This window comes from Schistocerca piceifrons, chromosome 3 (assembly GCF_021461385.2).
Source record: "Schistocerca piceifrons isolate TAMUIC-IGC-003096 chromosome 3, iqSchPice1.1, whole genome shotgun sequence".
NCBI classification, from domain to species: domain Eukaryota; kingdom Metazoa; phylum Arthropoda; class Insecta; order Orthoptera; family Acrididae; genus Schistocerca; species Schistocerca piceifrons.
In genome coordinates, this window is record NC_060140.1 from 421,092,793 (window position 1) to 421,236,971 (window position 144,179).

At 41.9% G+C, this 144,179-nt stretch overlaps 1 protein-coding gene and 5 non-coding genes across 6 annotated transcripts; 4 read left to right on the forward strand and 2 right to left on the reverse strand.

Annotated features, from left to right (window-relative positions):
- Positions 1–20,536: 20,536 nt before the first annotated feature.
- LOC124788709 (cytochrome P450 4C1-like) lies at positions 20,537–105,316 on the reverse strand. The gene is made up of 6 exons (XM_047255989.1): positions 105,105–105,316; positions 92,794–92,995; positions 72,125–72,352; positions 54,417–54,647; positions 48,140–48,340; positions 20,537–23,531 (listed from the first exon to the last, which is right to left on the reverse strand). The coding sequence occupies exons 1-6, from the start codon at positions 105,314–105,316 to the stop codon at positions 23,085–23,087; spliced, it is 1,521 nt and encodes a 506-aa protein (XP_047111945.1). The 3' UTR covers positions 20,537–23,084.
- Positions 105,317–138,746: 33,430 nt separating this feature from the next.
- Positions 138,747–138,821, reverse strand: Trnal-caa. Its single transcript has one exon. It is a non-coding gene; the product is annotated as a tRNA-Leu (tRNA).
- Positions 138,822–139,239: 418 nt separating this feature from the next.
- On the forward strand, positions 139,240–139,314 carry Trnal-caa. The gene has a single exon. It is a non-coding gene; the product is annotated as a tRNA-Leu (tRNA).
- A 226-nt stretch (positions 139,315–139,540) lies between these two features.
- Positions 139,541–139,615, forward strand: Trnas-cga. Its single transcript has one exon. It is a non-coding gene; the product is annotated as a tRNA-Ser (tRNA).
- A 226-nt stretch (positions 139,616–139,841) lies between these two features.
- Positions 139,842–139,916, forward strand: Trnas-cga. Its single transcript has one exon. It is a non-coding gene; the product is annotated as a tRNA-Ser (tRNA).
- A 682-nt stretch (positions 139,917–140,598) lies between these two features.
- Positions 140,599–140,673, forward strand: Trnas-cga. Its single transcript has one exon. It is a non-coding gene; the product is annotated as a tRNA-Ser (tRNA).
- Positions 140,674–144,179: the final 3,506 nt, after the last annotated feature.

Here is a 144,179-nt window from a genome sequence, read left to right on the forward strand (position 1 = left end):
TTACAGACACGCATCGGTCCAATGGAGCAGAAGGCCAGTGCTCGAAGTTGTTTGTACGTTATCTGTTTAAACTATTTCGACTGTACTGGAGGAAGACCATATTCAACCGACTATCAATCAAAGAGAGGGTTCCTGCACTGCTCCTTCTAAGGCGGATTCATACTTAATTTTTCGGCTGTAACAGAACCAAGCAGTGTAAAACTACAGCTTTGTACTCCATCTTACACATTGCCTTTCTACCATGACTTTAGGTCTGTATCAGGTGCTAAACTGACATAGATATGTTTCAGTCCAATGGCTCTCACGGAAAGCTGAACATTTCATGGTGTAACCAGTACAGCTGCCATACTACACAGGTTGGTAGAAGTAAAATACAGAGGTGATGTTTCTCGTTGACAAAAATGTGGAAGACATCGCAACATATGGAAACTGGAAGAGTTTGTTGCATTGTAGAGCGTTTCCAGCAGCTATCAGAAGGTGATGACCTACACAGTTAATCTAATCCTACACAGTAGCTAAGTAGTGGTTCCCTCAGTGTTCTGTTTCGAAGAGCATTGTTTCCTCATTTTGCAGGCATGTAAATGATTATTGTTCTGGTGTTGACCATCACGGGAAAGTGCTGTTCACAACATGCATGAGGTAGTAGAAATAAAAACAGATACTGTTATCTTATTGATGAAAAGAAACACATGTGGAGGGCATCGCAACATATGGAAATAGGACGTGTCTGTAGCATTGAGGAGTTCTTCCAAACAATTGTCTGAAGGTGATAACTTCTACATTTAATCCAACACTCCACAGTGACAAGTAGCAGATATCAGTGTTCTGACAAGACTCTCTTCATCTCAACCAAGGGGTTTCAGTCAATCATTATGTGGTAATCAACATTGTACCAATGGACAGATGAGATGGGAACAACACCTTTGATATGGGACGATGTACTGCAGTATTGATAGTGCGACCAATTCTAACAGTTTTACCATTAGTTCCGTAATTTCAGGGCCAGCCAGTGACACAGAAGAATGCTTCCCAATTTCTGTATCTTTGCTAAATCACCCCTCCACTACCGTATACTAGTTGTGAATGCAGACATATGACTTTGTAGTATATCAATTCGGTCATATACATCAAAGTAGCTATACCAAACAGCGTCCTATATCGATGCAGATAGGTTATCTACATATTTCCAGCGCATCAATCGTACTTCAGAATTACCGATTACAACGAGCCATCTTTCCCTGTCTGGATGGGCGTCACAGGGTATTCTCGCATTCGTAGGATAAAGTCAGAGATTGACAGATTCCTCCCATATAGTCATTGACCAATCCTCCCGGTAACACCACTCTTACCCATGGAACCCATCCAAATGCACAAGATCTATTTAGATGCGTGGGTGTCATGAAGGGTAGCACCTCTTATCAGTGTATAGAAGACACAAGGGTATTGAGTGGTATGACGCAAGGGTATTGAGTGGTATGATGCAAGGGTATTGAGTGATATAAAATACAGTTGAAAAGAAATGTGTGGTTTATACATGATAAAGCTCCAGACATATGGAACATTTCAGGTATATGAACCATAGTATCAATTCTGAAGCATTATTTCGCTGTCTGGAGCCAGTACCACGAAGTTACCAGCATAGAAGAAATGATCATGGAGCATAAACACACACTCCTATTGTTACACACTTCTGCACTTAAAAGTTCTATGTTGCCAAAACAGTATGGTTCCTGAAGTATTTGTCATGCTGAATTAAACGTTCATAATTCTCTGATACAGGATATATTTGTCCAATTTCACCCCGCAAGTTTCCTACCCCAATCACTATAGTAACAAACTTTAAGATGATAAAATTACTTCCTTCTACACTACTCTGATGTCCTAGGAGGGCATCTTAAGTGAGTACCTCCTACTTGAGCTGCTTACAAACCAACTAGGACGAAGTCAGGAGCTGCTGTTTGTCTCTAAATAAATTAATGAATTTCATATGTCTTCTTAAGTCAGAAACGTACGTATCCTTAATCACACTTCCCGTATCACTCATGTTTATCATTAGTAGTAGTAGTATCGGGTTTAACAGATGTGGCTATGTCTCACTAAAAAATAGAGCGAGGAAAAACCTACATGAGTATTTTCGATAGCTGATTCACCAAGTTACCACTCAAGCCCTGGTGCACAAAAGTGAACACAAAGAAGCAGCAACTTCTTACGAGGAAGTAAGCACCACAATTAGTAGCCAAAGGAGATAGTCTAATAGCTGTTTACGATAGCATCACCATAGCTCTGGTAGTACTCCTGTTGTACAAAGAACTCCTGGTCTCAAGTTAAGTAGTTTTGCTCATGTGTGGGTTAATGTAGCAAATTTTTCCTAACACCTTGTCAAAAGAGTGGGGAGAATGGTATACATGTGAAATACTTAAGAGTAGTTTGGAATAATTATTTCTCAATTTCAGGAATTTTTGGGGGGAGAATTAAATGACAGGCAGGTAATATTGAGGGGATCATAGTAATCTTCGGAAGTGACCACAGTCACAATGAAACCACGTGTAGCAGTAAGTTGAATACTTGCGACTGCTAGTACTAAGTTGAAATACTTCCGAGTGCTTAAGTTAAGCTGAATTACTGGCGTGTGTTCTACAAGTTGGAAATATTTAAGAAATGGTGTGTGCAGAACTTGAAATCAGAGACGAGCACTTCCACGTGGTGAGTACTGTGTGAGTCTCAATCTTTGTATGAGACAAAGGATAAAGAGAAGTACTCGTCCAAGGTATCAGCTGTGAACTCGCGTGTGTGACGAATATGATCTTAATATTATTTTGCGTGTTATGTTTCCGTGTGACGCTAGATCCAAACTCTAATACTCTGAGAGAGAAGCAAGGTGAGTCAGCCGTCTATCCAGCAACGCCACTTGGCTTGCATAGCACAGGAAGACGTGCATATATCCTCTAGAGTTCGTAGTAGGAAAGTAAAGTTACGAAGTGGGGCAGTGTCGTGTGAAACTCGAATGAATACTAATTGAAGTGGGAAAGGTGGCAGTGAAGTGATTCTAACGCTGTGACTATTCTTTGTGATGTATTCTATGTTGACAGTGTGATGTATTTCATGTAATTAAAGTATGTGTGGTTTGCATGGGAGAGTAGCACGATAGGTTCAGAGGCAGTGGGTTATGCATGTTCCCTTTTGTACCGCTCGGTCTGGAGTAAATTTTCGTGATGATGGGTGCGAGAGTCGAAGTGTGAGATATAGCAAAAGATCCACCATCCTATCCAGAAAATGCACTGTAGCGTTAAATAATTACGAGACCATAAGATAGAGAATCAACACTGTAAAGCCATGCCCACTGGGCGGAGTTTCTCATGTATAATTGTTGTATAAAATGTAATGGTGTGTTTAGGTTGTCTTTGAAACATAATAGAATTTATCGGAATAAAAAAACATAGTGAAAAGAAAAAGATTGGTGGCCTTGTTCTTAGAATAGTGTGTAGTCATGATATCCAGAATTTATAGTGTGTGTGCCATTCATATTCAGTGTTGGCCACGTGTTGATCAAAGTAAGAAAGAAAATGTGGTATTGCCAGAGCATAGTGAACAGAGTTGTGTAAATTCCTAACAGATGTTCGTTATCCGTTTCCGTTGCGTAATATTCAAGCACGAGAATAATTTGTAGCTTAATTGTGGGTACTAGGGCTCATAATCAGTCACTAATGTTGCTCGAGAAATAAGAATAAATCCACTCGCTTGGCAGACCACTCATCTTGCAGGCCTGACTGCTTGATGCCACAGTATGAGCAAGGCATGTGGGTGCCTCTCTTAATTTCGACCCTGCCAGGATTGTGCTGTTACGGTTTGCTCTTAAGATTTTTTTTGATGGGATTTGTCAAGATTTTTATGTATTTGTGATTGCGCTAAGAAGTGAAATTTTTTGTTTGCAATTTCTTTCTGGATTGGTGAGGATCCTTTATTTTTTTTGTGTGTAATTGATCGCTACGTCGTTTTTGCGTAATGTCCGTAGTAAGTAGGTGACAGTCGAAAGGAGTAGTCACCATGGAGAAGAGTGAGTCTAGAGTGAACGTAGCAGGCGGCATAGTGGTGCAGGAAGTAGGTGTCGACCCTGGGTAAATGAGCGAAGACGGCAAACATTCAGAAGGGTCTGAAATGGTCAGCGGACCGCGGCTAGGTGATGCTTTAGGCGGCAGAGTTTGCCCACAATCGGGGGCTTTTCCCGACGACGCGGGCGAGCCGGAACTAGGTCAGGTATGCGGTGAAAGTGTAGCTACCCTTAGCGAAGCTACAGTTCCTCAGGCGAACGAGGTGAGCGCAACGAAAGTAGCAAATGACAATGTTCTATTGCAGTTTTTAAAGAGGATGGATGGAGATAATAAGGAGGGAGATAGGGAGAATAAGGAAAGATTGGAAGGGATGGATAAAGATAATAAGGAAAGACTGGAAATGATGGATAAGGGAAATAAAGAGGCAATGAAGAAGCTACACTCAGTTATCGATGAGCATCTGTCCGTAGTTAATAATCGGCTAGATGAGGGGGAGAAGAATCTGAGTGCGTTGAAGCAAGTATGTGACGCTGTGAAAGAAAAAGCCAATAATTTGGAGGTACGGATAATTGCAATAGAGAGTGATGTTACAGAACGTAGTGACGGGTTGCCAGATGAGCGAATCAAAGAGGTAGTGGATAGTGATGGGGAGCTCGTGAATGAGTCGTTCAAATGAACGCTTCACTCCAGTGAAGTGTGAACTAACCACTCAATTTCAATGAACTGGTACTTCAAACTCTTCACAGATGGCACACTCCACACTTCTTTCTAGTTCACTCACTCTCTTCCCCTCTCTCACTACATCGGCGCTACGTCACTCATTCTCCCTTCACTTCAGTTCCCCCTCTACTGCCTGTCGACGTATCGCGCAGCGTTTGTGGGGGGTTGCGGTGGTGAGGGGCGAGGGGAAGGCAGCGTCAGCTGCTTCCTGCAGTGCTGACATCTTGCGGACCAATGAATATTACAGATGCAAACGAAGAGGCTGGCTGTGTGAGCACGCACAGCCAACATGAAAATAAAAGGTTTGTTAATAACACTGAAAGAGGGATTTTACCTGAAATCGTACCAATGACTGCAGGTGACAGTTTAAACTGTTTTGAATCTGGAGGGTTATTATTCTCAACAAAAATAAAATCTACAGGAAAACTTCTGAATAATTACCTAACGTAGATATATAGACTTTGTGACAGTGGTAAACATACACATTCTATTTTGGATTAAATTTTAAAAGGAGCATAAAACTGGAATGCATTTCGTTTGTAGCCCTAGTTTTCAGTCCATGAATACAACAAATGATGTTTCACTTGGCAGATAAAGACTTTTTTGGGCGCTTCATGAGAAAATGTCGAGCAAGATTAAATGTAATACCTTCTTTATATGTGACAGGCTTCTCTGTTTATCTTTCCTTTGTCCCCTTCGACCATGCTCTATTTAAGTTAGCTCAGACGCTGTAAGAGCGTAAAACGTTGCGTGCACGTTACTGCATAGTTCGGCCATCTGTTGGTAAAATTATGAAGTATTACGAAGCTTTTTGTACGAGCGAGGCGATGCGAGCGTAGCCGCGGCTGAGCGGCGAACTGAGCAACTTCGCCAGGCTTCCGTACTTCGTGAATGAACTACTTCATTTGAACGCTTCACGGCAAAGAGTGAAAAGAATGAAGTAGTTCACGGGAATGAACGAGTACGACCCACCTCTAGTAGTGGAGGACTTACTTGCAGATAAACAAGGGGCATTAGACAGCGTGGAAGCTCAAGTCACCTGGCAGGAAGTGGCGCTAAATAAACACAGGGATGAAGTTGCGGAGGTAATGGTCAGAATGAATACGATTAGTGCAGTTGCAGAAAAGATCACTACAAGAGGCGAGACAGGCTTTGACAGTATGCAGCGAGAGGTTTATGCCTACCAGGAGGAGATACAATCACTATTACAATTTAAATAGGCGCAATTAGAAATAAATAGGAAACATAGGGAAGAACTAGCACAGTTGCAATTAGCGGGCAGTAGCGAAGGTGACACACCACCAGGTAGATTGCAGAGGGAGAAGGAGATAAATTCAAAAAAAGAAAATAGGCAGAAAGAGGAAGATGAACTCAGAGAGTTAGAAGAAAGGTTGCGTCGGATAAAACAGATGGCAAACCCAACTGGGTATAGTCCAAGGTCGGAAAACATAAATGCGGAAGAAGAATGTAGGAGACACTTCGTGCCGGTACAAAAGTACACTTGTTTTCCGGATCCTGATAACTACCAACATCCATGCCTGTGGCTGTCTCAATTTCAAGATTCATTACCTTCAGTGTGGGGACCACTCCTCAAAATGAAGTTTGTGTGTAACCATTTGAGGGACGAGGATAGAGCGAAAATGCAGGAAGTTATTAAAGACTGTAGTAGCTACAAGAAATTTTGTGACAAGATTTTAAATGAATTCTGGTCGAAAAGTAAGCAGGACCAGGTTAAGCAAAGCATATTGATGATACCAAATTGTAACGAAGGTGGTATAAGAGATCCAGTGGCGTGCCAACAGGAAATGCTGAGACGAAACAGGTAGTTGGATGTGCCATACGAACCTGGGGAGCTCTTTAGGATCTGTATAACGAAGTTGCCAGTGAAATTGCGCAGAGATATAAGTCAACAAGCTGATCTGGTATACGCACCTAAGTTATGGGCATTACGGGGCAAGGAAATGGTGTAAGAAATTAAGGGAATCAGTTTATTTCATTAGTATGGAGAGGAGGATCAAGAACGTGCTTGGTAGTTGCAAATTGTGCCAGAAGGCAAAATCGTTAACTATCTCATGCAAAGCACCGCTTTTTCCGATAGTGCCAGACAGATTGAGGGAACTCAGAGCAACAGATTTGTTTGGCCTGCTACCTAAGTCAGTGCACGGATATAGATATGTTTTGGAAGCAGTGGAATTGGTGTCAAAGTATGTGACTTTTACCGCATTAAAAACTTTTTGCGAGAAGTAGGAACTGTAGAAAAGTTAATAGCTGACAATGGACCACAATATAGATCCAGAAGATGGCTAACCACACTGAAGAGAAGAAGAATAAAACCGATGCTCATATCCCGATACCATGCTGCAAGTAACCCCAGTGAAAGAGTGGTAAAAGAACTGGGAAAGTTGTTAAGATCTATTGCCATAGGCAGCATAGAAGTTGGAGTATTTTTCTCAAAGATTTTCAGGATATCCTCAATGAGCTACCACATGGAGCAACTGGTTTATCACCAATTACGGTATTAATTGCTCCCTGCTCCCTGCCGCCGTTGGATAAGAAGCTGCAGCAGCAAGTCGTATACTCCTAGCTCACTCATTTGTTACATAGTTTAATTCTTAATTTCTTTGCGTGTTTTTGGTACTTGCATTGTTTAATTCATAAATTTCGGGCGTATTATAGTATTTGAGAGTTGTAGCATCGCGTTTTAGTACCTGAATAGTGTAAAATCGCGTAGTCTCCTTCCGCCGCCGAGCAGTGTGTCAGCAGTGCACAAGTAGCAGCATTACTGCATTTACTAGGCACTCTTGTATTTCAATAATCGTTTAAATTTTGTGTGGATTTGTTTGCGCTCTCTGTAGATTAGTTCAGACGTTCTTTGCACAACAGTTTTTAGCATGGATAGGGACTGCAACTCCTGTGTTCGGATGCAGGCTGGGTTGGCATCCCTTCGCTCCCAGCATCAGGCAGTGTTGGCTTCGGTCACACAGCTTGAGGCTGTTGCCAATGAGCATTACTGTGGGGGTCCAGATGGGGGTTTGTCGGGGACGGCTAGTTTGTCCCACGCATCCCCCGATTGGACTACGACTGTGGTTGCCCGAGATACTGCCCGCATTGAGGCTGATCCCTCACCTGTGGTAGAGTGGGAGGTCGTCTCAAGGTGTGGCAGGGGGCGAAAGACACTCCGGAGGGCTGAACGGAAGGCCTCTCCAGTTTGTCTGACGAACCGGGGTCAGGCTCTGTCTCAGGCTGCTACTGATCTTCGGCCTGACATGGCTGCTTGTCCTGTTCCAGAGGTTGCCCCTCAGTCTGCAAGATCCGGGCGGTCGCCGAGGGTGGGCTTACTGGTAGTTGGGAGCTCGAACGTCAGGCGCGTAATGGGTCCCCTTAGGGATATGGCAGCAAGAGAGGGGAAGAAAACCAATGTGCACTCCGTGTGCATACCGGGGGGAGTCATTCCAGATGTGGAAAGGGTCCTTCCGGATGCCATGAAGGGTACAGGGTGCACCCATCTGCAGGTGGTCGCTCATGTGGGCACCAATGATGTGTGTCGCTATGGATTGGAGGAAATCCTCTCTGGCTTCCGGCGGCTATCTGATTTGGTGAAGACTGCCAGTCTCGCTAGCGGGATGAAAGCAGAGCTCACCATCTGCAGCATCGTCGACAGGACTGACCGCGGACCTTTGTTACAGAGCCGAGTGGAGGGTCTGAATCAGAGGCTGAGACGGTTCTGTGACCGTGTGGGCTGCAGATTCTTCGACTTGCGCAGTAGGGTGGTGGGGTTTCGGGTTCCTCTGGATAGGTCAGGAGTCCACTACATGCAGCAAGCGACTACACGGTTAGCAGGGGTTGTGTGGCGTGGACTGGGCTGTTTTTTAGGTTAGATGGCCTTGGGCAAGTACAGAAAGGGCAACAGCCTCAACGGGTGTGGGGCAAAGTCGGGACATGCGGGGACCAAGCAGCAATCGGTATTGTAATTGTAAACTGTCGAAGCTGCGTTGGTAAAGTACCGGAACTTCAAGCGCTGATAGAAAGCAGCGAAACTGAAATCGTTATAGGTACAGAAAGCTAGCTGAAGCCAGAGATAAATTCTGCCGAAATTTTTACAATGGTACAGACGGTGTTTAGAAAGGATAGATTGCATGCAACCAGTGGTGGAGTGTTCGTCGCTGTTAGTAGTAGTTTATCCTGTAGTGAAGTAGAAGTGGATAGTTCCTGTGAATTATTATGGGTGCAGGTTACACTCAACAACCGAGCTAGGTTAATAATTGGCTCCTTTTACCGACCTCCCGACTCAGCAGCATTAGTGGCAGAACAACTGAGAGAAAATTTGGAATACATTTCACATACATTTTCTCAGCATGTTATAGTCTTAGGTGGAGATTTCAATTTACCAGATATAGACTGGGACACTCAGATGTTTAGGACGGGTCGTAGGGACAGAGTATCGAGTGACATTATACTGAGTGCACTATCCGAAAATTACCTCGAGCAATTAAACAGAGAACCGACTCGTGGAGATAACATCTTGGACCTACTAATAACAAACAGACCCGAACTTTTCGACTCTGTATGTGCAGAACAGGGAATCAGTGATCATAAGGCCGTTGCAGCATCCCTGAATATGGAAGTTAATAGGAATATAAAAAATGGGAGGAAGGTTTATCTGTTTAGCAAGAGTAATAGAAGGTAGATTTCAGACTACCTAACAGATCAAAACGAAAATTTCTGTTCCGACACTGACAATGTTGAGTGTTTATGGAAAAAGTTCAAGGCAATCGTAAAATGCGTTTTAGACAGGTACGTGCCGAGTAAAACTGTGAGGGAAGGAAAAACCCATCGTGGTACAACAACAAAGTTGGGAAACTACTGCGAAAGCAAAGAGAGCTTCACTCCAAGTTTAAACGCAGCCAAAACCTCTCAGACAAACAGAAGCTAAACGATGTCAAAGTTAGCGTAAGGAGGGCTATGCGTGAAGCGTTCAGTGAATTCGAAAGTAAAATTCTATGTACCGACTTGACAGAAAATCCTAGGAAGTTCTGGTCTTACGTTAAATCAGTAAGTGGCTCGAAACAGCATATCCAGACACTCCGGGATGATGATGGCATTGAAACAGAGGATGACACGCGTAAAGCTGAAATACTAAACACCTTTTTCGAAAGCTGTTTCACAGAGGAAGACCACACTGCAGTTCCTTCTCTAAATCCTCACACAAACGAAAAAACGGCTGACATCGAAATAAGTGTCCAAGGAATAGAAAAGCAACTGGAATCACTCAACAGAGGAAAGTCCACTGGACCTGACGGGATACCAATTCGATTCTACACAGAGTACGCGAAAGAACTTGCCCCCCTTCTAACAGCCGTGTACCGCAAGTCTCTAGAGGAACGGAAGGTTCCAAATGATTGGAAAAGAGCACAGGTAGTCCCAGTCTTCAAGAAGGGTCGTCGAGCAGATGCGCAAAACTATAGACCTATATCTCTGACGTCGATCTGTTGTAGAATTTTAGAACATGTTTTTTGCTCGAGTATCATGTCGTTTTTGGAAACCCAGAATCTACTCTGTGGGAATCAGCGTGGATTCCGGAAACAGCGGTCGTGTGAGACCCAACTCGCTTTATTTGTTCATGAGACCCAGAAAATATTAGATACAGGCTCCCAGGTAGATGCTATTTTTCTTGACTTCCGGAAGGCGTTCGATACAGTTCCGCACTGTCGCCTGATAAACAAAGTAAGAGCCTACGGAATATCAGACCAGCTGTGCGGCTGGATTGAAGAGTTTTTAGCAAACATAACACAGCATGTTGTTCTCAATGGAGAGACGTCTACAGACGTTAAAGTAACTTCTGGTGTGACACAGGGGAGTGTTATGGGACCCCTGCTTTTCACAATATATATAAATGACCTAGTAGATAGTGTCGGAAGTTCCATGTGGCTTTTCGCGGATCATGCTGTAGTATACCGAGAAGTTGCAGCATTAGAAAATTGTAGCGGATAGGCACTTGCTAAAGGGAGTGGCAACTGACCCTTAACATAGACAAATGTAATGTATTGCGAATACATAGAAAGAAGGATGCTTTACTGTATGATTATATGATAGCGGAACAAACACTGGTAGCAGTTACTTCCGTAAAATATCTGGGAGTATGTGTGCGGAACGATTTGAAGTGGAATGATCATATAAAATTAATTGTTGGTAAGGCGGGTACCAGGTTGAGATTCATTGGGAGAGTCCTTAGAAAATGTAGTCCATCAACAAAGGGGGTGGCTTACAAAACACTAGTTCGACCTATACTTGAGTATCGCTCATCAGTGTGGGATCCGTACCAGATCGGGTTGGCGGAGGAGATAGAGAAGATCCAAAGAAGAGCGGTGCGTTTCGTCACAGGGTTATTTGGTAACCGTGATAGCGTTACGGAGATGTATAACAAACTCAAGTGGCAGACTCTGCAAGAGAGGCGCTCTGCATCGCGGTGTAGCTTGCTCGCCAGGTTTCGAGAGGGAGCGTTTCTGGATGAGGTATCGAATATATTGCTTCCCCATACTTATACCTCCCGAGGAGATCACGAATGTAAAATTAGGGAGATTAGAGCGCGCACGGAGGCTTTCAGATAGTCGTTCTTCCCGCGAACCATACGCGACTGGAACAGGAAAGGGAGGTAATGACAGTGGCACGTAAAGTGCCCTCCGCCACACACCGTTGGGTGGCTTGCGGAGTATAAATGTAGATGTAGATGTAAAGAATGAACCACCATCAGATCGAGTCAGGGAGCTAGTAGATTTTCCGCGATCAGGAAAGCAATGGCACACGGAAATTGTCAAGATTGCGATAGAGCGTGTTAAGAAGGCAGCTAAGGATAGGCAGGAGAAGCAGAAAGAAAAGATCCGTAAGATCGAATTAGCAGTAGGAGACAAGGTTCTAATTAAACTCATCGATTATCAAAGAAGCACAGATTGCTAACTAGCAAATTCTTTACTGTGTATAATGGAGCATTCAGAATGAAGCTGACTGTCCATGAAAATGCTGTACTGATTGAGACGATCAAAGGAAAACAATCGTATGGGCTTCATCACATTTCTAACATCAAATTATGGAAAAGTTAAGGATAGATCGAAAGTAGGCAAGTTATGGGAGATAGTCAGTGTATTTATTTGTGGTGTGTAACGTTGTGCAGGGTCAAACCGAATATAAGAATTTTCAGGCGGGATGTCAGGAAGTATGACGGAATAGACTGGTCGAATGAGTCATGAACAGGAGTTGACGGAATGGTGTACGTACGAATTTTTGGTCATATGAATAGTGATTAAGCAGAAACGACGTGATGATTAATGAGTGGATAAAGATGGTAGATAGAGAGAGAAGCGGAGTAATAAATAGTGGTGGATAAAGGTGATATTTAAGGAGAGAAGCGACGTTAAGCAGTGTGATTAATAAAGAGAGATTCAACGTGATGAAACAGTGGTAAATAAAGGTGAGTAGAATTGAATAATGTGGAGATGTCTTAGATGTATGTTACAGAGAGTCCTGTGTATGCTGCAATCGAGATTGATGCGAATAGCGAAGGAAGACCAGGAAATGATGGAGTAAGGGACAGACGGAGAGCCGAAATACGAATGAAGAGATGAGGACAGCACAACGTGAAAGGTCATAAAGGGAGTATGAGATCCAGATGGTGAACGTTGTGGAATACTGACGTAAGATGTAATATAAGTGTAAATCTAATTCTTACCATAACATTTGCAATATGGCGGAATAATATTTTGTTGTTGATGTTGAAGCCTGGTACCAATATAACTAATGAAAACGGTACCAAGAATGTGTACAGTTATTTTGCAGGATGAATAATTTGTGTATTTTTTGTTCTCAGATGAAATGTCGCAATTTTAAGTTGATATTTAGCAGGATGAATAATCGGTAAAGTGAATGCAGAGGTAAGCCGATGGAGAGAGGTGCTGGAGTGAAAGGACGAAATCGGAGACTGGAACGCTATCTCTGAAACAACTCCATGTGTTATGTGGTTGAGTATAAGGGAGCAAAGGTATGGTATGTTGACGTGAGTGTGGTGGTGTTAAGGTTAGCTCACTTCTAGACCTATTCTGTTGGTGTATTAATGGATTGAATGAGAAGGAAAATGTGGTGTCAGTTGAGTGAGAGACGTAGAGTAGGGTGATCAATGCACACACTCCTGCAAAGAGGATGCTACCGATCCGTAAGTAAAACATTATTGTGCTTTATTGTTTGATTTGGATGAACCTCGATGGTAGGTCAGGATATGACGTCATGTGGAGAGTACATACATGTCCGAGAAATGATGTTATACATAATAAAAGGTAAAATATGTAAAGAGACACTAATTTCAGTCTGTCACAAGCACAAAGGTGCGTTGTATATTGTCGTTTTAGAATCAACAGTTTCTAATATGTCCACTGTGATAGAATGTTAAAGTAGTCTACTATTTGATATTGTGTGATGGGTAGTTATGAGCTGTATGGATTGTTTCTTATTCTTTTTTTTAAAAAAAAAACCTTTCATGTTTTGTATGAGATACGACAGGTACAATCAATAGCACAAGTGCGAGCTGTATATAGAAAAGGGATAAATGTTGATGTTGTATGTGTAGAAAACTAGGGTCTATGATTTTATGTTTTTTAGAACAAAGATTCTTTTATTACCAAGGTATCTAATAGATCATACATGTAATCAAAGAATATTTAAATACTATAAGAATATCCTTTTGTCTGTAATGTTGCGAGATGCACGGAAGGCACCTGCTACAACAGGTCAACGGCCTGGGGCGACATGCACCTACCACTGGCCATTCATAAGTTGCGCCACCCTTACGACTGGAGACAGTATCCCGTGGAGGCAACAGCGGGTGGTTTTTCTGTTCAACGGCTCGCGCGGCGGCGGCGCCCCGGTGACGCGCGACAGAGTCCGGTGGGGATTTTTTAACAGCAACTATTAACTAGTACTGGACTGTGGAGCCGTGAAACAAGATGACTACTCGTATGTCTCAATAAGTTGGAAAGTGAAGGACTGGCGTTTCCACATTGTGAGTCTTTAGCAGACAGTATGATTGTTTTGTTTTGTCTTGACCACTGAACGGTGAGATCCATAAACTTTTGGGAGTGACTTGTTAAGTGTGATTTGTAAAATGCATGTGGGGCGCTTGGTATACTTAAAGAGGACAGTTGTTTGGTGACTAATTACTGTCTGAATGCAAGAAACTAAAGTGGGACATTGACATTTGCTTTTGTAGTAGGCGACATTTCTTTAATTGGTGTGGGAATAAGTACTGTTTGTTGGCACTTAGGACTTTTAATTACACCATGAACTGAAAGGACAGGACTGTGGGTAATAGTAGTTGTACGGCCATTTCTGGACGACCAGATTCGCGTGGATGGTAATTTGAGAGTGACTGTGACATTTGTGTTTAATGTGAGATACAGTTTACTGTTCAGTGCGTGTTCAAAATGCCGATTTGAGTGACCTAAAGACTTTCGTCCGGGTAACCATGGCAGAGCTTTGACACCAAGACAGTGTTTCTAGAAAACTGTCAGCAACTTTTTGACCCCAAGAAAACCACAGAATGAAATGATTCCGTGTGACTCACAAGATGGGGAATAATGTATTTGTAATTGTGTAAATTTTTTTAAATGTTTTGTTCCTGAAGGGACAGCAAGTGTAATTTTATTTCATTAACATACGTGTTTAGAATAGTTAGTGTGTTTCTTTTTTGTTTGTTCTGGGTTATCAAGTTCACGCAGCATGTTTATTAGAATATTTGGTACAAGGATGCTTTAATTATTAGACAGTGCCGTAATACTAACGTAGCGGCTCTTGTTGCGTTGGTCAGTAAGGTCGTCACAGGGGACAAGAGTTTGCATTGCACACCAAATATCAGGATTAACTGATGTATTTTGATGTCACGGACAGTAATAATCTTGTTGGTGTGTTGACTGAAGCCACTTATTTGCATTATCACAGTGGTGATATTTCACATTGAAGTGTAATGGACGCTAGTCGAAATGCAAGTTCGTGTCGTCTAAATATGTAACAACAGAGAAATGAGCAATATATTAAAAGACGAGAGTTACTGGTGGATTCAAGCACTTGTTGCTAACTATTTACTGTGTGTATTGATTATAGTTGATCGACTGACTAGCTCAGCAGCAGGTATTTGTACTGGTGGACAAGGATAAGGTTTAACTCACAGTCGAGTAGTGGTGGCAATTGCTCAAGTGATGACAGTTAATGACGTATGGCATGATGTCTTAGATGGACTATATTACGTAACCAGTATGAAACTTGTGGTGTATTTCATTGTTTTGTTTTTTTCTCAGTTTAATTTCTCTGTGGGTTTGACGTACATTAGATAATGGTATGGAGCCTGACGTTCTACATGTAACTAGTGTACACAATTTTTTTTGTTGATTTTGTTTTGTGTTTAGACATTGCTGTGTAAAGACTATTACCCTGCAATTTATGAATGTCAGATTACTTGCTCAGTGTTTGGACAGTGAGCTATTTAAAATTTCATGAGTACAATAAGTATTTTTTTTATTTGTTGTAGAATTAGTGAAGTTTGAATTACTCCTAAAAATAACGGAGATCCCGGTAACTAAGCAAATTTTTATCTCACTATTATTTTTATTTGTATGATGTTATGTTTTATATGTCATTTGGGTTGATGTAAGTTTGTATGTACGTTACTCCAGATTGTGGAGAGTACAATAATGCAATAACTGTGTCAATAATTTGGTAAAGTAACAGCATTTGGTCGTCTGTTTGAGGTCACTAGGGTCTTAGGTCTCCTCCTGGTTATTATGATGACTTGCTACCTTTGTTCGAATACAGTTTTCTTAAAAAAATGTTCGGAACTACCCTCGCATTGCAAGGATAGTACTGTGCTATTTTTTTCTGCATGTGTAGCCGGTGGTGAAAGCTTACAGTACCGACCGACATTGAAAATAGGTACAACATTCTTCGTTATTCTTGTCAGAACAACATATTTTTTGTAATAATAACTAAATTTCAGTTAATACACCTAAGCCGGATACCAGTGTAGGAAAGAAGGACAATTTATTTATTTAACTGATCACATGTGCACTCCCACAAAATAAATCCCTACATCCAATTCGGTGAGATCTGTGAAATGAATGAATGTATGGTCGTCTGCTAACCGCAGATAGTGTATGTGCAATATATGATCATCTTTGAGACGGTCCTTTGGTCACCTTTGGTGGAACCAAAGAGATGAAATTTACCTGAGCTTTGAGCGCCTGAAATATGGCAGACCAATACGGTAGCATGGTGCTACCCCACCTCGGCGGAGGTGCGAGATGACCTTAAGGCACACTGCACGCAGCAGAGGCAGAGCCGAGGCAGAGCCAATGGGGCACCGCATACTGCACGCAGCCAAGGCGCAGGTGAGGATTATCTGGGTCAGCCCTCTGTCCCTCTGTCCGAGCCGCACAGTTTTCCTCTGCCTGCGGCCCGAGGGGCCCGTTATCTCCAATCCCATCTCTGTCAGCGGTTCGCACCACCACAGAGGTGGTCTGTGGCACCGCGCTGCGCTCGGCCAGTAGTGACTTTCCAACAGCAGTGTGTGCATCTGCGACAGTACCTCACTTTCGTTCTTGTACGAAGTCTTTTAGTTATGGAACACCTCATTCAGTTAGTTCAGGACAACCCAGTGCTGCACGACACCAGTCATCCGGACTACATGCGGAGTAAATTGAAGGACGAAATATAGAAGAAGGTTGCAGAGGAATTACATTACAGCAATTGCAAGTATTATTTATTAATTGATTTATTTATTTTATATGCATTTTCACAATATACATGTAATATTAATTACATAAGTCGTTCTCTTTAGTATTGGCCTCTTTTTATAGCTGCATACTGCCATTGAACAAAACATTCTGGTGAATTAAAACACCCATTAAATTTTTCTCTTGTAAGAAAAGCTTCACTCGTGTTTCTGCACCTACTTGGAGCAGGCAACGAAAGCTGGTTGGTACTCAGTGGCCCCATGTCGTCCTCCTCGGCGATATCATTTGACGTAATGTTATCAGTCCTCAAGTAATTATGAAGTACACATGCAGCTGTCACAATTCTATCTACAGTCTCTAGTTTACACTCAAAAAGCCGTTTAAACACACGAAATCTGGAACTCAAGATCCAAATGCACACTCTACAGTTTGACGAGCACGAGACAGTCTGTAATTATAAACTCTGCATTTAGGGTACGGTCGCATTAAGTTTTTTAATAACGGAAATGCCTCATCACCTACGAAATCGTAAGGGGCTCTATTTTGTTGTCCAGGAAGCGATTTATCTTCTGGGATTTTTAAAGTTCCGTCAGTCAGCTTTCTACCTAATACTGAATTAGAAAAAATATTTCCATCACTAAATCTGCCCATTGAACCGACGTCTATAGAGCATCGACAGTAGCTCGACAGTAGCCATTAATACTACAGAGCAATGCCGTTTATAATTGAAAAATGAGGAACCAGATAATTGAGGTTTTCTCAAAATGATATGTTTCCCATCAACAGCTCAAAGACAGTTGTAAAACTGCCATTTCCTCTCAAAGTCAGAAGCAATATTTTCCCACATAACTGTTGTTGGCTCAGGTAGATAAATGGGTTGTAGATGCTTCCATATCGCTCCACACACGTCATAAACTATCTTCGACACTGTCCTTTGACCCATGCGGTAGCTTACAGCGATGGTTTTAAACATGTCCCCCGTCGTTAAATCCCTAAAATGAAAAAAGACAACAATCCGTTTATGCTGCATTAGCAGAGTGGACAGAAAGTTAGTAATTGTTTCAGCATTTATGGTACGTGTACACTAAATCACAGATTGTTTCTAACACTACTAGGGGAATGGGGCAAAACTATTCGAAAATGTAACTGTTCACCTTTCTTATGTCACTTTATACGGAAATATATGAAAAACTAAATTCAGGAATTCCTTGTTGCAGGGGAAACAGCGAAATAAAATTGGGGAAAGCTTAGGAATTGTCATCGAGATGCCCTCCGTAGACAGAAAAAGAAGATTGGGCAAGCAGCGACCTCAGTCCGCCCATGGCTGTACCAAAATCAGATGGAATTTTTAGTTCCATATATGGCCAACAGAGGTACAGTAACAAATATGATGGAAGAGGTAAATGCTACAACGAGCGTTGCAAATGATGGTGGAGGAGATGACGTAACGGACACACAGAGGAACGAAACACAAGACGACTTGGGAACGCCATTGCCAAAGAAGAAGAGGAAAGCAGATGTCAGTAAAATCATTCTTGAAAGTATTAACAGCTACGAAGTGAGAGCTAAGAAAAGAGACATTTTACGCGAAAGATCACTGCATCAAGAAAATGACGCCTTACACCAATTTTTCATATCGGTGTACCTATCGACAAAAGAGAGGCCAAATGCGTACCAAGTGTTGGTAAAGAAAAAAGTGTTTCAGATAGTATCTGAAACGGAGGAGGAAATTTTGACTAAACCAGTGGCTCAACATCATTCATCAATATCATCACGCAGCACAGAAAATAGTTCGTCTACCACGTCAATATCTGACTCTCCTGGTACGCAGTTTGAACCTTCAGTAGCACATTTACTATAAACAGTGTTATCAAGTTCATTATTTTAACAAATTTACAGATGGAAATTGTTTCTCTGAACTTTAATAAATATTGAGGGAAAAAATACTTTATTTCAATTGCATACCTTTAACATACACCTAATTTTTCTTCTGTAGGTATGGGCTCCCGCATGTGACTTGATTTTCCTCTTATGTCTTGCTCTACCAGTGTATGAACCTCTTCAAACTGCCGTCTGTTCAATCAGAAGCTTTCCCTGAATACGTGATCAGTAACTTCCGTAGACAACACGTATTCGCCATTTGTTCTTCGCTTTTGTATGTACTTGCTTTTCCATAGAGATCTTTTTCTGTTCTTTCATGCACTGTACAATAAAATAACACTCCTGAGATCCGAATCAGAATCGTAATCTAAGTCTAACTGCATAGACAGACCTGCGGTGGACATTGCTGGGCGTTCTGTGTTCGGCGAGCGCTGGGCCACCACTGAGCTCTGCCGTGCCTCTGCTGCGTGCAGAGTGCGCTGACCGGCAAAACCTCTGTTGCTCTGCTACGCCTCTGCTCTGCCACTGCTGCGTGCAGTGTGCGGCGGGCCTACGAACGGCCACGTTTCAGCACTCTGGCGCTGGATCTAGGGTTGGTAAGATCTGTCTTCGGTGTGCTCCTTAAAGACAAAAGAGTGGAGAGAATGGTATGCATGTGAAATACTTAAGAGTAGTTTGGAATAATTATTTCTCAATTTCAGGAACTATTGGGGGGAGAATTAAATGACAGGCAGGTAATATTAAGGGGATCGTAGTAATCTTCGGAAGAGACCAACAGTCACAATGAAACCACGTGTAGCAATAAGTTGAAATACTTGTGAGTGGTTTGCGAGTGCTAGTACTAAGTTGAAATACTTCCGAGTGCTAAAGTTAAGCTGAATTATTGGCGTGTATACTGTAAGTTGGAAATATTTAAGAAATTGCGTGTGCAGGACTTGAAATTAGAGACGAGTACTTCCACGTGGTGACTGCTGTGTGTCTCAATCTGTGTATGAAACAAAGGATAAAGAGAAGCACTCGTCCAAGGTATCAGCTGTGAACTCTCGTGTGTGACGAATATGATCTTAATATTCCTTTGCGTGTTATGTTTCCGTGTGACGCTAGATCCAAACTCTAATGCTCTGAGAGAGAAGCAAGGTGAGTCAGCCGTCTATCCAGCAACGCCACTTGGCTTGCATAGCACAGGAAGACGTGCGTATGTCCTCTAGAGTTCGTAGTAGGAAAGAAAAGTTACGAAGTGGGGCAGTGTCGTGTGAAACTCGAATGAATACTAATTGAAGTGGGAAAGGTGGCAGTGAAGTGATTCTAACGCTGTGACTATCCTTTGTGATGTATTCTATGTTGCCAGTGTGATGTATTTCATGTAATTAAAGTATGTGTGGTTTGCATGGGAGAGTAGCAAGATGGGTTCAGAGGCAGTGGGTTATGCATGTTCCCTTTTGTACCGCTCGGTCTGGAGTAAATTTTCGTGATGATGGGTGTGAGAGTCGAAGTGTGAGATATAGCAAAAGATCCACCATCCTATCCAGAAAATCCACTGTAGCGTTAGATAATTACGAGACCATAAGATAGAGAATCAACAATGTAAAGCCATGCCCACTGGACGGAGATTCCCATGTGTAATTGTTGAATTAAATGTAATGGTGTGTTTAGGTTATCTTTGAATCAAAATAGAATTTATCGGAATAAAAAAACATAGTGAAAAGAAAAAGATTGGTGGCCTTGTTCTTAGAATAGTGTGTAGTAATGATATCCAGAATTTATAAAGTGTGCGCCATTCATATTCAGTGCGATGGCCACGTGTTGATCAAAGTCGTTGGGTAAGAAAGAAAATGTGGTATTGCCAGAGCGTAGTGAACAGGGTTGTGTAAATTCCTAATAGATGTACGTTATCCGTTTCCGTTGCGTAATATTCAAACAGGAGAATAATTTGTAGCTTAATCGTGGATACTAGAGCTCATAATCAGTCACTGATGTTGCTCGAGAAATAAGAATAAATCCACTCGCTTGGCAGACCACTCGTCTCGCAGACCTGACTGCTTGATGCCACAGTATGAGCAAGGCATGTGCGTGCCTCTCAACAGAATTTCACAAGATAGCTTATTTCGTCTAGTTTTATTGTTTTGCAATTATTTTTAGTAACATTTTTCAAGTTCACATTACAACACAGACATACACGAAATTTAAGAATAAGAAACAGTTTACATACACAACAGCGACAGACAACAATATTAAATCAACTGTAGACCGAGCAACTTAATTGTGGATGTAGTGTCTTCCCCGGAAAAGCGTTACAACCGCGTTTCTTGCATAGCCAATTTCTGTATTCCGTATAGTATGAACGTTTTTTGTGTCTCCCTGAGTGTCTGCGGGCTGTGTCACCACTGACCGAAAAAGTATGATGCAGAAGGGTCTGTGTTGCTTCGTCATTAGAATGAAGACTTGCCTACTCGTTTCTGAGTTTGTAGAGAGATTATAACAGCAGAAGTCAGTGCAGTAGCTCCATCAACGTGTACGAAAATATGGAACGAGTTTGACGATAAATAGCATGTCGTGTGTACCGTGAAATTCGCATTGTACATTTGAGAAAGTTAAATGAAAACATTTTTCGTGAACTTAATTGTAAATAGTACCCTCAGGTTGCATGAAGGCTATCTTTTGTATTCTCTTGGTGATCGCGAAAGTCGCGAAAATCGACATTCAGCTTCACCTTCCAGATACTTCTCTACATAGTAGCCATTCCGACTTAGTAGTTTGGTAGCAGTTTCCCAATACCCTCATAATAGAAGGCAGACACCAGTGATTTCCACCGATTCCCCACACTGTTCTGCAGTTAATTGTGCCAAAATGCTATCCTCACAGCCAGCGGTTGGTGGGAGCAAAAAAATTAAGATCAGAGGGAGCCAAGTCCGTGCTGCTTAGTGGGTGGCCAAACACTCTTCTTCGAAAACTCTGCAGGAGCGTCTTCGTCGAATCTTTTTGCAACATGCGATAGAGAGTTGTCATGAAGAAGGATACACATGACAGTTAAGTTGTATGATCTGCACGAAAGGGAAGGAAAGAAGATGGAGTTAAGCGTCCCGTCGACATTGAGGTCATTAGACACGTAGCACAAGCTCGGATTGTGTCAAGGATGGGGAAAATTGGGTGTGCCCTTTCAAAGGAACCATCTCGGCATTTGCATGGAGCGATTTAGGAAAATCACAGAAAATCTAAATCTAGATGACTCGACGCAGGTTTCAACCGTTGTCCTCCCGAATGCGAGTCCAGTGTGCTAAACACTGCGCTACCTCGTTCGGTGATCTGCTGGAAATAAGGAGAAACCCCACAGCAGGAGACACTGACTTTCTAGGCATCTTCATGTGCTCACAGTGCACTCAGACCTGAGAAGTACGACGGTGTGCGATATATGCTCATACTAGAGAAACTGCGCAACACATCTGCGCAAAGCTTCACCGGATTTTTCACTGTGGTTTTAATTTCGCTACCGATCGGATGCTGGAAAAAAGAAATCTCGTCGCACACGTAAGCGCGTAAACGTAAACAATACACTGCATGAAGGATGTACAGAGTGGCAGTAATCAAACTTTCACTACTTGAGCCAGTCTAGAGGGAATCCTAAACTATTTATCGTATAGATATAAAACTTCATAGGAATAATGTTCAGACTATGAGCTGCAGGATTTGCGTTGCTGGTAGTGTTAATGTCGTGATGATTGTGATGATAACCAGTACTGCTACGTAGGGTTGAAACATAAGCATCAGTGTGCATTACAGTTGCAGATAGTTGACATGGTTGTGGACAAGATGAGCAGGACCTTACTCGTAAAGCTGTTTTTAATCAGAACAACAGCAAAAGTGGTGCTGCTCTTCGCGAATATTGACGCATTAAAAGAAGACGGAGAGATCCCCTTTCCCCACTGGTATTGAAGAACGTGATTCAGAAGTTGGAGCCGCGCGGGATTAGCCGAGCGGTCTCAGGCGCTACAGTCATGGACTGTGCGGCTGGTCCCGGCGGAGGTTCGAGTCCTCCCTCTGGCATGGGTGTGTGTGTTTATCCTTAGAATAAGTTAGGTTAAGTAGTATGCAAGCTTAAGGACTGATGGCCTTAGCAGTTAAGTCCCATAAGATTTCACACACATTTGAACATTTTGAACAGAATTTGGAAGTAATATGCGATTCGAGAGTTGCCCCTGAGAGAAGCTATTTAATTAGTTAATTAGTGAATGTAATTATTGTAATATTTCTCTATGTAAACATTTTGTCATTATTTTTATCTTCTGTACAAATAATATCTGTGGAAGTCGCACATAATGTATATCTGTGTTTGCCAAAGTCAGTTGTCAACTAAAGATGGCCCAGGAAGCCAAAAGCCGGTTCGCAACAAAGTAAATATAATTTTGAAAAACATTAGGAAGTTTTTTTCTTTTTAATTTCTTTTGAAAATAAGTTAAAATTACCCCCATTTCTTTCTTCAGTAGCGTAAAGGATACAGACATTTGAAATAGGATGAATGTACATGAAACACTGCGTACTTGTACGTACGCGCATTGCTGAAAACATGTGAAGCGACGGTCTTCGTCACAGAAAGAAGCACATCGTCTGAATAGTTTCCCAGACAGAATGCGCCACGACGCTGACGTAATTTATTGCTGTCCGCGGTGCTTCACGTACGTGCCGCGGCAGGCGACGGGGTGTGCCGGGGCACAAACGCGACCCTGAGCCCCGAGATGGGCTGCCCCGTGATGGAGAGCGCCACCTCTTCCAGCTGCTGCCTGCTGGAGCCGGGCAGCACGTGGAAGCGCCGCAACACGGCCGCCAGCAGCGTCTTCATCTGCAGCAGCGCGAACCTCCCGCCCACGCACTTGCGGGAGCCGGTGCCGAACGGCAGGTAGCTATACGGGTGCCTGTCAGCGCTGCTGCCGCCCTTGAGGAAGCGCCCGGGGTCGAAGCGGTCCGGCTCGGGAAACGAGTCCGGCTGGCGGTGCAGCAGGCTGAGCGCGACGAGCACGCACGCGCCCCGCGGGGCCACGCAGCGGCCGCCGTCCAGCGGCGTGTCCTCAGACACCAGGTGCGGCAGGTTCGGCACTATGGGGAACAGCCGCAGCGTCTCCTACAAAACACAACGCCAGGCTCATGTTCATGTTCGTAAAACTCAGCACAACCAATCTCAACGTCCGTAAGAGGAGGACGTACTGGAAAGCCACCAAAATTGTGAAAACACGTTTTAGTGGCTCTTCATTTATTACTAATATTGAAATTTCAAATCTTCAATATTACGTTCCAATTTCACTGCTAAGTGTCGTAAAAAAAAAACAATTAATAAAAGCTTGCACAGGGCCACGGCCCTTTGTTCTTTATTTTTTATCATTATTCATTCCTTGCGGTGTTTTCTTCCTGTTTTATGCAGTCCCACTGTGGAGAATACTTCGGCGTTCAGCAGATACAGAACTCCTACTATAGTATCTGCATGTAAAAACTCAAAATCCTAATGAAAGTTACAACTCTCTGTGAGGAAAACCATGCCCGAAGACAACATTTGTTTCCAAAACTGCTGATGAAGTTGCAGCTTATGATGCTTGTTTAGTTTTTAACTGTGCTAATCTTGGAAGACTACCGACTCTACAGAGGCCATGATTTGATCCAGCAGCTTTCACATTGACGGTAAGGAAATAGACAACAGAGTAATCGATACAGCTGACGTTGTTACCTAGTCTGAAAATCAATTTAACCGAAGAGGACAAGCAAAGAAAAGACCCATTGAGGATGAAGACGAGAATGTATATGGTAGTTGTGGGATAATGCTGTTCCTGGCACACTTAATATACCAAACTGATATCGAATTAATTATGCACATCAATTTAAATTGATTAATTAATTACCCTCCCTGATGATGTCATAGGTTTTCCCAACTGGCACACGGGTCCTACATGGATAACTAAACCCCTCTGAGCGGTAAATTCAAATGCTAATTACACTGTATTGCAGACGACGTAATACATTCTTTATTTTTAGAAAGTCAGACTTCAAGAAGGATATAATTATTCCAATCCCAAAGAAAGCAGGTGTTGACAGATGAGAAATTTACCGAACTATCAGTTTAGTAAGTCACAGCTGCAAAATACTAAGGCGAATGGAAAAACTGGTAGAAGCCGATCTCGGGGATGATCAGTTTGGATTTCGTAGAAATGTTGGAACACGTGAGGCAATACTGACCCTACGACTTATCTTAGAAGAAAGATTAAGGAAAGGCAAACCTACGTTTCTAGCATTTGCAGACTTCGAGAAAACTTTTGACAATGTTGACTGGAATACTCTCTTTCAAATTCTGAAGGGGGCAGGGGTAAAATACAGGGAGCGAAAGGCTATTTACAATTTGTACAGAACCAGATGGCAATTATAAGAGTCGAGGGACATGAAAGGGAAGCAGTGGTTGGGAAGGGAGTGAGACAGGGTTGTAGCCTCTCCCCGATGCTATTCAATCTGTGTATTGAGCAAGCAATAAAGGAAACAAAAGAAAAGTTCGGAGTAGGTATTAAAATCCATCGATAAGAAATAAAAACTTTGAGGTTCGCCGATGACATTGTAATTCTGTCAGAGGCAGCAAAGGACTTGAAAGAGCAGTTGAACGGAATGAACAGTTTCTTGAAAGGAGGGTATAAGATGAACATCAACAAAAGCAAAACGAGGATCATGGAATGCAGTCGAATTAAATTGGGCGATGCTGAGGGAATTGGATTAGGAAATGAGACACTTAAAGTAGTAAAGGAGTTTTGCTATTTCGGGAGCAAACGAACTGATGATTGTCAAAGTAGAGACGATATAAAACGTAGACTGGCAAAGGCAAGGAAAGCGTTTCTGAAGAAGAAAAATTTGTTAACATTGAGTATACACTTAAATGTCAGGAAGTCTTTTCTGAAAGTATTTGTATGGAGTGTAGCCGTGTATGGAAGTGAAACACGGACGATAAATATTTTGGACAAGAAAAGAATAGAAGCTTTCGAAATGTGGTGGTACAGAAGAATGCTGATGATTAGGTGGGTAGATCACATAACTAATGAGGAGGCATTGAATAGGACTGGGGAGGAGAGAAGTTTGTGGCACAACTTGACTAGAAGAAGGGATCGGTTGGTAGGACATGTTCTGTAGCATCAAGGGATCATCAATTTAGTGTTGGAGGGCAGCGTGGAGGGTAAAAATCGTAGAGAGAGACCAAGGGATGAATACACTAAGCAGATTCAGAAGGATGTATGTTGCAGTAGGTACTGGGAGATGAAGAAGCTTGCACAGGATAGAGTAGCATGGAGAGCTGCATCAAACCAGTCTCAGGACTGAAGACCACAACAACAACAACATGTGAATATCGCTGGTGTATTACGATGTAGGCTACTCTCATTATTTTATTGTAGTTGGAATACTGACACACTCTAAAACATCACAGTCAAAGACGACCAAACCAGAAAACCGTTACAGTCTAACTTCGCTCCTCCCATTGGAGGGAAATTTAAAAATTGGTGGTACAATCCATTTTTTTCTCTCTGGCTATGAAGCATGAGCTTTGCCATTGATCAAGCACTGGACAGTAACTCTACCCAGTTTCATCAATAACTGCTGGATGTAGACACAATAATTGCGCTGTTAGTCTGGCACTAGAGGGTTGTTCCAGCCAGTCTGACCAATGACCCAGTATGAGAAGAATAGTTAATAATAATGGGACAGCAAACTATCTCTGAAATTCTGGGGAATAGCTGTTGGGAGGAACATAAGGATTAGCAATAATATTAGAAAAGTAAGGCACAGTAGCTGTGCAACTATAAATGCCTGCCCCTATATAGAGGACTCCGGTAGCAACAGCATTGGGAATAAAACACACTTACGCCTATTCACAAGAGGGAAGCCATATGCTAGTCAACAGAAACATGGCAGATACATTGTACGATATTTTGTGGTCATTATCTTGCTTGAATTCGGCATCTAAAGACGAAGGAACTGACCCGTCACCATCCGTCTAGTCCAGTATCATCTAGCGAGTGTATTGTGTACCTGAAAAGCCTTCCAGCCAGAATTTTTCTTTGTAAGTGCCACTCACTACTGGCTTAAACCACAGCTTCCGGTCACTGAACCCTCGAGACCACTCCTACCGTTGGCTGTGGCGCAATTTGAGGCAAGCAGGAGCGAAATGAACTAACTGCACCCCTGACATTCAGTTTGAAAAATACACTCTATCAAATAGGAATGTTTAGTCATAACACCTCGAATTTCTCACTCGAAATGTAGATTCCTCCCTGTTATACAAGCTATTTTCGAAGACAGAAGAAATCGGACCATACACTCATTTTCAGATCACTAAAGTGTCCTTAATTGTTGTAAAAATCCTGTAGAACACTAGAACATAGGCTTATTTCCTCTAAGTACTCTCTCATCAGGCAGAAAAAATCTGTTCTAATCAGCTTAATATGTGTCACGTCCTGCAACTCAGGACTAGAATGTTAAACTCGTTTTCACCTCATTACGGAACATGCTCTGCCTCTGTCACAAGATGCCTCATTTTCGAAATCTCTTGAAGTAACCAAATGCCTCATCACCTGCGAAGTCTCTCAAGGTAGCGACACAGAGGAGTTGTAAATATTAGCTTTATACTACATACCACTTTATAAATTTGGTAATATAGCTGATTTTATTACGATGATCAAATTTCCCTATGTAGGTTGGAGACTGAGATTTTGTCAAAAGCTCTCTCCCCACTGGAAAAATGCCTTACTACCACTCCAACTGTCAAACGATATCTGTGGTACTCTTGCCCTCATTTCCACCTACCTGGAGACACGTCATTGACATCAAATTGATAGGTTAATTAATTATATTAATCGTGAAGGTCCCTTTAGATGTGAATAATTTCTTTTTCCTGTAGTTGGATTGCACTCACCAGGTGATAGCTATAGACGCCTCCGTGACATCTGTGGAGGCTTCCCGCAGGCTAGGTAGTCTCTCCCTCCGACACCAAAATGGGTGGTCACGATCGTCATACAGTTTAAGCCATCCAGCGCTAATTGTGTATTGTCTCAAGGCACCTTTCCATGCTGGTGGAAGTAAGTTACTTGTAATTCTGGCATGCTGGTCCCAAAATAAACCTGCTGAAACCTGTCAGGTGTGGAGGCAGTAAGACATTCCCTCCAACCCCGCAATCCCTCTGCACCATCTCCAACCCGCCATCATGTCGCATGTGAAAAGTGGCCTCTGCCTCCATCACGTCGCAAACCTCCATCCATGCGTCAGATTTGTACTGCAACTGGCCGACAACCCACTACTCGCTGTGCCAGAAAGCTTTTAATGATTCCATACCCACAAAAATTGTCCTATCCTCCTCAGAATGATAAATACCTTGACTTTCAACAGTATGCTTCCCCTCATCCCGCCTGCAAACTAAACGCTCTGAGATGTTTTTTTAGAAATACCCCAGAAAGGGTCACCCAGTGACCAATAGCAAAATAGCTGTCAACTGACAGCTAAATCCCAGACGTGTACCACTCTGCAGACCTAGGTTTCCCTCAGAATAGAGCCCTATGGAATCGTTACTATTGTCTCCCACCAAATTAGTGGATGGATGCTTCGAGAAACGAACTGAGAAACCTCGAGGGAATACTATGTTCTTTTCAAGCTACGCCATTGAGAAACATTTGGAGCTGATTGCAGAAGGATTCTACTGCCGCCAACATACATTTCGCTTATGGACGCAAAGATAAGATACGAGAAATCAGCGCTCATAAGGAGACATAGAGGCAGTATGGAAATGGAAATGAACGTTTGGCGTCATTGGCCGGGAGGCCCCCTTGCGGGACAGGTTCGGCCGCCTTGGTGCAGGACTTATTACATTCGACGCCACATTGGGCGACCTGCGCGCCGGATGGGGATGAAATTATGATTGAGCGGAGAAAGTCCCCGACCCAGCCGGGAATCGAACCCGGGCCCGTAGGACGGCAACCCGTCACGCTGACCACTCAGCTATCTGGGTGGACACACAGAGACAGTCATTTTTCCCTCAATCTGTTTGCGAGTGGAATAGGAAAGGGAATGCCTAGTAGTGGTACACGGTACCGTTCGCCAAGCACCATACAATGGCATACGAGATTCGAATACAGATGTAAATGTATATTTTGTCTACCTATTAAGATTTCAATCCATCCATTTATAGCAACAAAAACTCACGGAAGAATGTTGCCTCTTATTTATCGAGAAAACAAAAGACACAACTTTCGCTGCCGATTGTCTCTCTGTACTTCGTATTAGCCTCTAAATTTTTCACTTCAGTCACTTTGCGAAATGTATGTGTAAGTTTGTAATTTATTTGTCTACAACACTTAGAATAAACTGTATAGAGCTCATCTTTCCACTCCCCTTTCGTTAGAGTATCACCTGCAGTATTCTCACGTATCCTCCAGTCTTCGATGTATAGCATTTGAGTCCGCCTGATTTCGACGAGTAAGAAATGTCCCTCGCCACGTTACAGACCGCTGATAATTATCTTGAAATCCCATCACATTCCAGCAGCCCTGTTTCTTTACTTAGAAGGCTCTCTGGTCCTCCACCCATCACTGACTAGGTATAAAGCTATCACAAAGTGCAAATTAACACGTTAATATATGGGAGGAAATTCACAACCATGCAGGATATAGGTGGGTTGAACTAAGAAATTCATAGCACCTACAATTCATCAACATCAGATGACTGCCTGTAAACATCTCCCATCAAATGACCTACTTTCCTTTGTCATATTCCTATGATTACCACACTATAAATACGACAGTCTAATGGCGTCCAAGTCTCCATTTGCAGCACAGGGTCTCTCTCTCTGTCTCTCTCTCTCTCTCTCTCTCTCTCTCTCTCTCTCTCTCTCTTTCTCTCTCTCTTGTTATTTTTGTAACATCCAATGGAATAATACTACAAACTATAAAAATTTCTCTAACGCCACGTAGCAGAGAACTTTATAAGATTTTAATGCGTATCTCTCTTCCGTTGTATCCGAAATAAAAACTGTTTGCCTATTGACATCAAGCATATGTGCTGATCCCGTTAAATATACACGTATTTCTCCACTGGAACAGGGGACAGTGATCGAAGTCGCTTCCACGGACATGTGTAAGATTTTGACACCTGTACTGGACGATGAACTTCTCCCACAGACTATTAATCACAAGGGGAAGGTTCTTGTGCTGTTATTTCATAAGCAGTTTTATACATGGTTTTCTGTTCTAACATGTAGAAACAGTATATGGCTACAGCTGTGTACACAGAGAGACTGAGAGCTTTGATTCCTCATATTGGTGGTGCACATTTGCACCCAGGTGTATAATCGCTGTTTCGGTGAGTTAGGCGGTAGTCATGCTGACCTCGAAATCTTTGGACAGTGCATCTTGAATTTTTATGACATACAATGCATAACGATCTGTAGAACAATGGGGTACTGTGCACGACTTAAACCTGTAAAGCACAGATACTATACAGCAACAGTTGTCAATCCGAGTGGTTGAAGAATGAAATGATTCTTATACAGTCAGTTTTATATATTCTCGGTCAATTTCGGAATTTTACCGGGTTTCTGTAGCTTCTGCGTCGATCCCGTGATGCTATGAGCCAATGACATTGGAACACGATTCTCAATTTCTGTATCATTGTCAAACCACCCCCTCCATTACTTTGCGATGGTCATATACGTGTGGACATATCGCAAATCTTGATACATTGCCTAGATCATACGACATAAATACTGATTTTTACTGTATGTAGCATCCATCTGCAGAGGAGGTTCAAGAACTATGTTCCTTAACCGAAACAATTTTTAAATTAGGCAAGAATTTATTACAATTTGCCATTGCCCTCTATGTTGATGGAAGTTACAAAATATTCTCGTATTCGTAGGATAGTCGGAGAATGAAAGATGTCACCAACACCTTTGATGATTATCACCCCAGGAAACGAATCATATCCACTCAGCACTCCGCCCTCTGTTTCCGAACGAGCTGCCCCTTCGACCTTTCCGATTTCACCACTAGTGCAGTCATACAAGGCCTCTCTAGATGCATGCGTGCTGAGGAGGGCAGCACTCCTTCTTGGTGTATATTAGATACGAGCCTGATACATATGAAAGTGTCGTGGTGATATGACAGACGATTAAGAAGAAAAAGAAATATTTGGTTTGTGCATGATGCAGAACCAGAGGAAAGGAATTTGAAACAGTTTACGTAAATTACTTGTGCTATCAATTTTGTAGTTTTGCTGTAGTGTTTGGATTCCATACAAAGAAGGCACTGGGAAGAGAGAAATGATCATAGAAATGGCTAAATGATTCGGCATTTAAACGTGCTATAATGTTAAAGCAGTGTGATTTCCGTCGCATTAGTCGCGTGGAATTAAATGCTGTTACAGCGCAGGCAGATACACACAGAGAAAAACAGCGTAGTTGCGCTGAGTATTGACAACTGTATTACATTTACAAGCAATTTCACTATATGTGGCGAAAAGAAACGTCATGATCACATGAGCAGAAGTGCCATAAAATCGGTACAAACTACGAAACTTGACGGAAAATACGAATAATTTGAGGGAAAGTAATCCGAAATGCGGGGAAATTGAGGGAATATAATGGAGTACTTATGTCTGCTTGGGGCAGGAAAGTTCTTGTGCATAGGAACGAGTATGTAACTGCAAGAGGAATATGACAAAATGTTGATAAGGAAGCATCAGGAACCAAAGAAACAGTCATTTTTCGTCGACACTGATAAGATGGCCGAAATGGATTGTTTAACACGGATGACCACCAAATGAAGAGTAATAAGTTTATATAAGTCGGATCACAAGCCCAGTTGTGAACCCAAAGTTATCGGCAACCAAATTAAAAGTTTTATAAAATGCTCTTAGCTAAAGAGCGTTGTATTATCAACTTGGTGACCGCAGTACACAACTACAGAATGGCTCACTTGTTTGATCCTGTGCAAGACTGTTTCAGTGTTTTAAGCTCTAACAGACAGTATTTGCGATGTGCTCCTCTGTACTCTCTATCAATCACAACCATTGTCAGCTAACAAGTACTTTGCGGAACAGTTGCTGCATGGTTTTAACAACATTCTGCTGTATGTATATTTAGGCAATAGGCATACATACAAGTTGACTGCTGTCTTTGATGCTTTCCTGGAAAAGAGAACCCTCTGCCTTTAAACTGATGCGTATCTGCGTTAAAGGACGATAGAAAGTAGATGGAGCAATCAGTTTGAGAAGTTGTGATGAGGCATGATTTAATGGTAGACGACTGATGCATTCTAGAGAGAGATGACGTGTGTGGAAAAAACTGTGTTCTGTTCTCTTAGTGCACCGTGGTCTGTAATTTCATATGTTGGACACCATTGCTATGCGTTTATCTATTTCGTTATAAGATGTCTTTGTTTCATATATTATCCACTGCTGACGACCGTTTTATAGGACTGATGCGACCACAGCATAATTTCCATACTGTAAGTGGATGTGAGCAGTGAGCGCTGTACACATCTAGAAAACTGTACAGAGCGTATATAAAAACAAGGTTTTTTTTCTTTTAGTGTAGAAGGTAGAAATTTTATCGTCTTAAAGTTCCTTACCATAATAGGTGGAATAGAAAGCTTTCAGGGGGAACGTATGTCAGATGTTGAAAATGAATTTGCTGCACTGGAGTATTGACAGTGTTTCATTCCATGTGACTAATATATCGGAAATCACACTACTTTAGATTGCTTAAGTGCCGAACCGTGTTGCCTTATGTTCTATGTTTATGTTCTACGTTTACATTCTATGATCATATCTCTTTTCGTAGTGCCTTCTTGGTGTGGAATACAAACACTATAAAGATACTGCTGAATTGATTGCACAAGTGATTTACGTAAAATGTTACGAACTCCTTCAGTCTGGAGCTCCATTATACATAAACGATACGTTTCTTTTCCGTCTTATATCGTCTGTTATATCACCACAACAATGTCAAATGTATGAGGCTCATATCTACTACACACCAATAAGGAGCGCTAACCGCCTCAGCATGCATGCATCTAGAGAGATCGTGTATGACACAGTACTAATGGTTAAATCTGGACACCTGTTGCATGACAACATTATATAGGGCAGGCACTGAAACTGGATCAGGGCAAAACACAAACTCGACGTTTCTGGCAGAGCCAGGCAGCAGACTACAGTAGAATTTTGTGGGTCAGAAAGATCAGAGAGGATCGTGTCACCTACGTTACGTGACGAAAGAAAGGCTACGGCGAATGCAGCGGTAACAAGAGCTCTTACCAACCAGTTCTGTGCTATAACAAACTCCTTAAGCAAGCACATATGAGTGGGAGCCATTGATTACTTCCTTCGTAATAGCAACTCATACGTGGTCATGACGAAAGATATAGGGTAACCATTAGCCACTACTTCGCTCCATAAATACCTCAACCGTTTAGCTTGTAAGGTAGTCGGTAAGACTGATCGATGGCATACATGACGTTCGCATTAGATTCTCTGATTGCAGGGAAGTGACGTCTGGCTAAAGTCTGTTGTGGATTTCCTGCACGCTACGGACAACAACAGCTGCTACTGAAAGAGATACCTACCTCGTCATAATCACCATTTGCAGTTCAAAAATGACTCCAAGCACTATGGGACTTAACATCTGAGGTTATCAGTCCCCTAGACTTAGAAACTCCTTAAAGTTAACTGACCTTAGGACATCACACACAACCATGTCCGAGGCAGGATTCGAACCTGCGACCGTAGCAGGTGTGCGGTTTCAGACTGAAGCGACTAGAACCGCTCTGCCACCGAGGCCGGCACCATTTGCAGTGTTCAACATCAAAGTCTACCTCTGTCGCTGATGATAGGACATATAGGTGTTTCTATCCCACCAGGATCAGGACACTAGTGTTCCTGATATTCCAGAGGACTGAATAGGGCCTACATGGACGGCAGATCAGTATCTTCGAATGTCACGACTACACTGCAACCGTCTCTTGGTACGATGGATGATGAAGAATGGTGGTGAGCGTGAGACAACAGGGCACTTCCCAAGTTGGTGTGTGTAATTTCAATAGGCGCGTCGCCGTCATTGCCTGCCGGGGCATTGCCGTACAGCCGAAGTCGGGGCCACCACTGAATAGCCAGTGCAGCAGCAGGCTGGAACGAAGTGTGCAGTGTCATTTGATGGGAGTGGGCTGAAGGCCGCTTACGTCGCGATTTCTCTGCGGGCATTGACAGATGACGCCAACCACGAGCCAAGTCAAGACGCTACGTGTACCACTACCATCCTTCTGAGGAAAACTAGGAAGAATCAGACAGGAGGACGTCTCCTGACACAGAACTACCTCTACTCATCCTCTCGCAATAGTCTCCCCTTGCAGACCGAAGTCGAAGCTCATTCCGCAATAGAGGGCGGAGTGCTCCAGTGGATATGATTCGTTTGTTGCGGCGGTAATCATCAAAGGTGTTCCCAAGATCTTTCAATCTCCAACTTTATGCTACGAGTGCGAGAATATTTTGTAACTCTCATCCACATAGGGGGAGATGGCAAATCGTAATAAATACTTACCTAATTTATAAATTGTTTCAGTTAAGGGACGTAGGTCTTGCACCTCCTCTCTGCAGATGAAAGCTTCATACACTAAGCAACCGTATTTTTGTCATGTTATCTAGGCAATGTATCAAGATTTGCGATATGTCCACACGTCTATGACCATAGCAAAGTAATGGAGGGGGTAGTTTGGCAATGATGAAGAAATTGAGAACACTACAGGATCGACGCGATGTGACGTTTTGTTAACGTGTCAGTTCGCCAAGAGTGGTGGTTTGGACCTTGAGTAATTGTGTAAAATGCGTTGAAATTCCATAAACCCTGTAAAATTCCGAAACTGGCGTAGAATATGTAAAACTGATTAAAATACGATTAAAATGTGGAGGGGCGAAAGCACAGTGGCACATAAAAAATCACTCAAAGCCATGGACAGAACATAACAAGACTTACGAGGAAATTCTGAAGTGATGAGAGCAGCTCTACTCATACTTTTAGGAAATTTTTGACAAACACTCCCAACATCAGCCAACATCAGCAAACGAAATCAATGCATGCTTTAAAAAAATCAAGTCTGGCCACACATACAAATACTGCGACTAACAAACGCTATGAGAGTTGAACTATTGAAAGGCGAAACAACAGCGAATTTTGCTCCACAACTTCTATAAACAGAGAAACCATATCCTACTGACCATACGACCGACCTCATTAAAGTCACCAGTGATTTCTGTAACATCGCCACTGATGAAAAAGAAATCATCGACCAAATTTATCCAGACATTGTTCACAACGTTACCAGTCTTGACTGGCTATTTGAAAGGGCAGTTTTGGAAACTAAAAACAGTGTTGTCGACGATATCAACTTTAATATTCAAAAGAAAATATAAATCCGATGGGAAACGTTGAAGAAAGTGTGACCTTCCCTACAGAATTTCTGAACTCTTTCCAAGTACCACGAGTGCTATTACACTCCCTTCGACTTAAAATAGGATCTCCGATCATACTGCTCAGAAAACCTAACTCATCAGAACTATGTAATGGACCAAGGATGATCGTCAAACAGCTGTCGAGAACATCATCGAAGCCGAACTTATGGCTGAAAGTACAAAGGACACACACTATTTATTGCCAGAGTACCACTGATCTCTACTTAACTGCCATTCCAATTTAAAAGACTGCCATTTCCAATCAAATCTCTCACGGTCAACTATTCGCAGCTTGCTCTCGAGTAGGAAATTCAAAAAATTAGAACATATATACCCCGCATAACAAAATGAAAAATGTTGTTTACAAACAAGTATTGTAAATAATTAGAATATGTTTTCAATATTTTTTTACCTCTTACACTTTACAGTTTATCCTTTTATTCCAACTACGACACAATCTCTTATCAACTCTCTGAGCGAAGCCGAACACCCCAGCTAGAAACTTAAAACAAGAAATTGGTGAAAGTACTGTCAAATGGTCTAAAAATACTCGTGTCTGACTCTGAAGCAGCTAACGTCATCAGTTAAGACTAAACTTAAAGCCTTTAATGCGGTATTAGTACCAGTGTTGTGATGTGGGACCACCAAAAAGGTCCAAGAGAATATGTCGATCTTCGAAAGGAAAATCATTAGGAAGCTCTCTGAAGCAGATGGCGTAAAAAAAAGACACCTTTTCAAACAACCGAGTATCTTGCAGAAAATGAAAGCAAGGAGAATAAACCTATCAGCACATGTTTCCAGAAGTCCAATCACTTTCTGTTCCAAGGCTTTGCTTACGTGAAAACCTGTAGGTATCCGTTCAATTGGGAAACCATGGAAGCAATGGAAAGATGAACTGCAGAAGCGCCTTCAGCAGCTGGGTATCCTTGTGCACTGAATCCAGAGTGCACTAGATCCTATAGAGGAACATTGTAAGATCGGCGCAGGGTCTTCAGGCTCTGTGATCGCCGATATATATATGTGTGTGTGTGTAAAAGGGTTGACAATAAGAAAAAAAACCAGCAAACGGACTATCATATGACCCTTAAAATTCACACAGCTTTGAATCCTACGATTTGTTGTTTGATAGTTACGAAAGAACAAATAAATCCTTAACGTGCCGTCAACGAAAAGATTACAGACACATAATTCCCAAATGGGCATGGATGGTGCAAGAATAGCTCCTCTTGGCATGTTCAAAGAAAAATTCACCTACGCCGATTTAGGAAAAGTATGACAATTTAACACCGGGTGATTGGATGGAGATCTGAACTTCACTTCCACAGCTGCTTTGACTAGATCAACAGCAGGTGTCAAGGCATGTATAGTCAAAGCCTATCCCGAAGAGTCATCCACCCGTGAACGCAGTGCGATAGTACTCATGTCTCCAATACTAGCACTCTCACTATAGAACATCAGGAATTCGCGAAGAGTTGGGCTTGAAAGTAACGATTCCTTAAAATACCGTGGGTCTGGACCAGTTTCTTTTACTAGCCTTCTAATATTTCTCTGGAAATCTGATGACATTAATGTTACCATACCAATCGTTAAAATTTTATTATGGTTTGGCTGCACACGAATTTGTCCTCAGGATATGTAATGCGAGTCCGTGGTGTATGACCATCGTTATTTCTATTTTTTAATTTTTCACCGTGTTCGCTTCAGAAACAATACGAAAAGCTATGGTATGCAACTCGAATTAGCCTCACGTAGATCCTCTTTAGGAATCCTCTAAAGTGTAAGAAAATGTCAACTTGAACTCCTGGATAAGTCCCAAATAATCTGACTTCACACATTCACACTTCACTACTTACGCAGTTATCGTCTATCGTGGCTTGTATTACAGCCAATGATCTCAGAATATATATTTACAAACTACTAAACTAATTCCTGTGCTGTTTTTCTAATTCGACCGAGGGGACGCGTATGTTGATCGGAAAATTGGAAATTTGTGGCAAGGTCTTATGGGACTAAACTGCTGAGGTCATCGGTCCCTAAGCTTACACGCTACTTAATATAACTTAAACTAACATACGTTAAGGACGACACACACACCCATGCCCGAGGGAGGACTCGAACCTCCGACGGGTCAAATGTTGATTGGATATGCAACTTGCCATCAAAAATCTAAGACTGTTGTGGTACATTTTTGGAATATGTTGATAAGAGAATCTCTCGGCCTCATCTCACTACCGATTAATTTTTCTCCGTGTACATTTGTCACGTGGAAGTGGTTTGAAGTCCTTGTAAGGCCCTGGCAGCCGTTTTCTAACACCACATTTTTCTAAACACAATAAGACGCATTAGCTCACTGAAACATCCCATACCCTTCAACCAAGGAAGTCGCCATCAATAAATGGCCCGGCTGCCCAAGGAATGAATGCATAAATGATCGTAAATTCTATAAGGATATTTTCCAGACGATAACGGTAAGACCGTCGTCTGAGACTCATATATCTGGCCTTCGGGTTCCTATCCTGATACAATGACTTTCATCCCTAAAAGCCTGACGACCCTTCGAAGAAAGGTCCTCGTCGCATTAACAGAACTCAAATTTGGATAGTCGTCAGCGGTCTCTTAACTAGGAGACATGCAGGAAAAGTCTGGTTGCCTGCTGGTTTCTTTAGACAGTGTGCTGCTACATTACCGCATATTGATTCGTCTTCATGCACCACTGTTATTTGCCGTCACATTGAATATCAATGATACGTTGAAAGGTGGCTACACTGAGCCACTGCGCCAGAGATTGCGCCAAAGAGTATTATTAAGCCGCCTCCACAGTGCTTGGCAGGAGCTCGTAGAAGTCAGTGCGTGGGTAGAGCTCGTAGAAGTCAGTGCTTGGAGAGAACTCGTAGCAGGGAGTGCTTGTTGAGAGCTCGTAGTAGTCAGTTCGTGCCGAGATGTGCTAGTGGGCACTGCTTGTCGTGAAGTCGGAGTGAGATGTGATAGTGGAGAGTGTTGTTCCATGTTTTATGCAGTTATTTGATGGGAGAGATAGCAGATGTTATTCTAATGGAAATACTGTAACGACCAGAGTGCTTTTCGTCAATATATATGAAGGTAAAATATTGTGTGTTTTTTCATTAATTCCATGTTTTAAATAATGCGTCATTACAGGTTCAGTCAACAAAGCATCTGGCGTGTGTTCTTGTATTAGAGTTTAATTCTGGTTTCCTTACGCAATTGTAGTATTTGTAATTTTCTTTTATCACGTCAGTATAATTGGTATTTAAAAATTCTCGTCTTGTTGGAAAAGAACCGTGCCAGATGTGTACGTTGAGTCACACTCCCACACACAGAACAGTTACATTTGTGCTTGGGTTTTGTAGGTTTTATAGTTGCTGGGGACTTAATTAATTAACTGTGTTTACGAAAATTTTCTTCCATTGTTGTTGCAGTCAGATTGCGGAATGTCCTGGCCAAAAGCAAATTATGTCAAAAGGCTAAGCCGCCAACAGTTTCTCACAGAGCACCGTTGTTTCCTATCATTCCAGCGAAATTAAAGGAGATGGCTGCAGTCGATTTGTTCGGTCCAGTGGTTCGTTCTACTAATGGTTTTGCGTACATTTTCGTAGCTGTGGAGTTGACATCAAAATATGTGTGTTTTACACCGTTACGCAAAGCAACAGCTCGTTCAGTATCTAATGCTTTCATCAAACATTTTCTTAAAGAAGTTGGTCATGTTGATAAGGTTATATCAGATAATGGATCACAGTTTCGTTCTAAAATTTGGCTTCGTACTCTACAGCGTCGTAAAATTAAAGCAATTTTCATTTCACTTTTTTACCCCCAATCTAACGCTTCAGAGAGATGGATGAAGGAAATCAATAAATTGTGTCGACTTTATTGTCATCAGAATCACAGAACGTGGGATCAGTATCTTCATATTTTTCAAAACATTCTGAATGAACTCTCTAATGATTCAACTTCTTTACGGCATATACTGGTATTAAAAAATAAAGCACCGACAAATCGCATATCTGAAATCGTTCCTTTTCCGCCTTCACGGAAACTGCGGCATTCTGAAGTTGTCAACCTGGCTCTGCAAAATATTGCATCTGCGGCTGCTAGAAGAAAGAAATCAGCTAAGCGTCCTGGTCGTTCAAAAATCTTGTCAGTTGGTCAAAAAGTGTTAATTAAGTCTCATCGTTTATCTCACAAAGGAAAAGGCTTGTGTCGCAAATTTTTTCTGCTTTATAACGGTCCACATAGAATTCGTAAAATTATTCATGATAACACTGTCGAAGTAGAAACTCTTAAATCTCGACGCTCTAAAGGAATACATCATATATCTAACGTAAAAATTTTTGTGTAATGACATACTTTTGAGAAACCAACAGCTAGATGTAAACATGCGGAGGGTACAAGGATACCGCGCTGTGTTTTGGCGGCGGCACATACTCAAAGCAACAGTCAAGTCTGTGCGCCGCACAAGGCAGTCGTTGACTGCGAACAATTGCTTCGTACGTCACGCGCCTACAGCTGATCGAGCGCTCAGTGCGAATGCACTGACAGCCGTAAACAAATACACAGTTTAATTTCTCCGATTAAATTCAGTATAAAGCTATAGTGACTTGATGAATTATATTATTAACATTCAGTATTTTTCAGGATACGGTTGTATAAAATATTTAAGAACTTCAGGTAAATTCTGTGTGTCTCCGACGTTAAGACGACTTGCTATCGAGAAAGTTTTAGGAAGAATGTAATTTCCAAGAAGAAACTAATAAACTAAAAAGGGTAACTATTAATTGAGTTCATTTTTCAGGTAACATATTTCCACTTAGGTACGTATTTTAGACGTAATTTGCTGCTCGCGATTACGTGATTCATACTTTGTGCTAATTTCATGTTCTATGAAAATTACTTGTGAAGCGACGTGCTTGCGTACGTTAACTGATTTTGACAATGATTATTAATGAACTGGGTTGTAACTTGTGTATTTTATGCATCGCTTGGCTGCACTGCTTTTTCACTGATGTCATACGTTTTAATTATGTGCCTGCTGTGCTTATTTATTTAAATTATAATTGTCACCTGATTAGTTGTGCTGGTATGTATGTAAGTTATACTTTGTGATTTATCTGCTTGCGCCTTCATGTTTACTTATTAGGATGACATATGAACATTTATTTGCTTATGCTGATATGATGCTAATGACCTGTTTATTGCGTAAGATATATGTTTGCTGCTATGCGTATGGATTGCATATTTATACATTTCTGTTTGTCGTCACAACTACTCTTTAATTTGGTGTATAGAAATGCTGATATAGTGTGTACAAACATAGAGTTTAGGTCACACTATTGTATTAATTATAGATTGTTCGGTTGGCAGAGCCTCGTTGTAGGATTTGTGCTGCATCCACTTTTTGACATTCTGTTCACTACTGGTATATTTACTTGCTATTGCTTGTTTTGCTTACGCTAAGTGCCTTATATTTTTAAGATAAGAAAATGAACTGCTATAATTCGACGAACGACATTGGTACAAAGAACTTCGTTGAAGTCACATGAGCTGAGGTTTTATGGAAGCTGTATAAATTTATGCTAATAGGAAGGAAGCTAACGACATGACATACCAACACTAGGTTTAGACCATTGACAGTTATTACACTGCATTTTTCGGGAGCAATTGAAATAGCAAGTGACACTTGACACAAGAAATACTCCACATGTTTGCTTCTGCCATAATTCTTGAAATGGTGTACACACTGTGAAATATTGTGATCATTCACATTCCGTAATCGTACTTAATTACTGAGAGTTATTCGAACTAAGTCTGTTAGAGGTCATGTATGCATTTCTTTTGTTTATAATTCATAATGAGTAGAAGATTTGGCTCAGATGGATTACACAGAGGTTGTGTGTTGACAATGTGTCTTCGGATTGTATGGGATGATGAGGTTTGCATTAGGATTTTATCTGTACTTGTTCGAGGAGACTGACTAGAGGAAAGAGTTGTTATGGAAGTGAGATGATATTGATAATAAGGTTTATATGTATTGACGCATTGAAGAGGTATTATTGAGATTGTGTGAAGTTGATGATTATTGGAGTTTTGGTGGATAAGAGGTAAAGTAAGTGAGATGATATTGGCAATAAGGTTCATATTTATCGACGTATTGAAGAGGTATTATTGAGGTATTATTGAGGTATAGAGATTATATGAAGTTGATGATTATTGGAGTTTTTGTGGACAAGAGGTAAGGTAAATGCTATTAATGATGAGGTTTATATGTATCGACGTATTGAAGAGGTATTATTGAAGTATTGAGATTATGTGATGCTGATGATTATTGGAGTTTTGGTGGATAAGAGGTAAAGTAAGTGAGAAGCATATTTTTCTTTTTTTGTTGGTCTTATGGAACAAGGAGGATGAAGATAGCATACTAGAACACTAAAGTAGAAGGAAGATAGTCTATACACACACTTTGTTAAATCACTAAGCAGTATATACTTTTTTTTTGAAGAGAGGAAGTATTTGCATATCTTGGCTCACTGACAGTTGTTCAACAACAGTACATTTGATCTGGCTTGGCAAACATTGGTCTTGACATGATGACTATGACGTTGACTTAACTATTATTGACTGTTATACATTGCTGCCACTACTACTTGATACACGTGATGAACATCAGATTTTGACAGAATTACATTTACACAGTTAACACCATTCAATTACACAGCAGTACTTAATGTGGATGAAAGATGAGTGAGTGTGTTTTGTGTGTTTTCCTTTCCTAATCGTACCCACCTATCTCCTGAATATTATTTTATTTGTTTGTAGTGGCTTGCACTGACACCCATAAATATTATAGGTTTACTGATATTTGAGTATTTGTAATAGTTAATATGACAATTATCTGAAATCATTTGTGTGTTTATTAGAATTTATATGTTTAGTGTAAAAGCATTTGTATGTGTATTCAAACTATTGTTCATGCCTGAACTGTCTGATTAGTGATGGTAAATATTATGAACTGTTACCTGCACTTTTCAACGTAATGTGTGACACTTAGGAATGATTAATTTCTGCTGATGAACTGAGTGATCAGTGATAATGAATATTATGGACTGTTACTTGTACTTTATCTACATGATTGGTGCCACTAGGACATGTTTAATTTCTGCTGATGAACAGTGTGATTAGTATGTGTATTCAAACTATTGTTCATGCTTGAACTGTGTGATCAGTGATAGTGAATATCATGGACTGCTCTCTGGACCTGCTCATCATTGCTAAGTGTAACTGATGGACTGTTTCTACTGAAATGAAGTCACTTGCCGGTGTCTGCACCTACTCAACATTGCTGGGTGCCACTGTTAGAACTGTTTATACTGAAATGAAGTCACTTCTTGCTGTCTGCACCTACTCAACATTGCTGGGTGCAACTGACGGACTGCTTCTACTGAAATGATGTCACTTGTTGGTGTCTGCACCTGCTCAACATTACTGGGTGCAACTGATGGACTGCTTCTACTGAAATGATGTCACTTGTCGGTGTCTGCACCTGCTCTCAACATTGCTGGGTGCAACTGATGGGCTGTTTCTACTGAAATGCTGTCACTTGTTGGTGTCTGCACCTGCTCAACATTGCTGGGTGCCACTAATGGAACTGCTTCTGCTGAAATGAAGTCACTTGTTGGTGTCTGCACCTGCTCAACATTACTGGGTGCACAGATGAAGCTACTTCTATGGAAATGATGTCACTTGCCGGTGTCTGCACCTACTCAACATTGCTGGGTGCCACTGATGGACTGCTTCTACTGAACTAATGTGACTTGTTGCTGTGTGTACCTCTTCAACTTTACTGGGTGCCACAGATGGAACTGCTTCTACTGAAATGATGTCACTTGTTGGTGTCTGCACCTGCTCAACATTGCTGGGTGCAACTGATGAACTGTTTCTACTGAAATTAAGTCACTTGTTGCTGTCTGTACCTACTCAACATTGCTGGGTGCAACTGATGGACTGCTTCTACTGAAATGATGTCACTTGTCGGTGTCTGCACCTACTCAACATTGCTGGGTGCAACTGATGGACTGCTTCTACTGAAATGAAGTCACTTGTTGGTGTCTGCACCTGCTCAACTTTGCTGGGTGCAACTGATGGACTGTTTCTGCTGAAATGATGTCACTTGTTGGTGTCTGCACCTGCTCAACATTGCTGGGTGCAACTGATGGACTGCTTCTACTGAAATGATGTCACTTGTTGGTGTCTGCACCTGTTCAACATTACTGGGTGCCACTAATGGAACTGCTTATACTGAAATAATGTCACTTGTTGGTGTCTGCACCTGCTCAACATTGCTGGGTGCCACTGATGGACTGCTTTTTACTGAAATAATGTGACTTGTTGCTGTGTGTACCTGCTCAACACTACTGGGTGCCACTGATGGAACTGCTTCTATTGAAATGATGTCACTTGTTGGTGTCTGCACCTGTTCAACATTGCTGGGTGCCACTGATGGACTGCTTTTTACTGAAATAATGTGACTTGTTGCTGTGTGTACCTGCTCAACTTCACTGGGTGCCACTGATGAAACTGCTTTTACTAAAATGATGTCACTTGCTGGTATTTGCACCTGTTGACCATCGCTGGGTGCTACTACTGGAACTAATCATGGAAAGCATGTTATGTGAACATTTGTATAAACTGATTTTTTGTGTATTGTGTAAACTATTATATAAAGTCACATGTATGAAAGAATTTGTATCGCTTACTGTATTTCATATATTACGTTATTGAAAGGTCAGTGCAAAGCCAAAATTTTAACTAATTATGTGATATTTAGGTATTAATATTATCTTTTATTTTTGTCTGTATTTTTCTGGACGAATTTGGTGGTATTTTCACCACCAATGCTGGCAAAAATACCATCAAATTCTGGCCTGTGGAGGAGGGGCATATGAAAGGTGGCTACACTGAGCCACTGCGCCAGAGATTGCGCCAAAGAGTATTATTAAGCCGCCTCCACAGTGCTTGGCAGGAGCTCGTAGAAGTCAGTGCGTGGGTAGAGCTCGTAGAAGTCAGTGCTTGGAGAGAACTCGTAGCAGGGAGTGCTTGTTGAGAGCTCGTAGTAGTCAGTTCGTGCCGAGATGTGCTAGTGGGCACTGCTTGTCGTGAAGTCGGAGTGAGATGTGATAGTGGAGAGTGTTGTTCCATGTTTTATGCAGTTATTTGATGGGAGAGATAGCAGATGTTATTCTAATGGAAATACTGTAACGACCAGAGTGCTTTTCGTCAATATATATGAAGGTAAAATATTGTGTGTTTTTTCATTAATTCCATGTTTTAAATAATGCGTCATTACAGGTTCAGTCAACAAAGCATCTGGCGTGTGTTCTTGTATTAGAGTTTAATTCTGGTTTCCTTACGCAATTGTAGTATTTGTAATTTTCTTTTATCACGTCAGTATAATTGGTATTTAAAAATTCTCGTCTTGTTGGAAAAGAACCGTGCCAGATGTGTACGTTGAGTCACACTCCCACACACAGAACAGTTACATTTGTGCTTGGGTTTTGTAGGTTTTATAGTTGCTGGGGACTTAATTAATTAACTGTGTTTACGAAAATTTTCTTTCATTGTTGTTGCAGCCAGATTGCGGAATACTTCTAGTCAGGGCCAACCGTTTACGAGACTTGCGTAATCGGACTTAAAGCTACGAAAAATTTAAAAAGTATTTTCATCATATTTAATTAAGCCCCCATGCACGACACGACCAGGACGCTTAGCTGATTTCTCTCTTTTAGCAGCCGCAGATGCAATATTTTGCAGAGCCATGTTGACAACTTCAGAATGCCGCAGTTTCCGTGTAGGTGGAAAAGGAACGATTTCAGATATGCGATTTGTCGGTGCTTTGTTTTTTTAATATCAATATAGGCGGTAAAGAAGTTGAGTCATTAGGAAGTTCATTCAGAATGTTTTGAAAAATATGAAGATACTGATCCCACGTGGTTGCCTGCTGGTTTCTTTAGACAGTGAGCTGCTACATTACCGCATATTGATTCGTCTTCATGCACCACTGTTATTTGCCGTCACATTGAATATCAATGATACGTGGAGCGCCGAAGTTGCCACTGGTATGGTGTCATTGGTCTACGTATGACATGCTACCACCTTACTGGAACGAGAACAGTTGGCAGATTCTGCCGTTGCAGAATAGCTACGTGGTTCGTCAAGAAAGTCTATGACCTTTACTTTTTATAGTTCGAATAAGTATATTTCGTCTCTCATGAGCACAACGAGCGAAATGCGAACAGAAGTCCCGCAAATCTCATACGTAACCAACTTGGCCAAAACGCATCGTGTGACATACGAGGGTTGGAACTTAAATAGTGACAACTATTTATTCGCAACCGATACGAAAGAGTTACATGTTTGCATCTGTTACTGCCCTTCAAAGTAGTCATTAGAGTTGTGTTGAAACCTTTGCCAGCGATGTGGAAGCCTTAGTACACCGTTAGCAGAGCCCGTTCTGTTGATGGTGCGAATGGAGCGGTCTACTGCCTGTCGAATCTCTGGAACAGTTCTGAAGCGAATGCCACGAAGTGGTTCTTCATCTTAGGAATCTAATGCATAGTATTACTGTTCGTTTTTGGAGCATCGCCTGCGACCAGCTTTATGAAAGAAGCGGCGACACTTTCTGCGCAACCCACCCATCATTTTGCATGACAATGCGCGGGCGCATACAGCGCAAGCTGTGGCTGCTCTGTTCGGTCGATGGGACTGGGAAGTACTGTACCATCCACCATACTCCCCGAACTTAAGTCCTTGTGACTACTTCGAAGGACAGTAAGAGGTGCAAACATGTAAGTCTTTTCTGTCGGTTGTGAATAAATTGTTGCCACTATTTAAGTTCCAATCCTCGTAGATTAGAAGCTGTGCACTGTGGTCGTAGCATTGTACTCGTGATCGTGGTCAAGTGTGCTGATCAGTAATTTCAGTACTATCTGATGACTGTAATCAAAAGTTACAGACAAATTGTGTATGTGGCGTAGCAACATACAAGTAGGTTTAAATATTCTGTTACAATATTGTTCACTAGGCTTTCCGTCTTTTCATGGAACCCCTTACCCGAATCAGCTACTCATTATGTCGTTCAGTGCCCCATCACGTACTCTCTAGTACACCAAGAGAGTATGGTACAGCTTCAGAGGTTTCTATGATTCTAGCAAAGTCCATAAGAGTCTAGGCTGAACTATCACCAACTACTTTGTTTACATGGCCTCAGAAGAAACATCATACAAAGTTTTATGCTGTTAAGGATGGTGTGCTTTCTTTTATGTCCTGAATCCATAATCAAGTATTATTGTTCACTGTTTGACAGTGCCCCTCGTCCAGATCTCTACCCCTCCCTCCTCATCCCGGCCAGGCTCTCCTTGTATTTCGGTCCCATCGTCCAGACCTCCACCCTCCCCTCCCCCCCCTTCCAACCCGACCAGACCAGGCCCTCCTTGCATTTCCAGACATAGTCAACCAATTTCACAACGTCATTCATCCACGACGTCTTATTTTTACATACCACTCTTAGTCATACGTCTTTTTTACGTGAATAATTTGAGTTATAACTCCAAAATAAATCATTCAGCCAAAATTAAATTATGTCGCTAGCAGGGTACGTACGTAAAATCTGCTCTTTCGGTCTCTGAGCAAAACGGAGCGTGCGGTGCGAGAGCTGTAGCAACCAGCACACAGGTGAGTACTGCATTGTCAACGGAAGCATCATCGCTTCTGCTGTACAAAGTGGATCGTCACAGGACAGTGAAAGACTTATGAATAAATACTTCAGTTTTTTTTTAAAAAAAAAAAAGCGTATAAATCGCCAGTGCGTATTTAGTGTGTCCATAAAAAATATACGACGAAACTGGTTAAACAAATCGTCATTTTAGTCGCTTCAGCTAAAAAATAAGATTTTACAGGTTTTCCTGTATTATCTTAAATATTAATTAGTAAAACTTTGAACATAGCTGCTAAGGTTCAGTGACCGTGTCAGAATTATTTTGTAACAAATAACCCCTCGGTCACAAATATTAAGTCAAAAATTTTGACTTAATATTTGTGACCGAGGGCTTATTTGTTACAATATATTAATTAGTATTGATTATAGCTTCAACACCGAGAAAAAAGAGGAAATGAGAGGAAACTCAAAAGAGGTTAAACACAAAGCAGAAAAAAATTAATTTAATATTCCGTGACAAGGAGAAGGGAAATGTAAATCGTATTAATGGCAAATTCAAAGGAGTGGGAGTAGTGTGGGGATGGTGATGGACAGTGCATTGTTTACTTATTCTTTCTTCGTAATAAAGTGTTTTTCTCAGCGATACCGCTATCGTATTCAAGGAATTGTTAAGCCATCATATGCTGACATTTATCTTTATTTCGTTATTATGAAGGTTTTCGTTTCTGAGGGAGCTTTGAAACTGACGTACGCACGTTTTAAAGTGGAAACAGAGTTGTCGACACTGGCAGGTGCGATGTTTACAATTTTGAAAGACGTATTCAAGGTGACCAACTCCAACGCTTCCTTCTGTTTCACAATGCCATAGACAGTTTACAGTAAGACTCTAGATTTTATGAATGATTTGTATTTACAACTTATCCTCACACTTATTCATCTACAAAAAACTTTCACTGTCTTGTTTAATTCGTTCTTTTGGAACCATATTTTTTGGGCGTTATATACGGTCTTCTGGACGTCATGGACAAACCGAATTTCACAATTTCTCTGTTTGAGAAATCCGTTTAGGCTCCTACAGGGAACATCTGCGGTATCAAAAAAAAATCGTAATACATGAACATAGGAAAAATAAATTCCGAAGCAGAGTAAGATATAGCCCAACTGTCCTGCTCGTCTTTCAGTCAAACCATCTTGGCAACGGGAATGACTCGTGCCTTTTTCCTCGCCACTAGATATGCTTCGTTGCTTCACCATAGGCCGCGCGTGGTAGCCGTGCGGTCTTGGGTGTCTTGTCACGGTTCGTGCGGCTGCCCACGTCGGAGGCTTGTTATCCTTAGCGTAAGTTAGTCTAAGTTAGTTTAAGTGTGTAAGACTAGGGACCGATGACCTTAGCAGTTTGGTCCCTTAGCAATTAACACACATTTTAACATTTTGAACGCTTCACTATATAGATGGTGTCTTATTTTCTGTGGACATGGTTGTGTGGTGCTGCCTACCTTTACGACGCAGTCCAGCACTGCGAGACGGGCGATGTCTGCTGCAGTGGACGACCTGAAGCGGCCTTCTCCTGTGCCGAAGACCTCGTCCAGTTCCCGGTGCACCGCGTCCTGCCAAACCGGGTGCAAGGCCAGCAGAGACAGCGTGAAACCGGTTGCCGCTGCCGTCGTTTCTGTGCTCGCCAGTGCAAACGTGCACACCTGTAGCAAAGGTATGGGCAAATTCACCGGTGCTGGGGAGATCTGTCGCTCCATAGTGGGTATATTTGTCTCTTACGTACAGCGTTACGGAATTCAGTAATGCAAAATAACAGAAACGTGCAGGGAAGACATTTCAGTAATGCAATGTCCTAGATAGTTGATTACTTTAGTCTGCTTGCCTAACGGTGACTTAGGAACAACTTCAGCAGGTGAGAAGTTCTGATTTATTGCAACGTGAAATTGAAATCTGTCTATGAAAAACATTCTTAAAGAAACCATTTGATCCTAGTGGAGTTTTATGTGTAAGTTCATGGCAAGGTAAACTAAATTGGAATGTGTTGCGCATTATATAATCAACGGAAATATTCCTCATATCCACTAAGACTCGCAGAAGAGTTGATTATTTAATACTTAAAAAGAACAAATTGGCAGTGTCGTTCCAGAAATAAATTAAAAATTGTTCCAATCGCAAGATTTTCGGGACGTTTGCCCTGGCTGTAAGGCAAATGTCTAAACTGATTGTCCCCGCACAAGTATTTATGCATTCGAAATTAAGAGCCCCCCTGCCCTTTCGCCAGGTAATTGACTATTAGGAACCTAGTTCAGATTCATGGTTAGGCCTATATGTTCTTGAGGTAGGGGGATTAGGGCCTATATAATAATGAGAATTTTTATATGGAAAAATCACATAATACAGAGTACTAAATTATCATGTTGCTTAGGGGAAGTATCTCTAAAATCTGTTACTGGTAGTGCGCTTTTATTGTTATTATTGTTATTATTATTATCATTACTTATCAGCTACATAATGCCGTACAGAGAACATAGACGTGAATTGTAGTGAAATTGCTTGAGGTATCTAAGGACCTCGATGCAGGAGAAGCACCATTATTTGTATGTTTCTGTATTAGGATTGTAAATATTTAAAAAATAGTACAATGAGCTTACAAACTGTAAAGATAAGGAACGACGGCAGCTTCACTGTGTATTCAGTTAGTATGATTTCAAGTTGGTAGGTAGAGCTACAATAGGGATATGGGTGTCGAACAGATGATGGGCGCTTGCAAGCGATATTTTGATTCTCATTTTCTCCAATCAGATGTTTCAAGATACCGATGTTTTTACTGGCTCATACTGGCATTGTATCACAAGGAGGTTGGTGAAAACAAGTACTTGCACTTTTTGGACCTAATACTACGATCTCTACATCTACATCTCTTTCGTATTCTAAAAGTCACCGAACGCTGCATGGCAGAAGGTATCAAGTGCCACCATTAGACATTTCGTTTACTGTTCCATTTGCAAATAGCGCGAGGGAAAAACAACTGTAAAAGCCCCCGCACGAGCCCTAATTTCTACATCTACATCTACATCTACATCCATACTCCGCAAGCCACCTGACGGTGTGTGGCGAAGGGTACCCTGAGTACCTCTATCGGTTCTCCCTTCTATTCCAGTCTCGTATTGTTCGTGGAAAGAAGGATTGTCGGTATGCTGCTGTGTGGGCTCTAATCTCCCTGATTTTATCCTCATGGTCTCTTCGCGAGATATACGTAAGAGGGAGCAATATACTGCTTGACTCTTCGGTGAAGGTATGTTCTCGAAACTTTAACAAAAGTCCGTACCGAGCTACTGAACGTCTCTCCTGCGGAGTCTTCCACTGGAGTTTATCTATCATCTCCGTAAGGCTTTCGCGATTACTAAATGATCCTGTAACGAAGCGCGCTGCTCTCCGTTGGATCCTCTCTATCTCTTCTATCAACCCTATCTGGTACGGTTCCCACACTGCTGAGCAGTATTCAAGCAGTGGGCGAACAAGCGTACTGTAACCTACTTCCTTTGTTTTCGGATTGCATTAACTTAGGATTCTTCCAATGAATCTCAGTCTGGCATCTGTTTTACCGACGATCAACTTTATATGATCATTCCATTTTAAATCACTCCTAATGCGTATTCCCAGATAATTTATGGAATTAACTGCTACCAGTTGCCGACCTGCTATTTTGTACCTAAATGATAAGGGATCTATCTTTCTATGAATTCGCAGCACATTACACTTTTCTACATTGAGATTGAATTGCCATTCCCTGCACCATGCGTCAATTCGCTGCAGATCCTCCTGCATTTCAGTACAATTTTCCATTGTTACAACCTCTCGATACACCACAGCCTCATCCGCAAAAAGCCTCAGTGAACTTCCGATGTCATCCACAAGGTCATTTATCTATATTGTGAATAGCAACGGTCCTACGACACTCCCCTGCGGCACTCCTGAAACCACTCTTACTTCGGAAGACATCTCTCCACTGAGAATGGCGTGCTGCGTTCTGCTATCTAGGAAGTCTTCAATCCAGTCACACAATTGGTCTGATAGTCCATATGCTCTTACTTTGTTCATTAAACGACTGTGGGGAACTATATCGAACGCCTTGCGGAAGTCAAGAAACACGGCATCTACCTGTCAACCCGTGTCTATGGCCCTCTGAGTCTCGTGGACGAATAGCGCGAGCTGGGTTTCAGACGACCGTCTTTTTCGAAACCCATGCTGATTCCTACACGCATCTTACCTTCGTAGTCGTTACTCGAAGTGTACGTTGGCGGCAGTAGATTCGTTCTCCAGTGGGCCTCAAATGCAAGTTCTCTAAATGTGCCTCACGAAAAGAGGTTGTCTTCCCTCAAGGTATTCCCATTTGAGTTCACGAAGCATCTTCATAATACTGGCGTCCTGATCGAACCTACCGGTAACAAATCTAGCAGCACGCCTCTGAATTGCTTCGATGTCTCCCTTTAATCCGACCTGGGGGGAACCCCAAACACTCAAGAATGGGTCGCGCTAGCGTTCTATACGCTGTCTTCTTCGTGGATGAACTACACTTTCCCGAAACGCTCTCGATAAAACGAAGTGGAGAATTCGCCTTCCCTATTACCAACCCGACGTACTTGTCCCATTTCATATTGCTTTTCAGTGTTACGCCTAGATATTTAAAAGATGTGATCGTGTCAAGTAGCACCCCAATAATGCTATATTCGAACGTTACGGGATTGTTTCTGCAGCTCACCCGCATTAACTTATACTCTTTTCTATATTTAGAGGTAGCTAATCCGCCTGCTTAGCTGGGTGGTAACGTGCTCGACTCCCATGCAGCGGGCCCCGGTTCGATTCCCGGGCGGATTGCAGATTTTCTCCGCTCGTGGACTGAATGTTGTGTTGTTCTCATCATCATTTCATCCTCACCACCGGCGCGAAAGTCGCCCAATGTGGCGTCAACTGAAATAAACCTGCACTTGGTAGCCGTACTTCCCGGGACGGGAAGGTAGCTGCCATTCATCACACCAATTGCGAATTTTATCAAGTCATGTTGTATTCTCATACAGTCGTCATTTAGGAAGTCTTCGAGCCACTCACGTATCAGGGAACCTAATCTGTATGCTCGAACATTCGTCAGTAGTCTGCAGAGGGGAAATGTGGAAAATGCCTGTTCCCTCCCGTCCATGGTCTGCAGGGTATCATGTGAGGACAAGTTGTGTTTCGCAAAAGCGATGCTTTCTGAATCCGTGCAGGTTTGTGGACAGAAACTTTTCTGTCTCCAGGAAATTTATTATATTCGAATTCAGAATGTATTCAGGAATAACTCAGAATGCAATCAAGAAAAAAATGGTTCAAATGGCTCTGAACACTATGTGACTCAACATCTGAGGTCATCAGTCCCCTAGAACTTAGAAGTACTTAAAACTAACTAGCCTAATGACACCACATACATCCATGCCCGAGGCAGGATTCGAACCTGCGTCCGTAGCGGTCGCGCTGTTCCAGACTGAAGCGGCTAGAACCGCTCGGCCACACCGGCCGGCTGCATTCAATAATTCTGCAGCAAACTGATCAAACTGATGTTACTATACAGGAAGTCATCTACGCTTTTTCTCCAGGCTCTTTTGACTTTGCGCTGGGTGAGAGATTCGCGATAAACGCAAGTTAAGTAATGGGTCAATGTCGCAGAATACGCTCTGTACACCAAACCAGGATTCCATCTGGACATGACGAATTATTTGTTTACAATTCTTTCAGTCGCTTCTCTACGTCACGGATGCCTGTATCTCTGTTATCCGTGCCGGAGTCTGTATGGTAACCAAACAACGGTACATTTGTAGGATCCTCCTGCGTCAGTTTCCGCAAGCATGAAATTTAAAACTTCAGCTGTTCTTTTCTGCCTTCCATTACCACCCTAGATTTGCCGAATAGTGACTGGATAGAAGGCCTCGACGCGGTCAGTGACTTTACGTATGACCAGAATTTTCCCCGGTTCTCTGCAGTGTTGGGACCACTCCTGTTCCTTATTTATAGAAATGATATGCCCTCTAGTAGTACGGGTACCTCTAAAATATTTTTATTTGCTGATGACTCTAGTTTGGTAGTAAAGGATGTTGTATACAACAGTGGCTCGGTTTCAAATAGTGTAGTTCATGACACAAGTTCATGGCTTGTAGAAAATAAACTAACACTAAATCAAAGTAAAACTCTGGTTTTACAGTTTCTGGCACACAATTAAACAAAACCTGACGTTTTAATTTCACGGAATGGCGGTGTGATTAGTGAAACTGTAAAGTTCAAATTTCTAGGTGTTCAGTCAGATAGGCAGTAAACTGTCGTGGGAAGCCCACATTCAGGATCTTGTTCAAAGACCTAATACTGACATTTTTACCGTTCTGACGGTATCTGATGTAATGATCGCTCGACAAGAAAATTAGTTTACTTTGCTTATTTTCATTCGCTTAGACCGTATGGCTTTATATTTTGAGGTAACTCTTTCCGTTCTAAAAGGATATTTTTGGCTCAGAAACGGGCGGTTCGGGCAATAAGTGGTTTAAGTTCACGAACCTCTTGTCGACCCCTGCTCACTAATCTGGATATTTTCACAATGGCCTTTCAATATATATATTCTGTACTGTCGTCTCTTGTTAACAATACCAGCTTATTACCAAGAACAAGAAGCTTTCACACAGTTAATACTCGGCAGAAATTGGACCTGCATTTGAATCAGACTTCCTTAACTCTTGTGTTGAAAGGTGTGCAGTATACTGCTGCATCCATTTTCAATAAGCTACCATAAGAACTCAAAAATCTTAGCAGTAATCCACGCTCTTTCAAACAGAAACTGAAGAGTTTCCTTATGGGTCACTCCTTCTATTTTGTTGAGAAGTTCCTTGAAAAATTGGGCTGATTCTTATATTATATTGTTCATTGCGTTTACTTGAAGTTATGGTTTGACTTTTTTGGGCACATAAGCATATTACTTTCATCTGTTATTACTTTTATCTTGTAATTTCATGAACCGACACGTTCCATGACCTTGGAGATTTGCTCCTCAATTTGATCTTACGGAACTTGACGTGTAAATAAACAAATAAAAAAAATAACTAATCTTTCGTTAAGGCATGGCACCGGTAGTTGTTGTATGCTTCCTTTTGTTTTTGCGTTCAATAGGAAATATAGGTACAAAAATCTCCACCTTATTCAGAAAGCAATTCCTTACATTTTCAAGGAAAAAGCAATAATTCCTATTGAAAAGAAGACATGTATGGGGAGGTGTAAATATTGACCAGCCATCAGTGTAATAAGTTACAGTAGCAAAGTCTGACACGATTAATTGTTATTAGATAAATGGAAAGTCTAGTAAAAGCTCACCTTGGGGAAGTTCAGTTTCTGTTCCGGAAAGATGTAGCAAGACACTAAAGAACGCTGACCCTATAACTTATCTTAGAACACTGAAAAGGCTGATCTGCAGTTATAGTGTGTGTTTAGAGAAAGCTTGGGTGTAGTGCTTTATATTATCTTCATTTTAACTTTCTATTTCGATCCTTTATCAGAGTTCTATTCTGGTGAACTTGCTATATAACATACAAATACAAAAAACATAAATATATACATACAAATATGCTATGCTGACCTCTTACTGGATGAGTTCAAAATGATCGCTGTTGATGTCTAGAAACTTCTCTTATGTCTTAGATGTTAACGAAACATTATGGTTATGTGGCGCGAGTTACAACTAATTTATCTTCGACAGCTTCCACTCACCTCTTCATGAACTTCTCCTTCTGATATCTCCATGTCTCTTCGACGATCCAACAGGACGTCCATCAGAGAGCTCCTCTTGTACAGCATCGTCCCATTTCTTTTCTTCTTCGCCATATTTATTATCTGTCCCACTAATCCATTTATCAGACCAATTTGTCTTCTGAAAGCACGACCTTCCGGCGTCATTGAAACGACCCATTCCATTTGCATCCAGGGACGGAAAATTCTCTTCTGTTACAACAGACAAAGAATGACACATTTTTATCACTTAATTGCCATATTTAAAATAATATTAATTCCAATCAAGTTTTGTAAGTATACGACCTTTCTAAAGGATACTGGGGCTCCATATTAAAGTACTGAACCTACTACAGAGACATGATCACTTCATTTATTTATTTTCTTATCATAAGATTGCTTAACGAGATGTAACGACATCTGCAGATACCATAGTCGTTAGGGGTAAAAATGCTGTCCCCCTCACAGAGTCAATAAATAAAAAAACATTAATAAAAATACAAAATGGAAATCAGATAGTATCTAATTACCTTTCTAAAGGAAAACTGAAAAAATACAGAATAAATGCGAAAGGTGTTTCTATAAAGTCGGCTAACCCTGTCATTGAACAAATAAAAAGAGAAGATACAAATAAAATATCTTTATTGGGCTTCAGCTTATTCACGATACCCATTTGTTACGCTACTAATGTTAAAGGTCACTATAGTCCTACGTTTCTTTTGTGACTAATCGAGACTTACCATGCATCTTTTTGGTGTCGGAATATTTGACACAAGATTATCTTCCAGAATGACACTGAGGTGCCACACTCACAGAGCAGCGGGGAATAGGAAAGGATCTGCAACTTGAGTTAACTAATATCAGGTAACTTTAGTTCTCTGCTTTAGCTGCATGCTGAATGTAAATTGTCTATCACCGTTATTAAATGTTATTTTCTGTACAACGAAAGAGGGAGGGAGAGAGAGAGAGAGAGAGAGAGAGAGAGAGAGAGAGAGAGAGGTGGAGAGAGACAGAAATCTCAATCCTCATCAGAAAGAAATTATTGTGAAACTTCCTGGCAGATTTTAATCTGTTCATCTTTCAAAACTAACGGGAAGTACGTTCACCCCAAACATCATGATAAACTTTTCTTGTGTGTGTGTGTGTGTGTGTGTGTGTGTGTGTGTGTGTGTGTTGTTTGTGCGTATGTGCAATAGTCCGTAACGTACGAAGACGGAAAAGAAGAATGTTATGGAAGATGGTACATGAACTGAAGTCGTATTTCTCTCTCTCTCTCTCTCTGAAGATCTCAATTAGGCATGAGAAGGACGCGCTTACACCTGCAGACTGCACTGCATCGGCAACAGCTCCAAATTTCTTTTCTTGCAGAACGTCTATATCACCAACAGAGCCATTCTTTTGCCGTGCCTGCAACGTCGGTTAGATGCACCTGTTGAACACTATCGCTATTCTTTGAGCACACTCTGAAGCCGTCGGCACACTGAGCGTGCTGTTGAACGTCAGCATCGAACGTCCGTATTTCAACGTGCTGCTGTACATTCAGAAAAGATGCGGCTAGCGCATACGGTACGTGTGCCCCACCGAGGTATAGCGATCGCAGCGCTCTCCAGCTGCAGTTGTCGGCTGTATCTGGTTCCCACATCACACTGTTTGCGACATGGACGAGCGTAAAATCACTTCGTTAGCTCTATTAAAACCCACATTTGCTCTCTTGTTCATATGTTAGTCACGTTGTTATGTCAGTAGTACACATAAATAGCAGCTTCAACATCCATGGACATGTTATAAGGCAAAAAGTACCAAAGCCATCGGCTTATAAATGTTCCATCATGAAAAGTACGATACAAATCCTAACTTGATCACTGTTCCTATTCACTAGCAGAATCTCTACAACATGTGAAATAAGAAACTTAAAACAAGAAATTGCAAAATATCTTGCTACAAGTAGTGCAAGCTGTCTTGTGGATTAAACCAATGAACAAACTCACTCCTCAGAAAGAGTGCTCTTATATATACATAACATCGAATATCATAGAATACAATAAAATACTTTTATTAAATTAATAAGAAAGCATCAGGACCTATTAGAAAACGCAATGGCAAGTAATAAAAATACTTGAATATATTTTGACGCGAACCAGCAACACTGCTGTCTTACCAATCTGCAACGCTACTCATTTAATCTCTACCGACAATGACTGCCCTGTAACCATTCTCTGACTGTTACTGTATACGGAAATTTTCAAATTTAGATATGTTATTACATATTAAATTTACCAAATTGTATTAAGAACATTGCTTTTCTTATGGATCCTTTGTATGCCGCTGCCTTGAAACAACGTACTCTCATATAAACAGGTTACAACAGTTCTTTAACTAACAATATGCCGTTTTTTCTTGTCATTTTATTACAACAAATTATACAAGTAACAACGGGTTTTCGAAAGATCCTCAGTTTTCTGATGCTTAGAAAAGGCATTTTTGCGTATGGGATTCAATTTAAAGCCAGTATGGCGTCTCACGATTTTGTACTGAAGAGAGATGGCGTGCACATGGCATTGTTCCACCTCACTTGCCAGCATTCAAACGCACGTTCAGAATATCTGTCACATTATATACTGCTCTGCACGTTCGGAAAGACTCCCAACGTGCTTTTTCCATGCTGTGGTGTCAGGAACACGGCACACTCAACACTCAATGTTCGAAATCACGATCCGTGTGCCTACGGCTGAAGGTGTTAGTAATCTCGCAGCTAACACGTTCAGCAAGCCTTTCTCCCACTGGATGAGTGTGCATCACGATGGGACGGCATTTTGCCCTTCGTGCATTGACAGCAACTCCGAACCTCTAGTGACTATGGAAGTAGCCTGTTTAGGGCTTGGCCGGCCCGTGTGACCGAGCGGTTCTAGGCGCTTCAGTCAGGAACAACGAGACCGCTACGGTCGCAGGTTCGAATCCTGCCTCGGACATGGATGTGTGTGATGTCCTTAGGTTAGTTAGGTTTAAGTAGTTCTAAGTTCTATGGGACTGATGACCTCAGATGTTAAGTCCCATAGTGCTCAGAGCCATTTGCACCATTTGTTTAGGGCTTGATGACGTGCAGTGTAGCACCGAAACCGGTCGCATTAAATAAACGAACTTCAAAACAAAACACAGCTCAAGGTCGTACCGTCAGTCATCAGGATGAAGGTAGAGCCCAGCACATTTCTCCCCAAGATGTGTACCGCACTACTATGAGCATCTCTACACTAAGCTGTCAAAACGTATTGCAGCTACAGGAGGCTACGCGATACAGTTTTTCAATAGGTGTATGAATCTGTGATGATGAACGCACACAGTAAAACACTTATATCATTGGTGACTAAGGATACAAAGAATTGAGACCTTGCTGCAAACTTTTCATTTTTGCGTATGTATCACTTTTGTTACACTGAAACGGCAGTTTACGCATCGATATTAAGTATTTATTAAATCGGAGAAACTCTGCACTCAGCTGTCTGGCGGAGTTGTGGAGATTGTTTCTTCACACTAAAGAGGTTAAGTTGAAACGTGTTAGTCAAGTGATCGACTGACACGTCTTATATATCACTGCTTTTTATTCATTTTATCGAAAACCGTATCGTGTTTCTACCCGTTGATGAATATCTGGTGCTGATAATATGCGTGATTTCCGTGATTGTAAAGATCAAACCACTAACGCAAGCCTTAATTTCCCTCTATCACCGTAGTTAACTGCATGTCCTGTACTTGTTGTGCTATATAAATCTGACACAGTCTTGGATAGGTCCTCAAGGAAGGAGGCGGCAGCTGGCCCTTGGAGCGAACAGGCAGCTGGTAATAACTGGGCCCCTGCCAGTAGTGGTAGTGCCCCGAACACTGGGTGTCAAGTAGACGATTGCAGGATCCTGCATTGTCTGGCCCGGTGCCTGTTTGGGGCCGGTGGTCAAATTTTCGCCAGCATCGACCACGCGCTTTGGGTTCCGGAGTCTGTCTAAAGAGGGCCAGTATAACGAACCATGTCGCGCGTCCGGCCAGTGCAAAATAAGCTACTTTTGCAAGTCAATTTATCTGCTCAAAAAACACCTGGGTGCAATTTTTCGCTGCTAACGCATACTACAGGAGCTAACACATACTAGAGGAGCTAAGAGACTTTAATGTACTCTTATACTGTGTGACATTTCACTGTTATGATGATGGGACATACTTTGACACATTCTGGAAGGTTGCTCAAGATCTTGGACATCAACGTGACCAATGCTAAATGAAATGAAATGATTGTATGGCATTATTGGTTCATTTTACCGATCATCCTGCTATCAGATAACTCACCTTCTGAACAGTTCAACGAAAACTAGAGTCTCATTTCAAGTAGGTACTCCATTCATATAACTATAGTTGGTGGTGACTTCAATCTACCCTCGTTATGTTGGTGAAACTACATGTTTAAGGTCGGAGGTAGGCATAAAACGTCATCCCAAGTCGTTCTGAATGATTCTCAGAAAATTATTTTGAACAATTAGTTTCGGAGTACTCTGGAGAGTGTTCTACCAGTAGTGGACACCGGTAGATCCTAAGGAAGATCTCAGCAGAGGGGTCGAATAGTCGATTATTTTAGAGGAAGTATGACGCGGCCTAATAATCCAGAAGATTTGAACTTCAGTGACAACGGCCACGAAAGCCTGGAGACTTACATAATATCTGGCGTTCTCAAAATAAGTGTTATGGGCCTTCTGCCGTTTCTGATATACATAAACGATTTAGGAGATTTTTTGCCGATGACGCTGTCATTTACCTTCTTATAAAGTCATCAGATGATCAAAACAAAATGCAAAACTGTTTAGACAATGTGTCTGTATGTCGCGAAAAGCAGCAGTTTACCGTAAATAGTGGAAAATGTGATGTCATTCACATGGGTACCTAAAGGAATCCGCTGAATTTCGATTGCACGATAAATCACACGAATCTAAATGCTGTGAATTCAACTAAATGCGTGGGAGTTACAGTTACGAGTAACTTAAGCTGGAATTGTCGCATATATAATGTTGTGCGTAAAGCAAACCAAAAATTACGATTTATCAGCAGTACACTTACAAAATGCAACAGATCTACTAAAGAGACTGTCTACACTATGCTTGTACGTCCTCTTCTGGAGTACTGCTGCGGGGTGTGGGATTCGCAACAGATAGGATCGACAGAGGGCATCGAAGAAGCTCAAAGAAAGGCAGCTCGTCCTGTACTACAGCGAATTACGGAGAGAGCGCCACTGATATGATACGTGAATTGAGATAGTAATCATGGAAACAAAGGCGTTTCTTGTTGCTTCAGGATCTCCTCACGAAATTTCAGTCACCAACTTTCTCCTCGGAGTATGAAAATAATTTGTTGGCGCCCGCTTAGATAGGGAGGAATGATCATCATAATAAAATAAGCGAAATCAGAGTTCACACAGAAGTATGTTATTCTTCATGCTGTTCGAGAGTGAGATGATAGAGGACTACCTTGAAGATAGACACTTAACTGTAAAGTGGAGAGTAATCATGTATATGTAAATGTAGATGAGACCCTTCTGATGTTTGGATGCGCAGTGCAGGTCTTTTTATTTGACCCACTTGCACTACTTGCTCATCGATAATGGTGAAATGATGATACAACATCCAGTCCCCAAGCGAATGGAATCTCCGACCCAGGCGTGCATTGAGGGCAGGCCATCCACGTGGCAGTCGGCCACGCTGACCACTCAGCTACGGAGGCGGACAACCAAAGATAATTACTCATAGTCAGATTTGTCAAACAATTTGACTGGTATTATCCTATCACGTCCACATCGATATTAAGTCCATATTCCATATAGGTTGCTGTCTAACGTATGTAACAAGAAAGCCACGAGTTATATTAAAGGAATGAGTTAATACAGTACAAGTCCACCTGATAATTTTCCGTCTATCTCAGACTGACGCCCAGGAAAGTGACAATGAGATTTTCATTGTTGGAACTGGAATATTATCTCATAAAAAGTATCCGGACATCTACTAGTTGACATTGGTATAGAGTGTGTCCACCCTTCGCCTTTGCTACGAACACTTTCAGTGAGGTGTTGGAATGTCAGTGGATGAATGGTAGCCCATTCTCCTCAAGAGCTGGTACCGATGTTGGGAGTGAAGTAGACGTTCTGACTCATCCTAAATGTTTTCCATTGGATTCATATCCAGTCCATTTCAGGAATTTTATTGTTCACAGACCATTTCCTCACAGACGCTTCTTTGTGACAGTGCGCATTGTCAGGCTGACACAATCACAGTCCCTAGACTGTTCCACTAATGTACGCAGTACACAGTGCTATAAAATGTGTTCATATCGTTTTTCATTAAGCGTTATCATAAGCGCAAGAAGGGGATCACACCCTAACCATTAAAAGCACAGCCATACTTTAATACCACGTCGTCCTCTGCACTTCATTGTTCTCACTACACCCGGTGGCAGGTAACGTTCTCCAGCATTCGCGAAACCCAAACATTACTGTCGTATTGCGACACTGCGTGATAAATCACTCCAAAACACTCGTTTCCAGTCATTCACTGTTCAGTGGGATTGTTGTGTGCGATATCTCAAGCGTCGTCGCTTCACGTTGACTACAAAAACGTGTTGCTTATGAGGAACTGCTCGACCATTGTACCCTAGTCCTTTTATCAGCCTACTCAAACAGCCACTGCGATAGCTAGACTGATGGAAGTACGTTGGAACTGAGGAGTGGCTCCTTCCACTGATTTCATGCCATTTCTACCACCTTCTTCGGCAGTGCTCGGCGGTTCCTGATCGTCAGCACGTGAGCTCTGACTGATCTTGATTTAGCTGTGATTGTTTCTTTTCGTTTCCACTTCACATTCATATCACCAACAGTTGACTTAGGCAGCTTTAGGAGGTTAATATGACCCTGATGGGTTTGTTACTTAGGTAACATCCAATGACTAGTCTATGTTCGATGACTGTGACCTCTCCTGATCGTTTCATTCCGCTGTTACTGCTTCCCTGCTCAAACTATAACACTCGTTGCCTGATTTTGTACCGGTAGGTCCGCCTATCGTGACATCTAGTAGTCAGTTACGCATTAATAAGGGTGTACGGATGTTTCCTTATCAGGTAGGTATTCCAAATGTTTGTCATAGAAAGCTATTAGCCATTTTGGTTTAAATATTTGAGAATAAGGTAGTAGGAAATTTCGTAAATTATAAATACCATCAATTTAAATGGGTTACATGTATGCAAATGAAACCAATGTTTATATATTTTAATTGATTTAGTTAGAACAATGACTTCTTTTATTTTAATTCATACCAAATGCTGCATTACTTTAATTACTACATCTAACTACAACATGCCACATACTGTTTACAGTTATTAAACACAGATACTGTAAATGAGATGAGAAATCCGGATAACGTAATCAATCCACTATCACCCATCAAAAAAAAAAAGGTTCATCACCGCGATTCCGAGAGTTCCGGAACCTGTACAGAAAATTGGAATAGAGATCAACATAAACATCATTTCCACCCTTTTTATTGCTCATGAAAACCACACGTTGTATGTTGTACCACCATAGAGCGAGACCTTCAGAGGTGGTAACCCAGATTGCTGTACATGCCGGTACCTCTAATACCCAGGAGCACGTCCTCTTGCATTGATGCATGTCTGTATTCGTCGTGGCATTTTACCCACAAGCTCATCAAGGCACTGTTGGTCCAAGTTGTCCCACTCCTCAACGGCGATTCGGCGTAGATCCCTCAGAGTGGTTGGTGGGTCACGTCGTCCACAAACAGCCCTTTTCAATCTATCCCAGGCATGTTCGATAGGGTTCATGTCTGGAGAACATGCTCGCCACTCTACTCGAGCGATGTCGTCATCCTGAAGGAAGTCATTCTCAAGAAGTACATGATGGAGGCGCGAATTGTCGTCCATGGATACGAATTCCTCGCCAATATGCTGCCGATATGGTTGCACTATCGGTCGAAGGATGGCATTCCGCTACGGTCGCAGGTTCGAATCCTGCCTCGGGCATGGATGTGTGTGATATGTCCTTAGGTTAATTAGGTTTAATTAGTTCTAAGTTCTAGGCGACTGATGACCTCAGAAGTTAAGTCGCATAGTGCTGAGAGCCATTTGAACCATTTTTTTGATGGCATTCACGTATCGTACAGCCATTACGGCTCCTTCCATGATATCACCAGCGGCGTACGTCGGCCCCACATAATACCACCCGAAGACAGCAGGGAACCTTCACCTTGCTGCACTCGCTGGACAGTGTGTCTAATGCGATGAGCCTGACGGGTTGCCTTCAAACGCGTCTCCGACAATTGTCTTGTTGAAGGCATATGCGACATGTATCGATGAAGAGAATGTGATGTCAATCCTGAGCGGTCCATTCGGCATGTTAGACCCATCTGTACCGCGCTGCATGGTGTCATGGTTGCAAAGACGGACCTCGCCATGGACGTCGGGAGCGAACTTGCGCATCATGCAGCCTATTTCGCACAGTTTGACTCGTAACATGACGTCCTGTGGCTGCACGAAAAGCGTTATTCAACATGGTGGCGTTGCTGTCAGGGTTCCTCCGAGCCATAATCCGTCGGTAGCGGTCATCAACTGCAGTAGTAGCCCTTGGGTGGCCTGACCGAGGCATGTCATCGACAGTTCCTGTCTCTCTGTTATCTCCTCCACGTCCGAACAAGATCGCTGTGGTTCACTCCGAGACGCCTGGATACTTCACTTGTTGAGAGCCCTTCCTGGCACAAAGTAACAATGTGGACGCGATCGAACGGCGGTATTGACCGTCTAGGAATGGTTGAACTACAGACAACACGACTTCTTTCTGGTGAAATGACTGGAACTGATCGGCTGTCGGACCCCCCTCCGTCTAATAGGCACTGCTCATGCATGGTTGTTTACAACTTTGGGCGGGTTTAGTGACATCTCTGAAAAGTCAAAGGGACTGTGTCTGTGATACAGTATCCACAGTCAACATGCATCTTCAGGAGTTCTGGGGACTGGGGTGATGCAAAACTTTTTTTGATGTATGTATAATACTCGCTGCCTGCTTTTATACCGATAGTTCCGCTACTTGTGACATCTGGTAGTCAGTTATGCATTAATAAGGGTGTCCGGATGTTTTATAATCAGGTAGATATTTCAAATGTTTGTCATAGAACGCTGTTAGCCATTTTCATTTAAATATGTGAGAGTAAAGTAGTAGGAAATTTCGTAAATGATAAATACCATCAATTGAAATGGATTACATATATGCAAATGAAACCAATGATTATATACTTTAATTGATTTTCCTTAGCTATCACAATGACTTCTTCTATTTTAATTCATAACAAATATTGCATTATTTAATTACTACATCTAACTGTAACATGCCACTCATTGGTTACAGTTCTTAAATAAATCAAATAAATGTCGTGTGACTAGGGCCTCCCGTCGAGTACACCGTTCGCGGGGTGCAAGTCTTTCGATTTGACGCCACTTCGGCGACTTGCGCGTAGATGGGGATGAAATGATGATGATTAGGACAACACAACACCCAGCCCCTGAGCGGAGGAAATCTCCGACTCAGCCGGGAATCGGATACGGGCCCTTAGGATTGACATTCTGTCGCGCTGACCACTCAGCTACCAGTGGCGGATCAATTCTTAAATAGAGATACCGTAAATGAAATCAGTAATCCGGATAACGTAATAAAACCATTACATTGTCTCCCCAGCACGGTGTAACAAAATGCTTATTGCAACATGGTTTTTGACGATACGTTTCCAAAAATGGAAGGTAGAATGGCATCTCAGAATTTGTAACAGTGAATTTAGGATCACGACGACAAACTTTGATCTGGATGGCTATACGGAAATTTGAACGTTGCTTCTCCCGGAAGCGACTAAAATGTGCGTACCACCACACCAGCTCGTACGGGGCACATTAGAAACATAACCGTAATCTATAACTGCGCATCAAAGATAATGTTGGTACTGCAACTGGGGATTTTTGTGAAAATACAGAACAGAGCAATTTACTCCTAGAGGTGAATTTTGTATCGACGGAACCCTATCTACGAAAGTTATTGTTTTCAGAAGTTACGAGGTGTGGGGAAACCTGCACTGATTACGTGGAAATCAAAGTGAAGTACTACTAATTACGCGAGCATATATGCCAATAATTCGCCCAGTGCGGAGGCTCTGTTACGCTACACGTGAAAGACAGTCTAGTGAACAATATCAAGTGTTTCTATTGGCAATCGACAGCGTACGACATGCTGCACGACTCAAAAATATCGGTACCAGAATAATCTGGTGTATGGTACTGAAGATAAAATTTACTTTCCCATCCTCTTAGTTTCTATACACCCCAGAGACTATCGGTTATAGTCTGCTTCTTCTTAGTGTTCGTAAAATATTCCTGAAGAGCACTGCATAATGATTCGTTTGTAATAAGGTTACCGTAATTTGTATTCTACTCTCATTGTTCATTGTGAAGATTCGTAAGTTTTAGCGGCGCGCAATTATGAGGTTAACCCTTTCAGTGGTGCGTGTTTCTCCCGCTAACAGCAGATGAGTGAAGGTCTTCATTAACAGTTCACCCTAAGGCTCCGCTTGAATGGTCTTTCACCTTTCACCAAAGTTCATAGTCCCACAGCATTACAAAAGACCGGATGTAGAAAGTAGAGAGTGTGGAACGGGGAACTAACGGCTCGAGATCTGGCTGCGTAAGTGGCCTACAGACATACTCGCAACTGCTCACTTGACACCTCCAGTACCGCCTTCACATGTCTACTTAGACCTCGGACGACGATTACTTGACCTGTTGCAACACTATAATGAAGAAAAAGATTCGAGGAACAAGAGCATTAACTGAAACCTAAATCGAAAGATAAGATACGGATATTCTCACACCAACTTTTAAACAAGTTTAAATTACAGTCCTAACATTGTCATTATTATCGGACAATGGATGAGAAGGAGCATTTAACCTTTTTTTGTAACAGTCTCTCTCATTTAATTGATGCAACAAGTATGATTATCGAGTAATCTGCAATGCCACTGGAAGGACGGGCAGCAACTTTCCATGTTTTAGCTGTTTCATTATCATTACAACACGACTATCCCGATCCTTTAAAAATGAAACTTTTTTCTTTTCGTTTTCGGACATTGTTACTCAGGTTCATGTTCCTGTTGCATCATGGACGTCGCATTTACTGGTTTTAATTTAGAAATTCATCGCTTACAATGCATATAGTGTCTTTTCTTGTAATATTTGAGTTCTATGAACTGAAGACGCTATTCACTCTTGTATATGCGACCAAACTGTTCGAGCACATTACGATCAGTTGTCCGAATTCCTCAGCAAACCCATGTCCTAGGATCTCTCTACTTGTTAGATTAGAAGTCGATTCATGGGGTCCATACATTAGCAAAAACTAAACCACATTACTTTTAGTGTTTTTAACCAATACCTAATTGTTTCGTGGGGTACGCAGAAACACTGAAAGATATGCACTACATGTACAGAAGACCGTCTACTGCATTTCGGTTCTCCTTTCCTAAACGTATATTAAATAAAACAAAGACGCTGTATTTTTTCATAATATATATATATATATATATATATATATATATATATATATATATATATATATATATATATATTATCTTTAGCCTTCATTATTATAGACGTTGTACTGTACAATACCATATGTAGGCATTCGGGAGAACGACGGTTCAATCCCGCGTCCGGCCATCCTGATTTAGGTTTTCCGTGATTTCCCTAAATCGCTCCAGGCAAATGCCGGGATGGTTCCTTTCAAAGGGCACGGCCGCCTTCCTTCCCCATCCGCCCCTAATCCGATGAGACCGATGACCTCGCTGTCTGGTCTCCTCCCCCAAAAACCAACCAACCAAACATATGTAGATTAACTTACTACACTGTTGTTATTGTGATTCAAATTAGTATCTTAACTAACAATGGAACTATGCTACTTCTAGAGTGTCTAATGCGTATAGGAATTTGAAGTTTGAGTAGCTTTAGCTGTTACGTTTAGCAAATTATCTTGGCCTAATGACGAGTAAGTGCGCTCGTTAGCGTCACATATAGCTAATAGCTGGGGTATATTAGATTAAATATAAAAATTTTTTCTTGGTATTGATTGATGAGGTGAAAACTTTGTATCAAACAGCTGAAAACGTACGCATATTGGCAAAATAAGTATGTTACATGTAACATCAACAATGGACCGCGCGTTGCTTTGTGCTGAAAGGGTACGATTTACTAAATGCTGATAAAAGACAAATTCTAAAATTAAACTTTTAGCAACGCTGTATCGTCATAGACAAATTGGAACTCTTTTTGTGTGTGTATATCATACTGTGGATCACACTTCACGCTAATAAACAAACACCACTGAACACGGTGGGTTGAACACGATAAACTGCAACCGAAAAACGCAAAGACAATCTCATCTCCTAGTAAGTAAACGGCCAGCGTGTTATGGAGTGGATAAGGGGAGTCCTATCGATAACCTTCCAAGGATAGATGTAATGTGCACCCTGGAAAATCACTAGCAAAACTACAGTGACATGAAAGTGGACGTCGAAAAGTAAGTGTATATTTGGGGTCTAAGAAACACGAAGTTTCATTCCTACACTATCCTCATGATGCAGCCCATTTCGAAACCCTGCAAGACTAGAGAGTGAGTCATAAACCTTACAAACGATGTACGAGTACGTAGCTTTGCTTCTTTACCTTGAAATAGAATCTTTGGACAGGTTGCCAGATTGACTAAGAGAATGGAGCTGTGTTCTGTACGAGCAGGGCTTGAATCCGCGTCTATTCATTATAATTCAGGATTTTCTTGGTTATAACGCCTGGATGGCATTTTATAATGACTACGGACAATTTCCCCTGCGTCTCTGTAATTATTCTGATGTAGACGGACCGCTAAACTGTAAAATTCATTCCTTTCTCAATTAATAATTCTTCTTTTGATATAACAGAATGGTATGATTTATTCAGAAAAGTCCTTAGTTAATTCCCTCTGTGCTCATGCAGTTCTTTTTGGATACCATCTTTAGTGATTTCGACCACAATGGAACGTTGAATCGTGACCAAATAGATACTGCATTCTAAAGAAATTCTGCTTAGTTGTGCAGTTGCACACAAGCATAGAACTGTAAAAACCACACATATCATGATCCAGAGTCACACAGCACAATCAGTTTTCAATGATAGAAAGCTCTTTTGACCGATGTAAAGTGCCTAATAAAAAGAGTGAAGCACCCAAGATACACTGAAGTGCTAAAGAAACTGTTGTAGGCATGCGTATTCAGTTACAGGAACATGTAAACAGGCAGAATATGTCGCTGCGTTTGGCAACGCAAGTGTGTGGTGCAGTTGTTAGATCGGTTACTGCTGCTACAATGGCAGGTTATAAAGATTTAAGTGAGTTTGAACGTGTTGTTATTGTCGGCACACAAGCAATGGGACACAGCATCTCCGAGATAGCGATGGAGATTTTCCCGTACGACCATTTCACAAGCGTACTGTGAATACCAGGAATCCAGTAAAACATCAGATCTCCGACATCACCGCGGTCGGTAAAAGATCCTGCAAGAACGTGACCAAAGACGACTGAAGAGAATCGTTCAACGTGACAAAAGTGCCGACGCTTCCACAAATTGCTGCAGATTTTAGTGCCTGGCCATCAACAAGTGTCAGTGTGCGAACCATTCAACGAAACATCATCGATATGGGCTTTTGGAGCCGAAGGCCCACTCGAGTACCCCTGATGACTACACGACACGAACCTTTACGCCTCGTCTGGGCCCGTCAACAACGACAGCGGAATGTTGATGAGTAGAAACATGTTGCTTCGTCGGACGAGTATCGTTTCAAATTGTACCGAGCAGATGGACGTATACGGGTATGGGGACAACCTCATGAATCCATGGACCCTGCATGTCAGCAGGGAACTGTTCAAGCTGGTGGAGGCTCTGTAATGGTGTGGGGCGTGTGCAGTTGTAGTTATATGGGACCTCTGATACGTCTAGATACGGCTCTGACACGTGACACGTACGTAAGCATCCTGTCTGATAACCTGCATCCATTCATGTCCATCGTGCATTGTGTCAGACTTGAGCAATTGCAGCAGGACAAGGCGATACCCCACACGTCTATAATTGCTACACAACGGCTACAGGAACAATCTTCTGAGTTTAAACACTTCCACTGGCCACCAGACTCCTCAGCAATAAGCATTATTGAGCGTCTCCGGGATGCCTTGCAACGTGCTGTTCAGAAGAGATTTCCATCCCCTCGTACTATTAAGCATTTATGGACAGCCCTGCAGGGATCATGGTGTCAGTTCTCTCCAGCACTACTTCGGATATTAGTCAAGTCCATGCCACGTCATGTTGCGGCACTTCTGCGTACTCGCGGAGGCCCTACACGATATTACACAGGTACATCAGTTTCCTTGGCTCTTCAGTGTACATAGTCGAATGTCAATATTATTTTGAGCACTTACACACCATTGGTGGATATGTAAATGATCAGAGCTGCAGTTATCTGTAACAGGTGGAACGGTCATTTGAGAGTGTTAGTGTTGTACTTTTCTGGTGTTGTTACCAGGTTCGGTGAGCGATATAATGAGCTTCAACAGCATCACATACTGAGTGACACTGTGAACTCAAAGAGATGTTGCGTACCAGTGTGAAACAGGGTTATCAGCACTTGATAATTTTAAAGGGACCTCATTGTGGGTCGGGGTCGTGCAATATCCGGATCTGTGGCCCGACGCTGGGTTGCATGGGAAAGTGAGGGAAGGCATAATCGTCATCAAGGTTCCAGTCGACCACGTCTGACCACCACAAGAGAGGGTGTGTACCAAGCACTTCACATCTGCGCTTGCCATACGAGATCAACTAATGGAGTCCATGAAACATTCTGTTCCATCCCGTACCACTGGTCGAGGACTATTAGCATCAGCCCGCATCTCGTGGTCGTGCGGTAGCGTTCTCGCTTCCCACGCCCGGGTTCCCGGGTTCGATTCCCGGCGGGGTCAGGGATTTTCTCTGCCTCGTGATGGCTGGGTGTTGTGTGCTGTCCTTAGGTTAGTTAGGTTTAAGTAGTTCTAAGTTCTAGGGGACTGATGACCATAGATGTTAAGTCCCATAGTGCTCAGAGCCATTTTAACCAGCCATATCAGCATCAGTATTGAGGAAATACTGTCCCATTACAGGTTTCCGTTAACATCACAACACAAACGGCTATGTTTCTGGTGATGCCTTGACTAGGAAGCATGGACTGCTGATTAATGGCATCCCACTTTGTCCACGGATGACTAGCAGTTCTGTACTATCCCGTATGACCATTGTCTACGAATACGGCGGTGAATTGGGACGAGTCTCGAACGTTTCGTTGTTTTGGAGAGGCACAGTGATGTTACTCCTGTTGTCACGGTGTGGCGAACCGTCAGGCACGATTTCAGTTTACGGCTGGTTGTGATTGACTGAACTCAGACTGCACAATGGTACGTCAGGAATGTCCTGTGTCCATATGTGTTACTTCGCGCGTGACAGTATCGTGAGACAATTGTTTAACATGATAACGCTCGTCCACACATAGTGCGCCTCTCTATGAGCTCTCTGCGTGGTGTTGGGGTACTCCCACGGTCATCCAGATCAGCATCTGTCCCCTTTATAATATTGCGTATCAGCTCTCGGACGCCACCTCCGTGTTAGTACCAGTATCCAGCACATCAAGTTACAATAGCTGTGCGCCAGCTTTCTTCTTGATGGAATCCAACGGCTTTATGACACCCTTCACAACCGAATCAGCGCATGTATCCAGGACAGAGGGGGAGCGACGTCACACTAATAAGGACGCTCATATTACCATATTCTTTGTTTATTTGATTCGATTTTGGAATCACTGAAATAACCTCGTATATCTTATCGACCCGTGAAGTTTCATTTCGTCCCCTCTTCCCGTTCTGAGTGTCTCACTTTCTTTCACTCAGCTTATTTGACTACACGCTTGACTAAAGAGCAGCACCAAACCATTGAATATGAAACAGTAGAGCAACATGTACAGTGGCTTATGGAAGCTAGACACAGTGCTTTTTAGCGTTTTAAGAAAAGCATTGATATCCTATACCAACATTTAATCATTTCAACTGCGAAGTAAGTAAATTTATGACGATAAGATGCGATAATTTCGGTGCTAGATGATGCACGCTCAGAATACAGGATTATAAACTGGGTGGAAATATAGGGCTTTCATGAAGAAAATATGGATCTATTAGGTTGGTGCATAAGTTCGCAGCGTTTTTCCACAAGTTTCGTAAATACAATAGATCCACATAAAAGAGATTTTTGTCGTCAATAATATATTCTCCTTCACTATTTACAACAAACAGTCTGCCAACGTTGAGGTAACTTTTCAGAAATCACGGGTTTTTGTGGCGAAGAACTCGTCGAGCCATGTTCGAGGCAAATTTTCATCCGGTAAGAAAGTTCCTCGAAGGCTGTGCAATAGAGGCCGGGAAAGATGAACGTCTGAGGGTACAAGATCAGGTGAATAAGGTGGGTGCGGTATGACTTGTAAACGAATCTCCTATATAGCGCTTTTTGTCAGTCAAGCAGAATGCGGGCGGGCGCTGTCGTGAAGTAGCATCACTTCACGCAGTCATCCTGCTCGTTGTTCTTGAGCTGTGTCTGCAAGACGCCTCATTTGTTGACAATAAATGTCAGCAGTGATGGTTACACCTAGGGGACGTAATTTGTAGTATACCACACCGTTGCTGCTCCACCAGATGCATGATATTATGTTCCATGGGTGCTCGAAGGTCTTTGTACGGGGAGTTTCTGCTTTGTTTGGATTCAACAATTCCTTTCTTTTCCTCTTGTTATCATAAAGACACCATTTATTATCACTACTACTGATGCACGGTAGGGCGGCCGGTGTTGTTCACGAGCAAATTGACGAGTAGCAAGCAGAGATGCACATATGGCCACTCACTGATTTTTTTAGATTTTTGCTTAGAGCATGCGGTACCCATACACCCAATTATTAGACCTTCCCCACTGAATGCCAATGTCACACAGTGGTGGAATGATCACAGTTCTTAAATTCACTGACGTCAATTATTGTCGATTAGTGCGCATGAACAATCTTCATCAAATCTCGTAAGTATTCTTAAATGTGGAAAGTCACTAATATCAAGAAGCTCCTCCTTAAATAGATTAAACCATTCTCTTATCGTGCTCTGTTCAATGGCATTACCCCACGGCGCAAATGTTTCTGGCTCCCTTTGTTGCTGTCACACCACTATTGAATTAAAACAGAAGAATGTATCGGAAATGTTGCAATTTCTCCACTTGGCATTCCATTTTTTAACGCCCACAGCTACATTTACTATCTCAAAATGACAATATGTAAACTCAAATAGCAACAATGAACTACAAATAAAAAATATCAATCGATAAATAAATACGTAGCAACCACAATACCAAAAAGCAAAACAAAAACACTATAAGCTTATGCACCAACTTAATAATATCCGTTACTGCTTTTCACCTTCGATTTTATGAATGAATGCCGTCCAGATATGCTCTGATCGTGCAAAGTGCGCCTTATGCGTCCTTTACCTGTATGGTCTGCAGGCCGTCTTTCACCTCGTCGGCGATCTCGGCCTGTTTGAGCCGGTCTGGCTCTAACTCGTCCAGCTGGATGCCGACGATGGTCGAGGTGAAGGTCCGCAAGGCCGCATGGAACAGTGGGCCGTATACGTCAACCTCGGCCCCGGCAGCCGCCGCCAGCTTTTCGCACGTGAACCTGGCGCCTTCATTGAATGAGTCGACGAACCGGCTCAGCACCTGCCGGGCCATCGTAGTGAGTCACAAAACAGTTTCCCATACAAGGTCTCTTCTCTTTCTCCTGTACGGTACGAAGTATTCCTGAAATCACCAAAAAAACTACAATTTCAACGCCAGAATGAATCTTCCATTATGCAGCACAGTGTGACCTTAGTGTGACACTTTCTGGGAGCTTAAAACTGTGTGCCGGACCGGTACTGCCGGTATTCCAAAACTCGACATTGCCTTTCTCGGGAATGCTCGTAAGTCGTGTCCTGGCAGCTCAATCAATGAAGGCACTGCGCACGGAAGACAAGGTCCCAGGTTAGAATACCACTCCGGAGTACAGTATTAACTGCCAAGATGTTTATCAATTTAATCTAATCATTAACGCTATACGTTATGTCATACAATGTTGTACAACAGTCCTGATCGATGTACAGGTCGTGACACCAAAATTTTAACCTCAAACATTTGCGTAACCGTTGAAGATATCGATTTTTCATTCGTGGGGAATCACAGTCATGTAGAATATTTTGAAAGAAATTTGCGCCATTTCACTGTAAATTACTGTTCTGTTATTTCACATAATCATGATTTCGGTTTTCTAGCCATTCTCAAGTGCATCTTGAACTGCAAATCATTAAGGTGTACATATCGTACAGTGTAGGGCAAAGGAAAAAGTAGTCATTGCGTACCTGATAACATTACTTACGTGGTACAATATATCTGACGTATATACATCTACGTGACACGTCATCGTCGAAAAAAACATATCTATGTTCATATAGAACTATTGTCGAATTACAGAATATGAATACGTATCGAAGATACATAATATGGCTGATATTTTGTATCGATGTCTTCGATGTATATTCATGTCTTGTAAATATGACAACAGGTCTGTAAGACAATAAATACCCTCCAATACATTAAAATACGACACACAGTGAAGGAATTATTAAAACGGGACGGAGATCTGTAGATATCGGATGTAGTATATGTACAGACAAACAAATGATTACAATTTCAGAAAAAGAGTGTCTACTTTTGCAGACCACCTGCTTAAAGGAGGCCGTAGTTACAAGGTCCAACATAGTCTTACATAACACCCACAAATGGAGGAAGATGAACCGCCTTGAAATGAAGGACATTAATAAACAAATGTTCACTTTTTCCTTCTTAGTACCGAACGATGAGAAACAGTTACCGTACTCGCCATTCTGATTACAGATACTGCTAATAGTCCCGTCCAGACTACTTAGTAAACTATCCCTCCCACTCATAGGATCATTTTTTCCTTTATATCAATTACTATAATTTCCCTTATCATGCTAAAAAAATTAGTTTGTATAATTACAGTATTCTACTTCCTGTTTAGTCTCACTTGTAATGCGGAAAATCTTACAGAAAAATGGGGCTGCGAGCGGGAGGGATGGTTTACTGAGTGGTCTGGATGGGATTATTAGCAGTATCTGCAATCAGAAGTGGTGGTGAGTAAGGGAACAGTGTCTGATCATTCAATACTAAGCTTGAGAAAGTGATCATCTGCTTTTTAATTTCCTTTATTTCATGGTAATTCATCTTCCTCCATTTGTGGATATTATGTAAGGCATCATGCGGAACCTTGTGACGGTGGCCTTCTTTAAGTAGGGGTCTGCAAAAGTAGAGTCTCCTTTTCTAATCCTCCAACATGTATGGTGGACGGATTTTGCCCTGTCAGACTGACTTATATACAATGATCAGCCAGAGCATTGTGACCACCGACATACTATCGATGTAAACCCGCACAGGTGATAGTGGCGTCACCTGCTAGACACACGCACCGTGCATGTAACATCAGTGAGCGTACCGTCCGTGTGTTGAATGGGGAAGGTGCGCGATCTGTCTCAATTTCATCGAGGGCATACTGTGATGGCAGGAAACTCGGCACGAGTATTTCGGAAACTGCACGACTTGTCGGATGTTTGAAAAGTGGTGTGGTGAGTGTCTTCAACATGTGGCAGAACCAACGTGAAACCACGCCCAGACTTTGTGGCGTTGGATGGCCAGTGCTCTCGGACATCTTAGGCTGGGCAGACTCGTAAAACACGACAGTGAACTGTGGCAGAAATAACATCAGACTTCAATGCTGGGCAGAGTACAAGTGCTTCTGAATACACAGTGCACCAAACACTCCTAACTATGGGCCTCAACAGCCGACGACCAAAGCACATTCCAATTTTACATCACGACATCGACAACTGCGACTGAAACGGGCACGTGAGCATTGGCACCAGACGGTGACGCAGTAGTAGAGCTTTGCGTGGGTGATGAGTCCTGATACCTTCTTCATCATGCCGATAGGAGGGTGCGAATCCATGCTCTTCCAGCGGAACAGCTCTTTGACCCCAGTACTGCGGGTCGGAGACAAGCTGGCGGCAGTTACGTCATGCACCGGGGAACATTCACGACGGCATCCATGCGCCCAGCGGATCTCGTGGAGGGCACCATTCGTTTCAGACCACTCACATCCCTTCATGTGACAACGCCTGAAGTGTGATGGAGTTATTCGAGGGATGCCGCGGCGACTTCCAATTGATGTACTGGCCTCCCAACTAGCCAGGTCTGAACCCAATCGAACACATCTGAGACGTGATTGAACGTCGCGTCAGAGATCATCGCCCCACTCCCTAGAATTTACGGAAATTATGTGACCTTTTTGTGCAGATACGATACCAACTCCCTCCAGCGACCTACCAAGGCCTCATTGCTTCCATGCCATGACACGTCACCGCCGCTATCTGTGCCAAAAGTGGGCATAGCGGCTGTCAGGTAGGTGGTCATAATGTTTCGGCTGATCTGTGTACAATTTCCCACAGTTTCATGTGAGTCTGTAACGAGAGGGAAAATATTCCTATCGGAGCACAGAAAAGGCGAATATATATACCTGTTTAAAATACTGTGATTGACGAGAGGGGTATCAGCTGCCTGATCCAACCTCTCTCAGACCTTTAAAAATTTTCGCCAAAATATTGGCATGCGATCATATCCGCGCTCTTTTTAACATACACCTCTCACTCCCACAAGTTCCCCTTACTGTTAATCAAAAAAATGGCTCTGAACACTATGGGACTCAACATCTTAGGTCATAAGTCCCCTAGAACTTAGAACTACTTAAACCTAACTAACCTAAGGACATCACACACACCCATGCCCGAGGTAGGATTCGAACCTGCGACCGAAGCAGTCCCGCGGTTCCGGACTGTAGCGCCAGAACCGCTAGACCACCGCGGCCGCCTACTGTTAATCGTTCAGACCAACTCATTGTCATTACATCTTTGTGCATTTCTGTTACTGTCTCCTGTCTTACAGTCTTGGTCTCCCTCGTTCTGTTTAAATATTGCTTTTTGAATAATTAATAGAATATGCCCCAATCGTTTAATTAAGGCTAAAGTACATTAAGAATTAATTTTCTCTGTGTAAATAAATCTGTAAAGAAAGGAGAAAAAGGTTACCATTTAATGCAAGGATTTTTTTTAATTAATTAATTTTATTTTATTCTATTTTTTTTTTTTGTGTTGCAACAAATAATGTTCCAGAAATATGTTAATGTATCGAAACTGTAAAGCAAGTTGAAGGCAGTTGCCGTAATTTCTTTTTGGATTATATAAAAGCAGGAGGTGTGAGCTCTCTCTCTCTCTCTCTCTCTCTCTCTCTCTCTCTCTCTCTCTCGTTTGTTTTCGATGGCTTTTGGGCAAATAATTACTCTAATTTAATTCAAAAATGGTTCAAATGGCTCTGAGCACTATGGGACTCAACTGCTGAGGTCATTAGTCCCCTAGAACTTAGAACTAGTTAAACCGAACTAACCTAAGGACATCACACACATCCATGCCCGAGGCAGGATTCGAACCTGCGACCTTAGCGGTCTCGCGGTTCCAGACTGCAGCGCCAGAACCGCGCGGCCACTTCAGCCGGCTCTAATTTAATTACAACAGCCGTGTTTGAATTAAGACTCTACTTTCCTTTTTCATTAATTGCACATCTTAAATTATTATGTTGCATTTTAAAACTTTTTCAGGCTGCAGCGAAGGAGAGTTGCCGACGAATTGTTTGGTGTCCACAGCCGAACGCTACTAGTGTTCAATCGGCTATTACTTTATCAAAATTTTATTTCAGCGTCCTTGAGATCTCTTTTACCGGTATTTTCTGTTTGCATCCTGGCAATGTAATTGCGTAAAGTGCGTAATTTTGAGAACGGTCACTGGCCTCTAAACAATACCATCGGACAACGTTCCCGTCGGTCTGATGGGAATCTGATGCTGGTTGGAGGAATATACACTCCTGGAAATTGAAATAAGAACACCGTGAATTCATTGTCCCAGGAAGGGGAAACCTTATTGACACATTCCTGGGGTCAGATACATCACATGATCACACTGACAGAACCACAGGCACATAGTCACAGGCAACAGAGCATGCACAATGTCGGCACTAGTACAGTGTATATCCACCTTTCGCAGCAATGCAGGCTGCTATTCTCCCATGGAGACGATCGTAGAGATGCTGGATGTAGTCCTGTGGAACGGCTTGCCATGCCATTTCCACCTGGCGCCTCAGTTGGACCAGCGTTCGTGCTGGACGTGCAGACCGCGTGAGACGACGCTTCATCCAGTCCCAAACATGCTCAATGGGGGACAGATCCGGAGATCTTGCTGGCCAGGGTAGTTGACTTACACCTTCTAGAGCACGTTGGGTGGCACGGGATACATGCGGACGTGCATTGTCCTGTTGGAACAGCAAGTTCCCTTGCCGGTCTAGGAATGGTAGAACGATGGGTTCGATGACGGTTTGGATGTACCGTGCACTATTCAGTGTCCCCTCGACGATCACCAGTGGTGTACGGCCAGTGTAGGAGATCGTTCCCCACACCATGATGCCGGGTGTTGGCCCTGTGTGCCTCGGTCGTATGCAGTCCTGATTGTGGCGCTCACCTGCACGGCGCCAAACACGCATACGACCATCATTGGCACCAAGGCAGAAGCGACTCTCATCGCTGAAGACGACACGTCTCCATTCGTCCCTCCATTCACGCCTGTCGCGACACCACTGGAGGCGGGCTGCACGATGTTGGGGCATGAGCGGAAGACGGCCTAACGGTGTGCGTGACCGTAGCCCAGCTTCATGGAGACGGTTGCGAATGGTCCTCGCCGATACCCCAGGAGCAACAGTGTCCCTAATTTGCTGGGAAGTGGCGGTGCGGTCCCCTACGGCACTGCGTAGGATCCTACGGTCTTGGCGTGCATCCGTGCGTCGCTGCGGTCCGGTCCCAGGTCGACGGACACGTGCACCTTCCCCCGACCTCTGGCGACAACATCGATGTACTGTTGAGACCTCACGCCCCACGTGTTGAGCAATTCGGCGGTACGTCCACCCGGCCTCCCGCATGCCCACTATACGCCCTCGCTCAAAGTCCGTCTACTGCACATACGGTTCACGTCCACGCTGTCGCGGCATGCTACCAGTGTTAAAGACTGCGATGGAGCTCCGTATGCCACGGCAAACTGGCTGACACTGACGGCGGCGGTGCACAAATGCTGCGCAGCTAGCGCCATTCGACGGCCAACACCGCGGTTCCTGGTGTGTCCGCTGTGCCGTGCGTGTGATCATTGCTTGTACAGCCCTCTCGTAGTGTCCGGAGCAAGTATGGTGGGTCTGACACACCGGTGTCAATGTGTTCTTTTTTCCATTTCCAGGAGTGTATAATTTCATTAGCCACAAGTAAAAATTTTCTGTACAGCATTTTACCATTTCAGAAGCTTTGCCACCAGCAAAAGCTATAAAATATAATATTACATTATGTTTTAAATACAGGTAATAGTATACTGTCTTACTACTACTACTCCTACTGTCTCATCTCATTGTCACCGTCTCCAACATGCTCTCTCTAACCGCTACTCCCTCATTCATTTATTCCAAATGCTACCGCCTCTTCTGATTATCTCTCTCTTCCTTGTTGTCACTGTCATAGACTCTGTCTCTCACAATCACTGACTGTCATCCATCTCACCCACTTCCACTTTCTTCTTCTCTTTATTTCCCACTGGTACTGAATGTTTCACTCTTTTTCTAGCAATGTTCTGCCACTGTCGACTATGTCCCACTGCCACTGTGTCCTTATTTTTCTATCACACTGCCATTGTATCATTCGCTCTTTCTATACCACAACAATTTTCTAATATTTTCCAGTATTATTACTTTTTCAGTTTTTTTCCAACTGCCACGCCTTCTCTCTCAGCATAAAAAAGAGCGAATACGCTGGCATACTAAAAGTTTGGCAAAATTTCTAAAGGTGCAGAGGAAAATGTAATGAGACAGCTGGTACCCCACTTTCAGTTAGAATATTTTAAAAAAAAGATGTTCGCCTTTTTTGTGCTTCGATAGGAGCATTTTCCACTGGTTCCCTTCTTTCGCTGGCACGGCTGGGCATGTCAGTCATATTGAAATAATTTTACTAATTAGTACAATTTTGATAGTTATCTAACGTGAAATTGAATTAACGCAAAACTAATTTTATGTTCCAGATCGGATTTTACGGGCACAAAAATTTTTCATGTGCTTCAGTATTACAGCATGGGTTTCCCAGAACCCTACTGATGATAACGGAGATAATTTACAGCGTTTTTGTCTCATACTACATTTTGCCTGCTTATTTTACCTGTACAAGTAGAGTTCAAATGGCTCTGAGCACTATGGGACTTAACTTCTATGGTCATCAGTCCCTAGAACTTAGAACTCCTTAAACCTAACTAACCTAAGGACATCACACAACACCCAGTCATCACGAGGCAGAGAAAATCCCTGACCCCGCCGGGAATCGAACCCGGGAACCCGGGCGTGGGAAGCGAGAACGCTACCGCACGTACAAGTAGAGTAACTCAGAATCGCTGTGTCTCGGAAATAGGTAAAGACATCAAGAAAATTTTCAAGGTTGTTCGAGACATTCAGCCATTTGCTGAGCATAGCCGTCGTGGAATGTGCGGCTCGGGTAGAGATTTTTGAAAACGGGAAGGGCTAAAGAATATACTGTTAAAACTTGAGCAGTCTGTTGCTGTTAGTTATTTAGATATTCGCTGCTGACGGCGAAAAAATGATGAAAAAAGCTTTTTTCGTCTTTTCTCTGGAACCGCCCATGAACTAATGGCGCCTCCATGGGCTCCTTTAGACGCATCGTAGACCACATCTAATTCAAATAGAACCAACTGATTTTCTCCGTTTGCCTAAGCTGGAGGAAGTGACTAATATTGAAACTTTGACCCTGTACAGAAGAAGAGTTACAGTAAGACGATCCTTCTGTTGGATATAAAAATGGTCCAGAGCTCAGGCGCTGTCCAAAACACTTGACTGTTCTCTCCTATCACCAACAGAAGTAGAGGTTTTTTTTTTTTTTTTGGTCATCAGTCTACTGACTAGTTTGATGCGGCCCGCCACGAATTCCTTTCCTGTTGTAAGAGGTCCGAGCAGATGTAATTTCGATGTATTGCTCATGCGCTGCCTGCGATATGCAAGTTATAAGAGAATCTCTGACCAGAGAGCAGTGTTGACTGCAGTACGAACTGTGTGGCTGTAGCAGTAAGTTGTTGCTAGTCTGAAGTCTGCTCTGGTCTGGTCTGGTGTATCGTGTTGGCTGGGCCGGTCGCGGTGCAGCGATGCCGGAGCCTGAGTATTATTGTATAACGTAAAAAGCAGCCTCGCACATATGTAGTAATGTCATCTCAAGTCCCATGTAAATGTTTTTAAAAATCTCGTAATAATAATCCTTCTCATATAAAGTAATTTTTAACAACCATTCATTTCAATTTAAAGAATTTACTAATTTCTCACATCCATGATCATCCCGATTGTTGCAAAAGAAAAATCAGTTGCTTCCTTTCATAAATGACAAATCTATCGGCCAGCATTGCACAGGGCTGTGCCAGAAAACATTATTTTAAGAGCAGATATATATGCGTTATCCAGCGACTTCATTGAGGTAACAATTTTTCTCTTTTTTTATTCATAATGATCTTTCAGGGCCATGACGCAGCACTGCTGACGTCCAAAATTTACCAGGTTAAATTCACAGTCAATTATTGAAAAATTATAAGTGAGTGACAATTTAATTGAGAGGTTAGTTACATTGTGTTATCACCAGGTTACTGAATTTATTATTTTCTGTTTTGAGGTTACACTAAACGTGAATAATATTAACGTTAATATTTTCTGTTGAGAGGTTGCGGTAAATTACTTTTGTGGGAAGGTTATACTTGGCGACAACCGGCCAGGATCGTACGTATTTTCTTTGTGAATTTCTGAGAAGTAGTCGTATATCTGCTGTTATTTACTTAAATGTAGTTTGCATCTGGCGCAACGCATTTACTAATTTGTCACTCTTTCTTTCACAGATCATCGGCAATTTATTGCTCTTTGTTGTAATTGTGTTTGTTCCATTTTTGCTTCGTCTTTGTTTCATTTTGTGCTTAATTTTGATTTGTGAAAAATGACGCGAAAAACTGTTAACAGTACATCGCGATGTGCAATGAGTGAAATAGCCGACTCGAATAATTTGACCGATAATGCTTGCGACACTCAGTGTAATAGTGATAATCCCCTAATTACAGATAATCAGTGTGTACCGACCACTAGTAATGATTTTGATCCTAATGATGAACAAACAAATTCAATTATGTCCACAGTAAATGTAACAATTGATGACGCGGCACGTTCCGATACAATGAACGCTGCCCAGTTTGACACGCCTGATTTGCAAAATTTGCATAGTTAACAGATAAATTTTTCTCACGAAGATGAGCAATGTAGTCAAAATACGTCAGATTTATTTGATTCCGAGGTAGTGACCCACAGTGCACATCCGATTGGCAAACCTTTTCGAGAATCACAGAATGACCAAATGGTTACACAAAACGGACAATTGCAGGTACGCCATCAAACAGCACACAGAATAGAGTAGGTAATATTGGCATGGATCAAGTTATGGCATTATTGCTACAACTTAATGAAAATTTCAAACAACAAATTAATGAATCGAACAAACAAATTAATGAAAAACAAGACAACAATTTCAAACAACTTAGTGAACAGATTACAGCCATTGCCGCGCAATGTCATGATACTAAAGAACAATTACGTGAGGAAATTAAGGCTTGTGCTAGGAACAGTAGTGAGGAAATTAGATCTGTGGCACAAGAATTAAGTAATACACATGTAGCCACAACTAAATTACTTAGAGACGAAATTAGTGCAGTCGCTAAACAATGTTTCGAAAACGCAACACAGTTACGCGACGAGTTTAAATTAATGTTAGCAGAACTTTCACGCACGCTGGATGCGACAGTAGACGCGAAATTTGACCAATAGAACAGCCAAATTGACGAACGTTTTAATCACCACCTACACAACAGTGAAACGCGTTACAGTAAATTTATACAGGAACAGAATAAAGTAAAGCAACATGTCATGGAAACAATTACTGCACAAAGACAGGAAGGTAACGTAAATTGTTTACGATAGCAAAAACATACGTGGACAACAATATTGCTACAGTATCAGACGAAATCGAACAGTTGAACACCGAATTGCATGATGAAATCCCCGATCTTAAAACAAAATCAGACATACACACATTAGACTTTCAGACAATGACCAACAGACTTGAAAAGTTGGAACTAATACAGGATCCCGATGCCATCAAAGTAAACGTTAAAAAATTGAACAAAACCACACGTAAAATACAAAAACAAATTAATGCTTATGACACTAAAAACGATGATCGGGTAAAAGCACTGACTGACAAATATGATGAATTGGCCAGTCGTATTGATGTTATCGAAAATAACAATGACACCAAATCAGACGATATGTCACCAGTTTCGCTTAATCAAACATCCGAATTCCAAAATTTACAGCAGACGATCAGTGATATAGGTTCGTCCAGTAATACATTACGTAGAAAATTGTCAACTTTACAGCAAGAAGTGACAGAGATGAAAAATGTTTCAGCCTCTAACACGGCACAGCATACGCCACATTCCGAACATTTCTCACACTCACATAGCCTGTATAATTTAGGTAAATTACAGAGAGTACGTGATTTAGATTCCGAACAGTCACAGACAAACAGATTAGCATACAATCCTGAACCTGTTCAGACATTCAGAGACGAAAATTTTGATTACAAGCATTTTCTATCCATGAGAAAATTTAAAGTATTTAAAAATGACAGAACACAAATACATCCTTTGGACTGGACACGACAATCTGTTTCTGTATTTTCATCAGCTTGGCCTGTAATGCAGAAACTAGAAATGGACTGGATACAACAATTTTCTTTCGAATTTTTACCGGCATTGGCTGTAACGCGGAAACAAAAATTTATTTGCAGCGCGTAAGTGACCTCAGGGGATTAATTACTCTTCGATGAATATGTGCTGTAGCGTGCACAGGGCCCCGAGCCGTATAGTGCTATTTCATCTTTAGTTTTCTGCACTGCTGCCTTCTCTTCTGCTATCCTTTATATCTATCAAAACAGCTCTTCAACTATCGGTCTATCTAGGATTAAGAATGAGTAAAGAAATCTGATATGACGAGTTTTACCGAAAGTGACAGTTTTCATTAGACGCTCCAGGAATGACAACCACCAGAACTTTAATGAAAGACAATATTTTATTTATCAGTATCGTCAAAATTATCAGCAACAGGAACCACATTTTGGTAACAACAGAGGTTTTTCCCAACAACAGCAACAAAACCAGCCGGTTAGCATACCTAACCAACAATGTAATGTGCAAGGTCAACCAAGCTTTAATGTTTCGCTGCCTACACGTATGGCGTCGGCTCCACCAAATAGTAACGCACAGCAACAAGGAAATCAGTACGTACAGAAAACACACCATTTCAACTCATATCGCAATATACCGTATAGAAATGATTATCATGACAGACGTAAAAGTAATGAGCACAATTTGCAGTGTACATTTAATAACAGTCGGTCTTACCAGCAACAGAATCATCCGCAACAACAGATTATCATGAATGAACCAGACAGTCGGCATCATCCCGAACGTAATACGTCAGGACGAAATAACAGAACAGTACAAATAGTCGAGATGCCACAGCATCCTCCCGCAAATAATAGCACGTCAGAAAGAATTTGACTAGATACAGTAGAGGTTGCATCTTCCAGCAACGCAAGCAATACTTTTGACAAAGTGAATCTTGTTCACGAAAATGTTATTAGTTTTGACGACATCCGATACACACTTTTGCATTAAAGACTGAATCACAACGTATGTAGACGACATTCTTATTGCAGAAGCTCACTGGTCTGAACACAATCTGATTCTTGAACAACTGTTACAAACTTTTCGTGCACAAGGACTCACAGTTAATCTTAGCAAACCACACTTTGGCAAAACTTCCATAAAATTTCTTGGACATGTAATTTCAGCAGAAGGCATTGCGCCTGACACGGAAAAACTTCAAGCTTTACGTGACATTGCTGTACCTACGACGAAGAAGCAATTACGCAGCTTTCTGGGATTAATTAACTTTTTCCGTAAATTTATTCATTACTCTGCTTTAGATACCCCAAGTTTGTGCCAGTAAAAACACTATTTGGTCATGGAATAGCCAAACACAGTCTGAATTTGTCAATCTGAAACAAGCTTTGTTGAATTCGCCACTTTTATCACATCCAGATCTTACTAGAAATTTTTCCATTGCCATCGACAGTTCTAACACAGCTTTAGGGGTACACATTTTTCAGGAAATTGAAGAAGACGGTAACACAGTAATTAAAAATATCGCCTTTCCGAGTCGCATTCTGTCACCTGCTGGGCGCAATTGTTCTGTCGCAGAACTTGAAACATTGTGTGTTGTATGGGCGTTTGCGAGATTTGGGCATTTTCTTTATGGAAGACATACCACCGTTTGCACGGATCATAGAGCTATACAGTTTTTGCTTTCCGCAAAATTTACACACGGCAGGTTAAGCAGATGGAAGCTTTGTTTGCGGGAGTTTGGGTTTACAATTGTTCACATTCCCGGTGCGCAGGGTGTTGTGGCGGGCGCAGTGTCCCGTTCTCTCAGCAACGGTCGGCGGGACGTCGCAGCCAACTTCTGCCAAGCAAATTTCAGCGTCATGTATATTCAAAAAGTTGCATTCGAAAATTTTATTTCGGCATCATTACGAGACATAGCACAAGAGCAGAGCAAAGACAACGTGTGGAAAGAAATTAAACACCTTTGGCAAGATAGGAATAATATTACCATCAGAAACCATTACACTGTACGCAATAATATTCTGTTTCGCCGCTCTCACCCTGACAGCAATAACTGGTTATTATGTATTCCTGACGAGCTTGTTAACAAATTAATTTGGTATACTCATTTAAGTTACGCAGATTACGGAGCCAGAAAATGTTTTCTTATACTGAGACAGAACTGTTATTTTGCCAACATGGAGAAATCTGCCAGAAAGTTAAGTCAGACACGACTTCACATATTCCTCCGTTACATCCCATTGTACCTGTTAAATTGAGACACATGGCCGCTGTAGACATTTTTGGTCCGACTTCCAGAACTAATAGAGGTTTCTGCTACATCTTTGTCGCTGTTGAACTCACTTCAAAATTTGTAACCTTCACTCCGTTACGCAAAGCTACTGCTAAATCGATCTCGAAAGCATTTGTAAAACATTTTCTATTTCATGTAGGGCATGTATTGAAAGTAATTTCCGACAATGGACCACAGTTTCGATCTGCTATATGGACACGTATGTTACGAGCAAGAAACATTTCTCCGATCTATATATCCAGGTACCACGCTTCTTCGAACCCTTGTGAACGTCTAATGAAAGAAATTGGTAAACTATGTAGAATATACTGCCATAAAAAACATATTGATTGGGACACACACATACTCTCATTCCAGGATGTAATTAACTCCATACCAAATGAATCTACTATGCTATCTCCGACTGTTATACTGAAAAATGTTAAACCACCTAACAAAATTAAAGAATTAGTATCCTTTCCTACCTCTCGTCGACTACGACACCATGAAATAATTGACATTGCACTCAACAACATCAAACGTGCCACATAGCGCCGAAGAAGGCAGCAAAAACAGGTTTGTACACGCCGTGACTTTCGCATTGGACAGAAGATATTAGTACGCACACATTATTTATCCAACAGAGGAAAGAGTAGATGTAGTAAATTTGAGCTTCTATACGCAGGTCCATATCGAATTCGCAGCATTCCTCACCCCAATGTAGTACACGTCGAAACTTTGAGAACCAGAAAAAGCAAGGGCAATCACCATGTCTCCAATATTAAACCCTTTATTGAATGAACATACTTTATGATTTATCACACTGTAATGCCATTTCCTGATTTTTATATGACCACTTAAGAAATTATATTTCTGTGACTACTTACTGATAATGATCGTATTTTTTCCTGGCAAGTGCCTGGCAAGGTAAGGTTAGCAGGTCGCTCTTCTTGTCGTTATATATCAGACCGTGCACATTTTCCGTTTTTTGTGTATGTATGATTGTTTTCCTATCGAAAGTAGAATTTTTGTCTGTACGCACTATGTAATCTTTAAGATGTAACAAACACCAGTTGACTTTGACATTATTCCTTATGATATCTCAATTTCTTGACTACTCTACAGTTTTTGCCACTACATTATGATACTGTGTGTACATTTTTTGCACTTGAAAACTGTCTATGTTTTTGACATAATACGTTTTCTGTCATGCTATGCTGTATGCTTAATTATGTCACTAGAAACAAGTTTTTATTTAATGAGTATATGATTTAAATGCAAGATATTAATCCTTATTCATCATTTTCAGAAAGCAATAACGTGTAAAAGAAATAACTTAAACATAAACAAAGCACAGTGGATTACTATGAAATGGGAATTTCAACTTCGAAATGAACGAAAGAAAATGCAATACCATGTCATGAAGAGTAAATGGATCAGAATTAACAAGCATTAACAAGAATATACTATACACATCGTATGATAGCAGTCTTAACTAATTATTTTTCTTTCGGAATACGAGGCGATTGATGCAGGCTGTCAGGCAGAACTAAACATCTTAGTTTTAGTGATGAAATATGCTAGAAATAAGAAACTCCATACTATGAATAGTTGTATGAAGTAAATGGTAATATGAATAATGAATAATGAAGTGTCTTTTTTGCAGATGATAGTAAATGATGATGAATAATTATATGAAGAATATGCTAATATGAATAATGAAGTTTTTCTTTGCAGGTGATGATAGTAATGAAGTTATAGTAATATGAGTAATGAAGTTTTTCTTTGCAGATGAGCATAATGATGAAGTTTATATATTTACTGTTAGTTAAGAAATGCTATGTAGTTATTTAAGTATTTGTTGCAGTTCGTTTTGACAGTATGTCTTATGTCGCATGGTATAATGACTGAATGTTTTGGAAAGGACAGCTAGAGTACATACATATTGAGTACACGTTTCATTACCTGTTAATTCGAAGTTCACTACTTTTCAGCATAATATGCGTTTCTTCTTTCAGCTCAATAATCCATTTTGTATTTTTTCTAGGAGAAGCTATTCATGAAATTAATGCGCTATAAGCAGTTAGTCATTAAACCTGTTCTAGTACTTGCATTTTTTTATCCATTTGTGTGTGTCATTCATGAATGTGATCACATATACTCTACTTGTTTCATAACCTTGCTACAGCTGACTCATGGCAAATGACGTTACTAATCCTTATATCCAGTAATAAGTCAAAAGCAAATATTTTTATGCCCCAGCAATTAATTATCGATCCCAATGCAATGCATTGCTAACACAAAGAAAATTACCAGTCCCAGCTATTACCAGTATACAACCAAATAATGCTACTAGTTTAAGGTGTATTTCTAGTTCTAAATGTAATGCAAATTTCTCAGATGTATCTATGTATTATTGGACCACAGACCTTGAGTAATAGTTACAATGTGTTCCGTTTTAAATATGTCCTATGTCACTTGAATGATGAATTCTGAGTAATACTGAATGATGTTTTGTAATAATGCATAAATGCTATGCCAATAATTTCTGTAAATAATATTTTTGTTATACTCTATAAATGCTCTGCCAATAATTAACTCCCATTTTGAATGATGACTTCTGAATAATACTGAATAATGTTTTATAAAACTATATGAATACTTTGTAACTGGCCAATGAATGCCACTGTTTCTTATATTTTAAATTTGTCTTATGTCACTTACATGATATTATGTATGAATACCAGTAGCTTGATGCTACACTCATTAACTCTTGTTTTGAATGATGACTTCTGAACAATGGATAAAGTGGTTTGTAACTGGCCAATGAGTGCCAATGATTACTATAATTAGATGAATTATGTAAATGCTATGCCATTAATTAACTCTTGTTTTGAATGATCACTTCTGAATAATGCATAAAAAATGGTTTGTAACTGGCCAATTAGTGCCAATATTTACTGTCATCAGATGACTTATGAATAATGTTCTGTAATACTCCATACATAGTACAGAAATATTTAATAACTAGGCAATGAGTGCCAACAATTACTCAAATCAGTTGATAGACTAGCTTAAGACTAGCTTAAGACTTAATGTCCTTCACCTTCTGACCTAATTACCAGAAATTACTGCAATGTCTGTTTGTCCTGTCCATCCTCATGATCATGGAGCACTGTATTTGGTTTTTCCACTAATTCTACGTTGGTGAAAGAGTATGGATTCTACAAGAATGTGGTGTTGACACATCATGCTGTCCACCACCTTGAACGATGCAGATGTTATTATGGTCCCACTGTTTGGTGTACCTAATGTACTACGAAAATGATAACATTGAATATTAATACCACATTTCAGTGTCTTGGCTACACTGATTAATACTTCAGGGAAGACAACTTCAGACAGTCTCACTTGGTGTTGTGCTTCTGTAGAAAGATATGGACTTTAAGTGCAGCTACGTGCAACCTACTGTGCTACAACCATGATGCAATCCTTCCCTTTCCTTTCCTAGTTCTTGTAAAATGGTAAAAAATATATACAGTTAATATGTTTTGTACTCATTGCGTACAAATTTTGTCATTTCTTGATATGTTCTGTACTCAGTGCATGTGCACTCTATTTCATTTCATGTTCTGCGCCTATATATATATATATATATATATATATATATATATATATATATATATATATATATATATATACTCTGTGACTGTAGACTTAGTTAATAAAGTAGACTATAGAAAAATTTGTTGCTCATGGCAAGTCCAATTGACTCACCATCGCTGCCAAATTTTTGACCCCCCAGTGGAGGGTAATGTAAGAGGTCCGGCAGATGTAATTTCGATGTATTGCTCATGCGCTGCCTGCGATATGCAAGGTATAAGAGAATCTCTGACCAGAGAGCAGTGTTGACTGCAGTACGAACTGTGTGGCTGTAGCAGTAAGTTGTTGCTAGTCTGAAGTCTGCTCTGGTCTGGTCTGGTGTATCGTGTTGGCTGGGCCGGTCGCGGTGCAGCGATGCCGGAGCCTGAGTATTATTGTATAACGTAAAAAGCAGCCTCGCGCATATGTGGTAATGTCATCTCAAGTCCCATGTAAATGTTTTTAAAAATCTTGTAATAATAATCCTTCTCATATAAAGTAATTTTTAACAACCATTCATTTCAATTTAAAGAATTTACTAATTTCTCCCAACCATGATCATCCCGATTGTTGCAAAAGAAAAATCAGTTGCTTCCTTTCATAAATGACAAATCTATCGGCCAGCATTGCACAGGGCCAGAAAACATTATTTTAAGAGCAGATATATATGCGTTATCCGGCGACTTCATTGAGGTAACAATTTTTCTCTTTTTTATTCATCTTTAATTATTGATCATTATTGATCTTTCAGGGCCATGACGCAGCACTGCTGACGTCCAAAATTTACCAGGTTAAATTCAGTCAATTATTGAAAAATTATAAGTGAGTGACAATTTAATTGAGAGGTTAGTTACATTGTGTTATCACCAGGTCACTGAATTTATTTATTTATTTTATTTATTTTTTTTTTGTTGGGACGTTACACTGAATGTGAGCGACATAATTTTAATTTTTACTGTAGACAGGTTTAGGAATTTTTCTGTTTTTGAGCTTAGATTAAATGTGAAACATTTTGTGGGGAGGTTACACTAAATTAGAATATTATTCATATTATTTATTATTATATTTTGTGAGAAGGTTACACTGTGCTAACCTCTTCATCTCAGAGTAGCACTTGCAACCTACGTCCTCAATTATTTGCTTGACGTATTCCAGTCTCTGTCTTCCTCTACAGTTTTTGCCCTCTACAGCTCCCTCGCCAGTCTCATATATTCTACACACCAACGTGAATAGTCGTTTTGTTGCCACTTCCCCCAGTGATTTTAGAAATTCTGATGGAATGTTATCTATCCCTTCTGCCTTTTTGACTGTAACTCCTCCTACGCTCTTTTAAATTCCGATTCTAATACTGGATACCCTATCTCTTCTAAATCCACTCCTGTTTCTTCTTCTATCACATCAGACAAATCTTCACACTCATAGAGGCTTTCAATGTATTTTTTCCACCTATCTGCTCTCTCCTCTGCATTTAACAGTGGAATTCCCGTTGCACTCCTAATGTTACCACCGTTGCTTTTAATGTCACCAAAGGTTGTTTTGACTTTCCTGTATGCTGAGTCTGTCCTTCCGACAATCATATCTTTTTCGATGTCTTCACATTTTTCCTGCAGCCATTTCGTCTTAGCTTCCCTGCACTTCCTATTTATTTCATTCCTCAGCGACTTGTATTTCTGTATTCCTGATATTCCCGGGACATGTTTGTACTTCCTCCTTCCATCTATCAACTGAAGTATTTCTTCTGTTACCCATGGTTTCTTCGCAGCTACCTTCTTTGTACCTATGTTTTCCTTCCCAACTCCTGTGATGGCCCTTTTTAGAGATGTCCATTCCACTTCAACTGTACTGCCTACTGCGCTAATCCTTATTGCTGTATCTATAGCGTTAGAGAACTTCAAACGTATCTAGTCATTTCTTAGTACTTCCGTGTCCCACTTCTTTGCGTATTGATTCTTCCTGACTAATGTCTTGAACTTCAGCCTACTCTTCATCACTACTATATTGTGATCTGAGTCTATATCTGCTCCTAGGTACGCCTTACAATCCAGTATCTGATTTCGGAATCTCTGTCTGACCATGATGTAATCTAATTGAAATCTTTCCGTATCTCCCGGCCTTTTCCAAGTATACCTCCTCCTCTTGTGATTCTTGAACAGGGTATTCGCTATTACTAGCTGAAACTTGTTACAGAACTCAATTAGTCTTTCTCCTCTTTCATTCCTTGTCCCAAGCCCATACTCTCCTGTAACCTTTTCTTCTACTCCTTCCCCTACAACTGCATTCCAGTCGCCCATGACTATTAGATTTTTGTCCCCCTTTACATACTGCAATGTCCTTTCAATATCCTCATACACTTTCTCTATCTGTTCCTCTTCAGCTTGCGACGTCGGCATGTATACCTGAACTATAGTTGTCGGTGTTGGTCTGCTGTCGATTCTGATTAGAACAACCCAGTCACTGAACTGTTCACAGTAGCACACCCTCTGCCCTACCTTCCTATTCATAACGAATCCTACACCTGCTGCTGTTGATATTACCCGATACTCATCTGATCAGAAATCCTTGTCTTCCTTCCGCAACACTTCACCGACCCCTACTATATCTAGATTGAGCCTTTGCATTTCCCTTTTCAGATTTTCTAGTTTCCCTACCACGTTCAAGCTCCTGACATTCCACGCCCCGACTCTTAGAACGTTATCCTTTCGTTGATTATTCATTTTTTTTTTCTCATGGTAACCTCCCCCTTGGCAGTCCCCTCCCGGAGATCCGAATGGGGGACTATTCCGGAATCTTTTGGCAATGGAGAGATCATCATGACATTTCTTCAAATACAGGCCACAAGTCCTGTGGATACACGTCACGTGTCTTTAATGCAGTGGTTTCCATTGCCTTCTGCATCCTCATGTCGTTGATCATTGCTGATTTTTCCGCCTTTAGGGGCAATTTCCCACCCCTAGGACAAGAGAGTGCCCTGAACCTCTATCCGCTCTTCCGCCCTCTTTGACAAGGCCGTTGGCAGAATGAGGCTGACTTCTTATGCCGGAAGTCTTCGGCCGCCAATGCTGATTATTTATCAAAATTTAGGCAGTGGCGGGGATCGAACCCGGGACCGAAGACGTTTTGATTATGAATCAAAGACGCAACCCCTAGACCACGGGTCATGAAGCGAAGTTGAGGTATGAGCCCCGAAACTCCTATTTTTTTTTTTTATTTTTTTTTTTTTTTTTTTTTTTTTTTGCGCGGTGTTTTGGAATATATTGTTAGTGCATGCTGTCGCACTCATACCGATATCCTGCTCTTTTTCAAAGTTGAAGTGCTGTTTTTACCATTGGTCAAAAAGTGCCCAGTAGTGATTTACACATAACACCATATTTCGAAGTTCCTGGATTTTTTTAATGCATTATGAGTCCACCAAGGAAGAAGTGAATCTATTGCTTGATGCTATTTGTTCGACTGTATTATTTAACTCAGTTTGGAAGTTGTAATCGCTCATGGAGACAGATATTAGGCAATGTATCACTCAATAAGAGCAAGGACAGAATTTGAGAATTGGCTCGAGAATTTGATAATGTAGGCACAGAGACAACACCACATAGGTCGTCCTGGAACATAATCTGAGATAGTCTCTCACTCGCTAAAAAAAAAAAAAAAATACAGATAAAAATGTGGAGCACTAAACAGTATTCAGATACCTGGTATGACTACAATACAGATATAAATAATAAATTAGATACCAGGTAATGTATGGTACAGTTCGAAGAGCACTGTAAATAGCACGGACGGAAACACAGCTGAAGCTGTACAAGATGATGGCAGTGCCGGTTACTCTATACGACAGTGAAACGTGGACATTAAAACGGAAGGACAGCATAAATGAAAGCTCTACACGTTTTGTTAAAATAAGGAACTAGGACATACGGAATCAATTACAAAAGTTTGCAATATGGAAAAAAAGGACGAATGTAGATATTACTGGGAAGAGCATTTAGAAAGAATGGACAATACAAGTATTCCAAACAAGGCATAGTCATAGAGAGCAATTGGCCGAAGAGACACAGGAAGACTGAGATTAAGATGGACTGAGGGCAGAACATGCCGAAGGACCTCAATCGTGAAGTGATGGTGATGGTGATGCAAATTCTTGACAGTTTTCGTCCGTGGTTGTATTAACGGATTACTAGTGCCAGCGCACTCCAGTACACTCATCGCAATGTCTTATGCCAACTTGCCTCGGTGTGGAATGTGGGCTCAATGATCTTGCGGTGGTTTCTCCAGACGTCTCCCTTGCTGGTAAGTAGGCCCTCGCCAACGAAGACCCTCAGTGGGCGTATGAAGTACGGATCGCGTTCGCGCTGCCAGCTGGTCGTTAGTATCTTTTGAACATCGTCGGGTTGTGTCACCACCATGAATAGCTTGGGCCCCATGTAAAACCTGCAACAGAAATGTGCTAATGAATTGGTACGTCACTCGCTAGGAAATACTGCCAGGGCTTAGCATTAAACATGTCAGTTTTTCCAGTGGGGAGTGACTCGCTCGTAAGGCCGGTCAGAGACAGAAACATTATCCACACCTACAGTTGCTGTATTCACCTGGCCAAAGTTCCGGACGTCTTTGGCATAGACCAGAGTGTCGGTTGAGTCGTATCAAGCCTCGAAGCGACTATTCACTATAAGGGAAATGGGCAGCACATCCGCGTACAATGTGTCCTACTTCAGGGACAATCGTTACACGTAATTGTGACAAAACAAATCTTCCACACGCCATAAAGTCTATGACGTAAATATGCAGGGAAGTGGATCCCTAGAATAAATGAAAATAGTACGAGTCATTGTATTAAGTTTTCGTTAGGTTTGTCTTTGGATATCAGGCGAATGAGGAGACTTAGTGCATTTGTAAACCCTGCTCATTAAGATGTGTGCTTGCGTACAATGTTCAGATATACTCGTTACAAAGTGTAACACGTCGGTGATAAAAGTACATTGGCAGAAAAGAAAATACAGCACCCATAAGGATTGCGTTCAATGACATCAGAGCATAATAGATACGTGCATACTGAGGGGTTGCAGTGTCGGTAATTTATTTGTGACGGTGCTCGGATGTCAGGTGCTGCCCAGGAGGACAGTCTGTGCACCCTCTGTTTTGACTCTGCAGGCAGTAACTGTGCTGAGTTTTAACTCGGTTTGCAACGTTCATTCTTGGGTACAACCATGTCCACCGACGAGTACGTACCACTGTTGAACAGCTTCAGCCATCTGAGCGACGTCTCATTGTGGGCCTGCGAGAAGCTGGGTAGAAGTACCGACTGGCCGCTGCACATGCTGGGCACAATGTGTGTCGCTGCTTTTAACGGTGGTCTGTGGAACATTGGCACACCTTTGGACATTCGCATAGTACAGACGCACATCAAGATTGACCCATTGTTTAGACAGCGGTGGCCAACCAAACGTTATGCAGGGACGAAATGTGCCCAGCATGTGCAGCAGTCGGTCGGTACTTCCACCCAGCTTCCCGCAGGCCCACAACACGACGTCGCTCAGATGCCTGAAGCTGTTCAACAGGATTATGTACTCGTCGATGGGCATGGTTGTAACCAAGAATGAATGTTGCAAACACCAGCACACTTATTGCCTGAAGAGTCCAAAGAAAGGGTGTAGAGACAGGTCTCCTGAGCACCTGCACCTGCACCTGCTAAGTCATCAGGAGCTACGGGAAACCGTCTGTTTTTGTAACAAGACTAAGAACTTGCGTAAATCTGGCCAGCTACCAACTACACCGCGACGCCACCTATCGTGGCTACTCTGGTGTAGTGAAATTGTTGACTGGGGAGTAGAATGGCGCTTTGTCGTCTTCAGTGATGAGAGTAGGTTCAATGGACGTACACTTGTATGCCGTAGACCTAGTGAGCTTCCTATTCAAGAGAGCATTCGCCCACGACACACAGGTCCCTGGACACCGTTATGGAAGTAGTGGGGCGGGTGCATCGCTTATCGCTTACAACTCAAGATCAAATTTGGTGTTTCTGCAGGGTAGAGTAACCAGTACCTGCTACATTGCACAGGCCGTTATGCTTGTGCTACGGGAAGGAGGTGTGCTTTTCCACAGGACGGAGTGCATCCACATATGGCTGCTGCAATGCAACGCGCTCTTCGTGGTGTACAACAACCCTGGTCAGCAAGATCACCAGATCTCTCTCCAATTGACCGCGCATGACATATGATTCAGCGAGAACTTACTCGTTCTCCAGGGTGTGCAAGAACCATTGCCGAAATGCAAGAAAAGGAGCAACAGGCTTGGAACAATCCATCGCAGGATACCGTTCGGCACCTGTATCATCGTTTGCATTCGAGAATACACGCCTGTGTTGCCGCCAGATGGAGGTACACTGAATTGATGCGACTGTTTGAGCATCTTTTACTGTGGCTGAATTTATAAAATACTACTACAAAGATGGTCTATCTGTCACCTCACTTCTCAATAAAATGTTCTATCCCTTGAGGATGCTGCATTTCTTTACGACACTGCATAAAATTTATAACGTTGCTCAAAGCATGTTTATCGCCTTTAAAACTATTGCAACACTAACCGCTTTGTCACACTTGCACTTCGTAACTTTACAGATGCCGTACAACAAAGAGTGTATTGAATGCTTCACTCATTAGGGAGCATGTTACATGAAAAATTTGCAGATTATGGCGATGCAGCTTACAGTGTGCGTACACGCAAACTGTCTAGCAATAGTGAACTGAAGATGGTTGCCTAGCAAGTGAAACTAATTATCAAATCCTAACTGACGACATGTCTTATGAACCGTGGCCCTTTTGCTACAATAAATAAACAAACACAGTCTGGATCACAACTTGTTATTTACCTGGTGCTGTGTAACCAAGAGTCTATTGAATGTTTTGCTTATTAGGGAGCGTGTTTCATGATACACTTCCAGACTATGGCGATGTAGCTTACAGTGTAGGTACACGCAGAATCTCTAGCAAGAATGAACTGAAGAAGGTTGTCTAGCAAGTGAAACTAATAATCAATCCATAACTGACGCCATGTCTTAGAGGCCGTGGCCCTTTTGCTACGATAAATAAACACCGTCTGGATCACAACTTATTATTTACCAACAGCCGGTTTCAGCCTGCACTGCAGATCATCTTCAGGGATAGGTTGGAAGAAAAAGGAAATGTAGTACATCCAGTATGAAGTATGAGCCATACAGTAGACAAAAATAACAATTGTTGTAAACATACTGACAGGAGACTATGTATCGTACATTTTCGTTCTTTTTCACATATTGTGACGCAGTTGTCGTTATTTCGTACCTAGACTCTGTTTTTTCCCCCCATCGCTACCCCTTCTTTTTAGTTCACAGAAAGAGTCCTCACTGTATTTCTGTCCTTATTCATTGAAAGGAAGGTAACTTTCTTTAAGTCTCAGATAGGTTCGGTAATTTCTCACTGACTTTTTTTTATTTATGAAAATATGTAAGCAAATGTGCGATGCATAGTGTATTGCCAGTATAACATTCACTTTTATCTACTATTGTGGACTGCATTATTCATACTGAAATGTACTTTGTTAACGTGCCCTTCAAATCTGAGTTTTTATTAACTCCTTTATTTAATTACGCATGAAAAAATTGTTTTACCTTGTTTTAATGTACTCATCTATTAATTAGGTACATGTCACGTTACAATACAAAACCTTTTTATCCCCACCACACCCTTGTCCTTTTTTCCACACAACGTTGACGACGCGCGCTTTGCGCCACCAGGTTTATGAGAATTCATAATACATTCACGGGAATAAAAAATCGCAACAGAATAATTATTAATGATTTTTTTGGAATGCGTTTGTCTAGGTAACATATTGAAGTGATTAACACTGCAAGATCACAGGTTTTGGTAAGAGCGAGATAAGCCATTGCAAATGTGAAATACTAGTGTATTCATAACCGTTGTTAACGCCAGAATGTCGAGTGCAAGTGTGCAAACATGCATTCGTTGTGTAGTGCAAGTGCCGGATGTTAGAGTTTGTGGGGTGGAGTTCCACGCCTGTGGCACTTGGTCGGTCACTACAGGGAGTTGTCATCCCACAATGTCCTATATGTGCTCTATTGGAGACAGGTCTGAAAATCGAGCAGGCCAAGGCAACATGTCGACACTATGTAGAGCATGTTGAGTTACAACAGCGGTAGGTGGGCCAGCGTTAGCCTGTTGGAAAACCTACTCTGGAATGCTATTCATGAACGTAAGCACAACAGGTCGAATCATTATAGTGACATACAAGTTAGCAGCCACGGTTCGTAGGATAACCAAGGGAGCACTTCTGTTGTCACAAAAACCACACCTCAAAACCAGCCCTTGGCAATGCTGATTTAGGCTTTCCGTGATTTCTCTAAATCGCTTCAGGCAAATTCCGGGATGGTTCTTTTGAAAGGGCATGGCCCACTTCCTTCCCCATCCATCCCTAATCTGATGGGACCAATGACCTCGCTGTTTGGTACCTTCTCCCAAATCTACCATCCAACACCCAGACCATTGCTCGAGTGGTAGATCCAGTATGTCTAACACAAGACAGGTTGGCTGTAGGCCATCAACTGTCCTCCTTTTAGCCAGCACGTGACCATCATTAGCACGGATGCAGAACCAGTTTTCACCAGAAAACACAACAGACCTCCATTCCGTCATCCAATGAGCTCTCGCTTGACACCACTGAAGTCACAAAGGGCGATGGTTTGGGGTCAGTGGAATGGCCATTACAGGGCGTCTGGCTCGGAGCTGTTCTTGAAGTAACCGATTTGTAGGCGTTGTGTCACTGTCTTGCCAACTGCTACTCAGATTGCTGTTGCAGATGAGGTACGATGCACCAAAGCCACTCACCGAAAACGATGGCCTTCCCTCTCGGTAGTGTCACGCGGACGTCCGAAGCCTGGTCTTCTTGCGACAGTACATTCACGTGAACACTGCTGCCAGCAATCACGCACGGTGATTACATTACTGCCAAGTATTTCTGCAGTGTCGTAGTAGAAACATACAGCTTCTCGTAGTTCTATACGTGACCTTGTTCAAACACAGTGAGTTGTTCATAATGGCGTGTAGGTCACCTTAAAGCCATTTTTGATCAAAATCAACTCACCACGTCCAGTCACAAGGGTAATTAAGCTCACAACCGTTACAGCGTATATTTTAAAGCAATCTGATTTGCATCCTCATAGTGGGGCTACTGGTGCCACTATCTGCGACTGGCGCGAAATTTGAGTAGACCTCATCTTTCAGACGTTCAAACACGCCTACTGACTTTCGTTTATGTCACACAGCTCCTTCCTCGTGTTGAAATTTTTTTTTTCGTCAGCGTATTTTGTTGTTATTTCTACTATCCATATGACAAGTGTCGTAATATTACTCTTCCGTAAAATCGTTACTGCTATTGAGTTTTGGTTCCAACCATGATCTAAGATAATTTGAAGCGCAGACTGAAATTAGTTTAGTTCAGTTTAGTTGTGCCATGTTCCGTAGGTCATTTTCACGATTATTTTATCGATATGATGTGGAACACGTCAGATTACAAGATACATATACACAAATGAAAAGTGCTAATATTAATATTACTGAATTTTGTTGTTCTACACATGCAACTACATTTAGAGTTACAATTTTTTTTTAACAGTTCTGAAACAGAAAATTTTCCATGAAATAGGAGTTGTCTAAAAGAAATGATTTTAAGCTAGATTTAAAACTTGATCTGTTACCCGCCAGACTCTTTATGTTGTTGGGCAAATGATCAAAGATTTTTTGTTCTGAATAATGGACTCCTTTTTGAGCAGCTGACACCTTCAGTAACGGATAGGAAAGGTCATTTTTCCCTCTAGTGTTGCACGTATGAACATCACTGTCCTTCGCGGATTGAGATGGATTATTTATAACGAATTCCATTAACGAATTTATGTACTCTGATGGTGCAGTTAAAACACCTAACTCCTTGAATAGGTGCCTACATGACGTCCTTGGATGAACGCTACTAATTATTCTCACTGCTCTCTTTTGTGCAATCAGTACTTTATGTCTAAGTGGTGAGTTACCACAGAAAACTGTTGAGTGGAAATATGAAAAGTACGTTAGGGGGCTGATCTGTTCATTACCAAGACTAGCGATTGTACGAAGATCGAAAGAAGCTGAACTTAACTGTTTGAGAAGCTCAGTAGTATGCTTCTTCCAGTTGAAGTTGTCATCAATGTGAACACTCAAAAATTTGGAAAAATCTACCCTATTAACTGAGCCTTGTTCATATGCTACATCAGTTGTCGGTATGACTCCATTCGGTCTATAGAACTGGATATATTGAGTTTTTTCAAAATTAAGGGACAGTCCATTTTCTGAGAACCACTTAACAATTCTTTGAAAGACATCCTTAACAATATCTTCAGCTGCTTTTTCTGGAATGGGATTTATTATAATACTCGTGTCATCTGCAAAAAGTAGTAGTTCTGCTTGCTTAACATTAAGTGAGAGGTCATTCACATGTATAAGGAACATCAGGCAATCCGAAATTGAACACTGGGGACTCCTTTTGTGATAACTCCCCATTCACTAGAATTTACCACCATCCCAACATTATTTGTATTATTCAGCACAACTTTTTGCTTTGTGTTTGTTAAGTATGATTCAAACCAGCTGTGTGTATAGCCTTCAATTCCATAAAACCTGAGGTTTTTAAGAGTGTGGCATGATCCACACAGTCAAATGCCTTGGAAAGGTCACAAAAAATACCAACTGGCGATAATTTGTTATTTAGGGCTTGTACTATTTGATGGGCAAATGTGTAGATAGCATTCTCAGTCGAGTAACCCTTCCGGAATCCGAACTGTGACATGCTGAGTAAATTATGTTCACTTAAATGTGAGACTAATCTTGAATACATAACTTTTTCGAATATTTTAGAAAATTAAGTAAGCAATTAGATTGGTCTATAATTATATAAGTCACTCTTGTCACCTTTCTTATGAAGAGCTTTGACAATTGCGTATTGCAATCTGTCTGGAAAAATTCCCTGTGCCGACGAAGCATTACATATATCACTAAGGACTCCACTTATTAAATTAGAACAACACTTCAAAATTTTGTTGGAGACTCCATGAACACCACATGAGTTCTTGTGTTTCAGTATATTTATAATTCCCTTAATTTCAGTGGGGGATGTTGGTACTGTTTCTAAAGTCCTGGGGAATGACATTTTTAGCGTTTTTCTTTTCTTCTTCAACTGAACCCTTTAACCCTATTTTTGCTGATACATTCAAAAAGTGATTGTTAAAAATACTTGCAACTTGTGAATTATCACTCACAAGATCATGATTTAGCTTAATTGCTATGGTATGCTGTGCACGGTCAGGCTGCTCCGTCTCCCGTTTGACAATATTCCATATAGTTTTAATCTTAGTATCCGCATTATTAATTTCTGCCAGAACATATAAGCTTCTCGACTTCTTAATGACTTTCCTTAAAATATTACAGTGTCTTTTGTAGTATGCAAGTAACGTCGGATCCTGACTTATTCTGGCCTGTCCATATATTTCCCTCTTCCTTTTACACGATATCTTAATTCCTTTAGTAATCTATAGCTTACTTGACTTTGTAATAGCTATTTTGGTTACCATTTCAGGAAAGCAACTCTCAAATATTGAGAAAACTTTACAGTGGAATAAATGAATTTGGCATCAGCATCATTTTCTGCGAGTATTTCATCCCATTCTACCTCTAGGCTACTCTTAAAACTCTGTACTGTGTTCGAATCAATAAGCCTTCCTGCCTTGTATGAACCTGCCTGAAGCCGGTAAGGTGCTATACGTGTTATTTCCATTAACCGTGCATCACGATCAGATAGCCCATTTACAACTGGGTACACATCAATTGTTTCTGCCTGAGCGCTGTCTATGAAAATGTTATCGATAAGTGACCTACTATCCTGCTGCACACGAGTTCGAAAATTTACAACAGATACTAGAGTGAAACAACTAAACAAAGATTCTGGCTCATTTTTCCTATCCGTATATTTTAATAAATCTACATTAAAAGCACCACAAATCACTGACTGCTTCTTTTTGTCTGACAGGTAGCTTAATAATGCCTCTAGATTTTTCATGAACAGCTAGAAGTTACCTTGAGGGGATCTGTAGATCGTTCCATTTACTATAGAAGTATATTGCAGTAGCAACATACAAGCACATGCTTCAAGGCTCTAATCTACACAAAAACTATTTGTTTCAATATTTTGTGTCAAGTTTTTACAGAAGTAGCAACTCCTCCTTTTTCCATGTTGACTCTACGTAAATAAGATGCTAATCTGTAATCCCTTAAATTTAACTTCTCTATCCCTGCGTTTATGTGGTGTTCAGAGAGACACAAAACATCTATACCTTCAGAATTTACCCAGTTTTCTAGGCATAGAAGAAGCTCATCTATTTTATTTTTCAATCCTCTAATGTTCTGATTATACACACAAATTTTATTTCTTTGGATACTGCTACAGTCATTATGTGACTGTTGTGTTCTAATTTCTTTCAATCTCTCTGTCTGTAGCCTGACTCTAACCTAAAAAATGTGTCCCTCTGACCGCAGTAATCACAGCTACTTTGTCTTGTGTGCATGTGGCTCGCCTTACATTTTCTGCAAGAAGATCAACTAATCTATCCTTCCCCCTCCTACTCAAGTGTAGGCCATGGCTAGTGTATCCCCACCTCCCAATTGCATCAACAGGCACAACACAGATATGAGATTTAGTTTCTGCTAACATTAACCCCGCCCACCCAGCTCTCTGTTAACACGTTTGACAGCCGTATTAACCCAGGACTGGTCATGGCGCTGCAAAACATCCACAAATCCCACACGAGTGTGAGCTGTTGCTGCTCCTATTACATCGAGGTACACTTAATACTATAGTCCTAGTTGCTAGCCAGGCTGTTTCCTGCTCCTCCTACTATAAGAACATGGTTCTCACGATCAAAATCTTTGCACAAGGCCCCTAGGTTTTCTGTAACCTGGCTAAGCGAAGCACTAGGTTTGTGACCTAGTACTCGACTCCTAGCCTATCCTGTAGCAACTGCCCTACACCTCTCCCATGACTGCTACCTAAAAGCAGGACTATTTTCTTTTTGCTTGACTTTACCCCCGACCTAGCACTGGAATTGTTACTACTTGTCGCCTGCACCCTACTTTGCTCAAAAACTGTTTAAGGTTCGTCTACTCAGATAACAAATCAAACTGATTGCTCACTAGAATCTGAAAAGTGATTTCTGGTGTTTTCTCCTTCTGACTACGACTTGTTACCTGTTCCCAGCTCCCACTGTCTCTTTCCCCCTCCAACCTGCCTGGTTCGAAGTACACCATTTCTAGTTCAGCCTGAAGGGCAAAGTCTTTTTTCCCTGTTCCACGATTTTCTTATCACGGCTACATAATCTACAACTCCATTGGCGAGCCTCACCTGGCACTATAACAGCTTCCCCGCTACAATCATCATAGTAAAACACCAACCTACAGTCCTGACATTTCACTCCCGTGCTCACTAATCTACGACAACATCCACATTTGTTACACATGATGGCTGATTAAACAATACAAGTTACACTACAAACAAACAACAGAGATACAGACAATAAAAATTACACTACAAACAACACAAATACATACAATACAAATTATACTACAAATAATTCAGCTGCACCAATTGCACTACTGGCCTTTAAAATTGCTACCCCACGAAGATGACGTGCTGCAGACGCGAAATTTTACCGTCAGGAAGAAGATGCTTTGATACGTGCTGACATGAGGTAGGTTTCCAACCGATTTCTCATACACAAACAGCAGTTGACCGGCGTTGCCTGGTGAAACGTTGTTGTGATGCCTCGTGTAAGAGGGAGAAATGCGTACCATCACGTTTCCGACTTTGATAAAGGTCGGATTGTAGCCTATCGCGATTGCGGTTTATCGTATCGCGACATTGCTACTCGCGTTGGTCGAGATCCAATGACTGTTAGCAGAATTTGGAATTGGTGGGTTCAGGAGGGTAATATGGAAAGCCGTGCCGGATCCCAACGGCCTCGTATCACTAGCAGTCGAGATGATAGGCATCTTATCCGCATGGCTGTAACGGATCGTGCAGCCACGTCTCGATCTCTGAGTCAACAGATGGGGACGTTTGCAAGACAACAACCATCTGCACGAACAGTTCGATGACGTTTGCAGCAGCATGGACTATCAGCTCGGAGACCATGGCTGCGGTTACCCTTGACGCTGCATCACAGACAGGAGCGCCTGAAATGGTGTACTCAACGACGAACTTGGGTGCACGAATGGCAAACCGTCATTTTTTCAGACGAATCCAGGTTCTGTTTACAGCATCATGACGGTCGCATCCGTGTTTGGCGACATCGCAGTGAACGCACATTGGAAGCGTGTATTCGTCATCGCCATACTGGCGTATCACCCGGCGTAATGGTATGAGGGTGCCATTGATTACACGTCTCGGTCACCTCTTGTTCGCATTGACGGCACTTTGAACAGTGGACGTTACATTTCAGATGTGTTACGACACGTGGCTCTACCCTTCATTCGACCCCTGCGAAACCCTATATTTCAGCAGGATAATGCACGACCTCATGTTTGCAGGTCCTGTACGGGCTTTTCTGGATACATAAAATGTTCGACTGCTGGTCAGGGCGGCACATTCTCCAGATCTCTCACCAACTGAAAACGTCTGGTCAATGGTGGCCGAGCAACTAGCTCGTCACAATACGAGAGTCACTACTCTTGATGAACTGTGGTATCGTGTTGAAGCTGCATGGGTAGCTGTACCTGTTCACGCCATCCAAGCTCTGTTTGACTCAATGCCTAGACGTATCAGAGCCGTTATTATGGCCAGAGGTGCTTGTTCTGGGTACTGGTTTCTCAGGATCTATGCACCCAAATTGCGTAAAAATGTAATCACATGTCAGTTCTAGTATAATATATTACTCCAATGATTATCTGTTTATAATCTGCATTTCTTCTTGGTGTAGCAATTTTAATGGCCAGTAGTGTAATAATGAGTAGAAAGTAACTTAGCTTCTGGTGAGACGAGCAAAGAACTTCGGGACGCCAGGTGAATGTAGCAGCAGGAGAATGTAAACAGCGCGTAGTTAATTGCTGGCGTAGGTTATAGCGGCGGAAATCACGAAACGAGTAAGAAACTGAAGAGGCTCGGTATTTTCTAACGATAAATTTGAACAGGCGCTATCACTGAATTATGTATAAATACTCTAATGGAAACAGAACCACCACTTAATGACTTTACTGCACAATAGTTGTCAGTAACTAAAAAGTTGTCATCCAGACGGTGTTTGTTATCTAGAAATCAACTCTAAAGCAACATATTACTGCGATCCAGAAAATTAAAAGAATACATAATTTTTTATAAATGTTTTACTAAAACATAATATTCTTTCATTGCAATGTGCATAACGAGGAAATAAAGGTTAATGGTGCATGTCATCGTTGTCGGGCAAGAACCCTTCAGCACATGTTGAACGCTCATATACTTCACGTTGAAACTCTCAACTACATGAAAGCACATTAGGCTTACATACTTTTGATTGAGACTGTGTTGTCCCTGCAACAGCGTGAAACGGTTTAAATCTGAAACGTTTTCTGGACGCTTCATTTACTTGTAAGGTAAATGCTGAAACTGGAGACCCTTTCCCAAATATTCCCTACTAGAAACGTCCTGCAAATATGTTCAAATGTGTGTGAAATCTTTTGGGACTCAACTGATAAGGTCATCAGTCCCTAAGCTTACACACTATTTAACCTAAATTATCCTAAGGACAAACACACACACCCATGCCCGAGGGAGGACTCGAACCTCCGCCGGGACCATCCGAAACCTCCTGCCTCGATCCCAATTCACTGAGATGTGTTTGAAACGATCCGCGCTGTATGAAAAACGAAATGATCGTACGTTGTTGTTCGGTCCCCTTTTATGTGACGCCACTTCGGTGACTTGCGGGTCGATGACGATGGAATGATGATGAAGATTACACAATACCTAGCCCCTGAGCGGGTAACATCTCCGACGCAGCTGGAAATCGAACCCGAGCCTCTGTATGGAATTAAGCCACGCTGATGGGGTGGTGCGATCTCAAAATGGTTCAAATGGCTCTGAGCACTGTGGGACTTAACATCTGTGGTCATCAGTCCCCTAGATTAGAACTACTTAAACCCTTAACTAACCTAAGGAGATAACACACATCCATTCGCGAGGCAAGATTCGAACCCGCGACCGTAGCGGTCACGCGGTTCCAGACTGAAGCGCCTAGAACCGCACGGCCACAGCGGCCGGCCGGTGCGATCTCAGACAGCTCGACCTGCTCACAAGGGCGGGCCATGAAACACACTGAGAACAAGGAGAAGTATCTGAATCGTACGTACTCTCCGTCATACACTCGGCGACTTGTTGGGGACTACAGGTACGTGCGTGTGTAGATGCGAAGTGCAGCAAGTAGCTGTGCGCCCACCTGAACACGTTCCCGTAGGCGCGCTGCAGGGCCCTGAGCTTTCCCACGAGCACGGGCAGCTTACGGAAGCTGAGGAGGTTGCCGATGAGCGGCAGTGGCGGCGGCCCCTGGGCGGCGGTGCGCAGGCGCGAGGCCCACAGCCAGGCGCAGACGGCAACGAGAGCGCCGGCCGCCCACACCAGCAGGCACGAGCACGCTGCCACGAACCCCATCTCGCGGCGAGCACCTCTGGCCCACTGTGCCGCCCGACGCAGCGTTGCGATCAGGCGAGGGCCTGGCGCCTCACTTCCCCACCGGAGAAGCGACTGCGCCGTCACTCGCCGACTTTCACTGACGAAACAAAGTCGACAGTCATATACAAGTACACTGACCCCCACGTGACGCAAAGGCTGTGGCTGTGGTTGATTCCGTCAGGAGATACGTATTCCATCAACTCGCTTTCTCCTTTCTGAGAAAGCGATTATATAAGACGGGAGAGAGCGAGAGCATTGGAAACCAGCAATCAAATCTGAACCTCCGTGGGATCCATTTCCTGTTGGTTCAGAGTTTCTGTTTATTTCTTATTTTTCTATTTTCGATTTCTTATATGTACACTCTAAGTCTGTTCAGACAGCACGGAACAAATACACAAAAATTCAGAAATCATCGACACTGTGAAATATTGGCGTTCCATACTTGAAATCACAGTTTGGAGTTCTGACAATGTTCTCAGAACCACTGCGTTCATAGCTACTGGAGACGTGAAGGACGTGTGTAAGAGAATCTGTCGTGTAGTATAATAATGGCGTGTGACGAGGGCCTCCCGTCGGGCAGACCGCCCGCCTGGTGCAAGTCTTTCGATTTGACGCCACTTCGGCGACTTGGGCGTCGATGGGGATGAAATTATGATGATTAGGACAACACAACACCCAGTCCCTGAGAGGAGAAAATCTACGACCCAGCCGGGAATCGAACCCGGGCCCTTAGGATTCACATTCCGACCAGCTGACCATTTTTTTCTTCCAGAATGAGATTTTCACTCTGCAGCGGAGTGTGCGCTGATATGAAACTTCCTGGCAGATTAAAACTGTGCGCCCGACCGAGACTCGAACTCGGGACCTTTGTCTTTCGCGAGCAAGTGCTCTACCATCTGAGCTACCTAAGCACGACTCACGGCCGGTCCTCACAGCTTTACTTCTGCCAGTATCTCGTCTCCTACCTTCCAAACTTTACAGAAGCTCTCCTGCGAACCTTGCAGAACCAGCACTCCTGAAAGAAAGGATATAGCGGAGACAAGGTTCACAGGAGAGCTTCTGTACAGTTTGGAAGGTAGGAGACGAGATACTGGCAGAAGTAAAGCTGTGAGTACCGGGCGTGAGTCGTGCTTCGGTAGCTCAGATGGTAGAGCACTTGCCCGCGACAGGCAAAGGTCCCGAGTTCGAGTCTCGGTCGGGCACGCAGTTTTAATCTGCCAGGAAGTTTCATATCAGCACACACTCCGCTGCAGAGTGAAAATCTCATTCTGGAAACATCCCCCAGGCTGTGGCTAAGCCATGTCTCCGCTATATCCTTTCTTTCAGGAGTGCTGGTTCTGCAAGGTTCGCAGGAGAGCTTCTGTAAAGTTTGGAAGGTAGGAGACGAGATACTGGCAGAAGTAAAGCTGTGAGTACCGGGCGTGAGTCGTGCTTCGGTAGCTCAGATGGTAGAGCACTTGCCCGCGAAAGGCGAAGGTCCCGAGTTCGAGTCTCTGTCGGGCACACAGTTTTAATCTGCCAGGAAGTTTCATTTTTATCTTTTTCCTTTTTTTAAATTCTTTGTTGATTTCATTTTGTTCTATTTTGTTCGTTGTATATGATCGGGGTGGACGTCTCATGACACCCGTTCAGGTTGTTCGTTGAACCGTTTTTTTGTTACAGAGGGTAGCTAAAACCTCTGACCGAACGGTGAGCTACCGTGCCGGCATGTCATTCACCTACCGGGGGCGGACTGTTGTGTAGTTCACGGATGCCTATCAGGTGCATGTAGGACGCTTACGCGAGATATCTGGATTCCAGGGTATCGGTTCTAAGGAAACAGCAAACCCAGGGACACTGCCTGGAAGTCATCAGTTAGCGCAGGAGATGAGAAATCTGCGAGTTGGTTTGCCCCTGTCGGTAACAAGAGAAGAACTTGAAAAGATGGGCAGTGCTGGAAAAGATATATATATTCTATCAATTCAGGACATCACAGCTAAATACTGTAAAGCTTACATAGCGGGACAACGAATAAGGAAACAAAAATTGGAGGACATCAGAAGGGTACATCGAAGTTTGCTAGAGGACAACACAACTTCCTCTTCAGATGAAAACCATTTGGAACAACGATCAGCGAGCGAAAATCACGACGCAGCAAATATCTCAACAGAAGAAAAAAGGGATTACAAGAGGTAACTGATAACGAGAGCATGCGAGAATTCCCATCCACGAAAAAAAAAAAAAAATGCTAGCAACCGAACAATGCGAGTCCTGAAAGAAGAGGAACTTAGGCAACGAAAAACTGAAACGAGCAACAGATACGAGACACGGTCGAAGACGGTTGGCAATCGGGAACTACTTCAACCAACTGAAGCAAAACTCCCGCCGATAGTTATTTATCATTGCTTAATCCATGTAATGCTGTGCAAGGAGTTGAGAGCCTGAAATCAGGAAACTTTCGAGCAATATCCACAGCAGAGAGCATGATGTATTACGTAGATTCAATGGATGTCCACCACAGAGTGTTTAAGCACTACCATGACCAGCAGATACCGTTTCATAGATAGCAAGACGGACGCCAGAGAGACAGGAAAATTGTTATTAAAGATTTACGACACACAGAATCAGTAGAGGACATCAATGAAAACCCAACACAGAAATGATTCCCCATCAAAGAGATTCATCAGCTGAAACACAAGAGCCCAAGGAGAGGTACACTAATTCCACTGCCTGCATACTCACCAACCTTACCTAAGGACACCGATTGTGATACGATATACGACGATAGATAAGTGCTGAGCACAAAGGTACGCATGGTGGATTACGTCTCCTGTTACAAAGCCGCACATTGCAGACGTCGCCAGCGTTAGACTCAGACAAAAAACAAATTTTTAGTTCATCTGCAACCAACCTCCTTTACAAAATCTTGATGCGTCTTTTCTTTAGCAGTACTCAGTTTGGGAACTTCTGGAAAAAGATATGTAAACTGCTTCGTTTGTGTGTATCGTATAAGGGCCGCACAGAATATAAACTATGTGCCGTACAAGAACGTTGCTGTACTCTGTTCGTGAGTGGAACAGGGATAGAAGTGATTATTTACAGTTCCAAGTAAAATCTCCTCCTTACACTGTGTTTTACACGTTTCATTCGCAGGTATTATTAAGCACTATACTATAGTTCTGCATCACAACATTATCTGTTTTTAAAATTCGTGTCAGATTGAAACAATATGCCAGAATTGGGCTTGAATTCTGAACCTTGCATTCACAGGCAGAGATCTTTTCGCAAGAGCTATCAAGGCGTGACTCAGAACGTGTCCTCACAGTTTAACTTCTGTCGGGGTATGCAAAGGAATTCTTCGTTCAGTGTCCCTGTAGTAGCTGAAGCTCCAACCCATGTATCACAGCATTGCCTTCGGAGATCACCCGTAATGTCTTACTTCCATTCCAACTGCACATCGTTTCAGGATGTCCTATTTCAATTTCGAAATAAAACAACTTCACAATTTGAAGCACGAAACTTCTGAAAGATTGCTCCTGAGTCTGGTCTCGTATTGAGTATCATGCGTTTCTCACACATACATATTCTTGTCGAAGTGTCTCACATAACCATTAATAATAATAATAAGGGCTTGCCTACCACGTTTGCGTTCTGAAATCCCTCTGGTACAGCATGATAAGAATGATGATAATGATGATCTTTTTTCGTATCGAAAAGTATGAAAAGATGTCTCTTCACCTCTCCATAACAGCGCCTGTGAAGATGGTACCTTTAAATTAGCTTCATAACAAACTTTTCATTCATTCTGTTAAGTGTGTTAATACACAGAGCTACTAGGATAACTTTCTTTTTATATGATACAAATGTGTCTCACACTTGATACATATTGCATACAAGGCTAGTATGAAACCAGAAAATTTCAGCAAACGGGAATGGGGTGCGTTTGTGATGTGTGTGTGTGTGTGTGTGTGTGTGTGTGTGTGTGTGGTGGAAGGAAGGGGAAAGTAGCAGATTATGACAGAATATTCTGAAAATTTTAACCAATGGTGTTTTTTGTCCGTTAATGTTGTTAAACCTTTTATCTCCCAGACCAGTTACAAATGGGGAAGAAACTTATTTTGCTGTTCAAATTCATTACAAATTACCTCCAAAGAACAATGATCCAGGAGAGTCTTCAAGAATTTCATTTTAGTGGTACATAGCTCGCTAAGTGAATTCTGAACCAGATAGTAGATATTGCTATGCAAGTGCCACTGTACTTTTAACATGAATGGATTCATTTAATGGTGAGCGTGCCTGGTCCCCTAAAAAGAGATATCCAAGAAAACCGTGTACACATTGAAAGATTTGAATGCATCTTGAAATCACTTTTTACTTTCGATTTGAAACGTTGTTAACGTTGTATTACCCATCCCAACAATATACGCTGCGGTCCAAAATTAAAGCAATGAACAGAAATTTTGTCAAACTGCGTTTATTTTGCCACAAAACAGTATAAACAGGTGATAGTGAAATACAAACAATGTAAAGAATACAGAATGTAAACAACTCCAACACGCATAACGGTAGACAAATATGTTCTTCGTTTTTTCTACCATAACGCTTTTACACACACATTCCAACGACAAGTTAATGTGTTCAGTGTGGGTTGTGACCACCTCTGGCAGCAGTACAGGGCTGACAACGATAAGGAATGCTGTAAATGATGTCATCAATCTCAGGTTGAAGCAATAATGCCCATCCTTCCTGCAGAGCTACCCGAAAGTACTGCAGAGCGGTTGGCGGATACTAACGTGATGCAAACCGTGTCACTAATGCATTCCAGACGTGATCTATGGGATTCAAATCGGGAGAGCGGGCACGCCACGCTATTCGCACAAATACTTCCGTTTCTAAGAAAATGTCAGTCACCTATGTTGTATGAGGTCGAGCGTTATTGTCCATCAATACGAAGTCTGGTCTCACAGCACCTTGCAACAACCCCACACGAGGTCCTGAGATCTCATCACGATACCTGACAGCAGTTGAATCTTGCCGATTTAACCGTACAACTTCATGAAGAGATGTTCGACTGGTCGTCATAACCCCTGTTCACACCATTAGGGACCCTCTTCGATATCGGTCTCTTTCCACAATGTTTAGGTCCCGAAATTGTATTCCACGTTCTCTTCAGATGCGAATCCCTCGGGAATCACTCTCCAGACCAAATCTGGACTCGACTGTGAAAAGAACATTGGCCCACTGTTCGACCGTCCAGGTGGCATGTTGAGTGTTCCACTCCAGACGTTCCCTTCTGTGAAGACGCGTCAGAAGCACACATACAGCAGGTCTCCAGCAATAAAGGCCACTCTGCAAAAGCCTTCTCTACACCGTTTACCTCTATACATCACGTCCATTGTATGATGTGAAGTCAGATGCCAGTGACCGTGGAGTACTAAGGGAATACCCTCGTCCCCTTACAGACTAAAAACAGTCCTCTCTTTCTGATGTCACGCGTGGTCGGCCCAGCTCTGGTCTTTGGGATACAGTTCCGGTCTCTATCAACTGTCACCGCATCCGGAAAACAACAGAACGATTCACGTTAAGCCATCGAGCCACCTCAGCTTGTGACTGTCCTGCTGCCATTCTTCGTATGTCGCTCCTCCGCAGAGAGTCTGGTAGACGTCTTCACTGTGCGATACAGCACTGTCTATGACTGTGTACACAGGGATTGCGGATTTGGACTACCCGGCAAACACTACCCCGTTTGATAGGTACCCTGACATCTTCGTTGGCGTAGTTGTTCGTTGACCGGAAGGTTACCTTCCGTGCAGAACACGATCGTACGGGCATCTGTTGACAGTTTGTATGATTATATCGTGAGTTAGACACAGGACGGGGAAATAGTGGTTTGTTGCTTTAATTTTGGACACCAGTGTAGTATTAAATTGTAAGGGTTTTTTCGGGGAAAGTCAGTAAGCGTGTTGACAGAGGCGGTCAAATAAATTCCTTACCTATGATTCTAAAGTACATACAACTAGGCTACCTTGCTCATCAAAAACAAGCAGAGGCCAACACCAAGAGTGCTCAAATCAACGGTAGCGTAATTCGATTTCCTTGAGACATTTCATAGGTCTCTCATACACAAAAGGACCAATAGTCGTGCACGTATTACTTTCAATAGCTACTTGTTGATGACAACAAAAGTATCTCAGTAGTCTTAGAGTTTGAGCAACAATTTGGAAGTCTGGGCTGTATATTTTCGTAAGCGTAGTGACTATCGCTTTATTAATGTTTTCAGAAAAATATTATGCGGATATGATGATTTGGACTGTTTATTTGTTGGTGACAGTTCTACAGGAAGAGGTAACATCCAGTATCAACGTAAACCTTGTTTCTCCTTTCTAGCAGGCTGATGGATTTTTGTCCACTTTTTTTACACATTTTAGTTACTTTTTTACAGTAAAATTACTATTCAGTATATCTTCCAATTTGAATACTTTATTATTATCTGAGGCAAACAGATAAACTTTCTGTTAGATTTAAAAGGTGCGCCAACTGGGACACGGTCCCAGAATTCTGCTTTCTTTTTAGCAGTGCTGTTACCGAAAATAAAGCGAACACTCTGCTACAATGCGATAGTTTCATTCTGGATGGACCCCTTAGCATGGGCGTGAACAGAAATTTATCTACAGCAGGACAGAATTCAAAAATTCCCAATTTTGATACGATTGATTTGTTGGGTTTGAAAATGTTTCGTAGCACGTAACTAAGTTTGACGTAAGTACACTGAATTTATGTATATTAAATAACTGATAATTTCAAAGCAGTATTTTTTGAAAGAGCATTACTTTCATATCTGGAAGGTAAGCACACTTCATTAATCAATGCATATTACTTCTTTTTATACTATTGATATGAATATAGATCCCACCTTTTTGATTTAACAGTGTGAAATTTAATCCATACATGATTAAATGCAGCCCATCCAACGAATTATAAAACATAACTAGAAACATGCACTAAAGATGTTGATGTCACAGAAATGAAATTAGTTATGAAAAGAGTTATGAAAAGTATCTAGAAATATGCACCAATGAAGCTGAAGCTACAGAAGTGCAAAGTCTATAATTAGCGCATGTTCCTTGCAAACGCTACTATTTGTTTGTGTCAAGGTACGCTCTAAAATTTGTTCTTTGATTGTGATGAGTCTGGACAGCAGATGGAGCGGGTTTCGATCCGACTAGTCCTTGGTATTTAGATGCATGTGGTAAGTTATAGGTGACTCACTGGGTGATTTTTATTTCTTGTTAGGGTCTTGGCAACTGGCTGGCAGGAGAGCTGATACAGTGCCAGTGATTTGAGCTGCGTCGTTATAACGAGCTTGGGAGACACATAAGAAGACAGCACATGTATTGCGACAAGTGTTTTGTTTGTGGTACGGAATACTATATAAAAAGCGCGACGATGTAAATGATCACATTGAGAAGCCATTACAAACAGAAAAGACTTTGTTAGAAACTCTAATAATGTCATTATGGTACTGCGTCAAGTTGTACTCACACATTCACGCAGAATATGGCAATTTACAAGCATTAGTTTTCTTGGATCTACATTTTCGTTACCGTTTTTATTTATGGGTATGTACTGACTTTATGGTATGTACAGGGACAGAGATGTTTAAATACGTGTAGCATAATGTTTTGGGTAGACTAGTCTGTTGCGTAAGTTAGACTATAAGTTTTCTTAAATATGTTTTCTGTTTAAAGACATTGGAATGTAAATTATGTCAGTATATCATTGTGTCTGGTGCTACTGGCTAAGTGTATGGAGTAGAAGTGGGGATATTGAGATAATACACCCCATTAATTGTGACTAGGAACATAAAAAACAAACGCGGCTATTAGCGCGCTTTCTGTTTTTGTCGAGAGAAAGGTGCATTTGAGCCGAAGCGGGTGTGTTGACAGCTGAGGAGCCTTGGGCCGGAACCAGGCGGAGCCCAAAAGCCGCAAGAGTCTTACGGAGTCGTCAACAGATTTCGGCACACTTTGAGCCTCTTTGACAGGCAGACAATCTGAGTATGAGAATTACCAAGCCACAGGTCGGGTAAACGCATACTCTGGACGCGTGGTTGGGAAACCCGACCGTTAGCGAGACACCTGGAGAGGTAACCACCACGGCTATATTGAGTGCCCATAACGAACATCATATAAGACTAAATAAAAAAAAAAACTTAACCCAGTTAGCTATAAAGAAGCCAACAAAAAAAGTGACACCTAAAACCACCACGCATTCGGAGGCCATATAAACAGTAACTTCGTAACTTACAATTTATTATTTGTGCAGATGCCCATGGGAGTTCACGAACTGGAACATTACTGAACAATATTGTATGGAATCAACAAGACATTAGTAAGTCAACTTCTTCATTTACATTCTGTCATGCTATATATGTTGGTATCGTCTGGGAACAACAAGCTGTAGCTACACAATTTTCATCCATTAGTTCTCTTACACATGAGAATACATCATAAGAGAACAACTCACTTTTCACAAGTAATTGCTACGAAGATGTAGTTATCAAAGTAGTGAAGCGTGCTTCATCTATTGTGAAATATTGAGACACAGTTTAATAAAAAAAATTAGCACCGTGCAGTTGATTTTTGTGAGTATATGGCTGTATATTAATTTTCTGTATAGATCCTCTCGTTATCGTGCATATTTAAAAGTTAGGGAGGATATTCAGCCTTGAGCTATGCATCCTTGAAGTGTATGTTTATTTTACCTCATGTAATTCATTTAACTGGTTTAAAACATTGTCAGTTTTTAGCTTCCATTTAGAAGTGCTTCCTGCATGCACCCTGCTGTGGTGCACCTACTGCGGAACACTGGAGGCCAAATGTCTAACAGCAACATAATTCAACGCCCGCGGATCCACTCGAATTGCGGCATGGCCAAGAAGCCAGAGAGGAAATCATTAAATGGCAACGCCAGTGGCCGTGCCAAAATCTCAATCGTCACACTCAGCTGTCATCAGCCTGTGCTGATCGAGACGATGTTCTGCTTCCGCGACCAGGCCAAGCAGCGAGTCAGAAAGATCTTGTACTCTGTACATCGAGGATTTAAGCATGTGCCGAGGCAGCAGAAGGGAGTGTCATTGCCATCTCAGACCGTCGTCCATCACTACTCTTCAACCAACACGTCGCGCCTTCGGGGAAAGGACTCTGCCAGCTTGACGTCATCATTTCAGTGATTGTAGCTATGAACATTAACTTTTTCATTACTCGTGCTTGGTTCAGAGTTTGCGTTGACGATGAATATGCTCCGTTGTGGCTTGTCGAAACTTTCGATCGATTAATTATAATGACCGGCAAGAGACTTCATTATTTGTTTTCAAATTACTGACTTTTTGTAAGACTGTGTTGTTTACTACAGTGTTCAAGAATAGCTAAGAATAGCTCTTATTGCCACAGTAAATTTTGTGAACAAGTATTTTATTTGTTTGGTGCTAACTGATTAGTTTTGCAAGAAACTTCAAGAAGCTTTATACTCCTACGGAAGTTCAGAAATGCAAATACGTGGACAAATAATATAATTATACTGTGACTTATTATTGTAATCAACAACCGAAGTATCGGCACATAACACCTAGCTCTCGAATAACCAATATATTCTTTTCAAAAACATTTACTTATCACCCAGTACAGAGATCCAGTAGTAAAATATTATACTTTGTTTGAGACAGACCTTCATTCTACTTGATTGGTTATGAACTACACAATGCAACAAATATGTGAGGTCACAAAACCTTTTTTCCGAAAATGTAGGCGTTCTATTTGTATTTCGACCTCTTGAATTCAAAAACGATACTCAGGACATCGTTTCACTCACAGAATTGCACTTATAGCATACATTTGCATTAATGATAATATACACGGGAACACCTTATGAAGCTAAGAAGCGGCGCATCGCTTTCGACAGTTCAACACTTGCGGCTCTAGCGGCACACAGCTGTCACATTGCAAACGGTGCTGGTGTTGGTATTGTTGTAGAATGTCTACCGGAGACTGTGTATACCTCCGTAACAGTTTTTATTACATCTGTGATGAAAAAAGGTCGGAAAAACATTACTGCTTTCATGAGAAAGGTCTGCCATGGCTATTCTGGAGTGAAGCTAGGAGATATCAATGAAGCGTTGGCTCCTTGGGTTGTGTATGTAGAAGATTTAGCACTGCAGACGGCGGGTAAGAAGAAGCCATTACCAGTCAGTATCCGTATGGTCTGGCGGAAACAGCAGAATGATTCAGACTGCTGCTTCTCTCTTGAAAGATTACTAGTTTCAACAACAACAACAACAAAAACTGTTGTATACCTAACCAACTTTCGCTCAGAAATTCATCCGTTCCCCATGGCGTATATATATATATATATATATATAGGGCGTCTCACACCTCACTCTGTCACCTCCAATAGATATTCAAAAACGGTTTTCACCAGCAGGAAACCAAATACTATGCGAAATTTTAAAACGTGAACAAATACTATTTTCAACACAAACTCGTGTATTTTTAAATGGACACCACCTATTACTTCGGGTGCAATCAATCGCATGAAAAATCACAAAAATGATGGCGTTGATTGCATCGCAATACGTCAATGACATCCCGAGAAATTGAGAAGCGAAGTTGACGCTTAAAATAAACGAAGCGTACAGCTAGCGCACGTCCTGAGATTCAAGCGTGCACCTCACGCTGCCTGTGTCAGGGGCTCACACAATGGGAATGTATGCACAATCCACAAAAATAAACAAGTAACACGTCCAACGCAAAGTTACGTTTGTCAAGTTGTAAATGTGTGTTTATTCTAGCGAAATGACAACTAGAGCTACAGTTAGAACTAACACACTTGAATTCACTTTGCTAAACATACTTACTATTGCCCTTTCGCCCACAGAAACTGTATTGTTGTGCATTACATACAGCATAGAAAATACACCCACATCTTGACCAATGAAACTGTGTCCCGTCAACGTATGTTCGAAGTACCCTACGTTTGCATCAAAACACGTTTGCAGACGGGTAACGAGAGACTGTTGCACAGATTGTAGAGTTTCTACAGATACTGCCGCACATGCCGTAGTAATACGATGTTGCATACCCTCTACTGTCGTTGGGGGTTTTTGATACACTCTGTCTCTCATAGCGCCCCAGAGAAAGAAGTCTAATGGCGTCAAGTCGGGGGACCGCGTTGGCCATCGCACAGTACCACCCCGCCCCATCCACCTATTTGGAAATGTCGCATCTAGAGCGTCTCTGGCAACTTTTGCATTGTGTGCGGGACATCCATCATGTTGGAATTACATTGATAGACGAGTTTCCAATCCTAGTTCCTCCATGAGGAACGCTAGTGTGTGTCGAAGAAATAATGCATATCGCTGTCCATTCCTTGTTCCACGGTAAAAATAGGGACCTACAATACAGTTAGCAATGATACTGCAGTAAACATTGACACTCCAATGTCGTTGATGAGCAGCTTGGCGAATCCAGTGTGGATTCTGCACGGACCAGTAATGCATGTTCCGTAGATTCACATTACCATCATTTGTAAATGAAGCTTCATCCGTAAATCACGTATTGCTTAGGAATACTGTATTACCTTGCAACTGCTGAAGTGCAAAGCGACAGAATGCAATGCGGGATTCAAAGTCATTCCAATACAGTTCTTGGTGCAGTGAGATATGGAAAGGATGAAACCCATGCCGATGCAAGATTCTGCACACACCACTGTGGCTTATTCATACACCTCGTGTAATTTCTAATACACCCACATGAGGATTGTCCACTACAGCAGCCAGAACAGCAATTTCGTTTCTATTGCCAGTCGCTGCCGTTGTACGTCGACGTTTTGTGGGAGCCCAGCTTACTGTTTTCGTAGGTGTCTTGCAGGTGTTGCCAATGGTTCGACGTGATGGACGCTGCCGATCTGTGTAGCATTCAGCATACAGTGTCACAGGTGCGGTTGTCACATTCGCCGTAGATTAAAATAATATCTTGTTTTTCTTCGTTACTGAAGGCGGCATATCGACTAGATGACGGCAAATGTAACAATCCACAAGAAAAAAGGTTTTAATGTGGCAACGTATGCGAATTACGTTACAGTACGAGAGCAATTCAGCAGACCAGATTAGTAGACACTTGTACACTGAAGGTAGAGCGTGCCGTGGTGATATTGGCATGTTTACGCCAGGATACGGCCGCCAGTGCAGGCAAACCCTGCTCTGAGCACAGTACTTCATGCGATGCATTACGTCAGAAACTGTGACGCCGTTGCTATCCTTTACAAGTCACATATTTCAGAACTTATGAGGTTTAGAAACGTGAAACCAAGTATGTTACCACTAATTGTACCTCTAGTTGTCATGTTGCAACAATAAACATTATGCGCAGGACATCCATCATTCTGATAGCGCATTATTTAACACATTATAAGAGGTGGGCCGGTTCAAGTAAAGTACAGCTCAAGAAGGGGCTAAAATATCCCCCTTTAGGAGTGCCATCAATGATATATGGGCCAATTATGTGTTTTCATACAGTACCATACCATACATTAACACTCCACTGACGTAGTACGTCAATCACATCAGGATTACCGGCAGCGTGAGGTACAAGCTAGAGTCTCAGGACGTGCGCTAGCTGTGGGCTTCATTTATTTCAAGCGTCAACTTCGCTTCGCAGTTTCTCGGGATGTAATTGACGTATTTCGATGCAACCAACGAAATCATTTTTGTGATTTTTCATTATGTTGATTGCATACGAAATAATAGAGGGTGTCCATTTAAAAATACACCAGTTTGTTTTGAAAATAGTATTTGTTTTAAGTTTGAAATTTCGCATAGTTTTTGATCTCCTAATCCCCTGCCGTACGTTCATGCTGGTGAAAACTATTCTTGAATATCTATTGTTGTTCCAGAGATACTTGAGGTGGCAGAGTTAGGTGAGCAAGAGACGGGTGATACCGCCTTTGAGGTAGGCATATATGAGGGACCTCTTCTCTTCAATCAGTCAACTCTAAATGATTCATTCCGTGATCTGGGAGTGAAGAAGGATAAGGAAGACCTCCCAGGGCCAAGAATACATCAAAGACATTTGTTAGCAGCTGGCATCTCCGTTGCTTTTTAAGGGCCTTGATATTCAAGTAATATTTTTCTCAAAACCACTTTTTACTGTACTGCAGTGGTGCTGACGAAATTCAGAATGCTGGGATACTCACAGTGCTTGAATTTACATCTAAATCTACGTGATTATTCTGCTATTCACGATTAAGTTCCTGGCAGAGGGTTCAATGAAACACCTTCAAGCTGTCTCTCTACCATTCCACTCTCGAACGGCACGTTATACATTTTTAAAATTCAGACCTTACTTTCTTCGTTCAAAGCTGGGTTCTATACGTGAGGAATGTGCAGACAGATTCCATAAGGATATCAAGGACATGGAACGACAATACCAGGATACTTAAGATGTTCGGATGATTGGTGACTACTGCTGGAGCCCGCATCTCGTGGTCGTGCGGTAGCGTTCTCGCTTCCCACGCCTGGGTTCCCGGGTTCGATTCCCGGCGGAGTCAGGGATTTTCTCTGCCTCGTGATGGCTGGGTGTTGTGTGATGTCCTTAGGTTAGTTAGGTTTAAGTAGTTCTAAGTTCTAGGGGACTGATGACCATAGATGTTAAGTCCCATAGTGCTCAGAGCCATTTTTGAACTACTGCTGGATGCTTCACTGTGAGCACACGGAAACCCACCATAAGAGGAAAAACAGAGGCCTTGCCATGATAACTACGAAAGCACGGAATGAATGAGGTTAGTCTGTGATTGTATCACATCCTCTGCATGCATCTGTTTGTTGCGTGCGTATTTCAATATGTCATTGTTTTAAATGTGTATTCCACTTCGTATCCCATAAACAGGTAAGACTTCAATATGCGATATCAGTTATCGGAAAATATATGACTGGTGCCAAAACTGTGGGTGATATGATGTTTCCAGTACCATTTTCAAATTTAGGCGGCATAAGTAAATAAAGCACACCTACAGTTGCATTGTGTTACGCAAAATTGTTCCAGCTATATGTTCTATGTGGATGTTATTTAGAAAACATGATTTGAACGATGTGTCAATTATGCCGATCGAGAATGTTTTTACAGTATGCATTCTGTAATTGCATTTTCTTATACAGTTCTGAACTTTGCTATAATTTTATGTGCACTTTGTAGTTTGGACGCGTAATTTTGATTCCTATAAGCTGTTATACATTGTTGTGGTCATGCGTGCAATTTTATATTTTAGATTTAAAGATGGATCATATCTAGCTGAAACTAGTAACCACAACAAGAATTTATTGGTGATCTTGACTCCGAGAGTTATCAATGTTGAATATAAAAATTACTAGTTAAGTTATACCTCCTTAAGGCGTAAGGCGAAGGAAGTGTCGATAAATAATTTGTCAGTCTTGGGATTTCAGTCTCAGACATCATCTCAACCTCAACAAGGTCATCTGGATACGAACGTTTTTAAAAAAGCTGAATCTGGTAAGTTTGTCAACACTTTCACAACCGCAGCTTCCGACAATTTAAATGATGTTTTACTGAGGCGACCCATGTCTTCAATAAATGCTCTCAGGTCGTGTCCTCATTGGGCAATCTATTAGTTCTCCATTTTTCCTTGAAAATAGAATTGTGGAGTTGAATTGATTAGGAATGTTTATTGGCCCACTTCGCAGAATGCATTTTACAGTCCACTTTATTAGAAAAGTTTGTAATATCATAATTCTACATATGGCGTAAAATATCCAGCACAGGTGGTCAAAAAGTAAAGGCCCATGTATCCAATGTACACAGTGTTTATTGGGCTTAAGAGAACACAATTTCTCTTCTTGGAAAGAAGTTTTGAAATAGTCATGAACAAAGTAGAACTGGTTTGAACACAAAACAGTACTTTTGGCATAATGCCTATTATAGGAGAAAAAAAAAGAAGTTCTGAATTAAGTTCTTGTCAGAGTTAGTGGGGAAACTCTCCAGAAGGGACTAGCTCGAGCCAACTCTCACAATGAGAAAATATTCTAAGTCCTGTGAAGCCTGAACTATTACAAGCCACTGGTCAGTCTCTAGGTTGAGGCCATATTTGGACGGCGGTGACAGCCTAGCGATAGCTACAGAGTGAGCTAATTGAAGAAATGCATAAGCATTCGCTGCCTGGCCCACGAAGCCCACTCAGAGTGAACCGCCTGCTCAGGGCACAAGTGCCAGCCTAAGTGCAGCCTTCAGCACCAGGAAACAGCTGGTCTTGCCCCCCCCCCCCCCCCCCCCCTGTTATCTGACCAGCATAGACACGAAGTCAATGAGGCCAGCGATCTCTGCTGGCACTTCAGTCGCCGTCTGATGCCCGTGTGTAACGTGGCAGCCCTCAAATGTTGACTGTAAGAAAGCCGCCTGTCCTCGTGACTCGAACGTGATGTGGGTTGCGTGCAGAGTAGGAGTAACCCCATGATATTGTATGGCCATAATTTTAACCTTCGGTCTAACGGATTATCAACCCCAAATACCTAGTGATAAAAAGAGAGAACGATCAGAAATTAGTGAAGGTACGTGAGTAACACGTACCCTAACTAACTGAGCACATTGTGGGCGTTGCCTTTATCCCACGTAAAATAACCAAATGAATTATTTAGTAAGTCACGCATTGTTAAATTAATTTAGCCAATTTCAGTTTATGCTAGAACATCGATACATTCGCTTCTGACGAGACAGTTTTTGAACTTTTTTATCTACTTTCTTCGATAATATGTTAGATTTAGTCCTAGAAGCATCAGCTATCCTTTGCTATCTACATTGTCGAACACTACGCAGTATCATTTTTTGAGAGAAATTGTTTTCGTTTGTAAATACTCTGTGCAGCAGCGGTCTTCAAACTATTGCCAGCAGGCCGCGTGCAGTCAAACCAAGTATTCGTGTGGCCCATTGTTCATAGCTGTGTTTTACGATAATATGCATCTAGTAGCTAAAAGCCAAATCCAGAAATGTCAACTGAAGTTAATAGCTCCTCAAGAGTGTAGTTTTTCTACTGAACAACAAACAATATTTACAGTGACGGTAATATATTAAGATATGCTCAGTTTTAATTGGCGTTGATGAATTTAGCCGTCCTCAGTGGCAGAGGGGTAAGTAGCGAGGCCACTGCTGGGTTGGGAGATGTAGGATGGGGGGATGTTTTATTTTTCATCATCCAATACCTACATGTCACAAATGTGTGCGACTCGTACCCATCAGCTGAGCTGGTATAAATTTTGACATGGAAGTTACATTGGTTCGTGAGTGTGCATTATCGAGACAGTCATCTTCAAATGCGGTACATATTTGTAGCAAGGAATATGAAATTAAATTAAGCGTTTTGTAATGCAACACAATGAGTAGAAGAAAAACGACATTCGAAACATTCATAAACATTTGTGACAGTGTCCATAATACATAATGCATTTGAATATAAGTTCAATTGCTATTATTAATCAATTAATCATCAGCTTACACAGACAATACAACACTTCATCAGGTACCTGGTATCAGAACTTTGGGGTCGGTGACGGTGGCAGCAGTCTGAAACAGAACAGTCGACTCTAAGCGTTCAGCCTTTTAGCGAGCAGTACTTGGGGCCTAGGGGCTAACTTATAGCGCCCTTACTATAGCTAATCCACTGGAGACTCATAACATACTATTTTATGCAGGTTACCAGATTGGTACATATTCAGCCCGAGGTAGCACCCCACAACGTCAGTAGTGGATCCTGAGCAAAAATGTTTGATGACCACTGCTGTAGAGTGAGGTGTAATCCGGAATAGCTGTAAATCTTTTTTTTAAAAATGGCACGAAGTTTTTGTGAACATTTACTATCCATTTACTTCCGTCAGTGGAGAGGGTGGTTGTATCAGTTTGACCGTAATGGCTTTCAACTTTTGGTACTGAATATTTGCTGTCTTATTCTTGCTCTGATTACAGGGTCCAAAGTTTTCCGATTCCCATATTTCTCGCTTTTTAGTATTCTGACCAAACAATTTCAAACTAATTACGTTTGTCTAACATGGTTCGAATTAGTGCTCATATATATACAAGGTATTTTTCTGCAGACTGACTTACATATTCGAAACATATTCTCGTTTTAATGGACATAAAAGGCGTTATTGTTTTTATGTGAGGCTACATCTCTCAATGGAACATATGGTACATGGGATTAACTACGTCAGTGGACTGCTACATGAATTTTAGAGAGAACCGTCGGATGCCAGTAACCTCCTGCCAAAGTAATCGTCGCAGTCTTCTGGCCATTCTCGGTCATATGCTGGAGAAGATAATTTTTTGTACTCTTCATTTCCTACCCCTAATGGTAGACCAGGCTATTGAGTTGTGACCCACTGTACAGTTATAGTCCTTACAGCCAAAAATTAGGTAGACGTACCATTTCCAACGGTGGCTAGAATCTCCGCATATCAGTGACGCGGACCACGTGGGACAGTAAGATGACGTATTGCTTCACATATTTACTCATAAATCATTATTGACATACATTGTAAAATTATCAGTGCAGCTACTGTTTTTGAAATCGGGAATTAGCAGGATCAGAGAAATGAAATGGAAGAGCTTGGCCCCTTTAACTAACATCATTTATCTTTTTGACAGCAAACTTTTATTTAAGTAACAACAGGTCCACTTCAAGAAAAACAGGTAGAAACATTCCAAGCTAATTTGCCATATTCAATTTACAGACTTGAAGGTGTTCAAAATGGTGAATGACACAGTCACTGAATTACCATAACAATGGCCTCAAACAAGATACAAGAAAATAAAACTTTAACAATACTGGCCTTTAAAAAAATTTAAATTTAAATAATTAAAACTTAGTTCAAGGCAAATTCCTTCACGCGAGCTCAAATCCAAGACATTAGGCAGACCCACAAAAGATGAATAATAATTACTTAACAAGACATAACAATCTGCCTTTACGGCTTACCCAAAACGTTTACACCAAATAATTTAGAGAATAATTCAGAACAAGGTCAGAACATACATTAAAGGAAACAATAACATTACAGGAAAAAATTTCTTGTGCGAAGCCAGTTAACCAAAGGTCTCTTGGCCGACAGCAAAATTTCATTTACTGTGCAAGTCAGATAACATAAGATACTCAGCTTTTGAGCACAGGCAGTCAGGACGTGCATCTGCAAGCAAATACGAAGCCGCATTAGGAATCGCTCGAGAGCCCTCCATACGCCCGCTAGCAAGCCAGTCCCACGAGGCAAGAAACTGCCGACACGCAACGCTCTCCTGGAAACTTACTTGGTGCTGTTCACAAACACCAAACATAAATGCCGGAGTTACACTACAAGTGAAAGTTATTGTTTAACCACCACTGCACTTAGAGAACCTTTCCAATAAGGTCATACACCCTATACAAGTAAGCTTCGCTAAAAATATAATGTGTAAAAGAGAACTATTCGGAGCTAGCTGAAAAAATTCTTCTAAAAAGGAATATAATTAACAGCTCGCTAAGGTCTTACCATTAGGTGGAGCTCTTACCACACGAAACTTAAAAGGCTGAATAATAGTAACACCAGAGAGTACACCAGCTCCTAAAACGTGGTAGAAACAAATACTAAAATCCAGAAAAAGTTCTTTCTCTCTTATAAAACAATTCGAATCAAACAACAAATTATTAAAAAACTGAATAATTCATAGGCCCGATATAATTATGCATGAAAGCTTGTCGCATTACATAGACATAATAATATTAACTATACTAATTTTTAGAGAGAGCACTGAAGATTAGTTTAACACAAGTCAAACAAGCCTGAAACGTCAGCACAGCCCCAGAGGTCCACCAGTTGCCTTCCAACACCCCAGAGTGCTCCCAACTAATTGCCGACTTTGTGACTGCATAGACCCCTTCACGAAATTGATTCAACATCAATGTTTTTGCTCAATAACCTCCGGAGCAGAAATCAGGGATTTCCATGGGCCATTTCCTCGGGCCTGCCAGGGATTTTCAAAAAATTACTTCCAATAGCGGCTGTAAAACACGTGCCATCATGGAAAATCACTAGCCCTTGTGCCCGCATAGTAGACTCTGACAACGATCCGCTTTAGAAGAAATAAGGAAAGAACGGCCCATTACTCCCAGTCTGAGAAAAAACTGCCGGCCTCGGATACCACAAACCGGCTCTGCCGTGCACATTAGCTAGGAGGATGAGCCCAAGAACGAGGCCGTAATCAGTTTGTTATTCCTTATTCTCACGATCTCGTTCTATGGACGTTATTCTCGGTAACTGCATAAGCTGCTGCATCTGCAATTCACTACAGTCCCTGATAGGTCAGCTGAAACAAAAAATGGTTCATATGGCTCTGACAGCTGTGGGACTTAACTTCTGAGGTCATCAGTCCCCTAGAACTTAGAACTACTTAAACCTAACTAACATAAGAACATCACACACATCCATGCCCGAGGCAGGATTCGAACCTGCGACCGTAGCGGTCGCGCGGTTCCAGACGGTAGCGCCTAGAACCGCTCGGCCACCCCGGCCGGGTGCTGAAACAGAAGTAGACTGTGTTCTTAACAGTTACACTAGCGTTGCGTACTAATTTCCATATATATATATGGAAATTAGTACGCAACGCTAACTGTTAAGAACACAGCCTATTTCTGTTTAAGCTGACCTATCAGGAACTGGGGCGGTTTCGCAGAGTTTTAGTTGCATCATCAGGTGCAATAAAGTCAAGTCATGTTCTGGTCAAAAAAGAGAATGGGATGACCCAGTAGCGGACGACAATTGTAAAATGGCGGCCGGAGACTGCCAGGATATGAAGTCACCCTCATTCTACCACGGCTTTCTCATAGAGGGCGAAGGATCAGACGGAGGTTCAGGGTCATCTGTTGCCCTTGGTTGGTAAATAGCCCCTAAAGACGGAAGAACGAGCAATGATCAACGGCTTGAGGACACAGAAGGCAATGTAAAGCACTGCGTTAGAGACACGTAAAGTGTATCCACAGGTAAAATGGGCTTTAATTGAAAAATTGTCATGATGATCTCACCATTGTGAAAATATTCCGGCCTTGTGCCCTATTCATATCACCGGGAGGGGACTGTCAAGTGGAAGGTTACCATTATCCAACGAAATAAAAATGTTCTACGAGTCGGAGCGTGGAATGTCAGAAGTTTGAACGTGGTAGGGAAGCTAGAAAATCTATAAAGGGAAATGCTAAGGCCGTCTCTAGACGTAGTGTGTGTCAGTGAAGTGAAATGGAAACGAGACAAGAATTTCTGGTCAGATTAGCAAAGAATAATATCAACAACACGAGAAACTAGTATAATGGGAGTGGGATTCGTTATGAATTGGAAAGTAAGGCTGAGATTGAGCTACTGTAATCATTTCAGTAACAGGGTTGTTCTTATCAGGATCGACAGAAAACCAACACCGGCAACGATAGTTCAAGTACACATGCCTAACGTCACAAGCCGAAGATGAAGAGATAGAGAAAATATATGAGGATATTAAACGGGTAATTCAATATGTAAATGGAGATGAAAATTTAATAGTCATGGGGGATTGGAATGCGGTTGTAGGAGAAGTAGAAGGTGCTACGGCGTACACAATGGTACGCTTTGGTACTAGGACTTGAGAAAGCACTACGACTAAATGAATTCTGGAATAAATTTCAGCTAGTAATAGAAAATACACTGTTCAAGAACCACAGGAGGAGGATGTACACTTGAAAAGAGCCGGGAGATACGCGAAAATTTCGGGTAGATTTCATCACGGTCAGACAGTGATTCCGAAATCAGATACTGGATTGTAAGGTGTATCCAGGAGCAGATACGCACTAAGATCACAATTTAGTAATTATGAAGAATAGGCCGAAGCTTAAGAGACTAGTCTAGAACACTCAACGCACAAAGTGGGATAAGGAAATCTCAAGGAATGAAAAGATACGCTTGAAGCTATCCAAGGCAACAGATACTGCGATAAGGTATAGCTCAGTAGGGAGGTCAGCTGAAGACGAACGGACATCTCTAAAAAGGTAATCACAGAAGTTAGATAGAAAAACATAGGTATAAAGAGGAAACTGCGAAGAAACCATGGGTAACAGAAGGAAGTGGAAAAATGTTCTGGGAAATACAGGAATACAAAATACAAATCACTTAGGAATGAACGAAGTTCAGGGAAGTTAAGGCGAAATGGCTGCATGAAAAATGCGAAGAAATTGAAAACGACATGATTGTCGGATTGACTGACACTGCATACAGAAAATTCAAAACAATCTTCGGTGAATTTAAAAGTAAGGGTGGGAACCGTAAGAATGGTATGGGAATTCCACTGTTAAATGCAGAGGCCACAGCGGATAAGTGGAAAGAGTACATTGAAGTACATGTAAACTGCATGAGGGGAAAGACTTGTCTGACGACGCGATAAAAGAAGACACCTCTATTTGATTTAGAGGAGACAGAGAGATTAGACTCAGAATTTAGAAGATCTCTGTTAGCTTTGGAAGACTTAACATCTAATGAGGTAGAAGACTGTAAGAGCCGAAAAGCGCGAATATTATTACAGACTTAGCTTAACAGTTCACGCAGCCAAGCTGTTGACAAGATAATATAAGACAAATGGAAAAGAAAATTGAGGATCTGTTAGATAAGTAACAGTTTGGCTTTAGGAAAGTTAAAGGGACCAAAGAGGAAGTCTGACGTTGTGGTTGATAATGGAAACAAGATTTAAGAAAAATCAAGACGCGTTCATAGGATTTGTTGATCTGAAAAATAGCATTCGATGATGTAAAATGGTGCAAAATGTTCGAAATTCTGAGAAAAGTAGGGGTAGGCTATAGGGAGAGAAGGATCATATACAATATGTACAACAGACAAGAGGGAATAATAGGCGTGGAAGACCAAGAACGAAGTGCTCGTATTAAAAAATGTGTAAGACAAGGATGTAGCCTTTAACCCCTAGTGTTTACATCGAGGAAACAATGGTGGAAATAAAAGAAAGGTTCAGGAGTGAAATTAAAATTCAAGGTGAAAGGATATCAATGATAAGATTCGCTAATGAAATTGCTATCCTCAGTGAAAGTGAAGAAAAATTACGGGGTATGTTCACTGGAATCGACAATCTAATGAGTATAGAATATGGACTGAGAGTAAATCGAAGAAAGATGAACATAATGAGAAGCAGTAGAAATGAGAACAGCGAAAATCTTAACATCGGCATTGGTGATCACGAACTAGATGAAGTTATGGAATTCTGCTACCTAGGCAGCAAAATAACCCATTACAAACGGAGCAAGGAGGACAAAAAAACAGATTAGCAATGGCAAAAATGGCATTCCTGACTGTGAGAAGTCTACTAGTATCAACCAAGGGGCTTAATTTGAGGAAAAAATTTCCCAGGATGTACGTTTGGGGCGCAGCATTGTATGGTAGTGAAACATGGAATGTGGGAAAACCAGAAAAGAAGAGTGTCGAAGTATTTGAGGTGTGGTGTTACAGAAGAATGTTGAAAATTAGGTGGACTAATAAGGTAAGTAATAAGGAGATTCGTCGAAGTATCGGCAAGGAGAGAAATATGAGGGAAACACTGACAAGAAGAAGGGATAGGACGGTAGGACATGTTTTAAGACGTCTGAGAATAATTTCCATGGGACTATACGGATCTGTAGAGGGTAAAAACTGTAGAGGAAGACAGAGTATGGAATACACCCAGCAAGTAATTGAGGACGTAAGTTGCAAGTGCTACTTCGAGATGAAGAGGTTGGCACAGGAGACGAATTCGCGGCGAGCCACTATGAAATCAATCAGAAGACTGACGGTTCCATTAAAAAAAAACTTTTTGTACAGTATCGTCGTAAGCAGGAAAAAGCAACTCTTCGTGAAATTCAACGAGCTTTAAGTCGTTGATAGCCAAAGCTCGACTGCCATATGACAGTATTAGCACTGGCCTACCGTTCCTTCGGTTAAGATTTGACGGATATAGCTCCTGGCGATCAGTTTTACTGGCGAAATGTACACGTGAGAATGGTTTACCTGTTACCGTTACCATAAACCGATACGCTATTTTTTCTTTTAATGTATCCACTGTTGCAGCAAATGAGCTACCTTATGATTCAAAACGTTACGATCACTTTTCACCACAAGACTGATTGTCGCGCAGTGACACGGTAAGGAAAATATATAAGTGGAGCAGAGATGATTGGGGAATCATTGTAGTTTGGTTCAAATGGCTCTGAGCACTATGGGACTTAACATATGTGGTCATCAGTCCCCTAGAACTTAGAACTACTTAAACCTAACTAACCTAAGGACAGCACACAACACCCAGCCATCACGAGGCAGAGAAAATCCCTGACCCCGCCGGGAATCGAATCCGGGAACCCGGGCGTGGGAAGCGAGAACGCTACCGCACGACCACGAGATGCGGGCGGGAATCATTGTAGGTACGGTAAGAACCGAAAATGGGGAAATGTACTGACAAAGGGCAGATTATGAACCGGCGCTTTGGAAGCAGCACCTCGAAAACGGCCAAGCTTGTTTCGCGTGCTAATGACGTGAGCATTTGTGGAAAGTGGTTGAAAGACGGTAAAACACGAGTAGGGGACAAAATGTCAGCTCATCAGGGAACTTGATGGTAGGACGCTTGCCCGCTCCTTAACACGATTGGCGGCGATCTGTAGCAGTTCTGTCGACAGAGTTCAACTCTGACACAGGCTTACATGTATAACTATTTCGGAGCGCACACAGTTGAACATGTGGCTCCACCTTAGACGACCCATGCGCGTTTCTACGATACCGTCAGCTACGATTCTAACAGGCACAGCATCATCGATCAGCGGAAACATGTCGCCTTGTTGGATAGAGGTCGATAGTTGAGTCATGCAGGCGACCGTTTGCTCGAAACATATAACACGCCACGGACGCAGGCTGGTGCAGGCAGTATTATTCTATGGGGAACATTCGCCTGGACTTACATGGGGTCTAGGCTAGTAATCGAAGGCACCACAGTTAGCTGTGGACCACGTGAACATTACTGCTGACCACCTAAATCCTCTCATGCTTTATGTCTTCCCAGACAGTGATTACATCTTTCAGCAGCGTAACTATTCGCGGCACATAGCAATAATCAGAAACAGTGATCTGGGGTGTACAATAGTGAACTCACGGTTATGTGTACTTGATGGAACAGATGTGGGACGCCATCGGGCGCCAGCTCGGCACTCACAAATCACCTGTGCTTAATTGAAGGGAATTCCGAAATGTGCGTAGACAGGTGCTGCCACATAAACTACGTGATCAAAAGTATCCGGACACCTGGCTGAAAATGACTTACAAGTTCGTGGCGCGCTCCATCAGTAATGATGGAATTTAGTATGGTATTAGCCCAATCTTAGCCTTGATGACAGCTTCCACTCTCGCAGGCATATGTTCAATCAGGTGCTGGAAGGTTTATTGGGGAATGGCAGACCGTTCTTCACGGAGTGCTGCACTGGGAAGAGATATCGATGTCGGTCGGTGAGGCTTGACACCAAGTTGGCATTCCAGAATATCCCAAAGGTGTTGTATAGGATTCCGGTCAGGACTCTGTGCAGGCCAGTCCATTGCAGGGATGTTACTGTCGTGTAGCCACTCCGCCACAGGCCGTGAATTATGAACAGGTGCTCGATCGTGTTGAAAGATGCAGTAGCCATCCCCGAATTGCTCTTCAACAGTGAGAAGCAAGAACGTGCCTAAAAAGTCAATGCAGGCCTGTGCTGTGATAGTGCCCGCAAAACAATAAGCTGTGCAAGTCCCCTTCATGAAAAACACGACCACAACATAACATCACCGCCTCCGAATTTCACTGTTGGTACTACACACGCTGGCAGATGACGTTCACCGGGCATTCGCCATACCCACACACTGCCATCGGATCGCCACATTGTGTACCGTGGTTCGTCACTCCATGCAAAGTTTTTCCACTGTTCAGTTGTCCAATGTTTACGCTCTTTGCACCAAGCGAGGCGTCGTTTGGCATTTACCGGCTTGATGTGTGGCTTATGAGCAGCCGCTCGACCATGAAATCCAAGTTTTCTCACCTCCCGCCTAACTATCATAGTACGTGAAGCGGATCCTGATGCAGCAGGGAATTCCTGTGTAATGGTCTGGACAGATGTCTGCCTATTACACATTACGACCCTCTTTAACAGTTGGTGGTCTCTGTCAGTCAATGGACTAGATCAGCCTGTACGCTTTTGTGCTGTACGTGTCCTTCACGTTTCCACTTCACTATCACATCGGAAACAATGGACCTAGGGATATTTATGAGTGTGGAAATCTCGCGTATACACGTGTGACACAAGTTGCACCAAATCACCTGAAAACATGCGAAGTCCGTCAGTTCCGCAGAGGCCCTCTCTGTCAGTCAACTGACGAGATCGGCCTGCACCCTTTTGTGCTGTACGTTTCCCTTCACGTTTCCACTTCACTACCATATCGGAAACAGTGGGCCTAGGTATGTTTAGGAGTTTGGAAATCTCCCGTAAAGACGTATAACCCAAGTGATACCCAATCACCTGACCATGTTCGAAGTCTGTGAGCTCCGCGGAGCGCCCCATTCTGCTCTCTCACGACGTCAAATGACTACTAACGTCGCTGAAATTGTTTACCTTGCAGTAGGTGGCAGCACTATGCACCTAATATAAAAAAACGTATGTTTTTTGGGGTGTCCGGATACTTTTGATCACGTACTTTACCTGTTAAATCCATGCGATGCAAAATCGCTGCTGTATTGCATTCCTAAGGTGTTGTGAATCAGGTAGTCATAATATTTTGGCTCTTTGGTGTTACCCATATTGCAAATTTTATTTTTTCTCTTAGTCGTAGCAAAAACAGTTTTAGTCTTAGCAGAAAGATTTCATTTTAAGGTTTTTCACTGAGCCACGAAGAGAAATTGCAGCAATGTCGTCGCGTTTTATGAACAGGGGAGGAGTGGATGCTGGTTAAGTTCTTCATGTCTCACTTTGATTTTTCCGTGACACTATTGTTTTATTCATATTTTGTTGACCACGTTGTTAAACAATACTGATTTCTTTCGCAACTGTATCAAAGACACATTACCGTTAGTGAAAATCATTGTGGTTTCACTCTAGATATATCTCTTCTTTTGAATACTTTAAGATACAGTTAGGGATATGAAAAGAATCAAATGAAGGATGAGTCCACAATCCTTGCATCATTTACCCTTTGAATGATCACATTTATTTACAATCCACATTATAGCACCAAATATAATACAATAATCACCAAATATCTCTGAACATAAGAGGCTGTTAAATGAAATTAGCCTTTTAAAATTTTAACCATAGCATGTCAGGACTAAACTTTCAGTTCCTGCTACCCCAAGGAAACAGTGCGAGCAACAAATAAAAAAATATATCATAATAAATCCTCTCTTAAACAATAATTAAGTACATAATGATAACTCTTGCGCACTCCTTTTAAACAGTCACAGTTATTAATAACTGGAAATTTAGAATAAACACACAAGCATGGCAGATTTAACAAATTTTCTTACATCCACAGATCGGATACAATGACAAATTACATTCAAGATAAGAATAGTGAGTAATAATTAAATATAGGAATCTAAGTATATGGCAATCACAACGGAAATTACATTAAAATTTTCCTCAGCTCACCAAGTATGTTGTTGTTGTGGTCTTCAGCCCAGAGACTAGTTTGATGCAGCACACCATGCCACTCTATCCTGTGCAAGCTACTTCATCTCCAAGTTACCTGCATCCTTCTGAATCTGATTAGTGTATTCATCTCTTGGTCTCCCTCTACGCTGCCCTCCAAAGCTAAATTTGTGATCTCTTGATGCCTCAGACCATGCCCTCCCAACTGATCCATTATTCTAGTCAAGTTGTGCCACAAATTCCTCTTCTCCCCGAGTCTGTTCAGTACCTCCTCATTAATTACTGATCTACCCATCTAATCTTCAGCATTCTTCTGTAGCACCACATTTCGAAAGCTTCTATTCTCTTCTTGTCTAGACTATTTATTGTCCATGTTCCACTTCCATACATGGCTACACTCCATACAAATACTTTCAGAAAAGACTTCCTGACATTTAAATCTACACTCGATGTCAACAAATCTCTCTTCTTCAGAAACGCTTTCCTTCCCACTGCTAATCTACATTTTATATCGTCACTACTTCGACTATCGTCAGCCATTTTGCTCCCCAAATAGCAAAACTCGTTTACCACATTAAGTGTCTCATTTCCTAATCTAATTCCCTCATCCTCACCTGATTTAATTTTACTACATTCCATTACCCTAGTTTTGCTTTTATTGATCATCATCTTATATCCTCCTTTAAAGACACTGTCCAATCCAGTCAGCTGCTCTTCCGGGTCCTTTTCTGTCTCCGACAGAATTACAATGTCATCGGCAAACCTCAAAGTTTTTTTCTTCTCCATGGATTTTAATCCCTGCTATAAATTTTTCTTTTATTTCCTGTACTGCTTGCTCAATATACAGATTGAATAATATCGGGGATAGGCAACAGCCCTGTCTCACTCCCTTCCCAACCACTGCTTCCCTTTCATGACCCTCGACTCTTATAACTGCCATCTGGTTTCTGTACAAATTGTAAAAAGCCTCTGCTCCCTATATTTGTACCCTGTCACCTTCAGAATTTGAAAGAGAGTATTCCAGTCACCATTGTCAAAAGCCTTCTCTAAGTCTACAAATGCTAGAAACGTAGGTTTGCCTTGCCTTAATCTATCTCCTAAGATGAGTCGTAGGGTCAGTATTGCCTCACGTGTTCCAACATTTCTACGGAATCCAAACTGATCTTACCCGAGGTGAGCTTCTACCAGTTTTGCCATTCGTTTGGAAAGAATTCGTATTAGTATTTTGTGGCCGTGGCTTACTAAATTGATAGTTCGGTAAATTTCACACCTCTCAACACCTGCTTTCTTTGGGATTCGAATTATTATATTCTTCTTGAAGTCTGAGGGTATTTCTCCTGTCTCATACATCTGGCTCACCAGATGGTAGAGTTTTGTCAGGGCTGGCTCTCCCAAGGCTGTCAGTAGTTCTAATGGAATGTTGTCTACTCCCGGTGCTTTGTTTCGACTTAGGTCTTTCAGTGCTCTGTGAAACTCTTCACGAAGTATCATATCTCTGTCTTATCCCTAGTGGGGTTAGGGTTGTTTGGGGAAGGAGACCAGACAGCGAGGTCATCGGTCTTATCGGATAAGGGAGGATGGGGAAGGAAGTTGGTCGTGCCCTTTCAAATGAACCATCTCGGCATTTGCCTGGAGCGATTTAGGGAAATCACGGAAAACCTAAATCTGGATGGCCGGACGCGGGATTGAACCGTCGTCCTCCCGAATGCGAGTCCAGTGTCTAACCACTGCGCCACCTCGCTCAGTTTATCCCTAGTGATATAGGCCTCTAAGTCCCTATGTTTGTCCTCCAGCCATCCCTGCTTACTGCTTAGCCATTTTGCACTTCCTGTCGAGCTCATTTTTGAGACGTTTGTATTCCTTTTTGCCTGCTTCATACACTGCAATATTATATTTTCTCCTTTCATCAATTAAATTCAATATCTCTTCTGTTACCCATGGATTTCTACTAGCCCTCGTCTTTTTACCTACTTCATCCACTTCTGCCTTCACTATTTCATCTTTCAAATTTACCCATTCTTCTTCTGCTGTATTTCTCCTCCCCGTTCTTGTCAATCGTTCCCGAATGGTCCTCTGAAACTCTGTATAACCTCTGGTTCTTTCAGTTTATCCAAGTCTCATCTTCTTAAATTCCCACCTTTTTGCAGTTTCTTCAGTGTTAATCCAAAGTTCATAACCAATAGATTGTGGTCAGAGTGCACACCTGTCCATGGAAATGTCTTACAATTTACGACCTGGTTCCTAAATCTCTATCTTACCCTTATATAATCCATCTGACACCTTTCAGTGTCACCAGGGCCCTTTCGCGTAATCTTTCATGATTCTTAAACCAAGTGTTAGCTTTGATTAAGTTATTATCTGTGCAAAATTCTACGCGGCGGCTTCCTCTTTCATCCCTTACCCCCATTCCATATTCACCTACTTCGTTTCCTTCTCTTCCTTTTCCTGCTATCGAATTCCAGTCCCCCAAGACTATTAAAGTTTCGTCTCCCTTAACTATCTGTATAATTTCTTTTATCGCGTCATACATTAATTTCTTCAATCTTTCATATCTGCGGAGCTAGTTGGCAAATAAACTTGTACTACTGTGGTAGTCGTGGGCTTCGTGTCTATCTTGCCTACAATAATGCGTTCACTCTTCTGTCCATAGCAGTTAATCCGCGTGCCTATTTTTTAATTCATTATTAAATATGCTCCTGCGTTATCCTTATTTTATTTTGTATTTATAACCCTGTATTTAGCTGATTAGAAGTCTTGTTCCTCCTGCCACCGAAATTCACTAATTGCCACTATATCTAACTTTAATCTATCCATTCCCCTTTTTAATTTTTCTAATCTACCTGCCCGATCAAGCCATCTGACATTCCAAACTCCGATCCGTACAACGCCAGTTGTGTGTCTTTTGATAACGACGTCCTCATGAGTGGTCCCCGCCCGGAGATCTTAATAGGGGAACATTTTACCTCCGGAATATTTTACCCAAAAGGACGACATCATCATTTAAACTCACAGTAAAGCTGGATGCCCTCGTTAAAAAGTACGGCTGTTGTTTCCCCTTACTTTCAGCGTTTCGTAGTACCAGCACATAAACGCCATTTCGGTTAATGCTACGAGGCCAGATCAGTCAATCATCCAGACTGTTGACCCTGCAACTACTGAAAGCGCTACTGCCGTCCTCCAGGAACCACACGTTTGTCTGGGCTTGTACAGATACCTTCCGTTGTGGTTGCACCTACGGTACGGCTATCTGTGTAGCCGACGCACGGAAGACTCTCCACCAACGGCAAGGTCCATGGTTCACGGGGAGCACACCAAGTTTATACACAAATATTTGAATAGGCAAAGGCACTACCTCAAAATTTAATTACAGCATCGCGCACGTTCAGGCCTTTAGGCAGAATATTTAGAAGTTAAAGCAAGTGCATCAGAGCCTCAAGAAGGTAAACGCGAAACTTAAAGATGGCAAGCTGTCAAGGTGAACAGTTCCACTATAGCAACAGCGGACACGCCTCAGACACAGCCGGAAGGCACGTGCAGGGCCGCAACAGCAACAGGCCCTCGAGGCCGGCAGCCGCAGGAACGTCGGGATCGCGTATCACAAGACAAAGTGGTGCTGCTAACGAACACCACGTAGGTGAGATACAAGCTACAGAAATACAATTTACGTCAACAACAATGGCCACCTTCTTAAGAGTTCAAGCCGAAGCCATCATAAAATAAGATAGCAAACATTATTCCAAAAAATTGCCAAAAGAAATAAATCTTAAATTACCGGTAAGAGAGGACAAAAATATAATAATTAACACCACCCCAAACAATTTAGGTAAACATTACAGTGAGACTGCAGGGGTAGTTGCCTCTTTGAATCAGAGGGACAAATAAATGGCTAAGCTCACCCCTTCAAGGGCCAAGATTAATGACAATAAATTAAAATGTTCCAGTGATCCATACGGCATCAACACCAGTGGCACATATATCAGACCGCGAGAAACAAGTCGATGTCGGCACCAACAGAACTAAAAACCAAAGGAACCGTTTCGCGGGAAAACCCACCCGTGATACCCTACGCCAGTGGTTCTCAAACTTTTTGAGCTTCGGGTGCATTTAAAGGTCTGCAAATAATTGTGGGCGCTCTATATACACATTTCTGAGGAATATTTTACAACAATCAATACAGGAAATAAATACTGTGATAAAATAACAAGTAATTTTGTTTTGAATTTCGCGCCCAGACTACAGAAAATATGTCTTACATTAATAAAAAACACACATTATCGTAATATGAGCCAATAATTTTTGTATAAAAAATGTGAGACATTCATAAAGCACAACTGACAAACGCAACGGCCGAGCGTTCTGTTCCCTCCTACACTGCCAAGACGAAAGGTAAGAGAAACTATGAAGTGAAACGTATTAAAATGGAATAATGCAATAAAACTAAGGATTAATTCAAATTATAGAGAAAAGTAATAATTCAATACAAATGAAACGTACCTTACGACTACTTTTCTGTTGCTTAAGAGAAACATGAGCCTGATGTTTCCTCGCGATTTCTTCAATGTTTAGAGATATATTTAAAAGGCAAACTCCCATTTCCTAGTCAATACATTGAAAGAGTTCCTCTCTTCTTATATTTAATTATGGTGAGGGCCGAAAATCCTAATTCACATAAATATGACGTCGAAAATTGAAGTAAAATGTCTAAAGCCTTTTTAGATCTCGACACATATTCTTCTTTTATAGAAATCCAAAAGGCTTCAAGAAACAATCCCTCATGCTTAATCATCAGTCCACGATCAGTAGATATAGCTGCCAGTTCTGAAGTTTCCATGAATGGGTTTCGAATCCAATCGTACTGTTCAGTGTTGAGGGATGAACTTAGTGTCTCTTCTAAACTTATTAAATGATGTACTATTATTGGAAGTATTTCATTTATGCACGTGCTCCTTACCAATGGAAACATTTCCAAGTTACCTTGAATAGCTTTTCTTTCCCATGTTTCTAGTTTTCTGTGAAACGCTTTAATATTGTCGTTGGATGTGAGGATATCGTTAATAATATTGAACTGCTGAAATATGCCGGCCAGATACTGCAGTCTGGCAATCAAAAATTCGCTCCGAAGGAGGTTGCAAAAATTTAAATGTTTCACTTCATTGAAAAACACGAGGAGTCCTTGCCGTAGCTCATGCACACGGGTAAGTACTTTCCCCCTCGACAACCACATGACTTCTGTGTGCAAAAGCAACTGTCTGTGTTCTGATTCCATATCGATAAAAAAAATTCGAATAAATGGGTTTTGACACATCTTGTTTTAATAAAATTTACCATCTGAACAACTTTGCTTTAAGACTTGTCTCAATTTTTCTCCTAATGTTATTGCTGTTAGGACCCCCTATGAAGAAAGTAGTGAGTTACTATAATATCTTCACTTTGTTTTTTTACAAATGAAATAAGGTCTTTAACACAGCCTACCTTTGAGGGGGAGCCATCTGTACAAATACCTACACACGACTTCCACTTTGACTGCCACTTATTAAGATAATCATTTAAAATGTTGAAAACGTCCTCACCTTTAATAGACACACTTATTTCTTTGCAATAAGGAAACTGATTTACTGGTTGATCTTGATTAATGAAATGGACAAATGCTAAGAGTTGCTATTGGTTGGTAATGTCTGTTGATTCATCGACTTGCAATGCAAGGTTTGAGTGTTTGAGTTTATTACTATACACATTTTTCTCAATATCAGTAGACATTTCTATAATACGTCTGTTACCTGTATAATTCAACAAAGGATTCTTGCTTATTTTCATAGCTGCTTCATTTCCCATCATCGTCATGCCCATTTTTTTGCAAGCAGGGAAAATAAGCGACTCACTTATAGTATGAGCTTTCATTCACTTTGCTATTAGTTCAGACACTTGGTGGGAAGCGATCAGAGTTTATCAGAAACAGACATTACACTTTTAAAAGAATTTGCTGCCCTTGTTAGCTGTTCAGTCTCTTGAAATAGCTTACATGTTTATCTTGCAAATATGAAGGCATTGTTTTAAAATGTTTGCTCAATTTACTAGGAAGCAGAGATTCATTTGCCATTTTATACTCACATACTAAGCATAGTGGGAAAGGATAATCTTCACTCCCAGTCCAAGTGAAACCATAGCTGATGTAGCTTTCATTGTACTTACGAGCAGGCCACTGTTTTGCTTTTTTACTTGCGCTTAGCGGTTGTTCATTTCCAGAATATGATTCTTCAACGGCATGCTTCTTTTTCAGAAATCTGTTCATTTTATTCGATTGTATTTTGCTTGTAAGTTTCGCTTCTAGCGCTTTGAAACTAAGCAGTACTCTGTACACAAAACACGAGCCCCACGTACACTGACAACAGCTCACTGCCATATCACCTGACAGCTCAGCGATAATGTCAAGCGCACAACAATGGAAACGCGGTTTTCCTTCTGGGCCTGGATTCTTGTGCCTCCATGGTTTAACAGTGCTGCCAACGATAATTTTCAAATTCAGTTAACCTTGCTGAATACTTCCGTCATGAATCCGTTGGATCACTACAGTGCAGTGGAAATGGTGTTCAGAAGTAGCTAGACTTTATGAACAATGACGATCATTTCCAGAATGAGATTTTCACTCTGCAGCGGAGTGTGCGCTGATATGAAACTTCCTGGCAGATTAAAACTGTGCGCCCGACCGAGACTCGAACTCGGGACCTTTGCCTTTTGCGGGCAAGTGCTCTACCAACTGAGCTACCGAAGCACGACTCACGCCCGGTACCCACAGCTCCACTTCTGCCAGTATTTCGTCTCCTACCTTCCAAACTTTACAGAAGTTCTCCTGCGAACCTTTCAGAACTAGCACTCCTGAAAGAAAGGATATAGCGGAGACATGGCTTAGCCACAGCCTGGGCGATGTTTCCAGAATGAGATTTTCACTCTGCAGCAGAGTGTGCGCTGATATGAAACTTCCTGGCAGATTAAAACTGTGCGCCCGACCGAGACTCGAACTCGGGACCTTTGCCTTTCGCGGGCAAGTGCTTTACCAACTGAGCTACCGAAGCACGACTCACGCCCGGTACCCACAGCTCCACTTCTGCCAGTATCTCGTCTCCTACCTTCCAAACCTTACAGAAGTTCTCCTGGCAGAAGTGGAGCTGTGGGTACCGGGCGTGAGTCGTGCTTCGGTAGCTCAGTTGGTAGAGCACTTGCCCGCAAAAGGCAAAGGTCCCGAGTTCGAGTCTCGGTCGGGCGCACAGTTTTAATCTGCCAGGAAGTTCCATATCAGCGCACACTCCGCTGCAGAGTGAAAATCTCATTCTGGAAACATCGCCCAGGCTGTGGCTAAGCCATGTCTCCGCTATATCCTTTCTTTCAGGAGTGCTAGTTCTGCAAGGTTCACAGGAGAACTTCTGTAAAGTTTGGAAGGTAGGAGACGAGATACTGGCAGAAGTGGAGCTGTGGGTACCGGGCGTGAGTCGTGCTTCGGTAGCTCAGTTGGTAGAGCACTTGCCCGCGAAAGGCAAAGGTCCCGAGTTCGAGTCTCGGTCGGGCGCACAGCTTTAATCTGCCAGGAAGTTTCATATCAGCGCACACTCCGCTGCAGAGTGAAAATCTCATTCTGGAAACATCGCCCAGGCTGTGGCTAAGCCATGTCTCCGCTATATCCTTTCTTTCAGGAGTGCTAGTTCTGCAAGGTTCGCAGGAGAACTTCTGTAAAGTTTGGAAGGTAGGAGACGAGATACTGGCAGAAGTGGAGCTGTGGGTACCGGGCGTGAGTCGTGCTTCGGTAGCTCAGTTGGTAGAGCACTTGCCCGCGAAAGGCAAAGGTCCCGAGTTCGAGTCTCGGTCGGGCGCACAGCTTTAATCTGCCAGGAAGTTTCATATCAGCGCACACTCCGCTGCAGAGTGAAAATCTCATTCTGGAAACATCGCCCAGGCTGTGGCTAAGCCATGTCTCCGCTATATCCTTTCTTTCAGGAGTGCTAGTTCTGCAAGGTTCGCAGGAGAACTTCTGTAAAGTTTGGAAGGTAGGAGACGAGATACTGGCAGAAGTGGAGCTGTGGGTACCGGCGTGAGTCGTGCTTCGGTAGCTCGTGTGCTCTCTGTAATAAAAAAACTGAGTCAAGGATTCAACGATCAACTTTAACGGATGTCTTGTGACGTCCGCCCAGACCACACGCAACGAACTATATCGAACAAAATGAAAAAAAAAAAAAAAAAAAAAAAAAAAAAAAAAAAAAAAAAAAAAAAGTTGGTAGAACACTTGCCCGCGAAAGGCAAAGGTCCCGAGTTCGAGTCTCGGTCGGGCGCACAGTTTTAATCTGCCAGGAAGTTTCATATCAGCACACACTCCGCTGCAGAGTGAAAATCTCATTCTGGAAACATCGCCCAGGCTGTGGCTAAGCCATGTCTCCGCTATATCATTTCTTTCAGGAGTGCTAGTTCTGCAAGGTTTGCAGGAGAACTTCTGTAAAATTTGAAAGGTAGGAGACGAGATACTGGCAGAAGTGGAGCTGTGGGTACCGGGCGTGAGTCGTGCTTCGGTAGCTCAGTTGGTAGAGCACTTGCCCGCGAAAGGCAAAGGTCCCGAGTTCGAGTCTCGGTCGGGCGCACAGTTTTAATCTGCCAGGAAGTTTCAATGACGATCATGTTCACATGTGCTACCCATCTGTAGCAAAGAACATGAAATAATTTTTTTTAGTCACGAACAGCTCGAGGTCAAACTGTAACCAGCTCTCATAGATAATTTCGTCTCCCAGTTTCAATAATATTTTATTGACAACAAACAAATAAAATATTATTAAAAAGTGACTGGTTGTGGATGTTATTTAAAATTTTTGATACACTGTCGAGGTACATAAATAGGTCATAATGGCTAATAGTAATAATATGCAATGCACTTCCTATGTGTTGTTGCAGCGCCACTTGGAGTTAGGTGGAATAAGTTCGCAATCATGGGGAACGATACGAAACCTTCTGAATTCTGTGGACAAGTTGTGATCACATGCATAACGCACAATGCTCAATTTCAGCATGGCTACCATAATAAAAGAAAAATGTCCGCAGGCAAATTAACTGCGAAACAAAAGCACGACACGATCAGATAATATCCCCAAGAGTTTTCCTCGGAAATATCCGTCAGTCGTTAAATATTTTTTCAACGTTTTCTCCTGATCCTGAACGTTTGGATCTGGCCAGAGATCCATTAACGCTAGACAAGACTGTAGATTAACTCAAAGTTTATTTAAAAATTGTAAGATTGACACAAACGTCGTACCGTTTGGTTACGTAAAGTAGGCACGGAACGCGGCGTGCGAAAATAATTTACGCAGTGCTTCAGGGCGAAGGGTGGTGACAGGGGGGGATGGTTAGGAAAATTTCACGACCAGCGCTAGTCATCCACGGATGACTGGGCGCCTGGTACCAACCAGCGACTAAGATAGTTATATTTTCCAGACAGAACTGAAAAGGGTTCACTTGAAGCGCATTATATCCATCAAAAATTGTGAATTTAAGGTAAGGCTGTTGTAATGCAATTCCAGTGCAAGGAGTTGAAGAAAATGGAATTTGAGGCATCTATTAAGTACGAATGACCATGAAGCATTATGTTGTAAGAAACGTGCAGGTCATGGTTGCAGTCTTGGACTATAAGTTTTTTAATACATATCAAATAATACATATCAAATAAGTTACGGTGTCGGCCACATCAAACTTTACTATGGATAAAGCGCTACATTCGTTATTAAATGAATTAACCACTCCCACCAATGCATGTTGTTATCATTGTAGCAACGTGACAATTATGTGACCATTCTGTTTCTCCAGACCGCAGCATTCTGCCATCCGAACAATTATTTTTCTCGCCTCGCTATGAATTTCACTTTCGCTAGAATTCCTTACATTTCTCGATGTTGTAAGGGATGACCTCGACGGTCTAGAAATGGCATTATCATCACTCATTATTTTGAAATACCTTTGCCAAGTTCCCAAACAGCCGCTACTGTTAGATAGCTAAGAGTAGCAGCAACTGAAGAGAGAAGACAGTCGGCATGAAACGTTCCGAATACTGACGACACTACAAGGAGAATAAGCCATCTTATTTCCTTAACCAAACAAGGACTCGTTCCTTATAATACCTGTCGTGAAATGGATAAAATTGAGTAGCTACATGTTATTTTATATTTTGCCATACGTTTTCCTAAAATATTACAGAGTGCACCCGTAAATGTTCTATGGCGCACCAGTGCGCCCTGGCGCACGCTTTGTGAACCACTGCCCTACGCTGTGCCCCTCCTGCCCGTTCTCACAACCCACTGTCGGCCTGTGTCAAACTCTCTGAGCCAGTGATCATCTATGAAAACTGCAAGTTAAATTCGCCCCGCCTATCGGAAGGCACGTGAAAGAAAGCACCGGGAATACAGAGAGAAAACAAACTGACGAGGACGGCGGTTCAAGTCCCATTCCGCCCATTCTCATACACGTTTCTTGTTGCATCAATAGAGTCTTAAAACAGTTGCTTGAGTAGTAACTTTGAAAAAGATTTCGTCCCCCATCCTTCCGTAACCTAAGTCTTTTACGACCTCGGAAGACCTACTCATCTCGAGTAAGTTTAAGCTGGCAATCAAGGTTAATATACCCATCCGATGGAAAATTCATCTTTAACAGCGTCTCAGCCTCCATTCAGTGAGGAACTATGATAAGTCACAGGATTTAACACAGGTTAATTGCACAATCTGGTCGTCATTCTACAACACCGTCTGTCCTTTCCTTGCTGGCCATACGCAGGTAATAAATATTTCTTCTTTCCCCAGTGTTCGAGCCACCTTCGTTAAGGCCAAGTTCTACTACACTTCCGTTTGTACGCGAACATCTAATCTATAAAGTAAAAATGTCTTGCTCTCTTCAAACGATAGTTGGAAATGCGTTTAATGTAGTCAGTTCCTCGACTGCAAATAACAGTGAAAAAATTCTTATACAATCCCAGCCATTCACTTCCTAGGAAAACAGATGGCATTTTCCCGTGAATATTCGGGAATACGATGGGAGAAGGTAGGTTCGTTATATCTGTATGCATAATGCCATTGGTATATGTACCAGCTGGCGGAACTGCATTTCTGGCCGAAATTTTTATCACTAGAACCTTTAATGTAATTTATTTTGACACATTTTCTGACTTTTATATACAGTATTGATTCAAATGGCTCTGAGCACTATGGGACTCAACATCTTTGGTCATCAGTCCCCTAGAACTTGGAACTACTTAAACCTAACTAACATAAGGACATCACATACATCCATGCCAGAGGCAGGATTCGAACCTGCGACCGTAGCAACTGCGCGGTTCCGGACTGAAGCGCCTAGAACCGCTTGGCCACTCCGGCCGGCTATACAGTATTATTGCCTAATCATATGAACTAAGTAGTCAGAAGTATATGGAACCTGTTGCGAGCCATACTATGATTAATTTAAACTCCTTAGATCGAACCATGTGCCCTGAAGTCGAAACGTCACACGGTTGCAGAGAATGGAAGTGCGAATTGAGAATAATAACAACTCAACCCAAACCTTCTTCTTGATGGAAAATATCCTTCGCAAAATGCTGTTTCCTCTAAACATTTGATAAATGGTTAAGCTTGGCCTCAAAGGCTACAGGCACAGTATAATGGATGTGGTTGATGCTTCCACCCTCATCGCATTCTATTAGGCCTACTTTCGTAAAAAGCAACTGCAAGAACTAAAAGGTATTCATCCCTTCCTATACTGCAAAGCTGAGCTAAACTAGCTGTGCATTTTTTACGTTGTCTGCAAAAGTATGACATTTTGACACAAAGCATTCTAAATTTTTAGAATTTCAAAAGAAACATTTGACAGTGTTTTATGCGCCAGATTGGAACATGAAGGAGCCAAAATGAGCAACGGAATTTCGCTTATTGAAGTGCTAACGGTGACGCTGGACAGAGTACATAATCAAAATTTCTTGGCATAAGCTAAATGAAACAGACACTAGTTCCCTTTATCTATTCCAGTACGTAAACGAGTTCCATTCTGAATACAATAAACAAGAAAACTAAAAGTTCCAGTAAGACGAGGTAATTATTGCTTCAGAATCATCACTGAA

Excerpts from the sequence above, each read along its gene's own strand:
- LOC124788709 (XM_047255989.1), bottom strand. The coding sequence starts at position 105,316 with ATGGGGTTCGTGGCAGCGTGCTCGTGCCTGCTGGTGTGGGCGGCCGGC. Across the intron at positions 54,648-72,124 it reads ACGGCCTGCAGACCATACAG|AAGAGAATTTTCCGTCCCTG; the intron begins GTAAAGGACGCA and ends CTGTTGTAACAG. Across the intron at positions 23,532-48,139 it reads TGCTGGACTGCGTCGTAAAG|GAGACGCTGCGGCTGTTCCC; the intron begins GTAGGCAGCACC and ends TGTGTTTTGTAG.